Source organism: Oreochromis niloticus, linkage group LG7, assembly GCF_001858045.2.
Source record: "Oreochromis niloticus isolate F11D_XX linkage group LG7, O_niloticus_UMD_NMBU, whole genome shotgun sequence".
Classification (NCBI taxonomy): domain Eukaryota; kingdom Metazoa; phylum Chordata; class Actinopteri; order Cichliformes; family Cichlidae; genus Oreochromis; species Oreochromis niloticus.
In genome coordinates, this window is record NC_031972.2 from 3,479,554 (window position 1) to 3,621,487 (window position 141,934).

Genomic DNA, 141,934 nt, shown 5'->3' on the forward strand with positions numbered 1-141,934 from the left:
TCAGTGAGGTGGAGTTGTTTTTACCCCCCAATGTTGGTGCATTCGTACTGTACTTTGTTTCCGGTCCTTTTCCCGCCGGCAGCCAGCACTGACCGACATGTCCAGTCTGAGAGGAAAGAAAGGAGGTTTAAAAGGAGGTCAGGCTGAAGGTGAGTGAGTTGAAGGAAAATGACACCAGACCAAACACACCTGCTGAGTGAGTTTTCCGGTCCAGTCTAAGCACTGGGCTTCTTATAGGGGTGTGAGCAGAGTGCTGGCATCATTAATCGCTCCAGGCCATTTCTCTCATCACTGCCACAAGAAGTATAAACCAAGCACCACCTGCCTGAGCCTGAAAGTCTAAAGTTATTCTAAAGAAAGAAACTGATTTAAAAAAGCATTTTTAGCACCAACGTAGTGATTTTTTTTTTTGGTTTGGTTTTTCTTCCCATTGGGACAAAGCGTTTTAGTGTGCAGCTAACACACGGCAGTTATATGCTGAAGAGGATGACCTGGCATCTGGTTTTGGCTTATGTGTATTAATATTTTTTTTTGTATATATCTCATAAAATTTTTTTACATCTGTTTTGCCCAATCAGTGATTTAGTAAATCCAACTTGTAAAATTGAAGTAGAAACAAGCAAAACATAATAAACTGTTCACACTTTCCAAATGTTATTGATGTCAGCAGTTTTGTCTGGTTGCGAGATGCCTTTAGATTCTAATGCATGGCATTTCAACACTGGGAAAGCCTTAGTGACAGGCAGTAAATCTAACTGCAAACCATCCCTGCAGGAGGCCACATGAACACAGATGGTTGATGACTCCAAGCAAACTACTACAAGCATCAGGAGCACATATCAAACTGCGTGTAAACATAAACATATAGTTATTAATACTTTCACATAGTGAGGAAAGCCAGCACGCTTCACTTGAGTTTCTAAAGTCAGCTCGAGTTGTAGGTCGTGTGTTTTCATAGAAAACATCTACCGGTCTCTGTGACGGGACCGTAAACCTGAGACCAAACGTTGCCCTTTAATGCTGCATTCCCAGCATGACTCTTCATCATCTGCACATCACTCAGACCCATCAGCACCTTCCTCCTCGGCCGTCAGCTTATAAGACTATAGTCTTATCTGCTGAACGCCTTTCGCTCTGCAGACTCTTTTACACTTGTCCGTGGGCCTGAAGTGATCGCCGGTGAAGATTTAACAAATAAAGCAATTCAGTTTGTGCTTCTGTTCCTAATGACGTGGTTTCTTTCTTTCTTTCTTTCTTTTGCTTTTATTTGATTTCCTAAAAGGCTCTTTGTAGAATTTGGTCAGTCTCACACCTCCACTAAATTTTAGAGCTTCAGTTACTAATTATTTTGTGCATTTAGAATATTTATTAAAACTCTAAAACTACAATCAGAGAATGCTGTATTGTTTTTTGTTCACATATATGTCTCCATGCATGGGACGTAAAGTACAAGTTTCATTTGCCATTGCACGATTCCAACTGCTCCTAAGCTAAAACAAAGTAGTGATTAAGTACTAAGATTTAACCAGGCTAAACAAGAGAGGTGCATGTTGGCTGTGGAAGCAAGTAAAAATGGGCAAATCTCAGCATGGAGCAATATGTGCTCTTAAAAAAGGAGGAAACTGGACAAGTGGAGGACAGAAATGTCATACCTAGAAAACTATGAACAGCATCGGAAAGTCATGTCCTTAAGAAACAGGAAAAAATACATGGCAAAGACCTGACACAGTAACTGAGAGAGTCATCTGGCCCTTCAGTTTTTTAATTGCTCATCAAAGCTTCATCAGATGGCTCTCAGTGGAAGGATGGCTGTCAAGAAGAAACAGGAAGAAAAGGCTGACTTATGCCAAATTACACAGAAATTGGACTGAAAATCTGATTAGTGAAAATGTTCAATATGTGGAGAAGAAGTCAGGAAAGAGGTACAATGACTACAGCCATACTGTATATAAAGCATGGTGGAGGCTTTGTCATGGTTCAGGGCTGCATTTCGGCCAGCTGTGTCTGTGATCATGTCAAAACTGATGGAATGAACAAAACACAAGAGCACTGTCAGATTTTGATTTGGCAGCAGTTTGATTTTTCAGCATGAGAGTGATCCCAAACACACTGCCAGTGCAGTAAAAGCACTGCTGGATAGAAAAACACACAGTGGGACACCATCAGTCATGGCTCGGCCTCCCCAGAGCCGGACTTTAATGTTACTGGAGCAGCAGGAGCATCCTGACGGCACAGGAACATCCAACGAAGAGCCCTCAATGTCCTTCAAGAAGTCTGGAGAATATTCCTGAAGGCTACTTAAAGAAATAAATAAAAGCATATTCAACCAACTTTATGGTCTTCAGATAAGAGGAGAAAAAGAAAGGGAAAAGCACAAACTGTCTAAAATATCAGTTTCTGGGTTGAAAAAGAGAGCCATCTTGAAATGCACCCAAGCACTGAGACTGAAGAATGATCTAAATTTGTTTGCTATGCCCCACCAGAATCTTTTATAGTGTATCCAGTGATGGTGAAAATGCTCAGCTTGAAGCTTTCCATCCTTGCAGCTGTATCCATCATTTGTAAATGGTCAAAAATAGCGAAGGTAAAATGCTTTGATGCGATTTTATGTCATCCAAGAAAAAAACAACCTCCATCTCAGTCTAAGACATGTAACTTGATCCACATGAAAAATCTGTCTTCACACCTACCTGAAATCATGCCTACATATATAGCACAAGTATGAATATGAGAGGCCCTTCTGCAGCCAGAGAAAGATCTGGAAGCCTTTCTGAAGGCAGAGCCATAGCTCAGATAAGAGGTCCAATATGAAACAGTATGCAGGCCAGCAAGTCATTAATGTGGTATTTATAGTCTGCAGAAATGTGAGCTTGTTAAGCACTTTGTTTGGAGCAATGTGTAAAAGTTATATCAAAGTTTTCCTGTTTGTTTGATTATTTTAAGCCACCTCCTGAACTCTGCTCGGCGCTCTTCATTCATGGCAGCGTTCAGTTTGATCGCCGGTAGAATCCCAGATAAGCTTTTCACACCTTTTTCAAGTTACGTTCAACTTAGTTTTAGCTTTTAGACTAAAACCACATCCCTTCTGTCTTTTAGGAATTGGTTTCATGTTCCTCTTCAGAAGGTACATGAAGGTAAGCCCAAACAAGAGATATCATCCCACATTAGCAATGTCTGCATCTTTATTTTGGTCCATTGAGGATTAAATTGCTTTTTTTTTTTTCATTAGCGTGAAAACCAGGCTGTAGCCTCGTCCTGCGTTCAGACAAGTCAGGCAGCTGTGGAGATGGAGGTGACAACGTGGAGACGCTGAGATTTAAGTTCATGCCAGCTTCAGAGGGTGTGTGCTTTGTGATAAATGTTCCTTCTAATTAGTGATAAAATGCTCATGTTTCCAATGTTGGCACATCCAGTTCTGACACTTTAGGACTCCTGAAGACAAAGTGACTTCTTGACTATCACATAGATATAGTTACAGTTAGATTTTGATGTAAATTACTCATAAGCATGAATTCAATGCATTTTTAGAATCTATGAATCCAAAGAGGTTTGACATATTTAACCAATCATGTTGGACCTGTAAAACTTGGTGTAGAACAGTTAGGTCAAATCTTTAAAGGACTTAAATGGAACTAAGGGGTGTTGGCTGCTTGAGAATTTGTAGTGATGTAAAAAAAACAAACAACAAAAATCACCCTTAATGATTCAAAAGTGAAAACCAGCCTGAAAAGTTTGTTTTATCTATGTATCCACAACTTATTACCAAGTTTTTGGATTTGAGCATCTTCAGTTCAGTAACAAACCAAAAATGCCTTTACTGTCCCTCTATTTCCAGCAGTCCCATGATCACCCAATGAAATGTTTGGACTCTGATAGTTTCATATCAAATGTGAATCATCATCATCCTTCTCTTCCTCCCTTTTATAGCATCCTGGTGGCACCGAGCAAAGTCCTAAAATGAAATCAGGCTCCTCCTCAATAAAGCCTGATTTATGGGGTGAAGTTGGAAGGGGTTGATGATATTTCAGGATCTTGCTGGCCGATTGGTCTGAGGATTCTGCATTTCCATAAACAGGAGCACCATATCTATATCTGATACCTTATATATATACACCCCTGGGATGATTTCTTCCCATTGCCACTGGCCACTGCTGCCCTCCTCCTGGACTTTCCGTCTCGTCGTAGGTGAGACCAGTTTCCCTATCTTCCTCCTCCTCCTCTCTCTGCATGTCTGCACAGAGCTGGTAAACGGATATGAAACCACTGCTGTGTGGAATCTTTTGGGGGAAAGCGCTAAGGTGATGAAAGTCCTGACCTCTGGGGTTTGTTAATAACTGAAGGGAAACGTGATCCAGGGTGATCTGAGGGTTGTGTGTTTGAGCAGCGCTGCAGAGGCTGAACGATGCTCTCATTTGATTTTGACTTTCTATGAAGGTTTCTACATCTTGGGCACATTTGGCAGTTTTGGAAAGTTGGGATAAAGTTTGGATGTATGAATGCAATCTGCAGAAGTCAATCTTTAGACTTAAAAAAATCTAAAGATTGACCATTGAACCATTAGATTAATTTTTTTAGAGGTTTAATTTCTTTCAGAAAGCAAAAAGAAAGCTGAGATATTTCTGCTGATTTCAAGATTAGTTTAAGAGTTTTCTTTTGCTGGAAATGCTGAAAAGCATTTTATGGAACAAATTTACTTTTCTTTCCTAAAATAATCAGAACAGTTGTTACTGCGATGTGTCTTACAGGTTAATGTTTGGGAATATCTGTTCTTTTTTCTGTATGTTTCTCTGTAAAAACAATTTTTGAAGCATTAAAAGTAAAATCAGAGTAATTTTTTATTGCATTTTGTTGTTTGAATGAGTTTTAAAGACCAGGATCTTTGCATGTGGAGCTATAAATACAAAAACTGATGGAGTTACTTTTTATGGCAAAGTTTTTCCTTAATACTTGACTTGAAAGGTTTTTAAACCTGAGCTCTGTGTCCGGGCGTTCCTACATGTTCTGAAGGAAAGAAGAAAAAAACATGGGAAAAATGAAGTTTTATGATGGATATTTGTTTCCTTTTTTTGTTTTTTATCATATAAAAACTTTTTGACTGTTTGTGCTCCACTGCTAAACATTTCTCAAGCTGTGATGCTGTGAAGTCACTCTGCTCTAAGCATCACAAAATGTAATGATTTGTTACATTTTTTTTTTAGTATATTGATGGGTAAAGCATTGAGCTGGTTCTGAGTGTTTTACAGTTTGATTTGTGGACTGGACAAATATAAAAGTGCCTTTTTTCTTCTTTTTGTTTTACAGTTTTAGAAGTTTTATAGCCTAAAACTGTAAACCTTGTTGCCTTAAATTAGCTTCTTTGTGTCATATTTCATCTGGAAAACTAAACCTGTGCGTTATTTTCATTAAAAATATCTTCTGAAACATGACTCTGGGACCGGCTGCCTTATTGAGACGGGTTTGTTATTGGGGTGTGTTTACTCGCTGGTGTTGGCCGCGAAGCCGCTGCCGCAGCACATTCTGTTGGAAAGATTCTTCTCTGGGAAAGGAATTGAAGTGTTAACTCCCCAAGGATATTTAGTTATGAACACCTGTAAAGGAGCTTATTACAGGCGTCAGTGGCCACATTTGACCCCAACCCCAAAGTTAGCTCTGTCATCACTCAGCTGCTCATCAACTGGTTGAATAGATCATATTTCATACAAAGGAGATGTCTCATATGTTTCCATCCTGATGAGTTTTTCTTCTGTTTCTTTTTCCAAACAGATTGTGAAGAAAAGAAACCGTCAACATGTCTGAGTAAGTGGTGTCTCTTCATCATACATCAGTAATTTTAGTGGAGGAAGTATTTTACTGGACTTCATTGGATCAAATGAAAATGCTGAGTTAACACTTAAAGTTAAGAACATAAGATTACTATGGATCTTACTTAGGAAGTAAAAGTTAATAGAGGAAAAAAAGGAAGGAGAAGCAAAAGAAGGAAAAGCAGGATGGAAAAAAGTGGAAAGGAAGGCAAAAATGGACAAAAAAGAAGATAAAACAGAAGAAAAGAGGATTTAGAAAAAAGGGAGGAATTAAAAAAAGGAAGAAATAACAAAAGCAGAAAAGAGAACAAAATGAGGTGAGAATGAAAAGGAAAATACAGGAAAGAGCAGAAAGAAGGAAATAAGTAAAGGAGAAAATTAGAGGAATTACAAAATCAGGGAAAAAGAATGAGGGAAGGTCAAACAGACTAAAGAAAGAAAATGATCAGAAATGAAAGTGCAAAGAAGAAAATTAGGAGGGAAAACTTAAAAAACTTTAAGGCAGTTTCTTTTACCTGTGTTTGAATTACTGCTGTGACAGTTGTGACAGAGACTGTTGTGCTCACACCTCACAGAAAAAAGATGACTTCAAGCCGCAGGCATCATCTGAAGGTATGTCGCTTGCAGTCTTGATGAGCTTTGAACTGTTTTATTACTTTAAAATGAAAGTTGGCATGTTCTCTGCATCGACTGTAAATAAAAGATGGAAGTAGACACTGTAACGTCAACTACATTAAGCAAAAGGGGTTACCTAATACTTATGTGTAGTTATTTATGAGTTAGTAACATAATATGACAATGTAGTTGAAAAGTAATCTTTCTTTATTGTCACAACAAGCAGTAGATCAGTCTTTTGTGTGCTCCCCAGCTCAGCTCAGATCAGCTGGTGGGGTTTCTGGTCTTCCAACCACCTGTTGTTAACACTTAGTTACACAGCGCCCTCTGGTGGACAGACTATGCAACATTGTTTGGATAGTTTGTTGGTTTCCTGTCCCTTTGTTATTTTTTTACATTTTTATTTATCCGTCATTATACATACATACATACTCATATACTGGCAAATAACTAATATAGGCCAATATATTATGAACCTAACCCTACTTTATTATCTTTGTACATACTGATGACGATTATAATTGACAAAATGAACTTCATGCTATATTCCAAGTGTTAAAACTAACAGATAAACCATAAACGCAACAGCAAAGTGTTTTCACAGCTCAACTGACTCAAAGACTTGTTTCCCATAGACCTCTATACAGCCAAAGGTGTTTCCTCCTGCTGAACATTTTAAAGTATGCAGGTTTAAGGGAAACTTTCACTTACTGACTGACTTACTGACTTTTTTTCTGTCCTGCAGAGTTTGATGCTGCAGATCGCGGCGAACTGGATTGAAAAGGAGAAACAGGAAATTGCAGTCTCCAAACAGAACTACGTGGCAGAGAAGTGCCCCCCTCCTGCGCTGAGTGGAGACCAGGCAACTCTCATGGTGAGAGTCGAGGCTCAACTGAAAGCTGCTGAATAGAAATCATTCTAAATATCCTTCTTTATGTTCCCTTTATTATTATTTCATTGTATGCAGATGATGGTTCTTTTTATTTGAGGATTTCAGAATTCTTGTCAGCTCTTATTTATAATATTTATTTAATGAGGATATTTGTAGCTATAATATTCTCACTAAAGACGAGTCCTAAGTAACAAAACATTGCATGTGTCTGTTGGTTCAGGAAACCTGCAAAAAGTTGCACGCCCTCATCGACAAAATTGATGAAGAGAGGTACGACCTGCAGATCAAAGTGGGCAAGACTGATAAAGAGGTACACTTCCACCTGCTCTGCAGAATAGACTGACAGCTTTTCACATCCACACAATGTGTTAATCTTGAAATGACCCGGTATGATATAGTTGCAAACAAAACAGGAAGGCAGCGTTGTTGTTCTCTCACCTTCGTTCATGCGCAAGATTTGCACAAGAGTTAGCATCAAGTACAAAGGTTAGTTGTAATACCAGCAACTGTAATAGGGTTGGTAAGATTAGAACAGGGCTACTGTATTAAAAGCCTATTTGAAGCAGAGTATTAAAGACAATATTAATTTTAATCTGTTCAGCTGCAGCTGTGATGGTGTTTAATGTTCTGAGAGCCAATAGAGACGAAATATAAAGAACAAATTGAACTCGATGTTTGATCTACATACAAATTTGAATTTCAACAAATATAAATAGATGTCCCATATTAGTATCATAAATTAAAATAATAATAATAAAGTTGCACCTGAAAATCAATATTTCTTTCCATTTGTCAAATATGTTATTTTCTTTAGAATTGACCAATCTGTGTTTTTAAAAAAAAATATCTATTAGTCTGAAATCTAGAACATTACCTCCTACGGAGCACGTTAGATTTGCGGTGTAAGTTACCATGGTGATGTACCCCAGGAAGTGAAAGTAATACTAAAAACCAAGTTTAATCCTGAAGTTATCTGGATAAGCACAAATCATTTTATATCATTCAGTTTTTGCACGAATTCTTGCCCCTGTTTCACTTGTATGTGCTCTGACTTTCTCTTTGTGCTCTGACCATCATTTCCTCCACACAATGTCTGCTTTATTCTTGATATTTCCTACAATGTAGTTGCATGATGTGTCCATTTTATGAGTGAAGCAGCGTTTGAGAGATTTCTCATTAATACTGATTAACAGAGCGTTTTATTTTTAACATTCAAATATAATTAATAAAGTAACAAAAAAATACATTGACGAAATTTGCTGGAAATTATTGTCGCACCCAGGAATTAAATTTCACTCGATGTTAACACTTTATTTACTTATCTGCATTTGATTTATTTTGTACATAATTCAATTAATTAATATTCATATTCAAAAGTTGTTGCAAATTCTTGACAGAGCCGGAGATATTTGTGTTTTCAGCGAATTAAAATAAATATATAAATGAATCAGACATTCTGGAAGTAGTAGTAGTTTAGTTTTCATAAGCAGAGCCCCTCCTACACTGCTGATGTGATAAACTCACATTACAGATCAAACACCCATGTAGGGTGCATGCAAAATGTAAAGCGTTTTCAGCGTTTTGCTGCTGGTTCTAAATGCGTTCCCATTGCTCTGCTTTCGACTCGGTTTCACCTTTAAACTGCTTGGTCGCTCGTAGATCGACGACCTGAAAATCAAAGTGGTCGACCTGGCTGGCGTGAAGAAGCCCGCTCTGAAGAAAGTGCGCATGTCCGCCGATGCCATGCTGAAAGCTCTGCTGGGCTCCAAACACACAGTTAACCTGGACCTGAGGGCCAACCTGAAGCAGGTCAAGAAGGAGGTGAAAGAGGAGGTGAGTGTTTGCATTTAATAATTTAATTTAAGATTAATTTAGGGGGCTAGAAAGTCTTGACTGTCTCTGGCTGTCACTGTTTTTCCTGCAGCCTGCAGAAGCGGTGGGCGACTGGCGTAAGAACATTGAGGACAAGGCTGACAGGAAGAAGATGTTCGAGGCCTCCTAAAGAACTGCTCGCTGCTCTTGTAGCTGTTCTGGGATGTTAGCACTTTTTCTGGCATTGCACACTGAATTGAAAAACCCATTTTCCCATTAAATTTGTAAGTTTCAGCCTGCTTTGTTATTGTACATTTGTATAACTGTATTCAAAGGGAAAAAGCTGCTTAAACTTTTATTTGTCAGTGTAACTTCCTGTTTCTGTCTGTACTGATGTTCACTTTTAGCAACTTCCTGCTCCTAGACTTTTTGTAATAAATGTATTTAATTTCCTACCCCTGCTGTCGTTGGATATTTTGTCTTTGACTCAGTGATGCACAACACTGCAAACTGAGTGCACAGCGCACTGTGATCAAACTTTACAGTGCTGAGCTTGTATTTCTGTGTTTTTGTCCATGATTAAAGCAAACTTTTTTTCTGTAATGACGACATGTTGAAGTGAAGTTTTACATAAAAAAAAAGTTTAAAAATTGAAAACAAGAACTTGCAGCTGATTGTTAACGAGTTCTGTTTGAAGGTGCTGTTTGTAGTGCTGTGCATGTCAGTGAGGGACAAGACACAATATCCATCATACGGCATCATTAGTGTAGCAGTCACGTCGACTACTTGCAATTGGAAAAGCCATTTATCACTATATAGAAGGAGTTATTGTGCTTTCAGGGAGCTGTGAAAAGTGAACTTTATCTTGTCCTTTTGTAATTCACACTTCATAGGTTTTAGAAAATACAGGCCCCTCCCCCTGTATATAGAGATGGACAGTGGATCTACGCTGGGTGGATTAGGGCCCTTCTATGTTCAAAGGAGTAACCTAGAATCACACACTTTGCAATACTGAATTGATTTTATCAGACAACAGCTTCATTGTTAAAAACAGATATGCAAACTTTAGTGAATGCTCTACACTTATCATATATTAGATAAAACCTCTGTGTGACCATTTTTAGATACAGTCTACAAAAAGTGACAAAAAGACAATATAACAATATTTAAAAAAAATCAGTTCTGGAATTGAAACATTAAAATTCATAATTTTTTTTTATACATCTGAACATTACACCATAGAACTGCATACACATTTATAATACAGGAATACTTCAAAGCTTCCCTTTTGTATATATATGTTTATTCTTAATTATTACTATATATATATACTCCTCAGTCAGCCATGAATGCTGCTTATAAATATTCAGTATGGCTCTTTAAATAAACAGTTAAGTTTAAGTCACATCTGAGATTTTTCTCAGATCTCCAGTAACATGATGAAGAACAGATAATACACACCTCTGACCACACGGGGTCAGCAGAGGATTTCCTGCACTGGACTTCTTTAAATATTTCTATCTGTAGTCCTCTGCAAACGCCATCAACTCATAAAAATGTATCCAGGCAAAATGTTTCAAATAAAAGTAAAATTAAGATTTTCAGTCTATCAAAGCAGATCTGGGAGGACTGATCCATGACTTCTGAAACACTTGAGTTTGGCTTTGGTTTTTTGGCTATGATGCTAACTGACTGAACAGGATGGGTAACTTCCTGCTGTTTTTTTTAAAGACATTCTTTGTTTTTGTTTTTTTACTAAAAATGTTGGATTTTTGTGTTGATTACAAAACCACAATCAAATGGACATTTTCAGGTGAGTCACAGTTTTTATTATATTTATCTCTCTTTGCCTTTCATGTGAAAATTGTCACTGTTTCTATTTATTGCAGTTTCTAAAATTTCTCTCTTTTATTTTCAGTTGCTGTCAATCTAACGTGAGTATTTCAAAAATGTAAAAAACAAGTTATATATATTTATAATGTCTGCATCCAGAAGTTCATACCACAGCAGCAGACACTGTGGATCACAGAAGTTCTGATTTTATTTTGGAGCATGTTTCTGCACAAATCTCTGAATTATTAAAGCTAAGCACTCCTAATGACAAAGGGTGTATGTGCAGTTTAAGTGCAATCTTTCATTTTGTAGATAATTGCAAAAAACGTCCAGAATCTCTGATATATCCGACATATACATCACACCAAACTGCTTAAACATAGTGAAGGTTGAAGCCCGTGTGGACAGACTCCATGTCAAATATTTAATGCTTTAATCTGATGCCCAAAATAAATGTTTGGGTTTTTTTTTAAATTTATCTCTTTGCATCCCCTCGGTTTTGATTTCTTGACATTGTCACAGCTGTTTTTGCAGATTTTTGAATGCCCTAAACTAGAAATTATCCCAAACTTTAAGTCATATTAAGTATGATTTAAGTCTCGTCATTTCCTTATCTCCCTGTGCAGAGTGCCTCATGTCCAGCTGTCAGCCTGACCTGTCCCAAGGAGGACTGCTGACCGCCTTGGATTGACTATTTATGAGGTGACTGGTCAAAGGATGAAGGCATTTCAGGAGCTGATTGGCCTGGTCGGTCTCAGGGTTCCTCATGGCCATAAAAGTTGAACAGCCAAACCCCCGTCCAAGCCCATATATACCCCACAGAGTTAACTTTTTAATCAGTGACTCCCTCACTGCGTCCCAGCCCTTCAGCCAGTCTCTGCAGGCCTCCTCATCATCACTTTGTAGGTGAGAAACTCTTTTACTTAATGCTGAATGTGAAGGTGATCCTCACAGGAAATAGAATTTAGTGAGTCTGGTGCAGATTAATCTTATAACAGCTTGAAAAACCTGCAATATATAAATCTTGAATGAATGTATTCAATAAGAAAATTATTATGTACAGAATTACCTAAATTACTGAATTTATCAATCATAACTGAGGTAGTAAGTAAAGTTTTCATATTTTTTGGAGGTTTCCGGTTTATATATTATGGTTTTTCCATCCTGCACCCTTACATTATGTTGTGCAATGGTCTCAAAAATCTCTATAAAACTACTGTAAGATTAAAAAAAACAAACTAGATTTCCATATTTATAAATAAACAAGAAACTGATTTATTATTTCAAAAATGTGTTTTCCAAAGTGGTTCAAAGACATTTCTATCTCGTTTTTACACTGAACATCACACTTAACTCGTGATTAATGCACATATAGTTTTATTCAACTGCATTAGAATCTGCAAATAAATTGACTCAAACAGTTATCAGCCTGCGGGGTCAAAGAAAAGAAAAATCAGATGGTGCAAGACCGTCGTTATCTTTCCGGCACATCCACCTGAGCTCACCTGAAAGGCAAAAGTAAAGAGAAAATGTCGCTACACAGAGTTAATGAGTGATTTTCACTGCCAGTAAAATAATTAGTCAAATGTGAAAATGAATGAACAACACGTGTAAAAGCCTGCAGCAGTCTGATTCAGGTGTTGTCCTAAAGTTAATGAGCTGTGATCAAATGACAGAAAATATGAATTGAATTATTTTTTTTAATAGTTTGATAATTTCACATCTCAGTGCTGTCCCTTTGGATTGCATTCCTCTCCGACATGTGATGGTTGACCTTTGACACTGAGCCAGGATTAGCAGTGGCCCAGCTGGCACAAGATTCACCCTGAAGTTTCTATTCTTAAATGACCAAAAATGCACAAACCTCCTGTGGAGGCTGTCGGGGGAAGTTTCCAGAGGGAGATATCAGAAAAAGAGCAGAACAAAACTGAACTTTAAGAGTATTTGTGATGTACTTATTCTTTTAAACGCATATTTCTACGCCTAGTACCAGCATACAAGTTGCAATTTATTAGCAAATCTAAATTTAGAAAAGCATGGCTTGTATGTCATTGTCCAGATAACAGAGTCCTGTGAAAAAACTAAGTACATCCCACTATTCAGCCTGTAAAACAATCTTTGGTAACTGACAGGCACCCAAACCTCAGCTCACTCTCTGGGCAGTGTTTACTTTTTTGGGAATATTGTTGTTTTTCGTTCACATTCATTTTGTTTTCTTTATTCTTTTTAAATCTACTTTATGGAGTTTGTAGTGCAGTAAAAAATAAAGACGAGGCCGATGTGAAATGTGTAAAGGCGAGGTCAGAGGTGACGTGATGTTTGGATGCAAACTATAATTGGAATAGATTTAGAATTCCCATATTTCATTCCCTATATTCCTAATGCTGTCAGTACAAACAAAGGCAGCAGAAAATGTTGTTTTACACAGCTCTACATAGGATTATTATCACTTTGATCTTCAGATCAATCTATTGACCTTGAAGAAGAGGTTAGAGGTCATATGTGGTGTGATATTTAAGATTTTTATATGGTATGGTACACACCAGGCATGTATGAAGATATAAGGCTTTTTGTCATGTTTCAATTGTCCACAGTTAACACATGACCTCCTTGGTGGAGGTAATAAATTAATTGAATTTACTGAATGTATTCTTCTTTTACTTACATTGTCTCAAATCTTTGATTTCATTTTCTTCTTTATTTTTTCCGATTATTACCAGAGTCAGAAACCTGAAGGAAGCCACAATGTCTGAGTGAGTATATGTTTATTCTGTGTAAAACACTTTGAAAGAGCCAATCAGGACATCACATTCAGCATTTTCTGAAGAGTTTACATCAGAATACTTGAATTTTGTTTTAAATATGTCACATCTTTATGAATTAAAGGGGAAAGAAGATGACGTCAAGCCGCAGGCATCATCTCAAGGTAAGACTCAGTTAAAATTATCAGCGCTGCATCTAAGTGGCCCCAAAAGTAAATGAAGCAAATCGAGAACAACAGTACAACGTACAGCAGTAATAATGTGGAATCTCTGTGTCGTCCTCTTTCAGAGTTTAATGCTGCAAATCGCTGCTAACTTGCTCGAGCAGGAAGCTGATGAAATCATTGCCACCAAAGAAGCTTACCTCGCAGAGAACTGTGCCGCCCTCGACCTGAGCGGAGACCAGGCAGCTCTGATGGTAAAAACATCAGCCTATAACCTCACTCTGACATGATGGCCTGATTATATGACAACAACTGTATCTGGGGTTTTTTTTCTCGACAGGACGTCTGCAAAAAGCTGCATCAGGCCATTGATAAGATTGATGAGGAGAGATACGACACCCAGGTCAAGGTGGAAAAGGCCAACAAAGAGGTGGAGTTTATGTGCATCTGTCTTCCTTTTAGCTGATTTTTTGCTGCGGTATACTGCATGGGTCTGTGTTTATCTGCTCAGTTCAGCCTTTGAGCCTCTCCTTTTGACTTCAGATCAATGAACTGAAGATGAAGGTCATCGAGCTGGCCGGAGTGAAGAAACCTGCCCTGAAGAAAGTGCGTATGAGTGCCGACGCCATGCTTAAAGCTCTTCTGGGCTCCAAACACACGGTAAACATGGACCTCAGGGCCAACCTGAAGCAGGTCAAGAAGGAGGTGAAGGAGGAGGTGGGTGTTTGCAGGCTGGTTGTTTTTAAGAGAGCTAAAAACCGTTAACTGTCGCTGATGGTGGGCTGTGTTTGTGTCCTACAGCCTGCGGAGGTGGTGGGCGACTGGCGCAAGAACATTGAAGACAAGGCTGACAGGAAGAAGATGTTTGAGACCTCTTAAAGACTTTCTCATCCAACTTCTGTTTTGCTCATTCTGGGATGTTACAGCTCTTTATCACTGTTACCTCTGATCTCTTACGTGGAATTGGAAAAGCTCATGCAATTAAATGTTCTTTTTGGAATAAGGCAATGCTGTGAAGCTGCACTTTTTCAAGGCGGTCTCTTTTTTTATTTTAACGGCTAACTTAAGTTGGGCTAATTTATACAGGCTGTTGTACATTCACTTACTCCTAAGTTCAATCAGGTTCAATCAGAAATTGAAACCAGAAGAAACTTCTTTCCAGGTGTAATACGACTTTAACATAACTTACATTTCCAAATAGGCAGTTGGAAAACTCAGATGTGTTGTGCTGATGTTGAACCACCAGATGTCAGCAGAGAGCATTCTCATCCTTTATTTGCTGGCTCCGTTTTCTTCTTTTACATCTTCTCTTTTTAGTTTGAGTCCTAGAAGATGGCTTTTGCTGCCAGATTTTTTTCATCATATGTGGAATTTATTGATCAATCTTTTGTGATCAAATCGCATTTTAACCAGTAAAGCTGCAGCCACACAGAGCTCTACAAATGGTGAGTGCAGTTTTACTCTTTTGACCTGCATCACTCTTTGTTTAACCACTGCATGACATTTGTCTTCATTTCTTACAATATTTACAGTTTTTATGTTAAATAACTCATGTTGTATGTCTCATATAAATTAAGTAGGGATTTCCCAACATATTTGGTGTATCTGGTACGTTTAGATATCTTTACATTTGTAAATGTCATGTTTGAGAGGGGGAAAAGCTAACAACGGTTGTGTTATACATCAGAAATTGATTTTTTCTAAACTTTAAAATGTTGCTCTTTTGATTTAAAGTTCAAAGGAAGAATGCAGTTAATCAAACTGATTTCAGCTTCTAATAACAATAAATCAACAATAATAACAATAAGTCATCCTCAGTGCATTCGTGATTGGTCAAGTTCAATTCCCTGTTTTACTTTCACTTTCCTGATTCCCTCTCATAGGCAGCGACCTGCTGTGATGAATTTCAAACCTAATGTGCATTTAAAAAAAAATAATCAAATACTACTATTTGGACAGTCAAAACAAAACTGAACTTTTATCACATTCATATTTAAATATTAGTGCTTATTAATGTACTTATTATAATTAGCAGCACAATGTAGTACATTAGTTTTATATTGGTGTTGCATCTGTATGTGGTAACCATAAATAATATAAATATTAAGACACATTTTTCTTAAACTGAAGTAGTCTGCTGTAAAAAGTTACTGTCAAATATTATTTCAGTGTTAGGAAAATAATATGGTTATTTTATTTATTTATTTATTTATTTTATTTGTAATGTAATCCACCAAAAACTGAAGGAAGGAAATTTTCTTCCAATATCTGTCTGCAACCAAAGAGAAAAAAGCCAAAATGATGCCAAATTTGTTGTTTTGCTTCAAAATAGCTGTTTATACGTTTTAACTTACATTTTAATTTGTTTCAATTAAATATTAGATTTTTATTTAAGACTTTTTTGTAATTTTACAAAATATATGTTCAAATATCAAAATGACCATCAGCATTGTTGCTTAAAGCTCATAAAACTTGTGAGTATCAAACTATTTTCTTAAGTTGGAATTTGTTCGATGCCATTTCGTCATATTTAGCTTTGTTGCAGTTTTTGTTTGTGTTTTAATATTTTGTATTTGGCACACTGACTCTGACAGTGGTGTGGAACAAAATCCACAGCCCTCTCTGCTCAAAGAGCAGATTTTAAGTTGTACTGGCTGTACGTTTTTATGATTTGATTTTGTGTTTAGTCTCTTAATGTTCACCATGTCACCGGTGACCCATCGAGGGTGATGGTTCTTTTTGTTTTGCTACATTCATACAGTTTATAGGGACATTTTCAGAAATTAAAGGATGTTACCTTCAAATTTTAAAAATGTTAATGCTCAATGATCACTGATGTCCTGTCTTAACCTTGGCCGAGACAGGACATCAGTGATCTGGTGTGTATGAAGAGGTAACTTGGTGCTTTTAACTACAGCTGAACTTGATTGTGTCTAAGAGCTTCACATGCTGTCCTCAGAGCTCAGTGGGAATCAGTGAGATTTAATTATGTCAGCCACTCCACTTGACTGTTGTGTGACAATTGCTTCATCCCTCTGCTGGCCGGTTGGTTGGGAACCTGATAGCGTCTGTCCAGCCTCCCGTCCAGGGAGGCGACTTCCTCCAGTAGAAATTTACGAGGTTCCTTGTGGTATTTCTGGAGCCTGATGACCCATTGGTCTGAAGTAGCTCTGCTACCATAAAGAGGGCTGGCTTTCCCGCTGAGCCAGCACTTCATAGCCTATATACTCTGTTTAATCTTTACTGTTTCAGACTTAGTGGGGTCTCCCTCCCTGTTCTTCTTCCTCATCTTGCTCAGTAGGTGAGAGTTTCTCCTGTAGCTTCACTCACTGTCAGGGAACAATACAGAGAGGGCTGCTCAAGAGGTGGGGCATCCGGGTGTTCTGGAGAGGCTTTTTAAGCGCGAAGGACTAATTTTTTTCTTTTTAAAGATGTTGCTGCAGATGTGACCTCTGACCTCTGATGCTGTGTTTAGAGAGAGAGAAGGAGCAGTTAGCTGGAGCTGAGACTTACGATGGCTATTCAGACAGTGGACGATACTGGACATGCAGACGGGTTAAAATGTGGATTTTGGTGTTGCAGAGCTTTTATTGATGTTTGCTTTGCAGTTTGCACGCTGTAGAGGAAACTGTCACGATTTGATGTTTGAAACAATGTTTGAAGATGCACTTGTTTTACCACTTTAGCTTAAATCTGCACATAGATTTGGTTGGAGTTTTTGGATATTATAGACCAGTCATTCCTCAAATCATTTATAGATCATATCAAATCAGGATAGATCATATAGATCATACCATCATGAAAAAAATAGAGAAAATGGTTTGATTTAGAGGTGAAGAAGAGTCGTTTCCCTGCATGCATGTTCTACTGACCAAGTTTAAGGAAAGTGTCATGTTTTTCTATAATCAGTCCTAAATGATTTGATTCTTTCTAATGCATCTCTGAGCTAAATTAATGACTCTTAGCTCGCAGGACTCAGTTTGTGTCTTTTAGGTTGGGCTTTGAAAGCGAGGATTTGTATTTTGATGATGGATGCAGACTTTATTTGTTATATGTCTTTTAAAAAGCCTCATTCTCCAGATGGTGACCTGAGCACACACTTTGGTGCCTGGCATGGCTGCAGGATGTTGGAATCTGTTAGCTGCTCTCGCTGCGCACCCGCTGCCACACTCGATTCATCTGCTGGTGACATTTAGTGCTCAGATTGTTGGCTCGCTCCAACAACTTCAATTCCAGGCAGAAATGTCTTCAGAGGGGACAAGCGCTCCCGGGCGCCTGACCCTGCCTGTCCAAAATTAGCTGGTTTGTGGCAGTGTGATTTTCCATGATAGTAAAGCGCATCGTGTTTCTCACTGGAGGTCAAAGGGCACCTGATCAATAACAGGCGTGTCCAGCTGAGCTGTGAGTCAGACAGAGTCAGGGTTCTGTTACTTTTCACTCCTCGCATTTGACTGACGAGTGTTTTCTGTCTCTGCAGGGTTTGAAGATCACAAACAGCCAAAATGACTGAGTGAGCACTGTTTTACTTTTTTCATTTTCTCCCTATTTGCTTGCCTTCGATCTTTTTTTCCAAGTCTTCCCGTTCTTCTGTATTTCTCCTCCTTCTTCTTCCTCCTCTTCTTTACCTCCTCATGTCTCTCCCCCATCTTCTTCTTTTCTTGCTCCTGCTTCTGGTTCACCTTTTACTTTATGATGATTGCACATGAAGCACTTTAGACTTAGAGAAACAGCATTTATCAGTGAGAGGTGCTGACAGGTGGATTTGTATTGTCAGGTTTGCTGTGTGGTAGACGGGTTTAGGACCCAAACACAGGACTCCACAGACAAAATGTAAACTCCAAAAGCAGCTTTATTGCAGAACTTCAGAAATTAGCCACGAAACACACGAGGCGCACAGCTTAAGGGAGAACATGACAAAAGGCAAGGGACGACTGAGACAATATATACACACGGAGGATAACGAGGGAACAAGCCAACTGAACATGACACACACAGGACAAGGGACTATCAAAATAAAACAGGAACTACCTAACCGTGAGACCTGGACAAAGACATATGAGCTTGATACAGAAACACAAGTGAAGCAGGAAAAAAATGTGATAAATTAACCAGTCTGAAACCAAGAAATGCTGCAGTACCACCAGAATGTATGAAACCAGAACACAAACTACTCTGAGACAAACTCTAGGTCAGCTGCTCGCACTTGGAACTGAAACCAGTAGAGAATAATGTGACAAAGATTATCACAAACAAAAAGCTAAAGAAAACTCAAGACAAACTCCCAACCCTGGGTCAGTGATCCATGACATCTATAGCTTCGCGCAGAAGCAGATTTTGTAGACAAAGAAAAGTATGGCGTAAAATAAGGAACTGATTTACCAGAATGCAGAAAAATCACAGTTGGTCATTTCAGCCCTGATGGTAATTTTCTAATCTCTGTCTCACAGGGGAAAGAAAATGACATCCAGCCGCAGGCATCATTTGAAGGTGAGACTTAAACCTTCTGTTTTCTAAAACCTTTGAATTTTTGGAGGCTCTCTCTTCACTTTGCATATTTTTGTCTCCCTGCAGAGTTTGATGCTGCACATCGCCGCCAACTGGATCGAGCAGGAGAAGAAAGACATCGCAGCAACAAAGGAGGCCTATTTGGCTGAGAACTGCCCACCTCCTGACCTCAGCGGAGACATGGCTGCCCTCACGGTTAGAGCAAAACTGTGTCATATGCTTACACTTTCTTATGACCACAAGAAAACATCGGGGAGTTTTCCTCATTGTAGTGGAGCAGGTGTAAAAAGTTGAGTTTAGGACATCAGAGGAAGGTGAAACGTTTGTGTTATGAGCTGGTTAAATCTTACATTCCATTACATGTCCATGATTAAAAGGCTGTGAATATTTTCTAAGCAGTTATGTGACCTTATTTTACATTCACTTAGAGCTGAAATGCATCATTTTCAAAATAAAAGTATGTTAATGCAATGTACTGATGCCAACCATTTATTTCTTACAAGGCCATGTTTTAGCTAGAAACCACATCTATGAGAAAAAAGAGAAATAAACACAAAATATATAAAAAAATAGAGGAATTCAGATAAAAACCTCCAAATTGAACGTCCATGCTGACTGCTAATGAAAAGCGTTCGTTCTGCACTTTAAAAGGACGCCTGCAAGAAGCTCCACGCCGCCATTGATAAGGTCGACGAGTCGAGGTACGACACCGAGATCAAAGTGCTGAAAGCCGACAAAGAGGTGAGAGTCTGAGCAAGATTATGGAAAACTCACTTTACTTTTAGATGTTTTTAATCTTAATGTCATCGTGTGTGCATGCCTTATTTCCAGATCCAGTCGTTTTGATCATTCTCAGCTGGGTAGGTGTAGATTTCAGTGCTAAATATCAGAATCAGAGGCTCTAACACTACTGATTGACGACTGCCGCTGACAGTGAGCAGGTCTTTTTTATTCAAAAAGTATGACTTGTAATTATTATAATGCATGTTGAAAGGGAACTGGATAAGTATGAAAGAACTGGAAGGAAAAAGGAGGCGTAGGTTTGATATGAGGGCATTTTTGATTTTCATAAAAGTCTGAAATTCAGTAAGCTGTGTGCTGCTGGAACACGTTTCATGTGTTTAAAATGGTTTTTATTTTCTTAGCTGCTAAATCACTTCAGGACTGTAGGGGGCAGAAGTCCGTCCCTCTGTTCATAGGGTGATAGTTACAGCTAGGACAGGTCGCCAGTCCATCACAGAGAGACACATAACCATTCACACTCACGTTCACACCAGCTTAGAAACCTGGATGTCTTTGGAGTGTGGGAGGAAGCCGGAGTACCTGCGGCTCTGACTGGCTGCCACCTTTTAACGAACGATTCTCGACCTCCAGATTGAGGATCTGAAGCTGAAGGTGATCGACCTGGCTGGAGTGAAGAAACCCGCCCTGAAGAAAGTGCGCATGTCAGCAGACGCCATGCTGCAGGCTCTGCTGGGCTCCAAACACAAGGTGACCATGGACCTGAGGGCCAACCTGAAGCAGGTCAAGAAGGAGGTGAAAGAGGAGGTGAGACACGAGGTTTTCACAGTAAGGAAAGAGGCTTGTCTCATCATCACTGTGTGCGACTGCTGGAGCTTAAACAACTTCTGGACCAAATTCATTGAAAGAAAGAGAGCGTAGCCACGTGTTAGGAACTGATCTGAGGTGAACGCTGATTCAGCAGGTTTGCAGATCTTCTCTCCGTCATTATCACGCCTCACATTTGGCCCAGAAGCGCAATACAGTGGAAATATCCACTAATCTCGAGTATAAATAATAAAATTATTTATTTAAATGAAATAATTTAATTATTACCTAAATTTAAACATTTTCCCTTTCTTCTCTAAATCTGTGAAAGCAGATTTCTGCTAGATAAAATAAATAAATAAATAACTAAAATGACAGTTGATCAATATTTTGCAATAATTGAAACAGTTATTTGAAGAGCACGTCTAAAAAAAAGTTAGACTCAACAAATTTGAAAATGAAATAGAAAATACTGAGATATAAAATCACTAAATTACCTTGACACAGTGAAGTCAGAGTAACTGGATGAAAATAGATAAAAGTTTCTCAGGAGGATGTGGAGTAAAATACATGCGTGTAAAATCAAACATGCAGAGCTGTTGTGACAGCTGTGGTGACTCTGTGTGAACAAGCCAGCAGCTGAAAGCAAGTTTGCAAACCACTAATAATAATATTTTCATTTTAATTCTAATTTAATAAAAAAATGACAAAAACTAACAATGCACATAAAAAATGAAATAAAAATACTGCACATCAGCTGTGAAGTTAGGCATTACATGTGAACAGTTATGGAGATAAAAATGAAAACATAGAGGCCTAAACATTCAAATATTGTACAAATTAGTATTTCTCTTAAACTACATTTAGTAAAAATTTTATTTTCATTTTTATTATCGCACATGTTTTCATCTATGCACAGCTATCATTTGGGAGAAGACTGCATTGAGTCAGGCAAGCCTCAGGCACAAGTGTAAATGGCTGTGGCTCTGTTATTATAGTTTTAGATTTTCTAATTAGTTTTATTTATTTATTTTGTTTTGGAATTTTATTTTGAAGTCAGTTTAGTTTCATTTAGTTTCCAGATCAGTTTAGTTTTTATTGTTTGACATATTTTGCCTTATTTCAGTTACTTCAACCAAGGAGGTTAAACGTTAAAGGTTCAAGTATAAAATATAAAAAATATAAAATGCTTGGTCTCAGTTTGAGGTGTTGACGAGTTCTCCTCATTCTTTCCAGCCTGCAGACGTTGGCGACTGGCGTAAAAACATCGAGGACAAAGCCGACAGGAAGAAGATGTTCGAGAGCTCCTAAAAGCCTCCTGGATCGGCGGAGATGGCGGAGGGCGGCGGGGGCGTTTAAGATTGAGGTCTGAGTGACTGAAGGTGTCTCTGGGTCTCGTCTGGACCCTCAGGGACAGTTTCTTGATGATTTTTTTGGCTGTTTTTGTGACACTGTCACCCCCGCACGTCAGAGAGACTGAACCAAAACAAAGTGAAATTAACTTTGTCTGCAGTTAAAACATCTGTCAGAGAAACATCAGTTCAAAATGTACAGCTTTTCATGGAATCGTTAGCAATAAAAGTTTTGAAATAAGGATTAATTTGTTGCTACTTTTATCCACCTGGTAACACTTTAATGCGCTTCAAATTGATTCTTCAACATTTTCACACTGACGCTTCAAAGAAATTCAATTTTTCACAAATTTATTAGAAAAAAAAACATTTAGAGGACCTGGGCTCGTTCTGAAAGAGGAAAACTAATTTTCAGGTGAGAGAAGAGATTCTCTTACGTGACTTTTCCAGTCTGCAGTATAAAGACTATAAAACTGATAGTTAAGTCTGATAGTTAAGAGAGCAAACAATGAAACCTGTGTAAATGATACTTCTTTTTAAAAAGTAATTACATTTCTAAATGCACAATAACATTTACAAAAGCTCAAGCAGTTTTTGCTGTTGAACCCCAAACATCATGTTTTCAGAGCAAGCAAAAAAAAAATCAATTTTAGATATTTTCCGCTCAGATAGCAACGATTCAACCACCTTGACCTCTTAGTTTTCAAACAGTTTCTGCACGTAAAGAAAAAACATCTGATTCCAAACAGTTTAGACTTTAGACTTCTGAGATTTTTAAAGTAAGCTCATCTTACCCTGTTGCAAGTAAAAAATCATGTTGCAGAAATGTTCATATGTTGGAAGGATTTCCACGTTTTTATTTTTGAACTATCTTAGCGTAGCTTTGTGTAATTTGTGGCTCAAAATAATCCTTCTTTAAATTAAGCTGGGCTTGGTGTACCCTCTCATTTTAGGAACTTTCTTCTGATTGGCTGTGAATCTCAAACAAAAGCTTTGATCAGCAGGTGGGCGGCGCTTTTTTGGTCAAAGGCAGAGCTTTGTGATGACCCTGTTAGGGTTAGCCAAGCTTAATGACATCATTTGGAGCCAATAATAGACATTTGTTTTGTAAACCTGGGTGTTCAGAGGAATCTGCAGCCCAAACTTTAAAACACATATATATACGCTGTCCTCGATATTTGACATTTTGGCCACTTGTCATAGAAAAATTCAAATTAAATAATTAAACAAAATACATAAAACAGGAAAGAAGGAAACGCATAATAAGTTAACTTTGGGTTTTACAGAAAAGCTGAAGATTTCCATTTGTTGTGATGCCGCAGGGCTTGAAAATACTCCTTTTGAGTTAAAGATCAAAACATATATTAAATCTGTTCAAAGCCTTCTGAAGACATAAAAAGCTTTCTGTTCATGCTCCTTTAAGTTTATTCCATATACACAAACACAGCATGGAGGCATGAAGGGTTTTCACAGGGAGGGCGGTTTGCAGAGCAGGGCTGGGCCGGGTGTATTTCAGGAGCTCGCAGGCCTATTGGTCTGACTGGGAATCCATTTCCATAAAGAGGATCTGGGCATTTTGCTGAGGCATCGCAAACCACCATATATACCTATTTCATTTTTCACTGTCTGTGGCTTTGGCAGTGTCTCCTTTTCTTCCACCAAGTGTGTCTTGTTCTGTTCTTCCTCCTCTCAATAGGTGAGAAATCTTCCTTATTTTATCTTTTTTCTTCTTCTTCTATCTCCAGCATCTTTGAGCTTCTCTGAGAGCAGCATCTTCTATTTTATCAGATAGAATGAAAAGATGCTGCATGCAGCCACATCTCAAAACGACTGTGTTTAGAAAAGACATGATTTAAAGCAGGATTACAGCTCTGACTGTTCCTCACTCAATCCAAGTGGCTTCTTTACATTTGTTGGTGACATTTGACCTTTTTCTGTCAAACCTAAATTTATATGACGTGTTCAGCTGCTCTGCCTCAGTGTTGTCAAGATCTGACTTGAGTTGTTTTGCCTCAAAGTGTTATTGAGTTTTTGGATGTGCGTACAACAGAAATATGTGCTGATCTGAAGGCCTGGAATTACAAAAATCTGATTCTGGTTTGGTAAATATTTTCTGGTTCCCTAAAAATGTTTATGTATAAAGTTCAAAACTGAACAACACTGGAATCATTAATAAATCTTATATATGTATATATACCCTGCCTAAACAAACAAACAAACAAACAAAAATAAGTCTCAAAAATAACAAAAATAATCTCTTCTTCTAATCAAAAAGTGATCTTAATTGGTCGTGAAGACACCCGGACAGAGTACCTCAGAGGTATTACGGATAGTTAACTAAAGGTTAGCTACTGTCAGTTAGTTAATGATATTCCACTGGAGATTTTTTCAAATTAATCCTTCACTCGATCACGTGTAAACTGCAGAGACGTGACACACGATCCCGGCCAGCCCAGTTTAGTTCAGTTGACGTCGCTGCTCTTCAGCTGTGGCCTCAGATCGCGTTACGGCACAAATATTCCCGTCTATCCATCTCCATCACAGCAGCAGAACATGCTGATCTCAGAGAACCTCGCACTGATTATCTGAACATCTATGGTGTTCAGCAAGGGTCAGAAAGACCTCAACGTTTCCTCCAGTCACTCAATTTTATGTTTGTCTTACTGCAGGCTGTGAACCCGAAAAACCGCCAAGATGTCTGAGTAAGTGTGAAGAACATCCTGTCTGATGGATGCACACTATACCTGACTTAAATATGCACAGAAATCTGCCTCCTTTTAAAGATGCTCCCTTTCAATGTTTAATATGTAGATCCAAAAAAGATGTGCATTAGAAAAATGTTACTTTTAAAACTATTAATGATCACAACTTCCTCTCAAACAGGAAAAAGATGACTTCCAGCCGCAGGCATCATCTCAAGGTAAATAAGAATTATGAAAAAATATTGAGTTCTTCTGCTGCTGAGTATGTTTGAGAGCAGACCATTAAACACGAGACTGGGTTAAAAATGGGGTTTTATGATGTGACCTTGTTTGATGATGATTTCTGTCCTGCAGAGCTTGATCCTGCAGATTGCTATGAACTGGATCGAGCAGGAGAAAAAGGAAACCGACGTGGCCAAAGAGGCCTACATGGCCGAGCACTGTCCTCCCCCAGACTTGAGCGGAGACCAGGCCGCCCTGATGGTGAGAGAGACATCAGGGTTTATCTGAGAAAAAAGAAAGAATCAAATTGAATAAATGATTTTTTTTGTAGTTCAGGAAACAATCAGCTACTATAAGCCGTTCATTTAATTCATTTATTTATCCATCACTGTATTTATTTCTTTATGTTGTTGTTTTGAGTAGAAACATGCATGTTATTATTATTTTGGCATTTAAGTGCCACCATAATGCAGCATGGAAACTGGACACTTGATGGATGCTAATGAAATCATCTTTGGATCATTTCATTAGCATCAGAGAAGCTAGCCTGAACTTTGCTGCTGTAATTCATCATAAAGATAAATGACCTGAAAGTGTTAAATGAAGCACTAAGTGACCTACTAACATTAGCACTCTTCTGCCAGAGGAATGTGCATCCTTTAGCACCTAGCTGCTTTGATCAGCATTGCTAGCAACGCTGTAACTTGCATGTCTCTTCCTGAGGCAAAAGTAGTTTAAAACTTTTTATGTGCTTGAAACAAACAGTTTACTCACTGGTTTTGTTAGTTTAACAGCACTTTTGATATAAAAAGGGAACGCTGTATGACTCTAAAGCTGTGGGAAGATCATCTTTTGGGGTTTCTTTATGCATCAACAGGAAGTCTGCAAGAAGCTTCACGCCGCCATCGACAAGATCGATGAGGAGAGGTACGACGCCGAAGCCAAGGTGCAAAAGGCTGACAAAGAGGTAATGTTCCTCTGGGAGCATAACGGAACTAGAGTGGCCCCTAAAAAGTAAAGAAAATATAACACTTTCTTTCTGTGCATAGATTGAAGACCTGAAGATCAAAGTTGTGGACCTGAGAGGAGTGAAGAAGCCTGCCCTGAAGAAAGTGCGTATGTCTGCTGACACCATGCTGCAGGCTCTGCTGGGCTCCAAACACAAGGTGACCATGGACCTGAGGGCCAACCTGAAGCAGGTCAAGAAAGAGGTCAAGGAGGAGGTGAGTTCACAGACAGAGGGTGAACCTGTTTTAATGTCTATGAAGCAGCTTATCATCAATGTGATGGCCCTAACCTGTACCCTACACTATCAGAATATAATATATAATTTCAGAGAATTGTTTCTGTTACAACTGTTCTCCAAAGTTTTGGCATTCAAGACAAACTAATTCGGACGTGAACAAAAAGCTGTTGGTGACTTGGACCTCAAAGCGTCACACAGTTAGACGATACACTGTGGTCTTTGAATTCCAGGCTGAGATTATATTGCAGATTTCAAACATAAATCAGTTTTTACACAGCCAAAAATAATATGGACACCCAGGGAAACTTGGCGGCAACCTGGCAGAGAACGTTTTTGGACTTCTGATCAGAGGCTAGCACTGGAGCCTTTGTATGCCACACATTTGCTCACAGCTGAAATTAATAAGCAATTTTTTTCTTAATTTCTCTTAAATCTGTAATTAACAACTGAATCATATTTGGTACACAAGTTTTGGGGAGTTTTGGAGACTTCTGCATCTTTGTTGTATTTTTTTCCTGAAAAACTTGAATAAATCTCACAGTTTGTGATGCAAACTCATTCAGGAAATTAATATTTAATTTTTTAAATTATTAGGAAGCTCAATAAAGACTGCTTTTTCCAAAAAAAAAAAAAATCCTGTCAATTATTTCATCATTCAGTCTTACAGAATTACAGCATTTTTCTACTTCTAGAAACATTTTAAAAAAAGTCAAACTTCATAATTTTGGATATTTCTGTTTTCATTGTTAATGACTTCAAGCTAAGTGGGGTTAAAAGCTGTCAGGCATGTAAGGGCTGGTTTTCCATGTGTCAGCTGTCAAAGTGCAGAAATCAGCTGATTAAGTTCAATCGTCTCTCTTTTTAATAAAACTAAGATGCCTAAATTCCCAGTTTGTTTGGACTAACTCTCTGCTTCCTGTCCTCTGCAGCCTACAGAAGCGGTGGGTGACTGGCGTAAGAACATTGAGGACAAAGCTGACAGGAAGAAGATGTTCGAGGCCTCCTAAATGTTTCGCTGCTCTGCTTTGTTTTTCTGTTTACATGAACTCCATGTGTCTTATTTGTGCTGGTGGAAGAGCGCGTTTGCTTTATGTCACACAGGTCTGAAGAGCAGGTTAGCAAATCTGAGAGGCAGGAAGTTGAATTTACCTGAGGGTTGTTATTTTGCACTTTGTCGTAGTCTGGAGGGAGGGGAAGGTTCACACACCAACACCAAGTCTTCAACTCCACACAGTCGGGGAAACAATCACACACAATGTTCATTATACACAATAAAATCAAGTGTCAGAGAAAATCACGCTGTTTTTGTCTTTTTTTTGCCCAACTTTCATCATCATCATTTTTACAGGATCGCTGTAAAGGCTGAAGTTTAAATCTTTGTCTGAATCTGTTTTAAAGGTTTTACCATGATGCCAGGAAGAAACTCTGATTCCCACATTCATGTCTTATCTTTTTTATCCAACCTAAACTTCCTCAAATTAAAATGAATTCTTAACAAGCCTACTCTATACACGAGAAAAGAAATCTTGGTTTTTATGGTAACTGTGCTGCACAATCTGATTTTTACCAAAGATTTTTCTTCATAAATCTACTTGGGAATAGTTTTAATTGCTAGGAGATTGTATTTTATTGTTTTTATGAAATAAGTTGTGGAATAATTCAAATTCCATACAATCAGAACAAGACACCTAAGTTTGGTTTGTAGATTCCTCACTAGTGCTGCTAAATGCAACCATCGCTCTGTCTTGTGTAATTTATGAACCATTAATGCATCTACCATATTTTCATGGTACACTATAATTGTATGTGCACAGTCTTTTTTCTAAAAAAAATTAATAATAATGGGAAGGCTTTTTGGTTTATCTTGGCTGCAGTTTAGAGTGTTTAGATTTCTAGCATCAGGTCCATCCATACCAGCAATTTCTTTTTCTGTCTTTGCCCTTGAACGTTTTTGGAAGACTTCTTCAGACATTTATCGAATCACCTCATTTTCTGATGTGATTCAAATCTTTTGTAAAGCTAAATTGAGAAGAAATGTTACATTTACATAACCATAAGGTTATAAGTGGCTGAAAATCATCATCAAAGATTTATATTTCTGTGTTCAGCACCAAGGCTTATAAGACAAAAGTGTGAAATATGGCAGACAGGATTTCTAGAGCAGACCTTCTTGACAGCATTAAACACTATCAACACTCTCTCAACCAGCTGCACGAGCCTGGAATTATTTCCATTTAACAGGTGAGCCTTGTCAGTATGTAAGTCATGGAGTTCCTTTCTTCCTCAGTGTTATTAGAGAGCAGCTGTTGTGCCAAGGAAGACCCCCATCCACCACCTGTAAAGTGCAAATTACAGCGACAACTGTTCCTCTAACAACAGTCCATCTTTGTTTCATCACACAAAGGCCCAGCAGTCCATCACTAATGCAACCAATAAATTAAACTAGTGAATTAATTTATTGACATTGTATCTGTTTTTTCAGTTTTTCTAATATTTTTATGACCTGGAAACATAAACTGCTTTATGGGTCGCAGGGATGTAGAAGGGATGTAGCCGCCACAATGATCAGACAATATTGAGACAAGAAGGTATTTTGTGTAGATAGCTTTTTATAATATGACATTATTTGATATTAAATGTTTAACTAATGAGAAGCAAAATGTACATCCTGGAGAAACTGACTCATATCTCTTTAGAGTCTTTTAATGCAGCTGAACAGGTAACAGCACCCACTTGTTACTCAAAGCAATCCTTAATAATGCAGAAATTTAACTGTAACACATTTTAAAAAGTGTTTTGTATAAATATTTACACCTGTCAATCAAAGCAGCCAAAACTCTAATTTATAGTCTTGCTGGCATTACTCAGGGACAGGTTTTATTTTATTTATTAGAAGACTGTTGATATTTTTATTTCTGCTCTAAAGGTGTAACCTGGGAGTTTATGTGCACTGGCTCGCTTTTGGAGTCTGCCTCAAGTGGACATTAGAAGAACTGCAGATTGGGGCTTTTTTTTTCATCCAGTGTTTGCTGCAATTAAGTAGGAGTAAACTGAAGTGTATTTTTAGGTGTACCAGCGCAAAAAATACTTTCTTTGTCATGTTTTGATGTGATGGTAAAGTTCAATAATGGATCAGTACTGTTTTGAGTGTATTTTAAAAATATAAAGGTATTAAGAGAACTCTTCTTATTAAACACAAAGTTCTTCCTCATCTCAAATTGTCTGATTATTCAGGTTTCCTGTCTAACTTTGTCGGATATTATGAAGCACCTTGACATGACTGTTGTTGAGTTTTTGATTTTTTTTTTCATAAATATAACTGAAGTAAATTTAAATAAGGGTAAATTTGATTAAAAATAAGTGTCATGCACAGCCATCAGTCAGTTAAACACTCCTTGGAGACTTTAATGATTTATCTCACTGGTTGCAAATACGCCCCACCCTCCCTCAGATGCCCTCACACTCCTTGTATGGTGCTCTGAGCTCTGCCTCCAGCCTGCCGGGGGCCCTCGAGGCTTTGGTTTCTTCAGGGGCTAACTTTATCCCCTGAGACTCGTGGGGAATGTGAAGGAGATGCCTGTGAGTTATATTTGAATCATCTGACTTCAATAAGACTCCTTACAGAAAAAAAAAAGAAAAGAAACTTGCAGCGTCTTCCCTCCATCACTGGCCTGCAGGGCTGAGACTGACACCTGCTTTTAAATTTAGTTTGAGTGCTTTCAAGCAGCTGCTTTTCCTGATGACATCTGTCTGCCGTTATGTAACTGTGACTGTTTTAGTGCTTTATTGCAGAATGCACATGGATAGGGAATTAAAAAAAAACAACAACAACATAAATGCAGCTCCTCAGGACACCGTTCAAAGCTGGAAAACAAAGTACAACAGTGCCGCTCAGTGAGGTGTTGCTCCTGCCTCAGTCCTGTTTTCACCCACATTTCAGCTTTCCAGCACCCTCATTTCTCTGAAGCCCTGCAGTTACTTGGGTTTACTTTCATTCTCCATCTGTCCACCAGGTGTCCTCTGACTACACCATCCTGTATCTTGTGGGCTACAGGGACAGTGAGGCGACATGTTATCTCATGGCTTCAAGATCAGCAACGATGAAAACGGAAGTCTCAGTTCATGTTTCTTTTTTTTAATAGTTCATCGTAGCATCAAACAAGGGTTTATAGTTGGTGTTCTATATCATCAGGAAGAGACTGAACAGGCTGATCCGAAGGGCCAGCTCTGTTCTAGGATGCCCTCTGGACCCAGTGGAGGTGGTGAGTGACAGGAGAATGGCGGCTAAGCTGTCATCCCTGTTGGACAACATCTCCCACCCCATGCAGGAGACTGTGACAGCACTGAGCAGCTCCTTCAGTGGGAGACTGCAGCACCCACGGTGTGGGACGGAGAGATTTCGCAGGTCTTTCCTCCCCACTGATGTCAGACTCCACAATAAAGACTTTTGCAGCTGATCAAACCCTCACACGTGCAATAAGACTGCTATATGTGCAATTCTTTCTCTGACAAAGTTGTACTTTTGTATTTTCTTACTCAGTTGTATATAGTATTTGTATTCTATTTTATTCTATTGTATATATTATTCTATTTTTATTCTATTGTATATAGTATTTTATTTTATTTTATTTTATTTTATTGCATTCCAGTGTTTTCTAATTTCTGCTACATAACTTTGCACTTTTGCTGTAACAAAACAAATTTCCCACCTGTGGGACTAATAAAGGTCACCTTTATCTTTATCTTTTGTCTTTTTTACACAGAATTTCCTAAATTAAGGCCACGAGCCCGATGCAGATCCTTGCACAGTCCAATCTTCCAAAGCGTGAGTTTTTGTTTAAATGCAGTTCTTAAAAGCTAACACACACACTGTGCGCACTCTGGTGTCTCCTTGATCATCTGCACTGGTGTTTAGTGGAGCTGGTTTATTAAACCACGCTTTGCTAGTAGCACTTATTAGCTGTGGCCGTGTTTCATGCGTCACAGTGATTGACAGCAAGCAGCACAAGGGTGTCAGTGCTGGGTCTCAGAGTGGTCAGAGGTCAAGGTTCAGAGAAGGGTCCTCTCTCTCCATCAGTATTTTTTTTCACTATTTTTATATCGGAGCAGCTGAGAGATGTGGCTGGTGTAAATAAATATAACAGATGTAAATCTGTAATACATTGAGGTCTTTTTTTTGTAAGCACGAGGATCTACTGAGCATGCAATAAATGGTACACATCCAGAGGATGGAACAGCCCCCCCCCCCACCCCCCCACTGCAACAATCGGAAACCTCCCAAAAGTCCGAAGTCTCTGAGGAGCAGCAAATTCATGATTTTTGTGCTGTTCCTGCCCACAGCTGAAAAAGAGCTCAGACCTGAGGTGCTGATGCAGATGGAGGTTTGTGGTCAATAGAGGGCGTGTTTGCACCGCTTTTTGGTTTGAGTGGAAGCTCAACAGTCCGAGGGCTCTGCAGCCGTTTACATCAGACCGGCTTTAAATGTTGACTCAATGCAAACGGCATGTTTTTGCATATGAGAGCCCAAAGCTGTGCCTGCATTATGTGTGTGTGTCTTTCTTTGTTCTATTCTACTTTTCTGCTATTTGCTTTTGTTCATGGGTGGAAAATAACTTAGTTGAGTTTTTCCAGTTTGTATTATTTTTACAGCACTTCAGAAAGAATAGATGTTCATTTAACCCGATTATATTCATCAGATACTTTGTAGTAGACTCAAAGGGACCCAAAGGTTAGAGAAATGAGATTGCTGGTTCAAAAGTGCCAAAAACTGCAGTTCTTCTAATGTCCACTTGAGGCAGACTCTAAAAGCGAGCCAGTCCACATAAACTCCCAAGTCAAAAAGAGTATGCACCATAAAAAATCTGGGTGGGAAATCAGAAAAGTGATGACTCTGATTGAAAAGTTCAAGAAGTTTCAGACTGAGCTGCTCAAAATCATGTTCATGAGTCAGTGGATGTATGAAGAGAGCTGAGTAAGGTGCAGCCACCCAGCATGACCAACCTGCTCCCAGTCTGTGACATCAAGTACGGGCGTTTTGTCAGATGCTGTTGATGTCTGAGATATATGCAAAGGATGTGCCTCCCTGTTGGTGCTGTGTAGAAATACAGAGTGCACAATGAGGCAGGACAGCAGCATAGACCTGTTTTTCAGGAGACTCTGATTTGTCTTTTTCTTGTTTCACTTAAGCATCAAATGATTCGGACAGGTTTCAGAAAAAACTTTGATAAGGTTCATTATCATTACTTTGTGAGTACCAATTTGGAAATGTGGAGGTTCAGAAGATCCACCACTTAAAGAAAAGAGGAGGAGAAACTGGACACACGCTCGCTGCCTGTCCTGTGGCATTACCTGGACAGCATCCATCTGTCATCATCAGCTAATGCCACCAATCAACAAAGCAAGCTAAAGAGGCACCATAGATCCCTTCTGATTTTTGGTACCTCTAGTAGTGCTCACAGTGCAGACATCATGCCACAAACTAGGTGTCAGAAGTGCAGCCTTCAGACTGAAGCAATGTCAGATAATGTGGTGTCTATTTTAGATGGATATGAATACAAGTGTACTGATATTTTGATATTGATATTTTGTATCCTTTGGGCAAAAACCTTTGAAAACCGCTGAGTTAAAATATGCAACAGTTAACTTGTATGTTTAAAAATGATGCTGAAGGGTGAACTTAAATGATTTGGGAATGTGACCGATCTCACTGGAAATTGCAAAAAGCCAATATAAGGTCATCTTGGTGTGCTTTTCTTAAGTCTGCAGAAAGAACATTTTTATTCTTTCATGCCTGACCTTTTAATCCACAGAGGATTCATACTTGTAAAACCTCCCTGTCACATGGAAAAATGACATTTATATTCATAAAATTTTATTTAAAAGATGATGGCACCATGATGAGTGAACGTGGCTAGGAATGGAAACCTGGTTATGCAGTGTGCTGACATACACAATTTTTTTTTCTTTGTAACCTTCCCACATTCTAAAAATCGATGAACATAAATGAGTTTATTATGCTGGGACCCAAACATCCAGGAACGCCTGATAAAAACATCATAATAATCGTCTTTCTCTGTAACAGTGTTTCTGTGAGAACTGGATGAAGTGATTCAGAGGAAATACGATCAGTTTAAAGGTTTTTTTGGATTTCTTAGAACATTTTTTTAATTGAAACTGCACTTGCATGAAAACACTTTTGGGGAATCCTGCTGAAGGTGTGAATTCCTGCTCACTTTCCTGTTGCACTGTGTCTGTTCCTGCCACCTTTCTAGATTTTCTGTCTTTTCTTTTTTAAGTAAATGCAGTTCACGTTATTTCCTGCAGCCGTCACTCACTCTTGCATATTAAAAAAAAACTACTCAGGTGATTTTCCATCTCCTCATTCTGCTGAATCAGAAATATCGCTCAGCAGCAGGTCGTCTCGCCACAGGCCTCGTGACTGTAACCCAAGCAGGTCCTAATAACTGACCCAGGCTGTAAAGTCATTTGGGTTTATTATGTCCAGCCTGCCTGAGGTCGTCGTAAAAGTTCAAGGAGCACTGTTACATTTAGTGCCTGCTCAAAACCCCATTAACTTTCTCCCATTTGTCCTGGATCCCATATGGCTTCACTTCAGATGGAGAGCAGCAGTTCTCCTTCTTTCTTCCCACAGCTGCCCACAGCCTCTCTGCACGCTAGTTGTCATAACTGGATGGAAGGTGATGGATTTCTTTTCTGAACTGAGCAGTTTTGCAGTCTACTCGCTTCTACAAGGAGAAGCACTTTTTTGTATTTTTTATATTGTGAATGTGACAGACTGTTGAACTGGTGTAAATCAGTCAGTCAGAGCAGACAGAACAAAGTTTCTCTGATTTCAGACTGTACTGCTGCTTTTCAGAGATGCCAGCTGTAGATACTATGGATATTTAAACTGAGGAAATAAAGCTAATTTAGGTTGTAAGGAAGCCCGTGGGCAAAACTGTAATGCTCAAGCTGATTAATACCCCTCCACTAAGTACACTTTTTCTTATCATTGGTGGTATCTGAGCCCAAAGTTTGCTGGTTGCTGATTTTATTAAACACATCTATTTACCAAGAGCAGTGCGAAGCCTAGCATTCCTTCAACATACATCAAACCAGACTTCGTTCCAGATTAGTCTCCCGGTTTTATCTATTTGTTTTATATGCCTTCGTTAAGCTATTGTCTTTCCAAAAATTCCCAGATCCACATAAACTCTTGGGGTGACTGGGTGATCTGCAGTCTATCTGAGCCTCCAGTTTGTTTGACTCGTATGATTACTGCATGCTGTGCCTGCTCGAGGATAAGCAAACAATGCCCGGAACTATTTGAAAAGATGGGCATGGGTGCAGTTCAGCTGGACCCGGCACGGTCCACACGTGGTCCCCAGCACGGATCTCCGATGCTTCCTCAGTGACAGCTGCTGCAGTAAAAATTGTTTTTTCAAGTTCTTGATAAATATGTGAGAGTAGAGTGTGTTACCACTTTCATAGCTAAGCCACAAAATGCATAAAAACTAGATTTTTCTAAATCTAGATTTAGATTTGTTAGAGATTGTGTAAAAGGCACTTGGACTTGGATGGTTAAGTGGCATGTTAGTACAGACCAGCAGCTTGAGTACCTTTAATAATTAACTTTCTGAGTAATTCCACCTGCAACCATGAAAAAAAGAAAAAGAAAAAGAAAAAATTGGCTTCACAAGTTTGGCTCAAACTTATACATACAAACTCAAATATATGCATACACATCAATCTTTTAATAAGTGGTGTCGAAAGTTGTAATAATATAAAGACTATTAACTTCCTGTTAAGAAACACAGCGAAAAAGGTTCCGTTCAGTTCCTGAATCACACACGTCTAGGGACCTGTTGGTGGCTTCCTGGTATCCACAGGTTGCACCTCCAAGACAAGTGGTTGTGGAAGATGGTGGCAGTCACTGTGAAACTCGCTTGTCTCTAGGCATCTGTGATTATTTAGTTATGAACGGGGTTGTACAGATTTGGCATCAAAGTAGAATTTTGTTGAGTGATTGCTCTCTTAGCATGGTGAGACATAACATATACAGCTTCAGCGTAATGACACATCTTGACGTCATCGAAAATCAGTCTGTTTGAAAATACTGGATGGATGGACAAGGAGATTTCTAGCATTAAACAATCTCTTGACAGTGAGGAGTCCTGGGTGTTGTCAATGGTTTGTGACATTAACAAGACTTTTTTTTTTTGCTTTTTGCAGAGAATCCTAGTGGTGTGTGGATCCATACTGAAATATGGATTCTTCCTGATTCTCATATTAAAATACTGATATTTAAGTAATTTGGGGTAAATTTGTAGTTTATTATTAACAGAACACAGTGGAAAGTAACTTTATTACTGGGATTGTCAGATGATGATCGTACGCAAAGTCATGTGTGGCCCCTTCAGCTCCACAAACAGCCAAGATGCAGTTTGTGACACAAACCTTGTCAAACACATACAAAAGTAAATTATAACACAGATGATGATGATGATGATGAGTTAATGATGAGGCGAACTGAAGAGGAGAGGGACAGGTGCTGCAAGGGCGAATCAAACGTTGCTTGTGGAGTCCTTCGGTGCTGCAGGAGGGCACTATCCAGGTACGGAGGGAGAAAATGTGGAGCTGTTGGGGAAGTGTAGCACTGCTGCTGAATTTTGGAAAGTGACTTAGTCCAGGCTTAGATTTTTGTGCCATGTTTACATGGTGGGAATTCATCGCAGCTTTAAAAAATATAGAATCCTATTTGTTTAAATTGTAGAGCATTTGAAGCCATTATATTGACTAGGTATCTTTAAAATATACAGCGTACACTAAAATTAAAAATACAACTTAAAATATTTAATAAGATGAAATCTGTTTTGTATTCATTATAAAGACAGAGTTTGAAATACACTACTTTTAAAAATAGATTTTCCAAACACGATAAGTTTTTGTACAAAGTATCTGTATCGGATCAGTATCGCTGATACAAGCCGGAATTTTACTTGGTATTGGATCAGACAGGAAATCAGTGGCATCGCACGTCACTAGTGACTCCTTTCAGACAAATGTAATTTTCCATGAGAACACAGTCTGACAGTTAATATACAATCTTCTAAATGTATTATAATAACAGATAATGTTCTGCCTCTGGATTTACATCTGGAACAAAATGTGCACCATCAGCAAGATGCCACATATCCTTCGGTTGTTAAAGGCTGATCCAGTTACCTGCAAAATAAGTTTGGTCCTCACCACTAATTACACCCCTAATCCAACTAAATACCTGCTGAGCATCCAGACCACAGCAAGCAGTGTGAAATTTGTGGTCTGGCTTGTTGAAGCTTATAAAGACAAGTTTAGATGTTCTTTTTTATAAGGAATTTGTGATGCAGCTGTGTGATGTGCTGCCATGCATGGGACACACAACTGTAAGGAAACTTGCTGTAACACCTTGGACCCATCATTACATTGATCACATGTGTCTGTGCTGCTTCTGCCTTGCTAACGGCTCAGTGACTGCCACATCTCTGAGATAGCAGACACATCTGGACCTAATCTGCCCCACACTTTTCAATGTTATGTGGGCCTGAAGTGTGCCAACAGTCATGGACCTAACATGAGCTATGACAAGTGCGTGAGGGTCGAGTGTGGCTCCTCAGAGGTCCCAAAGGTTTTCATGCTTGCAACCTCTTTACACTGATTTGATGTTTGAATGCTTTTTGCTTTGTGTAAAGGCCACAACTAACAGCTTAAGCGATAAATGAATCTGGAGAACATTTTTTTCAGTTTGTTGTGTGCCCATTATTTCAATTAAATTTGACTGAAAATATCTCATAATTTCCCATAATGCACATCTTTTTTTGACTAATCACGTTAGTCCATGAGATATCTCTTAAATATTCATGCTAGTTCTCAGTCGCTTCGTATCTAGCTAATGCTTAGGCAGCTGGCATGACTTAACTGTGGCCTTTTTACCAAAAAGTGCAATATTTAACCAAGTGGTTTTCATTTGTAAACCTAACCAGCGACTCAAAGTGAATGGCAAGAAAAATAATATGCAGTAAAAAAAGCAGAGAATTCTGCAAAACACCTCGGTCCTAACGTGCCACAAACAATGGCCTTTTGGGAGGTAAACCAGCAACTTACCATCCTTCCAACCTTCAAACACGGACTTCTTAGATCTCTAAAACAAGACCATATTCTCCAGGGAGCACCACAGCTGGTGGTGAGTCAAATAACTGATGCAACAAAACATCATTATTGCACCGGGGGGTAAGAATGGCTTGTATATGGATTCTTAGGATATTTCTAGTCCTCTTTTTGGTTTGGTTCTGTCATAGAAATATTATGAATGTTGTTTTTAGCAGCTGGTGGAGACCAAACCTGAGCTACAAAGGTCTTAAATGTTCTAGTTCTATGAGATGTTCACTGAACTGACATTTCTGATTTCATATTTTGTAGAACTTTTATATATTTTCTCTATTCTTTGAGTGTATTTAAAAAAATTTTTTTTATCAAGCTTGATATTACTTGCTCGGTTTGTCTTTACCTCACTCCGCAGGAATGCATTGTTTCTACTTTCTGCTGCTTTAATGAGGCTGCATTCCTCTACCTGAATGCGCTATCACTGCTCCCATACATGTTGTTAAGCTCTCAGTGGGGTCTGTAAAATAAGTACAGTGCAGTAAAAGCCATCCTGACTAAAGCCCATAAAGGTCTGGAGCTTGCACAACTGAACAAAAACAGAAAACAATGCAAACTTTTAAATTTTCCACCTCCACACTGAATCAGTCCGGTTCTTTAATACAGCAAGACAGTCAGTTCTTGTGCTGTTTGAAACACAAGAGACAAATAAACCAGGTTAATTTCTTGAAATAAGTTGCTTCAGATTTCATTCTTTAAACAGAATAAAAAGTATTATGATGCCATTAGACTTTTTTTTTTTTCCAGTTGATCAGAGCCTGAGTATTTTGTACACAACTTTACCTCTTCAAACAGAACTGATTTATGAACATGACTGTGGGTCCAGAGTTTGAGATAAGTGGGATCTGAGCTGCATGGAAAGCAGTAAAATCCCCCTCTGTTGGACTTACTAATAATTACCAGTAACTATTCCTAAGATGAGGACTTCAAAAAAGACTATATCTCAACTTGGAAAACCAAGAAAAGAAAAACCCATACAGACACACCCACTGGCTTGTTTTCAGTACTTGTTGTTTGTGATGTTTGTGGTGGAGAATGCTGCCTAGTGTCCGTGTCAGTGAATGCATTACCACGAACACGCTGTCATGAATGCACCCTGAGTCCCAACTCCTTCCCAAACAAATCCCAAATTAGGGCCTGATAATCTGAGGCACCTGTGGCTTCTCTCTCTGGTGTTTATTTGCAGGTATGTAGCTGAAATACATAATTTAACATGCCCAAAACAACCTTATACACATTCATGTTTATTTGACTGCCTTTTGTTTTAGCTTTGATCAGTATGCTAGCTAAACAAATTGTACTATATGTGGAATCCCAGAGTGGTTAAGATCTGTGAACCTGCGTGTTGGCCCCCATTTTTGTTTGGATTGTGCTGGATCCTGACTAATTCCTTCAAAGATTCACCTGTATTATATTGATTTTTATTTGATTATAAAACCGATTCTTTGTCTTTGTTTGCATTTAGTTTGATCTCTATCTGTCAGGAAGTTAGCCATCGTTGCTGAGGCCTCCCACACTTACAGTATGCGAGTAAAGCTACTGGGCCCAGACTGTAGACTGCACCATCTTGTATAGGAGCTCAGGTGAGTAGTTGGTAGCACTCCTCAGTGCCTTCTGTTTGTTTTAATATATAATTTCTAAGTGTGTGAGTGTGTATCAGTTTGTTGGAAGACATAATTACACACTAATCAATGTATATTTTTGAGTACAATATTCTTTTTTTCTGCTTAATCTAAAAAAAAAAAAAAATTAAATACTTACTGTATCTTTAAAAAAAAAAGTATTGCATTACTTTCTATGAGTAATGACCCGGGCACTGTATATTGGATAAAACGTTTGACTTGGTGATGAGTATAGATGTCCCATGCCTTCTTTGATTATTAGAGAGTGATGTTATGTTGCAGTGGGCCTGCGCCACATGCTCCTGTCACACCTCCGAAAAAATATTAAGGAACATTGTTATATTCATTCTCCCAGTCTACAAAACACACAGACTGAATAAAATTCCTGTGACAATTCCAACAAGGGTAAAAAGCTGGTCTGCTTTTTCATGACTACGATGGACTCTGTGTTTTTTAACTGTTGGTAAAACACTCTGTCTTCCTGTCTTTAAAGTTTGGGTTCACCAGCCTAATGTTCTTATCTCATCCCAATGTCCCTGAGCACCATGCAAAACTGAAAAGGAATGTCAGCCAAGGGAACCCCACTGTGTCCGAAGCTGAGAGTTCAGGATATATCTCTTCTATTCCCCTTGGCGCTTTGCCACCCGACTGAAAGAAAAACTACAGTCTCTGCAGTTTATCCTGACTGAGAAAGGTTTCATTATGAGCTGGGTGTCAGCAGATCTCTGCTGGCATGGAAACTTGTCTTTATTTATCACCACAGGCAGAAAACAAAGTGATCATGTTCTTGAGTAAAAACACCTCAAGGGCTTAAAAATGGGCCTAATATCAAGTTTATGTGTGCTACCTTCACACAAACCCTTCAGAGAACGCAGGCGGTATCATCCAGAAGCAGACGTTTACTCCGTCATCTTCAGCCTTAGATCTTTCTTTTCGGATCATCTTTCCCCTTGTCAGCTTCCCTCCAGTTTGTTTCCACAGTTTAATCATCTGAAGAATCTGAAACCCAATGCCTCCACAGATATTCACAGCTGTACAATGAGTTGCTGTGGCTGTGAGGATTTACAAGTTATTTCTGCAGCTTGTGCAAGGATTCATGTGGGTCAGTGTGATGTAAATTTTGTGCATAGGAAATGTAGCTATTCATGAGAGTCCAGTGGTGTAGTCACATCAGTAGACTGATTTTGGAACAATCAACTCTGGGTTCTCTCAGGGAACTCATTGCTCCTCCCAGTCCAAAGACATGCTTGTTATATTCATCGTTGATCTAAATTTGCCGTAGGTGTGAGTGATTCTGTCTCTCTGTTAGTCTTGTGATGGACTGCCGACTTGTCCATGTTTGTGGGGTATGTGGGATTTGTCTGCTGGGATTGGCTCAGCACAATCCCAGATTGAGCAGTAAAAATTCATGGATGGCTACAACATCCAGAAATCTATGCACTCAAACCTCTTTTTTTTTTTTTGGTGAGTGTTGATTGTTTTTTTGTTTTTTTTATATAAAACTTTTGACTCCGACTGAAAAAGAAAAGAAAAATTGAACCCACTGAAGTCAAAAAAGCCTCACATGTTGAATTTACAACCTGAAAAATATGACATCTCACTTATACGAAATCCAGTGCTTCCCGATTCCTGTTCTCAAATTACTTATGATTGAATTCCCGTGTTAAACTCATCTGTCAAGGAGAGCCTGGGGTTGATGGGGTTTTTTTGGTGTCAGGCAAGGAGCTCTCAGATCCGCTGCCTAGCCCTGAGTGGGAGGTGATGAGAGCATCTCTGGCACCGGATAGCAGAGAGGTAGGAACACATTCTGGGTCACAGGTCAACACTCCCTGAGCTGGCAGGATCCCTGCAACTAATGGATCAACACATCTCTGCAGTACTCTCAGAAAGTTGGCAGAGTTGGTGGAGCGAGCTGTTCTTTTATTCCGAGGACCTGGAGATTTAATCCTGCTTCTGCAAAAATAAGCAGATTTTTTTTTTTCTCACAGCCAAAAAAACTGCAGGGTTTATAGTACTGAAGTATACTTTTTGAAAAAATAACTAATTGTTTTGGCAGAGCGAGCTGTATTATATTGTTTATGTCAGAAATGACTATTTTGCTCATCTGCTTCTGAAATGTTAAACATTTATCCTGCTTTCAGTCAATCAGGTTCAATTAAGAGAGGTCAATAAGGGTATACAGCTCTGCTTGTATTTTGGTTGCCTGCTGCTAGTTCGCTTTGACAAATATGCTGAATTTTAATGTATTGAGTGGATTGCTTGAATAGACTTAGTTTCATAGACTGTCTAGAAAGCCGAGTAACATTAGACAAACACAAAAAAACGTACATTTGTTACAATTAAATATTAAGATGTGAGAGGGACACACAATACAGGAGATTTTCAGGAGAAATTTTAGGCTTTATTGTGGAAATTCAGAATGGGTACCAACTAGAGATGGCACGATACCACTTTTTTATGACCGATACCGATATCATAAATTTGGATATCTGCCGATACCGATATGAATCCGATATAGTGTGTTTTTTAATCAATAAAACTGTTTTTTTAAATATCTTGCTGCATTATAAGTTCATACTCAAGTTTAAAAAAAAACACTAAAGCTATTCTGTTATACCTGTATGCAAAAACTATTTTATAGTTCAGCAACACTGATCAATCTAATAAACGTAAACCTACTCCATCCTCCCTATTCTGGTATTTTAAAGAGTACTTAGCAGAAATATTAAGCAACCTAACTAATAGGATTGCCAACTCCAACCCAAAAAAAATAGGGGACCACCCCTCACCCTCCGCTTCGTGATGCTTAATCGACGTAATCAACTTTAACTTAATGCATGTGTAAAAGAAAATTCACAGAAATCAATTATTTTTCCACAATAATTAAATCGATTCAACATCTTTCTTCAACAGAATTGCAGACTGCACAGATGGTATCTTCCCAAAGGAAAAAGTATTATAGCTTACTAGGGTATATTAGACTTAATAGTTACTATATACAGTAATGGACTTCTATGCATTTTACATCAGATTAAAACTTTGGGTGTAAGATTCAGATAATTATTTATTAAAAGCTAGACATTTTAAATGAGAATAAGAAAGAAAAGTATGTCTTTGTGCCCCCTTTTCCCTGTTCATGCCCTATCGGCCCCCCAGGCAAAACTTTGCTAGATCCGCCCCTGCACAGTTACCAGCCGTCAGCTACGTAGAAAAGGATCCTGGTGTAGAAAGTAATATTAAATACATTCTAACAACAGCTTATCAAGCTTAAACGTGCTGCTGTTGTTTATCTGCTGGTTTCCTCTTTCTGGTGCAAAGTGGGCCAAAAACAAACAAGAGAGACGGGAGTCGCGACAGAAAAGCCGATCAGCTGATCAGTTTCATGATTGAAGTAACAACAAGAGAGGGAGAGAGAGAGAGGCAGTCGCTCCATATATCGGTTGTTAAGCTTAACGTGGGAACGCTTTACAAACATTCAGAGGTGGACTTACACACTTGCTTCACTTCTCTCTGGGATAACTTCCTCGGAGATGAAATGCCGGTTTGGTAGCGAGGCTACAAATGCTCAACCAGACCCTACAGGTCTTGCACGCCACAGCTGCTCTATCACATGACGCATACTGCTCCAACGTACTAAGGTTATGAGCCGAGTTACGCCGTATCGCAAGTTTTGTGAGGTGCTTTCGTGATATTTAATGGATCGGATTACATTTTTTTTTATTTCTCTCCGATATCCGATCCAGTAATTTAGGTCAGTATCTACCGATACCTAATATCGGATCGGTCCATCTCTAGTACCAACACTGTTGCCATTAAATGTGGACGTTCAAATGTTCAAACTAGTTCCTTTTAGGAACAACACAACAAAAATGAGATCTGTTCTTTTCCCTTAAATATTTCTGTAAAATTACTTTCATAATGAAAATCTTAAAAGAGTAAGCCAACAAGCCATGAGTTTACCTTTGCAAATCCAGCTGTTAGAACTGCTTCTGATACTGAATCCAGGTGTGACATCTGAAAGATATTGAAGATGGAGTGTAAATCTAAATGGACCAATGGCAGGTCGATATCTGGCAGAACCAGATAGCCTTCAGAAACACAAAACAAAACAGTGGAGCACAGATTTGTTTGCTTTGAGCTGAAAGTGAACCAACACAGAGAGATGGATGGAAGTGTTTGCTCTCCAGCGAGGAAGGTGAAGGCGATAAAACACAGCTGCCTGTGTCTGTGAACGGCTTTATACAATATTATCTATAAGATCTTCAGCTGTACACTTCCAGCGTGGTATGCTAATGGTAAATTTTAATTTAATAATGTAAATATCAGTCTGATTTTTAAAAATGCACAAGAGGTAATATTACCAATTTACATGTGCAATCTAGTCCATATTAATCATAAAACAGATTCAGATTTTTATTGAAATTTATATTTTTGCATGACTTATTGTGTCTGAAGAACAATCAATTAGGAGACATACAGTAGGAATGGACAACCTCACCTGAGGTGATCCACTTTTAAATACCTGCAATACAAGCTTCCAAAATATGTTTAAAAGAAAAAATGTGAGCTGCTTTGCTTCTTTTGGTGGTTCCCCTGTGTAGACGACAAAGATGATGATGTTCTTAGACTCCATGGCCAGTTCATTAGACACACCTTTTGATAGTACTAGGCAGGAACCCCTTGTTCCTTCAGAACTGCCTTAATTCTTTGTGGCACAGATTCAGCAAGGTGCTGGAAATGTTCCTCAGAGATTTTGGTCTATTTTGATATGATAGCATAGCACAGTCGCTGCTGATTTGATGCACATCCATGATGTTAATCTCCCGTTCCATCACATACCAAAGGTGCTCTATTAGGTTGAAACCACACCCCCGGTGGTCTGAACTGTTGATACAAGGCAGGGTGCATCCATGCTTTCATGTTGTTTGCCTCAAATTCTGACTCTACCATCTGAATGTTGCTGCAGAAATCGAAATGTCATCAACCCACTGAGTGTTTCTCCAGTCTTCTATTAGCCAGTTTTGGTGAGCCTCTAACTCTAGCCTTAGATTCCTGTTCTTACCTGACATGTGTGGAACCTTGTCTGGTCTTCTGCCACTGTAGCATGGATTTGTTGTGGTGTTCCGCCGCTGTAGCATGCACCTGGTGTGGTCTTCTGCCGCCGTAGCATGGACTTGGTGTGGTCTTCTGCCACCGTAGCATGGACTTGGTGTGGTCGTCTGCTGCTGTAGCATGCAACATGTGTGTTCAGAGATGCTCTTCTGCATCTTCTTCATTGTTATGAGTGGTCGCGCTACTGTTCCCTTACTATTGGCTTGACTGGCCATTCTCCTCTGCCATCGAGACCCACCTCTGCATTTTCACCCAGAGGCGGTTGTGTGATCAGATCAGCAGTTTCTGAAATACTCAGACCAACCATTTCAAAGTCTCCAAAATCACGTTTCAACCAAAATTTTTGCTCTGCTTGAACTTCAGTTGGTGATTTTGTCTGTCCGCTTGCATAAAGCCATTGAGTTGCTGGCATGTGATTGGCAGATTTACATATCTGCATTAACAACAATTTCTACAGTGTTTAACAGTTTCGGCTGGTCATTGTACTTAGTACAATGACCAGCCGAAACTGTTAAACACTGTAGAAAGCTCAAGGTAAGATGTTTTCCTAATGCTCCTCCTTCTGATAGTGGAATTTTCACGGCATATCAGTCTTAAAGCACTTCTTAAGATGTTGGATAATTGAAATAGCAAAGAGAGGTGTGGTAAATGTGACAATCAACTGCCACATGAATGCTATACTCATAATGTTTGTTGGAGAAAGTCTATTTTACTGTGGAAAACAAATGTCTGACTCACAGTTGGATGTCCCCACTCGTGTAAATCATCCATATGAGCTTCATTTACTTCTACAGAAACCACAAAAGTTCAGCCCTGGCATCCTGCTGTGAAATGAAACACTTCAGGCCTCATGCAAGTCTTTTTTTTTCTCTTTCTCCAGCAATGAAACTGGAAAGATTAGAAATCTACCAACATGCTGCTTCACCGCAGGGAGAATTAATCTGCAGCTCTTACCACAGAACATCACTCCAGAGTCCAACACTAACATGCTTGTAGAGAGAACATGAATTCTGACTGAAACTGATGGGGAAATTCACTGCGTCATGTTGGGAAACACTTGAACACTTCACCACAGTTTATTAATGGCTCCACTTCTTCCAGTAAGCTCTAATGTTGAATCAGTTCCACAGCAACAGTTGGAATAAAACATTCTGTGGATGTGAGTTATACGCTCAGAGTTCTAATAAACATAATATATAAAAGATGAATGTAACCACTCTAATGCCACAGATTGTTTGAAGTCTGTTATGAACTTTTGAGATTTTACCTTCGACTGTTTAGCGTCTAGAGACTGAATGTAATGAATGAAGGCTCTTTCCCTCATACAGTAACAATTTTATTGGTTATAATGGACCGATGAGGCTGGTTTCAGTAAACCTTGAAAGTACCCACTGAGACCTTAAACCATGTACTGGATGTAAAAGATGCACACAAACTTAGCATTAGCATTTTGGCTGCCTCCATGTTGGTTTTATGGAGTCTCCTTATTTAGACAAGTTCAGTGACTCCACTTAGCAGAGGTTCACCCCACAACACCCTGAGTGTCATTTTAAAAAATTGAGTCATCACCTTAACTTTAAGCTCAAACAAAATCCAAATAGATGAATCATTAAAATAAGAAAATAAATAAAAAATTGAGACGCAAACTTGCTTTTTTTTTTTTTTTTTTTTTCCTCATAGCCTAAAAAGCTATAGAGCTTACTGTGCTGAATTAGACTTTTTGAAAAAGGAATTAAAACTAACTAAAGCACATTAATCATAGAGCTGTTATAAAGTCGAAAACTATCCATAAAGGCTCAAAAAAATTGTACTGGGCATTTTAAAATGGCAGTGTACAGAGAATGACTCTGTGAGGCAGCTCCAGGTGGCAGTTATAAGTGCAGTTTTTAGCACTTGGAGGATTTGGTATTTGGAGCCAGTTGATCTGTTTTTCTTGGCGGGGGGGGGGGGGGGGGGGTGTTTTACAGTGTGTGAGTGTCAAGGTTGTGTTCAGGTCACTCATTCCTCTGCTCGATTTCATGAGCTTGAGCACGAAGGGGGCCGCCACACCATGAATTCCCTTCCCAGAATGCCCTTTTGTTTGACGTGCCACCGAGTAAGATCTGCTTGAGCTGGTAACCGTAGCAACAGCAGTGTGTTGTAAATGTGTGAGGGTTTTGAAGAAGTGGGCAAAGACCAAAACGCAGTTTGTTTGCCTGAGTCTGAAGGGCACACGGCTCGGCTACGAGCTCAGCCAAAGTGGACATCACAGTCCAGGCAAAGGTTACAATGGCATCTTTATTTCCAGAATTGGAACAGTTTTTTCTATTCAAGGGAAAAATTGTTATTTCTGTATTTTTTTTATTATTATTTTTTTTAATCATTGAATGTCTTTGGCACTGTTAATTACGCAGTCTTGTGGCACTTACTTCTTAAATGAGCGCAGTAGATTTAAACCTGCAACGATTTTATTTCCTTAAAACAGTATTGACAGTATGAGTATATGTTAAGGTTCATGAAACCTCTGTATCCTGTCAGCAATGAACAGCAGTTAGAGAAAAGCTTTTTCTGATTAAAAGGGTTTTTAATTTAAAAAAAAAAAAAAAGCTTTTTGTATTGCTGAGTTTGGTCTACAATCAGCAATTCCCCAAATAGCTGTATAGCTGTCTGTAACTGAGTGTCTCATGCACCCACAACCTCTTTCCTGCCATCCACATTCATCTCTTCGCTTGTAGTGAGTCTACTTTAAGGATCATAGATAGATGTTGAAATGGCAGACAGTAGGCACGTCTAGTTTAAACACAAACTGTGTGGCACAAAAGTTTATTTATATTTTAATCCTGTCCTGCGTGGCAGCTTTTACAATCAGAATTTTGATCTGAATTCACTGTTGTGCCATTTTGCTTTTCCAAGATCAGCTGTATAAATTTTCTATAGTCTCCTCCTGTCAATGTGTTTCTCTTATCTGTGTATGTATTTATTTCAGGTATTACATTATTTTTGGTATACTCTATAACAATGTCTAAGAAAGGACAGGCACAGGGGGGTGGGAGATGATGTAATGAAAGGAGTACCAACATAAATGCACAATATATCAGCACTGCTGCACCTGTAAGAAAAACAAACGCACAGCACCTGGAATACAAAAATTAGAAAATGCACAGGTACTTAGGTCATGTGCGTATGTTAGTGAGAGAGAGAGAGTTTCTTCATCACAAAATGTACTTGAAAACGAGGGAGGAAAGCCGCAAGAACTCCCCCCAGGAGCCAGAGGCAGAAGAGATGGCTCCAGGAGAACCAGGCCATCCACAGCCCCCAAGAGTACTGAAGACCTGAGGCCACACACCTTGGTGATATTTGTGCACCCATCCCAGCAGGAGAGGGAGCAGGCCAATGACCATGCCAGAACATCCAGCCACACACCCCAGAAGTAACAAGCACCCACATCTCAGGGAGGGGCAGCAGCTTCCAGCAGGGAGCGGTGGGGAGGGTGAACCTCTCCCTCCATGACCATCTCCCACAGGGGCCAAGGCTCAGCAAGCTCCAGGCCCAGGCCCAACCGTACACGCACACACAGGCCACTCACTCATGTACACAAGGCATTTTGTAGAGGGCACAGCAGTCGTGGCAATTACACATTACAACTTTTTTCTCAAAATACATTTTTGACTTTAATCTCATAATTTCAACTTTATTCTTGAAATGATGAACAAATTCTTTTCTTTTCTTAATATGGCCCTAATACTCTGTACCTGCGAGACCCAGGAGCTGTAACTTAGAGGATCATAACATTCATGCTTAATGGGTTGACTGCTGTCAGTGTAGACTTAAATTAACAGACAATAAACCACATGTGGTATTTAAAAGGTGGATGTTCCCCATTCCTCAGCAGACTCTACTGAGACCCCTCCAGAGGTCATGTGACTGTGAAGGACAGAATCCACATCAGTTCCAAGATGAATCATCTGAAGCCAAAACACTTTTTGGCTTCACACTTCAAACACTCTTTTCTTTTTTTCCCCTACATTGTAAAGAAGTTTATTTCTGCAGTCAAGTTGGACATTTTTAAAACTAGAGTTTATGGAGATGGTGGCAGCTCATGAAACTGCAACACTGCAAGTTACCTCTTTGTAATGCCAGAGATGATCACATTTTGTTGACCCACGCCATCCAGCCTCATCACCTTTCTGCAGACTAGAGTTTCCTGCTTTAGCACTGGTGCACAAAAGTCACTAGATCATTCAAGTATAGTGTGTAAACCAAACAAAACTCCATGCATCCATAGGATAAGCTGTATTTGTCTCCAATAACAGTACTTTTTTGGACAGTTTTTATTATATCCCATGTTTTCTTCTGTGATGGTGTGCTGTTATGGAATTTGGAGGGGGATTGAAATGTTGGGGAGGAGTTGATGTTTCAGTAGTGAATATTTTGGGGGGGGCTGATGGTGGGGTGTTGAGGGTATCATCTTTCATACCCCCTCGGGGAAGACCACATGACCCAGAATAACAGGGAAAGGCAGCGAAGAAAGAGATGAAAAAGAGAGAAATGCTGGGCCCCACTGCTCTGAGCTCTTCAATGAAAACCACATGTAGGACAGAGGGAGGGGGTGAGGTGTGTGTGTGTGGGGGGGAGGGGGGGGGGGGAGTGTAATGACTAAAAACCCAGCCTGTGAGAGAGAGAGCGAGAGAGAGAGCGATAGAGGAGGGAGTCCCTCAGAGCCTTGCTGACATTCCCAACCAGCACTGCAGGGGAGAGCGCTGTGAGTGAGATTTACAACAATAAGACAGTGTGTGTGTGTGAAGAGTCTTTAACAGTGTATCACACACGCTCTCTCTCACACTCATTCTGAACTCCGGGCTTTGATACAGCTGCAGGACAGACAGCTGCCTTCACTGTCGATTTGGAACAAGAGGAGAAAGCTAATCTCAGCGGCCGGTGTGGTCTGTTTTATTTCTACCAGAGGGAGAAAAGAAGATTTCCGAGCACCAAAAGAAGAAAAGAAGCGAAAGCATGTCCAACGCTCTGGTGAGGAGAAACTCCAGCAAACAGGGTTTACAAAACCTGATGAGGTATGTGGTCGATCCGTTTTTCCGTTCGTGTTGCTGGTGTCTGTTTGTTTCACACAGAAAGAATCGGGTTAATATTTAAGCACCACACAAACACACACTCACTTAGTTCTTCTTTCTTTTTCTGCTTCAGTCAATAAACAGGACGTGAGGTTTTCCCCTAAAGCTCTGGAGCATGACTGAAGGGGAAACCTCAGTGTTTCATATCAGCACATCAAGATAAAGAGTGTGTGTGTTTGTGCTGTAAACATGAGTCTAAATGGGAACAGTGGGATTACTGGGAGTGTTTTGGGTCATGCAGGGTTTTGGGGGGATTTGGGGATTTTGAATCGCCTTACCTCCTTTTAGTGTACTTAAAAAGAACAAAGGAATCATATTAAAATCTACTTTGTGCTTTATCATTTTCTATTAAAAACACACTTGAAATGTAAGACTTTAAAGTGTGGAGGTTTGAGGCGAGCCCCATGCCCGGGGCTTCTCTGTTTCACTGAGAAGGGAAGTGGTGTCAGTGACCAGTGTCAGAGTTGAAAGGTCACCTGAGTCAGTCTTTTGTTTTCTGGGCTCGTATGGGTGGCGGCACGTCCTGTCCATTGGGAAGGATTTTGTTTTTCATCCTGTGTGAGGTTCCAGTGTGACTCTGTGGTTTTTAACAGAGATGATAAAGCATGCTCAGCTGAGGTACTGACGCGGTAGAGGGAGGATGTTTTATCTGTTAGTCCCTCATAGACATAAATTATTGGCTGACTTGGCTTTCAGTTTTGCCACATCTGTACAGATGAGTTTTAAAGCAAACGGTTTGAATTAAATAGGAGGTAACATCCTTCAGAGCAGTTGGTGCACCATGGAAGCTGCGAGGGAAACCAAAATAAAGACAAAATTTTACATCATCCAAAACAGTTTCTGGATAAAGTCAGTCATGACCCATATTAACGAGTGTCAGCTCAGTCCATAGAGGTATCCTCTCAAGCAAATTTGAGATCCAGGTCTTACATGCCATATTTTATCTTCACATTTAGGTGGATTTGTTTTAATCTTGGTCATTTCAGCGTAACCTGCAAGCATGTGTGTCTCTGAGACTGTGTCACTCTGGGATAACAGTGTTGCCCAACTAATGAATTCCCAGTGGAGATTATGTATGTTGCATCTGTTTGGGTCCACTCTGATCTGGATTGGGTTTACAGTCCTTGCATGTATTGATGACTGTGCTCAGGTCTCTAGTTTTTGAACTCCATCTGTGAACGCTGGAGTTTGAGTAGGTGTTTCTGTGTTGGCTGGGACTAAAAGTCCCAGTTGTGTTTGTCAAGTAAGGAAATGCATCATATGCTTGACAAATGTCTGAACTCATCTCTTTATTTGGAGACTTTCCATTGACTCAAAGTTTCTCCACAGAGAACTGATGCATGTATTTGTCATAGACTGTCCTGACATTACTGAGTTATTCACTTATGAGCGTTCGTGGTGTCTCGGCGACTCTAGAGGTGTCGTAATCAGGGGGCTCAGAGTAAACCTCTGAGTCACAGTGAGAACGGTATTCAGGCTTTATGTTTATGCAGAGATAACAGCTGGAGGAGGCAGTGTGTCACTCTGATTCAGTCCACTCAGCAGATGTCCTCAGTCTGGGGGAGCTGACAGAAGCAATGACGTAACACCAGAAAGACTGCACAGCTCAAAATTGAAGGTGTGGTGATTCACTCGGCATTTTTGTGTCTTTTGTTATCAAACAGGTCAGTTTCATCCAGACTGTTTAGACATTTCTTCTTGAGTTTTAACACCAGTGTCTTCCTCCAGATACAAATCAGTTCTCCTGTTATTTGATTTATAATCATTTCAAAGATTCCCACATATGTTTTAGGAATTTATTAACATTCAAGTGGCTTAAGTGAGACGATTTATTCCTGGAAAACAATAACTGATTAGCTTAGATCAACTTAACAGTATTTGGCAACAATCTGAATCAATCGTTTGTTTTGTAGACATGTAGCACTCACAGACTGTATATAAAAGATGGATGTAGAACATGACATCAGCTGTTGGTTTGTGGAGTCACATTTGGCTTGAGCATCTTGGTAATATTAAAAACGGGATGGATGTGACAAGCAAAGTGTGTGATTGAGAAAATGAACGCACTCCACACTGACTGGCCAATGACCAGTGAGTCAGCCAATGAGCTTACTTGTGATAATCTTTCTTTTTGACTGTGATCATAAATTTCATAACAAACTTATTATCAAATAACTGTAACTTAAATTGGAAGTATTTATTGGGGTTGATGACAGTTTTTTCATGAACTTCAGTACAACCAGAAGAGTCGCCCCCTTCTGGTCATTAAAGATAAATCAGGTCCAAGGCACTTCCCTTTTAAAATCTGATAGGGACATCTTTTGTACAGTGTGTTCCCTTCAGTCAGCACAGTGATGGAGAGCTTGTTTATGCAAACATTTTACTTTTTGTGCCCTCTTAAAATTCTTCCTCTTAAACAGAAGAATCTAAAAACATGAATTTTCTGGGACAGTTTATTTTCAAAAATCTGGCATGCAAAATTTGAAAACTGATGTTACATTGCCAAGAATGAAGCAACCAGGCCTCCCTCCATCCATTTTCTTAACCATCTGTCCAACTCAGGATTACTTGGGCATGAGCTATCTCATAACAAGGAATAGTCTTTATTATAGTGTTTTCCATGTTTGTTATATAAAGATGTTTAAAACAAACAAAAAAAGTCTTTGTATGCATGGAAACACAACTGAAACTCAATCAAAAGCATGTCAAGCCTACAGGCAGTGACAGCACCCAGAATCCAAAGCCACACAGACCAATCAGAAATGCATGATCTGCAGAGACTTCTCCAAAACGTCCCTTGTCAGTCACATAACACTCGATGTGTGTGATCAGAAGGTCACAACTCAAAGAAAAAGTTTAATCTTAAAAACACCTGTGTATGTGTGGGCAAGTGCCCAGAAAGCACGGAACGTAGCTTAAAGGAACAAATGGTTGGCTTGAAGAGATGAGTGAGGGGAAAACATTGTTGATGCCACGCGAGCAAACCTCTGAAATATTTTAGCTTTTCTCCTCCACCTGAGCAGGGTTGGTGTGTCTGACAAGGTGACGCTGTTTACTAGATACAGGTATTATTTCACAATCATAACTGATACTGTGATAGAGGTCGACAGGAACACAAACTCACAATATGTCATTAGCGTGAGCTCAGATCATTGCATCGGGTCGAGGCAGGCAGTTGATCTGTTTTTAATCAGCTCTGCGTGGGAGACAAACACCGCCCTCCTCCTGCCAGCTTGGTGGGGCCTGGCTCAGCCCGCAGCATTGATCTCACCCAGGAGGCATACCTGCCTCAAAACAGCTCGAATGCTGCGACCTCTGACCTTCGAATCCCCCACACGTGGGTGGATTTCCTGAGTGTTTATGGTGCAGGGAGACAAGAGAGCGAGGAATGTGTTTGGGGGGAGTTGGGGTGGCGTAAGCTGCTGAGTGATGGGGGCCCTGAACTCTCCCTCCCTCTGCAGGTTGTCCTCATTAAAGGGATGGAGGGAAAGTAAACACAGCGGGGCTTCCTGTTTCCAGGGGTCGTATCTCTGAGAACAGATGACAGGTTTTTATCTCTCTCACTTCAGTAAACATTAAATGATAACCTAAAAACCCAGGAACCAAAAACATTCCTGCTATCTGGCCTCACACATACACAACATCTGTTTTTTCAGCTTATAAACTGCACCCATTATTGTGAATTTAAATTTGTTAGGAGTCATTTGTAGCATCATCTAGGTTTTAGTTCCCTTGGATGTTCAATATATCAATGCCGTCTTTTGACGAGAACTATACCTGAAAGTAGCAGACAGCTTTCTGGCTTAATCCAGTCACTCAGTCATGGCCTTAAAACACCCCCAAACTTCCTTTTGCATCTAAATTTAGTTGAAAAAGGGGAAAAAAAGGCAGAAAGTATTGTTTTTAGACGATTACAGACTTAAAGTTTACATACTGAGCAATTTTCTGTTGGTCTAAAAGTTGAGTTCAGACCTGCATGCTGTTTGAAACATATAGGAGCATATGTATATTATTGTCTTGTATTATTGTAGGGTCTTTACCTTACAGTACAAAGCACCTTTAAGCAACTGTTGTTATGATTTGGTGCTACATGCCAGTGGTCGTCCACCATCATCACATCAGGATGGTGAACTTTTACACATGGAGTCATGCTCTTCATTTTTATTTTACTGTTAGCAGTAAAATAAGTTCATGGTCACACACATGTATGCAGTAAAAACATCACATGTGTTAAAATCTATGGAAAAAGTTAGAAAAATTCCATTTAAGGAAGACACAGAGAATAACCTTTTAATTTCTCAGGATAAATCTTGTAATTTTGAGGCCTGAATCACTCAAGTAATTTGAACTTTGGTAAAAAGTCCACCCTGACATTTTCACATGGCAAAAGCTTTCCCAGCTTCTCTGTTCTCAGGAAAAACTTTCAGGCCACTCACCTCTCCGCCTTTGCTCTTTTGTTTTCTGCCTCTTTAATATAAAATAAAGCTTTGGATGCAATTGGATACACATTTTGTGTTTGTTTGTTTGTTTGTTTCCGGGTTTGTTTGGATTCTCGTGGAGCGATCGCACAAGATGCTCTTTTCCTCTTTTGCTGCGTCCCTCTGTTCTTTTAACTTTCCACTGATCCACATTTACAGAATAGTTTGAGGTCTGTAGTGACAAACTTTTGCTTGAAGTTACTTTTTTTGGTTGCATTTTCCTGGCAGGAGCTTTCTCACTCGCCCTCTCCGTTAAAGCCTGTGTGCAAACAAACCTGAAGGATTCCCAGACTGCAGGGATAAGTGGTCTGTGTGTGCTCTGCATGAGGGGGGGGCACACAGACATCCAGCCGTAACATAGTGATTACTGTCTCTGGGGATGTTGCTGGAGTTCTAATCGAGACTATTTGTGTCTGACTGCAGGATGATTTGTTCCACTTTTTTACTGCAATGCAGAAATATATCTTCTCTTATCTCTTTGCTTTATTTTCATTTGGCATTTATTCTGTCATCACTAACTAAGAAACAAATTAAAATACCTGAAACAAAGAAGAGAGAAAGCACTTACCTTACAAATCACTGTGAAGAATCTCAGTTATTCAGGAGTGCTTTCTTTCTGTAGATTTCTTCAAATTTGAAATAATAATTTATTTTGAACTAAAGAAACACCTGCAGGTCCAGGTGTCTTTGACTGAACCTTTTCTGAATGAAAAGATACCAGGACAGAGCTGAGGACAATTGAATCACTTGAATCAGGACATGACGGCTCTGTTTCTTGTTCGAAATAGATCAAGCAGCTTTAGCCCATTTAATATTCCCCTCCAGGGACAGTGAGTGTCATAGGTTTATTGATTCAAGAGCCCCGAGGCTGGAACAGAAATATTTAGGCACATTTTCCTTGTCCAAAATGTTTGAGCTGTTGTCAGGGTGAGGAACAAGAGGCACATGTGCTTCAGATGCTGGAATCCTCCATTTAAATGCACAAAGAAGCATAAAGTTTATTTCCTTGGTTTCCTCGCTTCCCCTGGACTCGGTTCTAGTAATAAATTCAGTACAACCCGTTTTATGGGTACCAGATAATGATGCAAGGTTTTGGAAGGGAATTAATACAAATAACACACTACAGAGTCTACTGGCATGCTATTGCCTCTGTAGTTGGCCATAGCAGTGATCTAAGCAAAACATCAAGGTAACATTCTGATGTTGAACAGGGGGAATGATTACTGTGTTTGCATGCTATAAATTTAGTCCAGCTGTGGCTTATGGTTTGCAGGCATTAGGTCCTGATTTAAGCACCGATTTAATGGTAAAATTAAGAATTTAATGATGTTGCTGGATGAAAAAATAAGAGGATCACCAGAGATCATCAGTTTATCCAAAGTTGAATGTGGATGCATACAAGTTTCAGGGCAAACCAGCAACAGTTGTTCATTCTCTGAGAGCCCTTTAGTGTATATAATTTGGTTCCTAGTCGCTGAAGGCTTATTAAGACATTTGCCAATATGTTGGAGTTCTCACCTGCTGATGCCACTGCAGGAAAAAGTTTGGCTCATCACATCATTTTTATTGTTTGGAGAAAATAAAAATAAATTCTTTTTGGAGTTTTTGCACTCTTAATGTAAAGTGGTGGATTGTAAAGCACATGGCTGGCTGTAATATTGTTGAGGCTTTATTGAAACACTTGTTTCTTTAAAGTCACAATATTGTTTAAAATTGTCCATCAAGCAGGAACTCACTGTGTGAAAGTCGATGGGCGCAGCTGAAACTGGATTACTGTTGTGCCCGAGGCTCTGTGCTGGGACCACTATCAGTTTCAGTGTCGGGGTCGTTACTCAAAAAGTGTCACACATTACTCAGTACTTTTCTTAAAATTAATGCAGTACACCAAAGAAAGTAATTTGTTACCTTACTGTCTCGTTACTCTGTAAAATGACCTGAAATGTCACATAATTACCAGTTAACAATAAACACCTGTGGGTAAGGTTCCACACACAATCGTTCCCTAATGAGTATACAGATACTATCTTTCTCTGAAGACACAAAGCAAAGTTAAAAATCAACCCAAAGCAATCCCTGCAGTAATCGCATTACAGGTACAAATCATGGCATAAACAGTGTGCACCAGTGATAATGTTAAACGTGTTGAAAAGATTCATTTTAAGCAATCAGTTTTAATAAAACAAAAATCTTTAACGTGATGTCAGTGAATTTGGAGCAGACTTAGAGGAAACGTCACGTAGATGCAAACGTTAGTTAAGCCAGATGTTACTGTTATGTTTGGTTTAAAATAGAAAAAAAGGTAAATGGCCTGTATTTATATAGCGCTTTACTAGTCCCTAAGGACCCCAAAGCGCTTTACACATCCAGTCACCCACCCACTCACACACACATTCACACACTGGTGATGGCAAGCTACATTGTAGCCACAGCCACCCTGGGGCGCACTGACAGTTTTAGTCCACAGTTGCGCAAACTTGGGCTTGTTTTTCACTATTAGTCTATTTCTCAGACCTCCGAATGAATAGATCATCTCTAAAATCATCTGTTTTCTTTCCTATGAAACCGTTGATTGCTCAACCATTAAGAATTTGTTCTGACAGAAGCACATTGACCAAGTGACTGTGACATTGTAGCATTAGCGCCATCTCTTGCATAGAGACAAATGGAAAAGAACACTGATACGTATTTATTGTAAAGATAAATTCTAAACTCTTTAGTAAACAACTCTTTTATCACCACTTTTCTAATACATTTGATACTTATATGTTTGAAATAATGATTTGCTCGACTGACACAATTTCATGCATGTCATAATTTTTTATTTTTATTAGTGTGTCTATTAGTGTCATCTTGTCTGTATGCATGCACAGAGTATGTAATGCTGATGTCCTGGAGTTTGCTAACCTCGTTAGGAAGCATATATTTGAAGGCCAAGTTAAGCTGCACAATCTGTGCTGGGAGGTTTTCTGTGTGACATGCAATCATTAATTTGGACAGCAACTCAGTGTTTTAAACATTTTTTATAAATGTACCAAAATATTTTTAAGAACAGGGTATGAGTTTGAGCTATAAATGCAGACTTGGCAATAATTTGAGGGGTTAAATCGTAATATTTAAATATCCCGAGCCTCATATAAATAACCCGTTTTGTGGACAGATGGGGGCTATTTCTTCATAAATTCTGTGAAGATGAATAGCACTTTGACTCTGTGGTTCTGTAATGCTCAGCTGCTTCTTCACAGCTCATCTGGTGACTCCCATGACTTTTTTTTTTTTTTTGAATATAGGAAAATGGAAATCTTTTCTGTTGCAATTGATCTGCTGTCCTGACTTGTTTCAACACAGCCATGACCTCATCTTGCAAACGTCTTCCCACCATCCGCGCCTGTGCCACGAAGCCTGGCACTCTTTCAGCCTGAGAGCAAACCATGTTATTATGTCACTGAAGCCAGTCATCCCTGCGATGACAAAGTGTGTGCTTGCAAAAGAGCAGCAGAGGATTTAATACATTATCTTCACTTCTCCTGAGATGAATCCCTCCTTTGTTCTTATTCGGGTGAAACATGGTCGGACAATAAAGTTAAAGCCTGGACAAGTGCAGACAGGGAGAGCATGGCAGTGTGTGGTTTAGTGACTCTGTTGGCAGGTGGCAAAGCTTTTATCTGGTTTGTGGCTTTGTGTGTCGTGTTTCTGGTTCTTTCTGCTGGTTGCTACAAATGCTGGTGATTACAAAGCTTAGGGTTTCTTTTTCTTTTATTAAATCCGCTAGCAACCGGCTGTGTCTCCAAAACACAAGAAAGCAGTTTATTCTTAAAGAAGCAGTGCAGCATTTTGGGATGCGACGATTTTAAGTTTCTTTCCATTAGAGTCACATCGGATTAGTTTCATCCAAATGCCAACCTTTCAGGGCTGAAAGTGAAGTGTACACAGCTGCAGTTCCTCTAATGGCCACTTGAGGTTTTCTCCGAAAGTGAGTCAGTTTTCACAGACTACCTGTTAAAATGCCAAACTTTACAGCAGAAATGCAAAAAAACGAACACATTTAGATTTCATGCAGCTGTAGCCAACAGCTGCCTGCTTGGTCTTCCCTCTGTCTGACCTTGTGACCTTTTTTCTGATCTGCCATCGCCATTTTTCTTTTTCATTTTTCTCCCAAAAATATCGAATGACCACATTAGGTGCAAGCTGGGATGGCTCCAGCCTCCCTGCTACCCTGGATTGGATAAGCAGTTAAGAAAACTGAATGGATGCACAGATATTTATTATGGAGGAAAAGAGTGGAAATGCCAATATCATTGGAAGCCACAAGAGCGAAGAAAAAAATGTTTTAATAAAAACCTTCATGAAGCACATCTGCTGCTCTGTTTACTGTAACCACTTTCCTCACTTGAACCTGCTTTCATCTGTTCCCTCTTGTTTATTTGTGTAATCTGTCGATCACACTGACCTCCAGGGCTGAAGGGCGCTCTGTTGGCCGTTATCTGAGGACAGGTTCAGGGAAGCGGCGTGCTCAGTCATGCCTGTGGTGTCAGTTTACAGAAGAGCAACACAAGACTGGAAAAAAACCTGTTTGATTCCTGCTGAGGTAGAACAAGTGCGCTGTGCTTGTTTTAATTGTCTGGAGAGGCCAAACTACCCAGACAGAGTACAGAGCAGCTCCAAGCTGTGAGCCAGGCAGACATCTCTGCTCTGCAGTGATGATTAAAGATTGCAAATGATTTGATTTTGATGACACAAATCATGAGAAGGAGGAAGTAAAGCTGACAGTAATCCCGGTATTTTAGAAACACTCTGATGGAGATTAATCATTTAGCCCAAATCAGTTTGAGCACCTGCCAGGCATGACAGAATCCCACAGTGCTGATTGCAGAAAGAAAACGTAATGAGAGGACAGCGTGGTGAGTTTCACTCAAACGGTCTGCTGGGTCAAAGCTCGGCAGATTTCAACACCCAAACTGCTGACAGCAGCAAATCAAGCAGAGCCAGGTTTTATGCGCCAACTGTGCTTGATTATTGAATAGTTCTTTGGCGTTTGTAGGTCATTTTGGTTTATACTTGCCACAATATTACACGCAGATATTGTGCTGACAAATTTCTGCCACATTCTGTTGCACAGTTTCCAAATTTTACTCAGAAACATTCCACCTGTTGGAATTGGAAAGTCATAATATTTAGTTTAATTCTGCTGTCTTGATTATTTTCATGACCCATCCATCCACCCCAGCCTCCTTTCCTCCCATGATAATGACTACAGCCACTAGAGGTCGCTGTTAGAGAAACCGAGTGTGAAACTAATGTGCTAATTTCACTCTCTCTTTTTTTTTTTTTTACATTCTAAAGTCATTTTGTATGATTCACAGTACAAAATAATCCCTGCCTATATTGTACTGGGCCTTGGTCCAGCCAGTCAGCTTGTCCTCTATCTTAAATGAGTTGTTTTAGCTCCTCCTCTTTTAAGGCCACCATTTCTGTCACTGGCACAAAAGATGACATTCCCATTCTTAATCCAAACCCAACCTAATCCCAATCTGTGATACTTGGCCCTTTATTGCACAGGAAACATATAGAATCTTTGAAAACTGCCTAAGATGTGTGTGCTGATTCATATGTCCTGAACCAGCATGCTGATGAACTCTGCTCTTATCAGCACTGATATTTCTTCCTCCTTCAGTCAGTTTTTCATCCTTCCTGTAGGCAGGGAGTAGCAAAAGGAAATGAAAGAATGGAAAGGGGTGGAGAGGCCCGAGCACAGATGGATGTGGGTCAGCAGGGTGTTTTGCTGAGGTGGCCCAGAAACTAATAGTCTGTGTGTTGAAATGGAGAAAGCGAGGGGAAGCAGTGTTTGTTGTGAATGTGCAGGGAGCAGTGGTCATTGTGTCAAGACAGTTTATTCGATGTCAGGTAGGATGCCAGACGTATTAACATACTAAGATGTATACTAATATACATCAATGTGGAGTGTAAAACACTTCGAAGCTATGAGCTGAGGCATCAGTGTGACCACATGCCACGTCAGACACACAATTATTCATCTGAAGTACTTGTACTAAATGCTTTTGGTGTCCACCCACCCTTGAGGAAATGATCTGTCAAAAGGTCGACCAGCCAGTTTCCAACCATGCTTTTTAGAGAGTGGGAAACACATTATTCAAGTGACCTCCTTGAGGGTGAGGAGCTCTGCAGATTTTGTTGTTTCTTTGCAGTTTCCACCCAGCCCAATGAGCTCTGTTCCACATTTAAGTCCTGTGGCTTGCACCAACATCCTCCTACTTCAATACCTACAGAAATGAAATGACTAACTTTGGACATTTCAGTTACAAAGACTTTATTAAAGCCAAAGTAGAGGAAATCTGAAGTGTTGAATCTTCTCAGTTGGCAGGAGCAGGAGATTAACATAAAGAAAACACCGAACCCAAAGCCGATCTTCATTTCTGAACAGGCTTTTATTCCCAGTAAACTGGAGCTGAAAACAAAGAGCAGCTTCACTTTGTTAATATAGACTAAATCTCCATGATCTCAGGAAGAGGGACGAGTCAATGGAGGTGACAACGCAGCGTAGAGCAAACTGTGCCAAAAATAAGTCTTATCTGTAAATATCAGAGATCATGCAGCTGTTTCTCCTGCATCAATCCATTGTTTTGAAGAAAAGATGAGGGCGGAGGAGCAGATGGAGCCTTGGAGCCGTTAGCAATCTGTTAGTGACACAGAAGCCAAATGTGAGCTTAGTAACTCGACACCTGAGCTCACGCGACTGTTAGTCCTCCAGATGCCTCTTCTGGGAAAGAAGCTGGATAAACACAAGCTTCTCACCAATATACTTCATAATTCAAATAAATTAAAAATGCTTTCAGCTATTTATCTATAAACTTGGACAAGAGTAAAAAGACATTTTATTTAAGCCCTTGAGTCTAAATTATTAAAATCTACAGTTCTATCTAATCTGATGTCAGAGCAATGAAATATATGATACATTCATTCCCAACACCACGTGCCACTGAGAAAATGGCCGTACTTGTTGCCAAAAACAATAACTAATCAGGCAGATAGTTAAACGGTGGTTAATTAGACACTACAGGTAGGAGCTGGGAGAGGTAGCAGGGCAGAAGTCCCGGGAGACCACCGTTCTGGTCGTGTTTCAACCTCTATGGTTTATGACTTGGTTCCTTTTTTGTTTTTTGCAATCTTTGATTCATTTCACCTACTTTATATTGACTTCCCTTTAGGTGTTAATTTGTTTACTTTGCTTTATTTTGTTATTCGTTATCCTGTATAACCAGTGAGCTCCCTTTTCTCTGAAAGCTGATTTGCAAATTACTTTTTTTAAAAAAAATTGAAACCAACATATGTGGTGTTTTGGGGGGGTTTTACCAGGATTTCTCTCCATTGTTGACCACCAAATAAACACAGAAAACATTGCACTTTTTTTCTGATGTTGCCGTTTCCGTATGAAGCGAGGTGCTGTCTTTAAATCTCCCGACGTTGGTGTAAATCAAAGCATTGTTGCAAAGAGTGCTCGCGTTTGGCTCGCTGTCTTCTGATAAATAAAGATCAACTGTGTTTGTAATAAATACTGTGATGTCATGTTGACATGAAGCGTAGTGCGATTGTGTTTATCTGACGTGCAAACAGACGATGGTGTTTCTCATCTGAGGCCCGGCAGATGTTCTTCTGGCCTCAGAGACTCACTGTTCAGAAACCAAGGAGGCTCAAGAGACGACCGTGAGTCAGGAATCTGGGTCATGTGTGATACATGATGATGGTTGTAATGTTTCCCAACCTCCTCTGTTGAAAGAAGTATGCCATGTGGAGCAATACCACATGGAAAAGTACTAATTATTCCCCAAAAAGTCTCAAAGTTAAGTGCAGTAATTACTGCTGGAAAAATTCACGTCTTTTGATCTGACACATAGAATAAGACTGAAAAATACAGGCAGTATTTTTGATTACTGAAGTACAAAACTGGTGTAAACATTTCAGACTGTATGGTAGGAAAAAAAGCTAGACTTTTATTTCTGTTTTTGCTCCCCCGCTCATGTGCATCAAATTGTTCAGTAAATATGCTGTTTAGGGATGAATAAAATAATAGGAAATATTACAAAAGTCCCAAAGATCATGACATGGTTGGCAATGGAACGTGTTCAAACCTCCCTGCACTCTTTGTGAAATGGAGTCCTCCTTCCTTTACAGGCTGACGGCCCAGAGGAGCATCGAGGATGCCGAGGAGGTGGAGAGGGAGCGTCGTCGGAGAGCTCGAGAGTCTTTACGCCGGAGGAACAGTGGCTCAGTGCCCGGAGAGTCATCACTGGACGGCGAGATGCCACCAGAGGAGAACACGTGAGTACAGAAAATATCGCAGAGGCCTTTACATCCCAAACGCTTCCTGTTAGAATATAGAGAATGTGATCTCTGGTTATGGTGTTTGTATGAAAAGCAGCCTTTTTCCCAGTAGGACATCTGGAACATGCTGGTGGGTTTTGGTTGCTGTTTTGGAATATGTGCCTCAATTGCTTATTTTTTCTTTCTTTAAACAGTTTGCAACACACGACTTCTTCCTTATAAGCAGCTCTGGCTCTCAGAGAAGCATGTGTAATGTATATATTAAAAAAGGATGTCGTGTCTGTGTCCACCCCTCTTTTTCTATTTAGTGAAATCTCGTTGTGAAGCTTCGAGCTGAATGTTGTCATCACTGAAACCAGACGCAATGACTGAGAGATAGATCTGACTGTGATACTGAGACACAGCACACTCTTTCAATACTTGCTCATCACAGCGAAGGCCCGCATGAAATCACACCCTGCTTTTTTCTCCTTTTTGACTCTAATGGGTGACGTAATGTTCAAAATTTGCATCATGTTGTTGTTGGTAAGACTTGAAATTCATGATTTAAGACTGCAAAGGAAAGGCTTAATAAGCTAAAGGGACATTGTTCCCCATAGACCTTTTTTGCAGTTTGTTTTGCCATTAAGCAGTCACCTCCTGCTGGCCCTGAGAGGGAATGGAGGTTTAAAGCACTTTCTCACTGTGTTATGTTAAGGACACACATGGGCCTTCATCACGGAGCTGCAATCTGAGCTTTTTTCATTACAACAACATGACTGAGTGAATATTATGCAGATGAGTTAGTGATCTCATATAGTGCTAGGCGTCAACAATTATTGAGGGCCTGCTCAAGAAACAGTATAATTACATCTCCGACCTACCCTGCACTAAGCCCTGTTAGGTTTTATTCAAAGTTCTAGCCATAGTCATCTCGTAGATGAACCCTGGTATCAGGATTTAATTTTAACAAATACAAAATAAAAGTCTGAAGCCTGAGAGTCCGTAGATTTCAGTGGATATCAAATCCCATTTTAAGGCCTGAATTTGCGTAGTCTGGCTATGTTCTCACTCTAAATCATGGAAGTAGGAGGAATCTAAATATGGTGGAATTCCTTCTCCATGTAGTCATGAGAACCCAGGAAGCTACTAAGTGCAAACATTATTCATGTCCAATGACTTCCTGAACAAGCTGCTAACTGTGTCTGCATCTTTTGTTTTACTTTAATTTCCTGATAATGCAGTTTAAAGATTTTGTCATCACGTTTCCCAGTCATGAACCTCAAAGTTCAGCCTGTTTCTGCAGCGGTTTCGTCCCCCCGGCCTGCCTGGCTGGTTTACAGGGGTTCACGGACGTCTGGTTACATAAAACAAATGTTTCCACTGGGAAATGCCACAAACAACCTCTTCCATCCTGTAGTATTGACATGACGACCAACACGCAGCTGTCTTCTCATTACACAACCGCCAAAGAATGTTTACTACAAAGCCTCCATGTCGGAGCTCGTGGTCTCTCAGCTGACTTTTAATTTCAGGCTCTTAATTATAGCTTGCACCTCCAACACCTTTTCCTTCATCACATCGCAGGCTCAGCTGGATTCGGGCTGCGGTGACTCGATATGAGGAAGCTCCACCGCTGCGGTTTGTAATTGAAAGGTGTTCTGTGAGATGCAGGTGACGTAATGCTGGTTTGAAATCTTCTTTCAGCCCGAGTTCAGTGAGCTCAGAAGTGCTGACAGATTTTGAGCTTGTGAATGTTGGTTGAAGCAAATGCTGCCTTTTATCATTTACCGGATCTACAGTGACTCCATTTCTGATTCCACTAGCCTCTCTCTGTGGCTCTGAGCATCAAGCCCATTGGTTTAAACTGAAGAAAAGTGATCAAAAACAACTCAAATATGTCCTTTCATTCAAAAAGATCTGAAAATTCTGCAGATACGTTTTTAGACTGATGTACATTAGCTATACGTTTTAGTGCACTGATACAAGGCACCAACCTTCAGGGCAGAAAAAAGAAGCCAGTGTGGAAGCTGCAGTTCCTCTAACGTCCACTTTAGACTCCAAAAGTGAGTCAGTCCCCATAGACCCCCATATTAAAGTGTCCAAAGTTACAGGAGGATTAGCCCTGTTTACTGCCTGCTCTACACATGATTTCCCTCCTTAATATCAGTATGAGGAATTGCTTTCTTTTCTGATTCTTTTGGATACTGCTGAGGCTTAAAGTTAGGGGTGTGGCCACTTAACGTGATTAACAGCAGCCAGAGCGATTAGCTATGGTTTTTTTTGGCTATAAATGGCATCAATCAATTGCTTTGGTCACACTGGGGAGGTCCAATCTTTTATATACAATCTGTAATTCATTAAATACAATTTAATTCATATTTCTTAGTTAAACATCACCTCTGTCAATCATCTAATAATATTTTGTCCACTCTGTTAACATCGATGAGATGAAATATTCTGACCACTTACAAATTCATTGCCGTCCAATAGTGGGAAGGGTGACGACTCGTTTTAGAGCCGGCCTTGAGTGGCCATTAACTGCACTTATCTTCATTCAGATGGAACAGTACCATTTTTCATAAAATACAGTAAAACAGGAGAGGTCATTGAGTGCGACCAAGTGCTGCCTACCAGGACTCGAAGACTTCGTGATGGACGTCTTCATTCTGAAGTAGAAACTTTGCTGTTTGTTTGGACATATTAGTTTCTGAGAGCTCAGGCAGAGGCTCCCACCATACAGCTGGGGCCCCACTGACCAAGTGAGTGTCTTAATCATCTGGGGAATGCTGAGTGAATTCCTTTCTGCCAGCTCCCAAAGACACGAAGCACACTTATTGGTTTAATCAGCAGGATTGAGTGGGAGATCTTCTGACTGTTGAATAAGTGTTTAGGGCTAAGTCCATTTAGACAACACATAATTGGCGCTCCATAATAATTAACGCCTAAACTGAAGTTCAGATATTTCATAGTAGAATATGAGATCGTATATAGCATGCTACATGCTGATTTCCTCCTGTGGCTGTTTGATGTGTACAGAGAGAAGCAGGCAGTGAGGACCTCACACCTTTGTGTGAGCAGCTGCAGATCTGACAAATATTCTAGACTGGAAATGAGTCCGTGTGAAATAGCTTCAGCATCAAAGTGCACCCACTTGTGTTTTAAAATCTGACTTTTATGGAATGAGGTTATCTCAACCCAGTGTTTCATAATGTGTTCAAATGTCCTGTTTACGTTTGTGTCCCTGAGAAGATAAGGATTCGTGCATTATTCAGGAAGTTTTTCAATGACGCATTAAGGTCTGAATTATATAAGTATTGTAGGATGGTATTGCAGTAACCTGTCGTTTTAATTCAAATTTAGCTAAAAATAATGCATGTGTCAATGTGTTTGCAGTAAGCTGGTGTTACTTTGGTCCAAGGTTAATGTTACGGTCATACCAGGGAAAACAGTGATTGAAGACAGCTGCACGACTGACATTATTGCAACAATCTGCAGTGAACTCGCACGTTGTTTTTGAAGTGGTTGCTTAAAAAACTGGGACCACGTCTGTGACCACCCGCAATCAGCTTCTGTGTGCAAAGCGACAGAAAACGGCAAAAAGGCAGAATCGGTCTGCTGTCAGTTTGCGATTGAACGGGGTCAAGTTGGTATCTGTGTGCACTTTGTTAGTGGCTCTACGGCCATTAAGTGTAATACATTGGCACAAATCCCAAATCTGTTTCCTTTGTCGTCCAGACAGAATCCCATAGATATGAAACAGAAATTCATAAATTCTTCCACAAATGGTGATGTAGTTGCTGCAAGATGACAGTTTGACTGCAGAATCTTATAGGCACTCACCTTGTTTTTATATCAGAATATGAGTAGAATAGAAACAGTTGAGTTGAGTCTCCTGCTGTATAAGAGCTGTGTTTGTCGTGCATTACAGACTCACTCAGATTGATTGCAACATGACCGCAATCTGTGTTTATAAATTTGACTGCAATTATTCGCAAAGATTCACTAATCTGAGAGTGACTGCATTCGGTCCAAGTCAGATTTAGTAGTAGCAGTGAAATGAACTGAATGGACAAATGTTTTTGATTAAATAGACATTCACTGCTGTTGAATGAACTAAATATCAAACCTGATGTAGAGCCTTAACAGCAGCTCCACATCCCTGTGATAAATTTGTTAAAACCACCCAAGACAAATTGGGAATATTACTATAGTGTGTGTGTTTATGGTCAGCTTCCACTCCCTGTTTTCAGTGGTCGTGGTTTCAGCTCTGGTAGGCTCTTAATGGCTCTGTGATTACAGAAGCTGCCAAGTGGAAGAATGTATTACTCCAATCAGTTTAATCTGAGCTCATCATAAACACGACAGACCAGGGTGAAAAATGCCAATCAGCTTATTATATTTTTAGGTCTTGTAGGAAATGTTGTCCTTTTTGTTTGTGGTGATCTGTCCTCTAATCATATGGTGCTCTGCCAACTGCTTCCCAAAATATTTTACTGAAGGACACTTAATGTGATGGATTACCTCTGACCAGTGACTGTTATCTTTGTATCCTGCAATTTTTTGGCTAGGATGATTTTCATGCATTCGGTGCAGTGTTTTTTTTCCCAGTCAAGACGATTCCCAGAGTAATGCCATCCTGTAGCAAGTCGAAACTTGTGTTCAACAAAGCGCTACAGACCTTGTTGCTAAAATCACTTAATCCCTTTTGACTGACTGAAACCGAGCTCTGCTCCTTATGTCAGGAACAGGACTTTCAAGATTAATGGTGCATTTGTACACTTGTTGTTTTTCAAAATGAACATATTGGAACTTGAAAGCAGGCATTTTCCACCACTGTTCAAACTGGGTGAAGTCATGGCTCCTTCCAGGGTTTACTTTTGTATCCATTTAAGAGGAGGGGAAATTGCATGCATTGTCTTGACTGGACTGCGTCACAATCTGGCTGAAACATGGCTGCATGTGGTTTATTTCCAGACTAGAAATCTGCAGGGACTATTTTTCCCACCATGGCGACATCCTGCACCTGATTTTTTTTTTTTTCTTCTTTTTTTTTTGGAGTTGTCTGCAGATTTAATTTAAAGATATTCTTGTTGTGTCATTATTTTTCTTTCAATTTTAATAAAGAGGTTTACAAAGCAGGGGTTGAGCTATTGAAGTATCAAACTTGTATTCCCTGTTTTGAGGTTTGACATAAATTGTGGAATCGAGCAACCTGAGGAACTTCAGCCAAGTGCCCGCCTGGGAACTAATCAGCTAGTTTGTTGACTTAGCTGCTGAGTAATGGGAAAACAAAGACATTAACAGTGATTACAGAGTAGTAAATCTGATGGATTTAACTGACTTAATGGACACTTTATCCATAATAACAAAACAGTTTAAGCAAAACATTGCTCGATTTGTCTCACGCTGTGTTGTATTTTATTATAATACACATCACACCGAAAGCCTGAGTACTGGGATGCAAATAGGAAATGACTAAGGGTTGGAACTTTGTTAAACACGTTTGGGATCTCGTGATCTTGCCTGTCCTGACTCTTTTTCCATCTTTTCTCTCCATAGGTATGGCGGCAGCCTGAAGCCAAATGGTTCTCAGTTTCTGGAGGAGGACGAAGGCTTCAGTGACTGGACCCAACGCAGAGAGAGGCGAAGGCAGCAGCGCCTGCAGGAACTCAGCCAGGGAGGATATGAAGACGAGTACGAAGAGGAAGACACGATAAAAAAAGCTGTGCCCATAAAGAGCACGAAGGCCTCCATCACTTCCCTCCAACTCCAGAGGCAGGAGCAGGAAGAAAGAGACAGGGTGGAGATGGAGAGGAGGAAGGAGCATGAAGAAGAAATGATTCGAGCTGAGAGAGCAAGGAGGGAGAAAGAGAGGGAGGTGGAACAAAGAAAGAGGGATGAACTGATCTCGAGGAGGAGCGAGGAGAGTCAAAGGCCAAATCCAGAGGTAGGACTTCCGTACTGAACAACTGAGTTTTCTGTGGAATTGTCAAACAAATGCTGTAAGTTGAATAGAAATGTCAAAAGCCATAAATAAAAATATTCAACATTAGTCTAGATAAGGATTTTACTTAGTCAAATATCAAGTTATTGATAGACGGCAAAGACGGTTCATATACTGTCTAAAATCATATTAGAACAGTCTGAGTCTCAAATGATTCAAGAAAAGAGTTGAAGTGTTCAAAAAGATTTCAAGACGTAGTTTGAAAGAAGAACAAACTTCAGCATATATATTATCACATGCATTTAAAAATCTATTTTGTTCACTAACAGGTGGAGAAAAGAAAAGAAGTCAAAATCTCCTACACATCAAAGGTTTTTCTTCACCAAGAGCCAAAACACAGCAACTCAAACGGCAACACAGCCAATGAGGAAGTGACATCATTTATCACCAAGACAAAGAGATCCACCATGTGTGTAGCAAGTTTTATTTCCTATCTTATTATGTGCCTTTCCAGTCGCCTGAATATGTACCTTATGTAGCTTTTGAAGTAAATCAAGAAGTAAATCATTTCTTGAGACAAGATAACACACAAAAAAACTACAAATATCAAGTTTAAATTTTCCAGAATCCCCAAAGTACTTTAAAGACTTTGGACAAAAATATTTGGATCTTATTTCAGATCCACAGCCAGGGCGTAAATCAAAGCATTTTATATCCTATACCGTAGTGCTGTGTGTAGCAGAGCTGTTGAACCAGAGGAGTCAGAGGCCATCCTGGAGACAGAGCAACGTCTGGAGAAGATCCGGCGGAGCCTCCAGGAGAAGGAGAGCCAGGAGATGGAGCAACTGAGACAACGACAGGCTGAGGCTGAGCAAGAGCTGGAGGAGCTGAAGAGGAGGAGGGAGGAAAGACGACGGGTCCGACAGGAAGAGGAACGTCGGAGGGAGGAGGAGGAGCAGCAGCGGCTGGCCAAAGAAGAGGTGACCATTTCAGTATCTGAAATGCTATATGCACAGAGATATTTACACAACTCAGGAGGGGGGTTGGGAATTTGGGAAATGACGCTCAGCTTCAAGGAAAACATTTTTATTTGGGGGTTTAAATGTAATGCAAGCTTCATATTTTTTTTAGTATAGCTAGTAAAGCTATTTTTTAAAGTACTAGTAATAAAAAAATCTACTAGCCTGTGAACCTCAGATTTCTTTTTTTAAGAAAACTACAAAGACCATCTTTGTTGTTTATATCAGTGAGGATGTATAATGTGAAAGAAGAATGCAGCATGTCAAATGTCTAAAATTCATAACCAAAATCATAATATATCAGGGATATACAGCAGGGGACATCTTTAGCTTATTATGGAGTTATCATGCCCTGGCCTGAAAGTAACTAATTCAGCTTCAAGGGTAAAACAATGGCTACTTAGTCTCTAGTATTAGCAGCTGTTAGATCTATATGGCTTTGGGGCTGAAGAGTGTTTTTAATCTGACTCCCAGGAGGAGAGAAGACGCATGAAGGAAGAAATCGAGAGGAGGAGGATGGAGGCAGCAGAGAGGATGAAGAACCTGAGTACGTCCAGTGTCGATGAAGACGAGATGTTCAGTCCCTTCAGCCCAAAAGTTTCCACACAGAAGGTAAAGAGCGCGTACCGGCTTCTAACACTGGTTATAAAATCTAACTGGTGGTAACTGCTTTTTCTTTTGTTTCACTGTTTCACTTTTCTAACCCTAGAGACCGGTCAGCAACCATCTGGCTACAACCGGTCACTAAGGAACAATGTGTATTCCCCAACTGGTTGGTGATTGCTAGTTTGAAAATAGTCACAAAGAGACACACAGTTCTGCACTGAAGGCCTGCTTAGAATTGCTTGGGTTATTAACATATTGCCTGTAGTTTGCATGGAAGATAAAGACTTACATGCCTGCTCAGAGAGTATTTTTAATTCTGAAGAGTGCGAAAAAAACCCCAGAATGTCTTACTGTTTTACTTTCAATGCAAACGTTCTCTATCTCTCTTTGGCATCACGCTAAATGCCGAGTGTTTGCAGACAAATCAGCATCTTTCATGCAAACTACAGGTAACAGTAGAAATCTGCTAGCAAACCTCAAGGAGGGTCTTGGTGCAGCACCCTCTTTGCGTAGTTTTCACTCTGTGAAAGCCAACAACATGCAGCAACCACCGGTGGGTGGGATAATGCGTATTTTTCCCCTAGTGATCAGCTGTGCCAGAGGGTTACCACCTGGTCTGTAGGCTTATGTGACTGAAGCCTAAACAACATTTCTGATTGAGTAACTTGGTCATCAAACCCTGACGTATCGAAAACTGGTCGTATTTACTTGTTAATAAATCATATTTTGCAAACACAAGTCAAGTTCAAACAAAAGTTTTGAGCCACAGGTGGGTTGACTTCTGTCCTCACAGGCAGAGCTGTGTGCCTGAGATGATCATGAATGGCAGTCAGATTCAATATTCAAACAGATGCTGCAACACTGAGCATTTAGATCAGTCTGAACCTGAGCTTGTGGTTCACAGTGAATTCTTCTACATCTGCTTTAATGTATGAATGTGGATATGGAATGGATATATGAGATAAAAAGCATAAAAAGTTCACTTAAGAACCCACTGGCACAGCCGTGAATGCTGTCAGAATTTAATGTTACCTGTTCAGGTCAGCAAGAGCTATCATGTAAGCAGATAAAGAGGAATTTGAAAAAGAAAAGTTTCATTGTTTCAGGTGATCAGTCCTTTCGTCTGGTGCATTACCTTGATGTTGATTTAACAAAATGCAACCTACTGTTTGACCTGCTGGGTTAAAAAAAAACTCAGTGACTAATCGCTGTGTGTTATCTTCCCAGCAGATGGGTTCAGTCTCAGCTTGTAAGTTGCATGTGTGTGTACCTGTGTGTATGTGTGTGTGATTGAAAAGCCACTTCAGCCTTGCTGCACCAGGAAAAGCACGTCGTGGTGTTGTCCTAGATCTCACTGCCACTCGAAATGTTTCACTGTCTGAGCTTGATGAACTGTGTAAACTGTAAATGGATGTGTGTGATTTCAGCACGTTGCAGTCATTTATGGAGCTCTCTCATTCCAGGAAGACATTTTTTTTTCTTATTTTTTAAGAAATCTGGTTCATAAAGATTAAAAAACCAAACCAAACCATGTTTGCGACTTTGGGGTTCTGTATTTGGATTTTCGATGAATGGCTCGTCCACGTGCATGACACTGTATATGCATGTTGGCATGTCTTCTTTTTTTGCATCTTCTATTCCTCAATTTATGTGAACATGCACAGATTCAAACGAACCAGGTGTTTAAGGACAGACAGAAAAAACAGAATCCAAATAGCAAATGAGACATTTACAAGAATGGGTATTAAAGGGGTATTATTATCAGTTAAAGTTGTGTTAATGGCACCACTTAAGTACAACACGAAGATTAATATCCTGTGGGTTGTTTTAAGTTGTTAAATCTGACATTGTGACTTTTTCCCCACAGAAATGAAATCTAGTCATGCTTCACATTAGAAAGCAGAAACAGAAGTCACATTCCCTGCAGGGCTGTGGATGTCTCTTCAGTTCTTTGCCTCTACATTAAATATTGTCATTTTTGGCCACTGTTTGATGCATTTTGCTGCATGTTGGAAGCACATTTTGTGGCTTTTTACCAGAAGAAATGTCATTTTCTGTCATTTTCTATTTAATTACAAACAACAGGCTTTCAAACACACAACATTATAACTATGTATATAAAACAGTCACGGAAGGTTTACCATGTGTTGGATTTGATTGTGTGTCCGGTGCCTGGTCTGCTCCTGCTGACTGTCCCTCAGTCAGCAGGGGACAGTCAGCACTGAAAGCATTTCTCTCAAATTGCTGACATTAATGTTCAGGCTCAAAGGGCTTCAGTCTGAGTTTCCAGTGTTCAGCTATGGCGTAGACGTCTCCTGTGTGTGTGCGAGTGTTCTTTGATGTTTGACCTCTGAGGTCAGAGAAACACTGCTCCTGTCCTAAAAATCAGACCCCTGAGTGCAGATAAAAAAAACAAAAAAAAAACCCGTAAAATTGTCCAGGTCACCTGGATGAGCTCTTTCGACAGATGGTACCGGCGCTGGTGTCCATCTAGGGCCAGTTTCATTTACTTAGACTGGGGAAACAAGCATTACCAGTAAGAATGCTGAATAATGCAGGCCCTTTGAGCCTGTACACTAAAGGAAAATCGTCACCTCTCACAGCAGATCTTTTACTCTGTGGGTGCATTTTGCTGGAAAAGTTTGGGGATAAATAAAAAGAACATGGACTGAAAATCAATACAGAATAATGCAGAGTGATGATTTTCCCCTTGAGTTAAAGTTTTCTTCACAGTATAACACATTTTCTCAGTTGTTGGTCTTCATCTTTAACCCATGTCAGTTTTATTGTAGGTGTATGTCTTTAGGGTCATGTAACACACTGTATAAATATATGCTGTAAAAAGCCACATTTTTCCATCATCCTCTGACTCTCTGATGACTCGTGTGGTTTGATGAAGGCCAACCAGCTCAGCTCTGTTTGTCTGGGACTGGGAGGTCCAAGGCCAAACCCAGAGCTGATCTTTAATGAACACATTTATGAACTGCAGCAGTGACACAGAGAGAAACGTCATGTGTTCATCCAAAAGGAAAACAAAAGGCGTCATATTTATTCTTCTGTTTCAGATCACAGAGAGAACGGAGTCCCTGAACCGCTCACTGAAGAAAAGGTGAGGATCTTTATCAGTATCCTGATCAGATTTACATATGCACTATTTAATAGGTTTAATAGAAATATTAAACCTATGCAGGCAGCCTTTTTTTTTTTTTTTTTTTTTTTCTGTCAACTCCTTCTGTAAAACTGTATATAAAAGATGAAAGTACTGAGTGTGATATAACACTCTGGACTCTGCCATGTCAGTTCTTTGGCTGCTTTTTGTTTGTTTTTGTTTTTTGTGGGAGGAACCAGAAAATGCCACAGTTAGACCAATCTACACAACTTAGCCTCAAGTGTTCACCCAAGGGATTGCAATTTTGGAACTTTAATGTTGGCATGTTGGCACAGGAGATGGTCCCAGCTCTAACTGATTAGAAATTTGACTACTTGTTGCTTGTTTCAGCTACTGAGGTGTGGCTTGGATTATTGCACAGCTCTCTTCTGACAGGACTTCTTCTGACTTTTGCTGGTTGGAGGTTTTTTTTTGGGGGGGGGGGTTAGGGAAGTTTGAATCTGCAATGGTTGCATCTTTATATCTTCCTTTGTACCTTAGTTGTTTTTAGCGTTCCCAACACACTCTGATTTTCATGCTATCGCAGTGCTGCATAGTCAGCAATGTCCTGCTGGAAACCTGAGGCACAGACACGGTCTGACAGGTAGACAAAGACCGCAGGTTGAGCTTCTACTGAGTCAATCAAGTCAACTGAGTGTCATCTGAATGCTACCTTAATGGAAGGAGAACTGTGTCAAAGAACTGTGGCCTTTATGTACAAATGAGCTAATCTTCAATTTAGCTTCAGTTTGATTGTTGCTCAGAATCTTCCAGATCAAAGACGAAAGCAGATTTTTTTTTTTTTATCCAAGCATCTGAATAGCAGAGGAGCGTGTGATATTCAACTTTATCCACAAAGAGGCAAATTCAGATGTTATTAGGTAAAATATATGTTCTGACTAGCTATGCTAAAGCTAATCAAGTTACAGTGATAGGAACTGGAAGCAGGCATGTGAAGTATTTCCACTGATAAACTTGAAGAAGTAGCTAATCCTTTTGACGTAAGTGACCTGCTTCCTTTCTCAGTTTTCTGGCTGCTGGTTAACTCTCCACCGTCTGAACGTAAACCCTGATGAAAAGGGTTGGAGGTGACCTCTCCACCTCTCTCAGTGCATCGCCTTTCCTAAGCTGTGATTTATGGCTCCTCTTAACTCTGTCCAGATGCAGGCGGCTGTGTTTTCTCTGGTGGTTAGTGAGGTATGGTGGCTCCAGGCAGTCTGCAGCAGGATATTATCAGCTCTGAGCCGGAGGAACGTTTCTATGAGGATGCCTTAATTTATATACAACTGTGTGTTCAGAAGAGGTGTGATGGCATCAGGCAGCTCAACCTTTGACTCCCACAGTGTTAATGCCTGCAGAGTACTCGAACTATAAAGAAGAACTGTAAACTGTTGAAGTTAAAATGCATAGTTAATTAAGAATACAGCATACAGGATGGAGAAGGACATTACATGAAGCAAGAATCTTACAGACTGGGCAGAGGTGGTACAGAAAATGAGAGGTGTAACTGTGAGTGTGTGGGTGTTCATTTGAATTTAGTCTGCGATTAAAGCAATTGGAGGAGGTGAAACGTCTGCCACACCCCCCTCATTGATCCACAAAAGTAAAATGATGGATTTTGACCAGTTTACAGAGTAGCTGGACTTAAACAATTATGGCAGCAAAGAATGGGAATGCCGAGGGAATAATAGCACATCATCTGCATAAAGGAGAATATTATGTTTGGTATTAGAAGTTAATATCTTTATTATTGCACATAGTGGTTTTATGAATAGTGGAAAGAGAGATGGAGAGAGAGAACATCCTTGCCTGGCAAGAGTGAGGTTTTGTGCAATTAACCCACTGGTGGTGACTGTGGCCGATGGTGATGTATATAATGCTCAACTCCAACTGATTCAGTTGTTTTCTAAACCCAAATTTCTAAGTGCTGCAAATAGGAATTCCCAGTTGACTTTTTCAAATGTTATTTTCTGTATTAAGTGATGCGATTAGGGTCTTTTTTAATGCTGTGAAAGCTGCAGTGTTGATAGATGAGTGTCTGCCTTTAATGAAACATGTCTGGTCAGGGTGGATGAATCCTGGAAGGGCTTCTTCTAAGCAGGAGCTTTGCTAATGTGTGACCACTGCAGCATTGACAGGAGGAGTCCTGGAGGTAGTCATACATTTTTTGATCATCCTTATAAATAAGTCTGGGACATCTGGGTCATGGCCAGAGGTGTATAAGTTCATAAAAAAAAACCTCTGTAAAAGTTTTTGTTGGTATATTTATTACTACATTTGTGTAGTGGTTTTAGTGCTACAAACATGTGGTTAACTACATAACTGAAAGTTTGAATTTAATGTCTAGACTTATTGACAGGTAGAAACTTTCCCTCCTTAAACTTTATTGCAGAAGTTAAAACTAAGTGACGGCTTCCAGCTGTGACAACCTCAGCAGCAGCCTCTGATGTTTGCTCAGCTGCATGACATCATCAGGTGAAACCTCCTTTTAAAAGCGGGTGTTGCCCCATGATGGCGCCTCAGACATGTCAAAGTCAAAGATTCAGATGATAAATGAGAGTTCTTCCCTCCTGCCATGAAAGAATGACATCAGAGCTCTTATCTGAAGCTGGGGAAAGCCAAAAAATAGGATCTGCAAAGACCACAAGACAAAAACATTTCAGACAGACTTTAATTTAATCAACCGCAAATCCAGCTTTGACTCAGTTTCTGGAGCCAACGTGAGTTAGTCTGACCCAACGTTTTTGATCTTGATTATAGTGTGAACATGGAAAACTGGGAAGTTGTAAAAATGTAGACACAGACAGACACAAACTTTATTTTGCAAATGCCTGGGAGGTTCTAAAATCATTAGGTGAACCATGAGCCCAAACCTGAGAGCCACACGTTTTAAACTGACAATATAAAGCAATCAAATTGTAAGGTTTAAATTTAAATGTCATATTTCAGCTTAATGAAATCCTGCTGCCATACATTCTCTGCAAGAGTTGGCCATGGAGACTGTGGCCCGCTGTGGCCTGGATAATCAGCAGCAGAAGATACATGAATGACAGGATCATAAAAATAAAGTTTAGAGTTAAAAAATTAAAATTAGTTTAAGGTAGTAATGCTCTCTAACATAGAAACTGTTTATTTTAAATTTAAGGGAGCAATCTATTAAGATGAATGTGACACAGACTCTGTGTCTCTGGTTTTAATTTCCTGCTGCTTTGTGTGACTCAGTAACAGCTTCAAGAAGACGCAGCCTCTCCTCCTGACATCCAAGATCGACGACAAGCTGGAGCAGTACGCCCACGCTGTGGAGGTCAGCGCGTGCCCGCCCACACACACACACACACACACACTCTCGCTCACTCTCTCTCTCACTCACATACACACACACACACACACACACACACACACACACACACACGCACACACAAACACACGTCCATGACTTTACTTGTAACCTCAAATAATTTCTCAGCTCCCCAGGTCCAACTCTCACTGTCACCAGCCGCGCCTCAAACAGAATAACGATACCAGTATTCACTGGCAGGACTAATATTTTATTGATTTTCAAATTTTACTGTCTTTTTTCGCTTGTTCGTTAAGACCCCACAGATTCTCCTTGTGTTCACATGAAACCTCCGCTCATGTTTCTGGGTGACGTGATGTAGCCATATTCAGTCATGACTTGTACAAAGACACATGCAGACAGAGGGAGCATTGATGAAGCTAACGGATGTTTTCATCAGCCCCCCAACCACAACCCCCCCTCCTGCCCACAGATATCTATCACATCCCGTTGGTCTCATTCATATCTGCCTCGCTGCATCATTACAGGCACGGCCACACAACAGACTGACAATTATCCTTTCTGTTTGTTAAGCATAAAGTGTAATGATAGTCGTGAGGATGGCACGAAAGTAAAAAGTCACTGAAATAATTTCGGTACAATATGTGGAAAGCATTGACTCATCAGGATAATGTTTGTGCACTGGTTGCTTCCTTCCTCTGATTTGAATTTTCTGCAAACCCTCGGGTGTTTTCTGCAGTGAGACGTTTGCTCTGCTGCAGGTTTGAACCTTTGCACTCGCATTGTTTGGACTCAGCTGGGGGCAGCAGCAGCTGCTCTGACCCTTTTTGTGCAGCAGCCACAAACCTCAGCAGCACCTGGGCGATTACATCACCCACACATATTTTCAGTTGTGCGTGTAAAACGGATGCATGACAGGAAAACAGCTCTTTATTTTTATCTTTCCATTCCTCGTTTTCCTTTTCACCTCAGGTGGTTCCCATGCTGATTTGTAGTCTGCTGCACAAAAACAGGTTTAACAAAATAAAGAACATAAATTAAAGGTGTGCAGGAGAGAGAATATTCTCACCATAAATCTTTTAGATTGAGATTACACCTGTGATTCACATAAATCTGCCTAAACTGTGGCATTTATATAAACAACAATTTAAATGTGATTAGATGTATATTGTGCTTTCAGTACAATAACAAAGAAACATAGCATATCAGCTTATGCTAGCAAACTTTTTCAACAAATACACCCTCTTATATTAAATTCTAAGGTTTTAAATATCAGGAAATGATAATAAGATAAGATGTAGATAAGATGATGTTAACTTTCAGGCTTGGATGCTGCCACTTGTTGCTAACCGTGAGGTTTGTCTTTGTGCAGAACTCTCAGGAGGCTCGGGCAGTGAAGGCATCACTGAATGACCTGCCCCAGTCACCTGAGGTCGTCGCTTCCAAGAAGAACCTGTTTGAGGCTGGAGAGGCCTGGAGCCAGAGTCCCAGCAAGGGAGCAACCTGCAAGGTGAGAGGAAACAATCTAACAGGGTACCTTTAGATTTCTGCGTTGTGTTACATTCATGTAAACGAATGTAAAGCTACGGTCTGTGGTATGTAGTTAAAGCAGAGCCAGTTTGACCTAAAAGGAACTTTTCCTGTTCATTTTAATAGGTAATCACAAGCTTTTTAGGGGGTTTAAGGATGAGCATAAAGTTGCTAGCATCACATTAAAACACTGCACTTTAGAACCAAATGCCTTTTGCTTCACCTGATCATGCTGTTTTTCTGCATGTGCTTGTGGCAGATCATTATTGAAATTGTACCCATTTAAAGCCTCTTTGATCATCATGTTTGTCCGACCTGACGGCTAAAACCTCCCGTGTTTATTTGTCCTGGCAGCAGATCCATCCTCACCTGTTTCATATGTTCTGTTTTACTGGAATTCTCTGATGTGAACGGTCAAACAGGCGCTTGTTAGTGAAACAGAGAGCGGTTGTTATTATGAGCTCCAAATAATTTGTCCAAGCTTTGATTTCTATCAGCAGGTCATGAAGAGAAAAGCAAAGAACCAAATTAAAGGAGATATATTTATTTATCAAACACAAATTATGGACATTACAAAGGAGTTTTCATCTAATTTATTCTGCAGGTCCTGCACTGACTTCAACTTAATTACACAAATTAAACATTTTATATATTTAAAAAAAGCAAAATTATTGTGAATTGAATTGTCATTTTTAATTTTTTATACTATATTTTAATATGTATAATAATCACATTTAATTTTATCCACCCAAGGAAATTAAAAATATATGATTTTTTTTTTACTTTAATTTTATATTTAAAAAGTCTAACACATTAACAATTTTATAAATGGAAGAAAATTGATGTATTTTTAAAAAGTTTAAGGTTCCTTTTCTAAAATGTAATCTATTAAAAATAATACTTTAAAAAAATGTAAACAGGCCATAATTTAAAACTTTTGTATTTTAGTTAATTTTTCATCTTTCTTTACTTCATATTTTCTTATCAACATCATTATTATTCAAATATATTACTGTATTGAAGGTCTAGTGTGTTTGACAAACCATTCATATCGTTTCTTCCTCTCCCTTTGAGGCATGTTTTGCCTCTCACAGAGCAGGACGCTGTTATCCAGCTAAATGAACCTAGTTTGCTTTAATGGAACAAAGTGTGGAACAACTGAATAAACAAAGTTAAATACTCAACTAAACATCTGAGTTTAGCTGAAGATGAAAGTAAAACATTTCATCCTGTTTGTGCTTCATCAATCAGGACACTGAGGGTCTGAAGGTGGGCGTGGCCAATCTGATCAATCAGTGGGTGAAAGGCCCCTCAGATGGCAGCAGCAGACAGCTGAGCAGCAGACCCGCTGTAAGTCACAATCACTCCAACAAGTGTGGTTTCAGATGTTAAGAGTGCTTCTGCAGTTTTGTTTGGCATTCACAAGCAGCGGGATTGTCCTTTAAGCTATTTTATATGTATGCAAAGGAAATCTAGATGTGTGGTTTTCATGAAGAGAGCAGCTGCACTAAACTCGCCTCTCCTGTGTAACAGCTGAGCTCACAGTGATGCGTTCAGGTGCAGTTTGCGATGTGAGGTTTCCCTCTAGTGGCAGTGTCAGATGTAACTCTAATTTAACACTATATAACAGGACTTCTCCATTTCCTTTATCCTAAAAATGTAAAACAAATCAGAAAATGACATAAACAATTAAATATTTAGAAACTACTAAGAAAAAAAGTGATAAAAGTATGTCTTTTCCTTTTTTTATGTAAGTGGAATGCAAATCTAGAAAAGCTAGATTTATTCAGTCTATGCACCAGATTTCATGTAAGATTCCTGAGCCATGTTTTTTAAAAAACAAAACAGGATCTGAGGCCTGGAGATGTGATGCAGAAGAAGAACATGTGGGAGGTCATCGGAGACTCATCGGGGAGGCCCGGACAAAACATGAAGGTATAAACGCACGATACAAGCACAGAAGAGTCTTAAATGTAAAGTAAAGCTCAATTAAGAATAACTTGTTTGCATTTACCTCACTTTTTTGTTATTGTTTACATCAGAAGTGTTCATTGTTTGGTCTATATAACACTGGAAAAGGATATTTAATTAAAAAAAATCCCCGTCACAACTTCACAGTACAGTTATCTGATGTCTGATTTAGTCAGTTTTCTCATTTTAGAGAAATTGGCACATCATTCCTCATCTAATGTGTTTTTTTATAAGGGAAGGACACTTCAGAGGCCTCCACCACTCTCACCTGGTGGAGGAATCATTTTTAAAAAATGTCATCATCAGTGATAATGAAATCTAATGAAAATCTTGACCTGGATTTTCATCTTCAGATTTCTAATGTGTAAAAAATATTCAAAATGAGCTCTTGCTTATCTCCTCAGAGCTCAACGGCTAGTAAAAAGTACAAATTTGTCATCACTGGACACGGCAAATATGAGAAGATTCCTGTGGACGACGAGAACGAAGGGAAGTTCACCAATGGAAAGTCGGGTAAGACCACTGACAGGAAGTAAAAGACTAAGAGCTAGCTGTCTCTTAAACTGTGTACCTCTGTTCCTACAAATATGACGACACAAAGTCCTCTGAGTAGCAAGATGGTAACAACACTCTGTTCTTACCCTCAGTGGTCACCATCTTGGCTAAAGAGCAGAAAGGGACCCTGTTTTCAGATTGGACATACGCAATATCACCTGCAATTTGTTGCTCGGTTCAGTGACTTTCATTAGAGAATTTGCAAGCAGAAGAACTTAGTGGCATTTTTGTATTTAATATCTGTGCAGTGTGCAGCCCTGCCAGTTTAAAGTTTATTCTACATCAAACCATCATTACATTCTAAGCATTGATTCCACTATGACGCCTGAACCATCTGGCAAGCTGGCCGATGTGTGTAAGCGTGTGAATCTGGGTAAAGGGTAAACTGCTGATCCGTTGTGATGTGCAGACGTGTCTTTCAGATTGTGATCACTCAGAAGCTGTTTCAGCTGTGTCTCTTTTCTTCATTCAATTCATTGCATGACTCAAAAATATACTGATGTTCCACGCTGAAATGAACCTATGGGCAAGAAAAATGTACATGTTGAGAAACATTTAAGTCAGACTGAGTTTATTTTTCAGTACCTTTTGTGCAGGCGACAGTACAGCAAGCTTCACGTAAGAAAAAGAAAACAGCTCAAAGTGCTTCACTTTAAATAAAACAGCAGTGATAACAAAAATACAATAATAGAGACACAAGTCACAGTTTGGTTTTCTTATGAAATGCTAAGCTATGTTCAAACAGAGTTACCCAGACAGAGATATGAAAATGAAAAGAACTGAATTTGGTAGAGTAAGATTTATTTTCCAACTGTAGGAAAGTAAAAAATCAGAGCAGTTTTTATTTCTTGTGTTACTGTAAAGAAACGGAACATGAGGGTAACTCTGCTTAAGATTTACAGTGTCAGCAGTTTTCGAGAACTAAAGATTACTTTTATAAGCTGTACCTACAATAATCAGTAGCCCCAACACATGCTAGAAAGATCACTAGTGAAAGACTTCTCCTGACTCGGAGCTGGACAAAAGAACAAACACAACAAAGCTAATAAAATAAAGTTTGGAGTGCCTACCATGCATTACAGTCAAATCCCTTCTGTGTATCTTCACCTTTGACCTCACAGATCGCTCTTCATCGTTCTTCGAACAACTTTCACACGCTTTTACCTCATCAACCGTCTTTAAGTCACAGTAAAATTTAACAAGATGAGCCGAAAGTCACTAAAATAATTTTATAGTATTTTGAACTTTATATGGGAATTATATTTTTCATAGCGAAACCCAGTGCTTCATTTTATTTATGTAGCATTTACCACTGTACAGCTACGAGTAAGCATGTGTAAAAATGTACTGAGGCTCCAAATGTAACCTGTAACCATTAAAATTATAATACTAGTCAGATTTAAATAAACTCCCTCCAATTTACCCTTTTTTGTTAGATCATAGTGATTTTAAACGCTCTCAAAAATGTTCATTTAATGTGATTTTAAGAGGTTTATTCACGAAACACAACCATCTACAGCCTGCAAAAAAAAATTATATTACTCTAATGAGAAGTCTTACCCTAAGGTAAGTAGCACCATTTTGAATAAAACTGCATATTTGAATAATGATTGAACAAATTATGTATCATAAAATCAGTTACATTTTATTTATTATCCATAAAAACATATTTTTATTCACCAAAAGTTAATTGATTTTTCTAAGCATCCACATTTCTGTATAAAAGTACCCCATGGAGTTTTCTGATCACTATTAGCAGTATGTTGTGGGTTTTACAAACATTATAAGCCCTGTTTCATGCAGGTAGAATAACTCAGTTTTAATCTCCCTTAGGTTTTGTCCTTTTCATTAACAGTTGGTAGAGTGAAGCCAAAGCCCAAATGTGTAGCAATGCACCAACAAAGCAGAAAAAGATGGAAGCTAAGAACCAGAAATATAAACCATCTCAAATATTTTTCAAAATGCTTTGCAAATGAAAATTACACTCAACAACCTAACCTTTTAAACAACTAACAGTATGTATGTTTCTTAATAGAAAACTCCAAAGGGCACCTTTAAAAACTCGCTAATTCATAATCTAACAGTATCTGTTTATTGTGAACACTTTGAAGAAAAGAACAAATGAGAAGCTCTTGCAACACTTGGTGTGATGTCTGAATGACTTTAAGACAAAGAGAGCTCTCTCTCAAGCTAATGCACAAATACAGACATGTATGCTAACACCCTGTCAGCCAGTCACACAAAGCATTTGTCAAGTATAAAGTTCTGACCGAAGTTTTCTTCAGCACTGCCACAAAAAAAGACTAAGACTCCAGACTTTTACATTGTTTCTGTTGCTAAGATTTTCTGCATCTGTACATTAAACATAGAATCCTGTTTTGTTTTTGTTTGGGTTTTTTGGTTTTTTTACGTTTTTGTCTTGGCACTTTATATTGGGTGGAGCTTAAGAAGCGGTGAACCCCCTTGCTGTTCTATTAAAGTCTTTTGGTTCCTCATCTTTACCTTTTCGCCCAATCAGCCCCATTTCAAATACAGTGGAAATTTTTGTGACCGGCCTCGATGCTGCCTCTTTGAGCTTTTTAGCATCAAACTTTGGACTGAACAGCAGCACAGGCAACCTGTATGCAAATGACGGTATTTCTTTCAGCTCATCTTTTTTCCCTTCTTTCTTCTCCTCCTCACTTTTATTTAACTCAATCTGGTGCATGATGTTCTCCTTGGAAGAAAACATTTGGAAGAGGACAGCGTCCCACATTTGTGTCGCCTTGGGAGTGTCTTTGGTTTCGTTTTCATTTTGGGCGCTGGGCTCGTCTCCAGCCTTCTCCTGCACTGTTTTTATATCCTTCTGGTCCTGCCCCGTGACCACCACCTCAGAGCCTGTCTCTGGGAATTTGGGCTCCTCCTGCTCCACCACCATGTGTTTCTTGAGCCTGGACCAACCGCTTGCTTTAGATTTCATTCCCTTCGGCTTTAATATGGCTTTAAGAAGAGACTCGCCTGCTGGGAGGCTCTCATCACTGTCCTTTTTCTCAAGTGCAGATTGAACTTCTGAAGGTGATTCTGTTTTCCTGTCCTGTTCTTTGTCTGCTACAGCAGCAGAAACCTTAAGCAGAGGAAATGCTGCAGTGCTTGGCTTTGGGCCTTTAGGTGCGACATTAGTGACATTTACAGGTTTTCCTTGTTCCTTTATTTCTGAGACATCAGCATTTTTCTCAGGTATAGATTTCTGCTCAGCAGTCGGGGCTTTTTCTTTACCTAGAAGTTTCTTTACTGCCTTCAGGGGATCTTGGTCTCCACCTTTAGGAAAAGGACGTTTTGTCTCAGGGGTCTTTGGTTTAGTTTCTTGAATAAGTGTTTCCACTTTCTGTTTCTCTGCTGTTGAAAGTATAGTCTTTGGCATTTGTTGAATGATTGTTGTATCTCCTTTTTCTGCAACCTGACCAGATACCGTGCTCGTGTCATGTGTTAACATCCCTCCTGGTGAGTCAGATGCTTGTGTAACAACAATAAAAGGGACTGGAGGTGTGGCAGCAACCTTCTCATCTCTCTGGTGGTATTGAGCAACATCTTTTGGTGTTTCTTTGACTGTAGATGGGTCAGGGGGTTCTTGGCTGGAAGCTTTTGATTCTTCGGAGATCTCTCTTTTAGCTTTATCATCCTCTTTAGTCAGCGTAGTTGAAACTGAAATATCAAATGCTGGAGAGTAAGTTCTGATTCCTCCATAAGCAGCATATTCAGCTGGTGTGAGTCCACGATAACTAGACTTTGACTTTTGAGACACTTGACTTGGTGTTTTAGGTCTCTGAAAGCCTATAGGTGACCCACTTAAAGGTGATGTCCCATAGGTGGGTGTCTTTGGTCTTTTATAGCCAGGTGATGTGGTCATAAGTCGGGATGCCTCATATGTTGGAGTCTTAGCCCTCTGATACCCAGTCACTGCTGGTGTTATTGAAGTTTTGGGCTCCTCAGACCCAGTTGAACTCTTTCTGCTCGACAGCTCGGGTTCCGACTTTGACTTTGTAATACTCGGTTGTATTGGTTTTGCTGAAGGCATCGTGTCTGAGTGGATGTCCCCATTTAGTGTTTGTTCAAGAGGCACTGTAGTCTTCACACTTTGGGAAGCAGATGAACTGGTTACCACTGTTTGAGGTGCTCTCGACCACTCTGACTCTACTGTAACTGGTGACACTGCAAATAAGAGAGGATTGGGTCTTGAGATCTCAAAGACAGGTGTTGCAGCGCGGTTTACATGGTACGCTGGTGTTTTAGGCCTTCCTGCTGCAGTTCTTGATGTTTGGAACTCATAAGTTGGTGTTTTATCTCTGATTTCAGCTGTTGGGGTGGCTCTTTTGATTTCGGCAGTTGGTGTGACTCTTTTGATTTCGGCAGTTGGGGTGGCTCTTTTGATTTCGGCAGTTGGGGTGACTCTTTTGATTTCGGCAGTTGGGGTGACTCTTTTGATTTCGGCAGTTGGGGTGACTCTTTTGATTTCGGCAGTTGGGGTGGCTCTTTTTGTTTCGGCTGGTGGGGTGGCTCTTTTCGTTTCGGCTGGTGGGGTGGCTCTTTTTGTTTCAGATGTTGATGTGGCTGTGTTGATCTCCAAAGTAGGAACAATGGTGGCATTGATCTCTGCTGTTGGTGTAATGCCTCTCTTAATATCTGAAGTTGGTGTTGTTCTCTGAGTAGTTTGTTTTGTCTCAACTGGTGTCTTACTTTGAGGTAATGTACTACCAATAGCAGTTAATCCAGCTGTGTCATACACTGGTGGCATCCTGGAAGTCTCGTAAAATGATGTGCTTGCAGTGTACATCCTAATTTGAGGGACATCAAACATGGGTTTGGGTGATCTTGAGGGTTCAGTTGCTTTAAATGTTGGACGTGGACTTCTGGGTTTGACCAGTGGGGTCAACACAGTGAGAGGTCTAATCACTGGCTGACCCCCAGCTATTGTAAATGGAGTTGGACCTGGACTTCTAGGTTTTGAAGGTGTGGTTGCTACAGCTGTGGTAGGTCTGAGACCAGCATGGGTTTCAACTAATGTGCTAAAAGCTGGCTTGTCCAATTCAGCAGCAGATACTGTCACCTCAGAAGCCAACAGCAGCACTTTGGGTGGCCCTGGCTGAGTGACTTGCCCCAGGGCTGCTGAGACTCCTGCAGGGTAAACTGGGTAAGAAACTGTGGTGACATGTTGAGAGTAAGAGTATGAAGGCATTGCCATTGTTGGAGGTGACATCCTAGCTCCTCTGCCATAAGCTGCACGCTGTGGGTATGGCGATGCCACATGCTGATACGGCAGCCTGACGGTGAACCTTGGCGGCTGTTGGTTGCTGTAGATGCTCTGTGGTGTGTCTGGAGTGCGAGGTGGGGTGGAGTGGTCACTGTGTTCGAGGTCAGGGCTTGCTTCATTTACAGGGGAGAGGCTGGAGCGGAAAGGTGCGGTAGACTGTGATGCTTGAGCAGAAGCTTTTTTCTTGGCAGTCCTTTTGAGGAGTTTCTGAAGCCGAACGTTGTCCTTTCCAGGCTTGGGAAGCAGGGGTGGGGGGTACTGCTGGGAAAGCAGGCCTGGCTGGGTGACACTACCATAAGCGACAGCCATGAGTGCTTCAGCACCCTAAGGAGAAAAAAGTCACAAGCTGTCAAAAGCTAACAAAGATTACAGCTCTGGACCTGTACAATACCAAACTGGTCCAGATGGCAATAAATAAATAAGATTATAATAATGGTTGGTTTCTCGTCTTTAGTTCTGACTGTAAGTCAATCATTGATTTAAATTCTGTTTTTGACATTGGTCATTGAGCTTTTTCTTTCAGAAATGCAACCAGTCTCACAGCATTTTATCCTAACTTATTAAATTAATGAAGGATTTACTAAGTTGGTCTTAAAAATGTTTCTGAAAGTTGCGCAAATGGAAGTTTGACTGTTTTGCAACAATTTTCTTGTTGTTTTTTGCAGATTTATGTCACAGCGACTACTGAAATGGCGTTGCTCTTCAAGTGGTTTCCATCTTGATCTCTGTGCTGGCGATACAGACATCTAACACAAGTAACCAGAACCAGAAAAACTTTGTTAATACCTACTCGGAAACTGCTGAGTAGATGTTTCTCAAGATTGTGGAGGTTGTACAATTATACAAGAAAGCATCAGCTCAAGCCCAAAACCATTTGATCATTTAATGTTTATATTTAACCGATTTTCTCTTTCTTTCCATGTTTTCTTGCATTGCATTTCTAGTATTGTATATATATCTGACTGTAAACTTTACTATTTGTTTTTCTTCTCCTCTGCAGTTTTTGGTAAATCATAATTCAAGTCTAGTTGATCACTGTATGGTGATGTTTTGTGAAATATTAAATGTTGGGGGGGTGGGGGTGTAGCTACATTTTAGAAATTGCATAGAAGTGTTGGTTCCCCCTTTGACATGTTACATGTTCTGAACTTAAACCTTTGCTAAAGAACAATCTTGAAATGAAGCTGGACTTGGGAGAGATTTGAAACACAGCTGTAATTATTCCAGTAATGACGATAGAGTGGAAACTGGCGATATGACTGCGTCATTTAGTCCAGCTATCAACCCGAAATCAATGTTGATTTGGAATTCATGTTTTACACATGGACTGTTTAATTAAACAGTGTTTCTTGTGTATCTTTTAGATTTACTAGTTGATAAATCTCTTATTTGTCCCAAACACATCGTCGCAAAGTTCATAATTTTCACACTTAGTTTTTAGTTTGGCATTATTAGCATAAATCTTGGATATGTTCATTTCTTTCACACCAAAGGTACTTGGTTTTGGTACAGAAATGAATGATAAGTTTAGAAGAAATCATGGTTTGGGTTGAAATACACAATTTTACAATAAGAAACGTGTTGCAAAGTGACGTTTGCTATCTTAATATCACATTTACTGCCTCAGTATGCACTTCTTCACAAAACCACTAGATGTCTACATAATCTGTTCCACTGTTTAACTTTGACTACAATGCAACAGCTTGTTCTGCTTGCAAGAAGATAAAGGAGGGCAGTTAAAGGTGATGTGTATGGGACTGATACCACCATTCAGCAGGCTAATAACATCCAACTAGATAACATTTTTCACCTTTAATGTCCAGTTACTGCAATGTTTGCCTGTATGTGTTTATAACTCATTTTCTTGAATAAATTAAAATCTTTTTCTTTTTTTTTACTTGAGCTGTATCTTTACTTTAGCTTAGTTTGCTGTTTATTGCAGTTAAATTTGAAACTATCTCCTGAGACCGCAAATTCATCTGGAAAGTGCTTATTAAGTATATATGTTATTACTAATTATAAAGTCTATAATTAGTATTAACACTACTTGGTTGACGTGAACCATAAAATTGGTTCACGTCCCACTTATGCCAAGCTCAACATGGCTGTAAAGCAGGGGAGGGACTATCTATTTCCTTATGGGGGCAATCATGGCTAAAGAGTTGACAGTTCATCTTGTAATCAGAAGGTTGCCGGTTCGAGCCCCGGCTCCAACAGGCCCAGTGGCGCCAGTGTCCAGCAGCCTCGCCTCTGTCAGTGCGCCCCAGAGCAGCTGTGGCTACAATGTAGCTTGCCATCACCAGTGTGTGAATGTGTGTGTGAATGGGTGGATGACTGAATGTCGTGTAAAGCGCTTTGGGGTCCATAGGGACTAAGTAAAGCGCTATACAAATACAGGCCATAACCATTTATCTTCAGTCTTGGAGGACTGGAATCCATGGGATGAGCAACCAGTTGGACTTGCAGCAGAATATTTATTACCACAAATATATTAGCTTTATTATTTACATTTTTCATTAGAAGGAAACATGTAAATTCTTAGCATTCTTAGCTTATGAACAAGTCTTTAGTCCTGCAAGAATTAAAACAAGTCAACTTCTCTTGAAAAGTTTGTCCTGTGCCTCAAACTCTGATGTCCTGATGGTGACTCATCAGTGAGTGTCATTCATGGAAGACGGATACTGGCAATTCAGGCTGAAATGCCCACCCAAAGAATCTAGCTGAACTCCTCCTGCTCTATGATACCCCTTCACAGCTGATGCTGGAAGCCTGTTTCACAGCCTAATTTTAGTTTGAAGGCGAAGCGGACGCTGGCCAATCACCTGCTTTCCTTTTTTAAGACTCCTGGTTTTTTACAGGCCGCATCACTTTCCTGAAAACAATAAATCAGAGAGCTGTGATGCGGATTCTCAGATGGAGTCTTTGCAGGACCAGCTGCCTTAAAGCCATCAGATACAAACTTGGTGTAACAGGAGAAGTGAGTAAGATGAATGTATATAAATGTAAGCTATATTTCTCCATTGACTGCAGGCACATAATCTATTCTTAGTACACTTACTGACCTGCACAGAAATCTTTTCAGAAAATTATATCTTGATGTCTCATTTTAGCGTTTTCAGAGTTCAACAGAAAATCAAAGAAACAGGAAGAAACTGTCAATTTGTGACCTTACAATCATATAACTGAATCTGTAGTTTCCCAATACATTATTTACAGTTTGCTATACATCAATATTAGAGCTGATAATGTCAAGTTTATTGTGGCTTTCATTCTGCATGTTCAAGAAGGTTTTAAAATGTGGGGAGTTGCAATATGATAATCTTCATAGATTAATGGAGGATAATGTGTATTAGTTTTAATTCACCTCATGATTATTTATGTAGTGCCAAATGACAACAACAGCCACATAAATGGGCTTAAAACTGTAAGGTAAAGACGCTACAGTATTCTGGAGAAAACCCTGACAATCAAATAACCCCCTATGAGCAAACACTTAGTGAGAAGGAAAAACTCCCTTTTAACAGGAAAAAACCTCCAGCAGAACCAGGCTCATGGATGGGCAGCCATCTACTATGACCGGTTGGGGGGTAGAAGTGAAAGAGGATGAACCAAATAATGGGGTGAGAAGGACAAAACACAGACCAAGGGAGAAGAAAACGAATGACGTGCTGGAGTGATATATAAACATGGGGACTTAAAAGAGGTGAGTGCAAAAGAAAAGCTTACAGTGAATCGCATGAGGTATCACAGCAGTCTGAACAAAAACTGAAATGTAAACTGGGAGCTGGTTCCACAGGAAAGGAAAGGGACCGGATGGCTGAAGGCTCTGCCTCCCATTCTACTCTTAGAAACTCAAGAAACCTCAAAGAGCTCTGTTAGGATAATATGGTACTAGTAGGTCTTTAAGACAAGGTGGGCCTGAATATTCAGAATTTTTGTATTTCAGAAAAAGAATTTTAAATTCAATTATTCAGCCACCAAAGAGAAGCCAATATGGGACAAATGTGATTTCTATTTTTAGCCCCTGTTTTTCAGCAATACTCAGACAAGATGTTTCTAATTTTATAGATACTCCAAAGAAAGAAAGAAAGCAGACCTACATATTAGCTGAATATGTGCACTCAAGGAGATATCCTGATCAAAAATTGCTCCCAGGTTCCTCATAGTGTTGCCGGAGGCCAAGGTAATACCGTCCAGTGTAAGTAGACAACATGTTTCTAAGATTTTTTAGATTTTTAAGAACTGTTTTGTCTGAATATAGAAAAAGAAAGTTATTACATCCAGGCCTTTATTTCATTGTAGTCTAACTAATTGACTCATGTCATGTAGCTTCATGCATAGATATTTCTTTGTAATAGTGATGCTAGAGAACAGGTCATGGAGTCACAATAATCCTGTACATTCTTCAATGTACAAGATTGCCCAAAGCAAATTCATGAAAATCTGGCCAAATTATTTAAATGTCAAAACCAGTAGAATCAATAAATGGCTGATTTTTGGGTATCTCCTTATTATTTAGTGAGATGATTCACTTTGCACTTAACTTACTAGACTTGGACTTTTCTTTCTTTAGCCTGAAATTTCAGAATTTAACAAATGTACCTTGTGTTGGTGTTATTATTTTGAAAAAAGGGTTATATTTGCTTTCCTGCTCAGGCCATAAATCATAGTTTGATATTTAATACTAGCCAGAAATGGAGTGCAGCTCCATCACATATCCTCTCATGTCTCACCCCACATAAATAAATGCACACATATAGACGTGTATGTGCAGTTCTGCTGAAGGGTGAAAGTGAATGCAAAGCATCTGACCTTATGACATCACAGCTCCCAAACACCAGATAGGGCCTGGGAAATATGTTGTCACTGAGAATGTCCAATCACATGACAGGACCACTCAACAGAAATGGATCATGAACCTCAGACTGGGAGATGTACTTTCTAATGCACTGTTCTGTAGTTCTTTTTTAATTAATGGAAAATGAGTCAGCAGAGTCGAGGTCGGCTTAAAATAAGACGCCGAAATGTTTTTGATAAGAAGTAATAAGAAGGTTTGAGTTACAAATAAAGCAACACTGACATCATGAAGTCTGCAAAAAACGAGTGTTTGATATCCTTAGTTTACTATGTGTGTCACCTCAGTGTAATGTAGGCCAGTGCTGGTTGTGTTTTAGACCTCCCACCCACCCTTGCACGCGCACATCTCCCTGTCTGAACCTGCTGCCTGCCTGACACATGAGATGCTCACTGCTCCTTTTAAGGCTTTGGTAGTTTTGGTATTTGGAGTGCCTTCAGGATGCAAGTTCAAAAGAGGAAAGAGTAATAATAGCTGCATAATAAAAGCCAAGCTGCTCCACAATGCCCTGCTTAAGCAAATGAATCCACCCCAAAAAGTCATTTACCTGAAGTTATGAGGCTCAAACACAGCAAACAGTGGTTTTCGATGAAAAATGGAAGAGCTTACCAGGTAAAAACTTGTTGCTGATGTTCAAAAGCACTCCAGGCAGGTTCTTCTTAACAGAACAGAGCACAGGTTCAAGTTCATTGTAAAACAGAGAACAGCTTTATTCTCAAGAACTACACAAAAGAAGATTAGAGTACAGTCAAAGCTACGTGTGATACCTCATTGCAGAAGAGGACAAATAACCGAGAGGGCAGAGTGTGTTTTTGAAGCCAAAACAGTGCGTGATTAGCACCTAGCTCAGCCCTGCTGGTGCTTTAATGTTGCACTGAGGACAAGAAAAAGCACCCTGAGCTCCCCAATCACATCAGACACCTTGGTGCCGAGTTGGGGGGGGGGGTGATTCTGCCTCACTAACCCTGCGAACAGTGTCCCTGTGCCCTATCTGGAGAACAAAAGGCGTAATTATGGTGTGTTTACCTGTGCGACTGCTGCTTGGGGCGCGGCCGGCCGGCTGCTGCCTGCTTGTCCCAGCCCGGAGTGTCAGAGCGGCAGGTTCATGTCGAGCCCAACTCGACCCCCCTTCTGCAAATGGAAGGAACAGGCGCCATGACAATCCAAAAATAAATCCTGAGCCCTGTGAGCTGCTCAGTGACAGCAGTGTAGTTGTGACAGCAAGGCGAGCTGAGGCGAGATGCATCACCGACAGGCCACAGCACCTTAGGTTTCACCACCTCAGGGCTCTAAAACTGGGGTCTGAGGGCCTCCCAGGGGTCCTTCAGGGGTGCACCAAAGGTCCAACAGAGGGTTGTGAAGTGTGCTCCTAAGAATAACAAAGGCTTCATTTTCTATCAGTCTATTAGCATCCTTGTTGCTTCAAGGGTCCTTATTCGTAGGACTTTTAATTTTTTGACTTCTTTGAACTGTGTATGGTTAAACTAAATCTAAAAAACAGACCTCATTTTAATTTTCTAGTCAGAAAAAAGAAGTCTCTCAGTGGCTAACCTTAAAGGTTGGCCTTCAAACAGGTTTTATTTAAGCATCCTCTCAACACTGTTGGTGACACTCGTCACCAGTGTTGGGCAAGTTACTTTGAAAAAGTAATTAATTATAGTTACTAGTTCTTCAAAAAAGTAACTGAGTTAGTAACTGAGTGACAATATTCTAAAAGTAATTAATTACTTGAAAAGTAACTATTGCGTTACTTTAAAAAAAAAAGTTTAACCCTGTGGGGTCCAGGGTATAATTGGCCATTTTTAACTACTTTTGATTTTCTCTCCACATTTTACCTTTAAAAACTATTTACTTTGCCTTGTTTGGTATCATCGTTTTCAGCACAACCTCACGTGTCTGAATTTACAGTCATGTTTTCATTTTGACATACTGTATTTACACAATTGATCTAAAATCAGACAAAAAACATAAAACAGAGTAGAAAAAGTTATATTTTTTACCATAACAACCACAAACATGTTTAATAAATCATATTTCATAACTTTAAATGCAAATATAAATTGTCAATTTTCAAATCCTATGCACAAGTTATGCAAACAAAGTTATTTGCAGCCATTTACCTTTTACCTTGATTTTTTAAATAACCATTTCAAACTATTTACAGAACAATCAGCTGTTCTTCAATAAGATGCCACACAAATTATTTGTGCCACTCCAAAAACATCACTTCTGTCCACTATAAAGGAGAACATCACAGCCTGATACCTGCAGGTCTGACAGCAGCAGGTGTATCACTCCTGTTTCTACCTGGAGACAGCAGTCGCCTCATTGTTCTGACACACAACACAAAACTATCCACAACACTATACACTAACTACACAAGACAGCACATTAACTACACAAGACAACACATTAACTACACACTCCAAACACGCTAAACGTCACAAATCTCTCACATCTCAAAACTCGCTCTCCCTCTTTTTCTGCTGTCTTTCTCGCTCTCTCTATCTCTCGCCGTCACTCCTAAAACTTCCCCCTTTTTTTGTTTTTTTTGGTCATAAGCGGAGAGTGCTCGCTAGCGCTGTCCTTAGACAGTAAACGTGACGAAACTATTCAGGAAAAACATGCGTATATATTGTTTATCATCTGGTTTTACGTGGCCTATCAACACAATTTATAAACTGGTATATATCACCTTGTTGCTTTGTCTTTAAGTGGTCATGTGATTGACTTACCACGACTGCTTTATTCTTCCTCAGTCAAACAGCAGCACTCATGCGCTTGTTTTGCCTCCTTAGCTCCAGGTGTTGTGCTAGACAGTGATCGTGATTACCGTCCGTGGGAGCGCGCAGCTGCCTAAAGCTGTAGCGTCCAGATTACTTACGTAGTCAGCTACTTCCATGCAACTGATATAAGATGCGGTAAGCTGAACACAGCTTCAACCGTCATTTTGTTGAAAAATAGTAACGGACCGCATTTTCTCGTTAGTAACTGTAACAGCATTGTAACGATAGGAATAGTAATTAGTTAGATTACTCCATCCATCCATCCATCCATCCATCCATCCTCATCCGCTTTATCCGAGGTCGGGTCGCGGGGGCAGCAGCCTAAGCAGAGAAGCCCAGACCTCCCTCTCCCCAGCCACCTCCTCCAGCTCATCTGGGGGAACACCAAGGCGTTCCCAGGCCAGCCGAGAGATATAATCTCTCCAGCGCGTCCTGGGTCTGCCCCGGGACCTCCTCCCGGTTAGTTAGATTACTCGTTACTGAAAATAGTAACGCCGTTACTTGTAATGCCCTTATTCCCATCACTGCTTGTCACCACTCTCTGGTCCTGGGTTTTGTGTTGCTTTTTGTTTTTGGTTTCTATTTGGTTTTACTGCTAGTGCTATTGATGTGTACAATGGTGTGAAAAAGTATTTGCCCCCTCCCAGATTTCCTACTTTTTTGTATCTTTGTTGCACCTAAATGTTTCAGATCATGAAATTAATAATAATAAATATTAGATAAAGAAAACACAAGTCAACTCAAAACACAGTTTCTAAACGTAGGTGTTTATTATTAACTGAATGAAAATCCAAATCTACATGGCCCTTTGTGAAAATGTGATTGCCCCCTAAATCTAATAACTGTTTGGGCCATCCTGAACTGCAACAACTGACAATGAGTCTTTTACAGCTCTGTGGGGGAATTTTGGCCCACTCATCTTTGTAATTCAGCCACGTTGGAGGGTTTTCAAGCATGAACCGCCTTTTTAACCCTTCCAAGCCCATGGGAGCGCCGGCGATCCCATTTGGGTAAGTATTTTTTTGTGTGGCCTTTTTCAGTTTTATTTGATAGACACAGTAAAGAAAGGACTGGAAAGTTGGGCGGCAAAAGGCCCAACTTGGACTCAACGCACTGAGCAAAGATGGCACCCAAAGTATTTTTACTTTTACAGAAACCAAAAATGATGTCATTTTCGGTTTCCGCAGGCATTTTTGTGGGAAAATGTAGTCTTTTTTTCCTTACACAACCTTTCAAAGGTTCACTGCTGCTATTGAAAGTCACGTTTGCCTTTCTGTATAGCTCTTAGGACATAGTATATTTTAATGCACATGCTGTTTTTTCCAAATTGTGTACAATAATATAAAAATTAGTGTATGTCAAAAATGAAATTAGGAAGACACTCTTGTGCATTTACAGTTTTGAGGGATATCCCTCTGAAATTTCTGTAACTAGAAAAATGTGTTTAAAAAAGAAAAACCCAAACGTTTTTCAATTTCTTTGTAGGGTATTGCACTTTTTTTTTAGCATCTTTTGTAGTTACTATGGACTTAATAAATACATATTATTAAAATTTGGGATATAACAATTGTATTCATGTATAGCAACTTGAAATACTTCAAAAAATGGCACCACGGGATGTAAAAATGTAAAGATAAGCTCTGGTTGGCTTAAAAGGTTTTAAGGTCGTGCAACAACATCTCAGTCAGACTTAGGACAGGACTTAGACTAAGTCACTCCAAAGTCATCAGTCCACAGAGTATTTTCCCAAAAGTCTTGGGGATCATCCAGATGTTTTTCTGGCAAAACTGAGACGTGCCTTCATTTTCCTTTTGTTCAGCTGTGGTCTTTGCCATGCGGGCCATTTTGACCCAATCTCTTTCTTATGGTGGAGTCATGAACAATGACCTTGGCTGAGGCAAGTGAGGCCTGCAGTTCTTTGGACACTGTTCTGTTTTTTTTTTTGTTTTTTTTATGACTTCTTAGATGAGTCGTTCTTACGCTCGAGGTAATTTTGGTTGGTCGGCCACTCCTGGTAAGGTTCAGCACTGTTCTGTTTTTGCCATTTGTGGATAATGGCTCTTACTGTGGTTCACTGGACTCCCACAGCTTTAGAAATGGCTTTAAAACCTTTTCCAGGGAGAGAGAATTTTCTTTGTTTCTCATTAGTTCCTGAATTTACTTGGACTGGTCCATCTTTAAACAGTAGGACCTAGAGACCTTCAATCAGTCTGTCCTCTCTATATTAAGTGCTGTGTAGAGAATGTGACAGTGACTAAAACCGTTCGTGTTTTTTCTAACCGACAACCTTGGATGACGAGTGAAGTACAGGCTCTAATCAGAACTCGTAACTCAGCCTTCAGGCTGAGGGACAGTTCCCTCTACAGCAGAGCCAACCTGAGGAGGGGCCTCAAGCCAAGGAGGAGGATAGAGGGCTTTCATGGTCCATGGAGAGTGCTGTAGCCATCACCCTTCACAGAGCGCTGAGCCATCTGGAGAACAGGAAGAGCTACGTAAGGATGCTCTTTGTTGACTACAGCTGAACATTCAGCACCATATTCCCAGACATCCTTACCACCAAACTGAATTATCTCCTCATCCCCACACATTGTACTGTATTTTTACTGATGATTTTTATACTATATGACTGATAGCTCCTTACCTGAACAATATGGAAACTGACAGCCAATCTCCGGTCTCACAGAGCTGCCAGGAGGCCTGCCATGACTGCCCTTTACAGTCAGACTACTTGCACTTATAGTGTCAGCAACATGTGCACTGAAAATGTCGAGGAACATTATGTTTAGCAAGAAGTCCAGGTTCTGCCTATGAGAGTTGATCTTAGGGTCCAAGTGAGGAGAAGTAACGAAGTACACTATGCTGTTTGCTGCACCACTAGGGTAACAGCTTTTGTGTGCTGATTTAGGATGGCATCTCCCTCACTGGAAAAACCAGGGTTGTCATCATTGGACACAGTTTCAATGCAGGGAGATATCGAGATAGGATTCTTCAACCAGTGACACTGCAGTCCAGGACCAAACTCTGTCCTCCAAGATGACAACGCCCACCCAAACAAAGCGGTTTTTATCGAAGACTCTCCCCTGAATTTGAATCCAATGAACAGCTTGGGCATGGTGTTGGTGCCAGAGTGACCGACACAACCACAAAGGCTCAAACTTCAATCATCCAAGCCATAAATGAGGCTGTATTGTGGACCCAGGTCATTTGAGTCAGTGGTTTGGTTTAAATATTTCATTAACTTCCTTTATATAATTAATATATATATATATATATCTTAATATTTATCTATCAATATCTCTGTTTCTACACTCATCAATAACGTTTCTCTAATAATAATGGATTATAATGGATTGGATTTATATAGTGCTTTTCAAGGCACCCAAAGTGCTTTACAATTCCATTATTCAATAAGCTGCCATTTTCTTAAAGGTATTTAATTTTACTGCCCTCTACAAATATAACTCTAAACATGTCACCAACAGGGGGCGCTGTTTTACCACACTGGTGTGTTGAAATGTTTCCTGATGTGTGCTGCTGCTGTTTTAGGAAGAATGAATGAATTCTCAATAACTTACCTGGGCAAATAAATGTTGGATTGACCTGTTGTGCCATCTTGTGGTACGAATTTGTATTACATGAAATTACAGCCCAGCCCTGATTTTTGACTTCAGCTGAGATCACTTAAAAACAGTACATACATGTCTCAAACATGAAGCCAGGGTGGTTAGTTTTCTTCTGTTAAGAGCTATCGTTAAATTTAACATAAATACCTTTTACATCTTCTACTTGTTTTACAGTCATGCATCATAAAGTTGGGATGTGCATGCAACATTTACATTTTATCCTATAAAATCCTATGCCCCCGTGTGCGGCAGCCTGTTACAGCAGCTCTGCTCATTCTGAGTTTCTTTCCTTCTTATCTTTTTTCTTCTAGTAATTTTTATAACTAACGTATTAGTAATTAGACTCTGCAACCATGTTCTACCGTTTTGTGCTAGTTCTGGTTGTTTTTCTTAGTTTTTTTCTATTTTTTCACCCGTGTCTGGGGACCCAGAGCAGGGATCCTTTGTTTACAGTAGGGATCAGCTGTTAGCGCTGCGTCCAGCAGCGGTACTGCCGGCGGACAGACTCGACATTCCCAGTGAACTGAGGAAGAAAAGACGGGGGTGTCGTGCTGGGAAGGAGCGCCGTCGCCCGAGAAGGAGACGTTATCGACCATCTCTTCCTTCTGTAATTATTGGAAATGTACGATCTTTGCCCAATAAGATGGATGAGCTAACGTCGCTAACCTGGTCACAGAGGGAGTACCGGCAATGTAGCATCATGATGCTAACGGAGTCGTGGCTAACACCGCTAACTCCGGACACGAGCGTGACACTACCGGGATTCCAGATGCTGCGAGCGGACAGGACGAGAGAGAGCGGTAAGAGGAAAGGAGGGGGACTGGCAGTGTTTGTGAATGACAGATGGTGTAACCCTGGGCACATCACTGTAAAAGAACAACTCTGCAGCAGAGACATTGAGCTGTTAGCCGTTAGCATGCGTCCATACTACCTGCCCCGGGAATTCTCGCATGTTATCGCGATAACAGCGTATGTCCCCCCCTCGGCCAACGCGGATGCAGCCTGTGACTCTCTCCACTCTGTGGTCAGCAGACTGCAAACACAATCTCCGAGAGCCCTTCTCATAATATCAGGGGACTTCAATCATGCCTCACTGGACTCCACACTGCCCACCTTCACCCAGTATGTGACCTGCCCAACCAGAGACAATAAAACACTGGACTTACTGTATGCCAATGCTGAAGAGGCATACAGTTCAGCACCTCTCCCTCCCCTGGGCAGATCTGATCACAACCTGGTGCACCTTGTCCCTGTGTATGAGCCCCTAGTGCGCAGGGAGCCACCAGCCACCCGCACAGTGCAGAGATGGTCGGAGGAGAGCGAGGAGGCTCTTAAGGATTGTTTTGAGTCGACTGTGTGGGAGGTGATCTGTGACGACCACGGAGAGGACATCGACAGCCTTACTACATGCATTACTGACTATATTAATTTCTGTGTGGATAACACCGTACCTACCAGGACTGTACGGTGTTTCTCCAACAACAAACCCTGGATTACTTCAGAAATTAAAGCTGTCCTCAAGCAGAAGAGGAGGGCCTTCAAATCCAGAGACAAAGAGGAGTTGAAAAGGGTGCAGAGAGAGCTTAGGGGACTGATAAGGAATGGGAAGGACAGCTACAGGCAGAAGATGGAGAACCAGCTTCAGCAAAACAATGTTGGTGAAGTCTGGAGAGGCCTCAGAACCATCTCAGGCCACAAACATCAGAACTCTCTGCCTGGGAGGGATGTGAGGTGGGCAAATGAACTGAATCATTTCTTCAACAGATTTGATTCAGCCATGAGGCAGTCTCCAACATCGGCTGCAGACTCACTCACCCCCACTGCTGCTGTTCCACCTCTGACACCTCAGACACTTCACACCTCCTCTATTCACCCTGCTCACTCCTCCCCACCCCCAACAACAGCATCCAATACACACTCAACACAAGGCTCCAGCCTGTCTCTCTCAACCACCCAGGTTCGGAGGGAACTGAGGAGGATTAAAGCCAAGAAGGCAGCGGGTCCAGATGGCATCAGCTCGAGGGTCGTCAGGTCCTGCGCGGACCAACTGTGTGGTGTGATGGAGCACCTCTTCAACCTGAGCCTGAGGCTGGGAAGAGTCCCACAGCTCTGGAAAACTTCCTGTGTTGTTCCAGTGCCAAAGACTTCACGCCCCAAGGACCTCAACAGCTACAGGCCGGTGGCTCTGACATCCCACCTGATGAAGACCCTGGAGCGGCTGGTCCTGGCTCAGCTTCGGCGCCTTGTGAGCTCATCACTTGACCCACTTCAGTTTGCCTACCAGCCTGGCATTGGAGCGGATGATGCCATCATTCACCTCCTACATCGTTCCCTCGCTCACCTGGAGACCGCTGGGAGCACTGTGAGAATCATGTTCTTTGATTTCTCCAGTGCCTTCAACACCATTCTTCCCTCGGTTCTGAAGGACAAGCTGGAGAACTCTGGAGTGGACCATCACCTCACTACCTGGATTCTGGACTACCTCACCGACCGACCACAGTATGTGAGGACTCAGGGCTGTGTGTCGGACAGGGTCGTCTGCAGTACGGGGGCCCCACAGGGAACGGTTCTGGCTCCGTTCCTCTTCACCATCTACACTGCAGACTTCTCCCACAACTCCACCCAGTGCTTCCTGCAGAAGTTCTCTGATGACTCTGCAGTAGTCGGCCTCATCACTGATGGGGACGACAAGGAGTACAGAGGACTGACTCAAGACTTTGTGGACTGGTGCCAGCTGAACTACCTCCAGATCAACGCCAGTAAAACCAAGGAGCTGGTGGTAGACTTCCGCAGGCACAAGCATCCTCCACTGCAACCACTGAACATCCAAGGTATGGACATCGAGGCTGTGGACAGCTACAGGTACCTTGGTGTTCATCTGAACAACAAACTGGACTGGACTCATAACTCAGACGCCCTCTACAGGAAAGGGCAGAGCAGGCTGTACCTGCTTCGGAGACTCAGGTCGTTTGGAGTGGAGGGCCCACTCCTGAAGACCTTCTATGACTCTGTGGTGGCCTCAGCCATCTTTTATGGTGTGGTCTGCTGGGGGGGCAGCATCTCTGCTGGGGACAGGAAGAGACTGAACAGGCTGATCCGAAGGGCCAGCTCTGTTCTAGGATGCCCTCTGGACCCAGTGGAGGTGGTGAGTGACAGGAGAATGGTGGCTAAGCTGTCATCCCTGTTGGACAACATCTCCCACCCCATGCATGAGACTGTGACAGTACTGAGCAGCTCCTTCAGTGGGAGACTGCGGCACCCACGGTGTGGGACGGAGAGATTTCGCAGGTCTTTCCTCCCCACTGCTGTCAGACTCTACAATAAAGACTTTTGCAGCTGATCAAACACACAAACCCACACATGTGCAATAAGACTGCTATATGTGCAATTCTTCTTCTGACGAAGTTGTGTTTTTGTATTTTCCTACTCAGTTGTATATAGTATTTGTATTTCTATTTTATTCTATTGTATATATTATTCTATTCTATTTTATTCTATTGTATATAGTATTTTATTTTATTTTATTGTATTTTATTGCATTCCAGTGTTTTCTAATTTCTGCTACATAACTTTGCACTTTTGCTGTAACAAAACAAATTTCCCACCTGTGGGACTAATAAAGGCCATCTTATCTTATCTTATATTTCAAAGATGTTGTAATTGTGTGTTTTTAAAACTAATATGAAAAAACATTTAACCATATTTGTCATTAATGACATTAATTTCTAACCAGCAGGGAGGTCAGGTAAATTGTGACTGTAATCAAGAAAATCAAAGATGAAATCCTTGATGAAGTTTCATCTGTTTGTGTTTTTGTGATACTGATGATTTGACCCTCCCACATATGCAGGAAACCAAGACTTCTCTCTGTGTTCTTAATGTTGTTACTGTAGCACCCCCTGGAGGAAATTGCAGGCTCTGTCAGTATCTGTGTGACAATATACTAGTGGAGACTTTACAGAAGGGTTCCTGCAGCAGCTTATTTAGACTTCACAGCTGAACGGAAAGACAGTCATCACAGTTCAGACTGGAGATGATTTCTGAAGGATATAAGAATGCAGCTCTATGATCACGCTCACTCATTTATAATTTAATGTCGCTTAACTCAAAGGTCCCACAGAAACACCGAAGCCCTGACCCAGAAAAAACTACATTACTAAGCGAGACACACATGTTCAGCACATAAGTCGCATTTAATTAAGTAGTAATTTAAATATTTATATAATTAAATTTAACTATGCTTCCATGCACTAGTAATAGCAAAACATTTCCATCTAGTGCGTTCTGGGCTACTGCAGTCAGAAAAACGATCTGGATCAGAGCCACTGTTTAGCAGGACTATATTTGTCCGCCAGATTGATTCTTTTAAACCAGCCAATCAAAGCCTCAAAACAAGAGGTGGTTCAACATGTTGGATTTACAGCTTGAACTGACAAATCTCTCAGCTTCTCATACTCGCACAAGTATGCTGTACATTATGTTTATGTGTCCCAGACTTCTGTGGGAGGATCAGAAACACCAGCCTGCCACTTCCCTGACGTCCAACATCTCTCGCTCTCAGATGAAATTTGCTTGCCTAATGCAGCAGCCCAAGAATAGCATCCTGGGGGCATTTTGGCTGTCCCCTTCTTCAAACTTGAGCCTCCCTCCTTAGCACTCGACCCATCTATCTCCTTATTGAGTGCCAGAGGAAGGAGGTGGGGGCAGCAAAGGCGTGGACCATGTTCTGTCGTGGTGGACGGCCTCGCCTCTGAGCTCATTCTTTGGCCAATAGGGAGGCCGAGCGGATCGAGTATCACTATAACAGAAGGACATAATCAGCGCGGTAAGTTTGCAGAACCTTACAGCCTGTCTTGGCCAGCGGGAGCTCATTTCTTTCAGGTTTTCTGAGGTAAGGAAGTAAGGGGAGTGAATGAGAGTGTGAATGGTAGTGAGGAAGCTCAAGTTTGGGCCTAATGTCCCCCAAACATCACCCCGCCTCAGGACAGTTGAGTCCACATGTGCTAAAATCACTGCCATGAGTAGCAGAGGCTGCTGCTGAGGGCAGGGGTGAGAAGGAGACAATTAATTGTGGATCTCGGGGTAAAAAAGGCCTTCCTCTTCTGTCTTTGAACCCTGTTAATGAAGTCATGTGTTTGACGGTGCTGAGTGCATGAAAACTTGGTAAACAACTTGTGTTTGTTGCCTTTCTGTATCTGTGAGCACCCAAAAGAAACCCAGCCTTTGGATTACTTTTTGGCAAGTAATCTACCTAAAATCCTCAGCTGATGTTTCAGACGTTTGAAAGTTCTCTGGGTTCTTACCAGACAAGCAGCTGGACTTTGTTGTTGTTCCTGTTGCTGTTTGGTTTGAGTCCAGTGACCCAGTGGAGGTTCATGCCTTTGGGATTTACAGTTGGCTTAAAGCTTCTGAAGCAGCTTTCCGCTTCAGGAGACAGAAGGTGACGCTAACGAGTTATGTAACACCACGAGAACAGCGGCAACTAATCCCGTTGTTGTTTTTGGTATTTGACCTCAGATCTTTTCTGGACGGCAGGTTTTCTCTTTTTTACGTTACATTTTGGTGAAGCTGTGAAAGGGCGTGGCATGTTCCCACACTGAACCTCACATAGCTTGAGGATAAACACTTTATCATTTCGAACAGGAGCCAAGGGGCTCAGGAGTGGATGTAAAGGAATCGTCATTTTGTCATTACGCCGAGCTTGGAATTTATAACATTCAGGAATTAGACCTTCAAGGTGGCCTTCCTGGGTTTATTTTAATTCTTGAGCAAAGTGCCCCCAGTTGATAGGGATCCTCAGAAGGATGATTGAAGGAAACATGTGAGAGAAGGAGAGCCTGATAAGGAAGTGAAGGTGGAATGATGGGTTGTGGTCCAGGAGAAGGAACCCAATCTTTAACATTGGGTGCACTGAAACCGGATCTGTGGGACCTGTGCAGCTGTCTCTTGGAAATAGCTGTGATGTCGGATGCCTTCATGGTGGTCTCACGCTAATGAGGCCAATGGGCAACTAATCCAAAATCTAATCGCTGGGATATTAAATTATGCATAAATCTAGGTCATGTGTGTTTGTCATTGCAGGCTTTTGATTAAATCTTAGATCCAAACCGGGATTTTCCAGCAGGATCAGGATACTGTTGATGACTGTGGCAGCATCTTTCATTCTTTGATACACGGTGATGGAAAAGATTTAAGTTTCTTTAAGGTTTCTTTTTTTCACCCAACATCAGCCCAGCATCTATCCTCTGAGCAGCTGGAAAAAAGGCTATTTGCATAAATCTATGTTTGGCTCCCTTCTCACTTACCATGAGAGATGCAAATTCAGCCCTGAGGGTCAAATTTCAGTTGACAGTCTAATAATAAACTGAAGAAGATTTGGAAGCGACAGATCTTAGGAATGCCTTAAATGCAACATGCAAGATAAATTTTTATTGACAATCGTTTCTAAATAATTCTACTCAAAGATTTCTATATTATTATTTTGTAGAGGTGTTGGAGAAAACTGTGTAGGCAGGCAGGGTGAGGTATGGTCCGGGTGGAGCCACTGAGACATATTTAAGACATCTGCAACTTAATCCTGAGCTATAAATACATGTAGGTTAGGCAGTCGCTTCTTACACACACTTAAAGTTTCTGTTTTCTCTTCTGATTTCAGGTTGCAAAGTCCACTGTCATCATGTCTGACACAGAGGAAGTGTAAGTCAACATACATGTTTATTCACAAAATCGAAGATTTTAACCTTCTAGCAGTAGATTGGCCAAAAAACGTTTGACTTAAGGCCAGTTTGTGAGCTAGAATCTTAAATTGCTGGACAACACTAATAAAGAAGATTCAGCGCTAAGATGATTTAGTCAAACAGCCGTTTTCACTGTAAACCACAAATTTTCATGTTTGATTTCGATGAGCTGCAACATTTCTAAGCACTCCTTTGTGTTCTGTCTTGCAGTGGGGTCGAGGGTAAGTAGCACCACCACTGCTTATATATCTAAAAAAATGATCCACCCCTAAAATTAGGTCCAGGTACAGTCGGGAGTTCCATGCTAAAGGCCCAGGATTATTTCTGAATCTTGTCTAACTGACTTTCCATCCCCTGTAGAGAGTTATTTGCACTGGACAAATTGCAGGTTTGGCTTGACTCCTCCAGATTCAAGTTGTGCAATAATGCTCTCTCTCCTTCAAGCAAATGACCACACCAGCACTGACAACAGGACAGTGTCTTTTATGCTTTGTGAGATTAAAATATAAACTTTTAGAAACATAAATTGCACAAAGCAGCGCAGTCCTGTTGGCAGAGAGTCCTGCAGCTCTGCATGACAATCTGCAAACATGCAGTCCTCCTGAGCTGAACATACTTTGAAAACAACTTGGAAGTTCTACTCCAATCAGCTCATGAGAACTGCTTTGTGTATGCTTAGCATGGATCCCCAGTGTACCCACATTTGCTTTTGTATTCTGTCATAAATGGGTACAAATGGGATCTTTTGATAATGTTCTTCTGCTCCTCTCTTTCTCGGACGGACGTGAAGAATACGATGGTAAGACACAACCTCCAGACTCTGGATGATAAGTCTCACGTCACTGATACTAATTTGTTAGTCGTCCCTGAACAGGTTTTTGTGGCATGCTAGTTAACCCTAACATTACCTGAGATAAGTGAAGACACAGGTTGTAAACAAAGTTGGTTGACGTCAGGTTAGAATCTGTCTCTTTTGTCTTTGACTGCATCCAGTTGCAGTGCAGGTATTTCCAGGAATCGATCACATTTCATCAATGAGTGACTGACCTTTTCTTTCCTGTAACTGCTTGCTGTCTCACCTGCTTTAGCATCATCCAGTAGCAGTTCCTTTGAACTGCCTCACCACGAACCTCCTCATATCTCACATCTCACATCTCCTCCTTTCATCCACTGACCGCCTCCTTCCCTCTTCCATTTCTCCTGCTTCTATTAACCCTCTCACTGCCCTTCCTCTCCCCTGGTGACTCGCTGCATGTTGTGTAGCTGTAGAAGAGGAGGTAGTAGTGGAGGTAGAGGTGGCCCCTGAGGCGGCCCCTGAGCCAGAGCCAGAACCACAGCCAGAGCCAGAACCAGAACCAGTGGTAGAACCAGAACCAGAACCAGAACCTGAGCCTGAGCCTGAAGGTATGTGGCATGAAGGGGGGAAGAGGGTATTGGATCCTTTCCCAGGCGTCACATGCGCTCCAGCAGCTACAGCCAGTTAGTTCGATATAACTAACCCTGATGTGCAGCCCAGTCTCACTGCAAAACGAGCAGGAGCAATGCTGGTCCCCATGAGTGTCACAATACAGGCTTTAAACATGTAATTATGTTCATATACATGTAACTCCACATGACATGATTGTTGAAAAGCCCCTAAAGTCTTTCAGTGAAAGTAGACACGACTTTCAACCTCTTGAGTTTATTTATATTTGTATTAATTTTAGCTTTACTGTCATTTCTAGTTTATGTTCGATCACCCTTTGTTTATGGTAAAAGGTAAATGGACTGGTTCTTATATAGCGCTTTTCTACTCTATCTGAGCACTCAAAGCACTTTACACAACTTGCCTCTTCACCCATTGACACCCGTACTTTTTTCTATGCTCTTTCAATGTTCGCAAACTAAAAACATTTGGTTAATTTTAGACTAACTTAGCCCTTTTTCCAACTTCTTTTCCCATAAAAAATGTAGGCATCCACAGTTGTACACCCTGTATTGTAAACACACAACATGTTTGCATCGTGAACCGAGCTACAATCGGTTTAGCACTGAGCATTTTGCTGTGAGATTGGTCTATACCTTCTCCATGTCTGCTAATGTTAAGCTAACGCTACCTTTCTTTTACCTCCACACAAATTCAGAGACAGGGCGTTCATGCAGAAGCTGGAAATGCTATCTGACTACTAAGCTCAGAAAGTGAAAACATGCTAATAAGCTCACTCCTTTAACTGGTGGTGGTCAGAGGGCCCGGTGGCGCCTGTGTCCGGCAGCCTCGCCTCTGTCAGTGCGCCCCAGGGCAGCTGTGGCTACTATGTAGCTTGCTATCGCCAGTGTGTGAATATGTGTGTGACTGGGTGAATGACTGAATGTAGTGTAAAGCGCTTTGGGGTCCTATGGACTAGAAAAGCGCTATACAAATGCAGGCCATTTACCATTTACCATTTAGCTATGGCTAATAGATTTGTGCCAATACTTTAACTTTCCATTAGCTCGCCATTCTAAAAATGTTATCTTTGAGAAGCTGCGACGTGTTTTTGGAGTTATCTTTCTAAACACCATTAAATTTGCATCTGCTTCTTTAGTAACAAATAAATAATTTTACAGTTCTTGCTAGGTGGCTGTTACACTAGCCTAGCTCACTGTATGCTAAAATATTACCACAAAATCATTTGAGAGCTGAAAAATCTAAGACAACCAATAGAAAATCAATAGATTTTTTTATTTGAACCCTGTGTTTACTACTGCACAACATGCAACCAGTTACTCTCTTTGACATGATTTAAAAATTGGATCAAATTGGTACCATACCTGCAGGATGGGCTACATCTGATTGCTCCCTGTGGGAAGACAAACCTTAGTGCTAACAGAAGGAAAAAAAGATTTTAAAAAATAGACTAATGTTTCATCTTCCTCTTAATCTTGTATTCTGCTCAATCATGTAACATGCGCATGCCAAAAATAAAACATTCTAATTTGTTTTAAAACTACGTACATACCCATATCTTCTCAGTCCAGCCTCTATGATGAAAAGGGTGAATGCAGGGTAAGGTGTGGCTGAGACCTCGATAAAAACAAGGACTTGGTGTAGCCAATCATAAATGATCAATTAATATTTAAGGGATGTATTTATCTCAACCCCTTCTGCAGAAATATGAATAAGTTTGGATTTTTTGACAGCCTAGCATTTCTAATGCCATTTCCTTCTATGACTTTAGTAAACAGTTTGTTTGTTTTGTTTTGTAATTTAAAGCTAACATGAAAAATATTATACATAAATATGATTCCGTACAAATTGAACTACTGTTTTACCATCTTAGCAGCTCGCTTTCTTAATCAGTTGATTGTGGTAACCAGTTTCTTTATTTTTAAACATGCTAAGCTTGAGTAGATCAGCTGTGTGCCTTAGTTAGACTGTGTACAGTTTGCAGCTCCCAGGCTTCCCGCTAACGCTGTTCTGTTCTGCTTTTTGTTTTGGATGCCTGCTGCATGCAGACGCCACTGAAGAGGAAGGTATGTAGATTTAAAAACTTCAATCTTAAGTCTGTCATTCTGGTTTTGGGAAGGACTACAGTGTCCAGGTCTGACGTCTGTACTCAGGGAACGCCTGCTGTCTGTCCAAATTTTACCTGTCTGTGTGAATCCAGGAGCGCTGGCTCTAATTGGCATCCAAATATGAAGGTGAAAAATTTGGAACCACTAGTGGAGAAGGAAGGGCGAATGAATATGAAATGCTAACACGTGCTTCACTGCCCAGCGACCTCACACTCTTGCTATGCCACTTGTCATCTGCATTGCATGAAGCCGCCAGAATCTGGGTTCAGATAAATGAAGGAAACGGGGAAATGTTTTGCTTGGGGTCAAGCCAAAAACAAAAAAAGACATATTCTCTGTATCAGTGTGAAACCAAAGACCGATGTTAACAATTCAGATTTACTTTAACTGCACACCTGTTTAAACTGTTTGTAATACATGTTTGCTCTTATCTGACTGTTGTTCTAACCCTAACTTAAAAAGTGACCAGCCTATCCTTTTAAACTGTCTAATCTGTCACCTTGATCCAAAGCCACACTGAGTAAAGCTTGGGTTTACTGAAATAATCTGTTTTCTTTCTAACCTGGTGAAATGCACTCATCCCCTCTTCATCTCTTAACCTGCAGAGGAGAAGCCAAAGTTCAAGTAAGTTCCTTCTTATGTAGTCTGACTTCAAATGATTCCTGTAGACATTTAAATCTGAGTTATTTGGGCAAAAAAGACAAAGAAAACTTTAAATTAGTGTGCTGGTACACTCAAACCCCCCACGCTCTCTCGCAGGCCCACCGCCCCAAAAATCCCAGAGGGTGAGAAAGTGGACTTTGATGTAAGTAAGCCTCCAGTATAGAAGAGATTTTGTTCATTTACGGGTGTTTCTTTGCACAGCTGAATACTGCTTCCATTGATCCGTCCTGCAGGACATCCAGAAGAAACGTCAGAACAAGGATCTGATGGAGCTGCAGGCCCTGATCGATGCTCACTTTGAGCACAGGAAGAAGGAGGAGGAGGAGCTGATCGCCCTCAAGGAGAGGATTGTAAGTTTTTAGCTAAAGGGTAGTATACTAATATTATCTGTTCATATTTCCATGGAACTGGAAAATTACAAAAAGCCTTCCACAATAATTCATCCACACAGGAAATACTTCCTGCCTTTTGCAGTTGGTGACTGGCTCACATTTCTGGCCAAGGAATGGCTTCTAAAGGCTGAGCTGTTGGCTCTGTATGTCTTCTCAATGTGATTAATTTTATTAAATAAAATTTGGCTCACAGACAAGCTGATAATGACACAAATCAAAGGGAGAAAAGACAAAACATCAACAATAAAAACACTAAAAATCTTTTTTACATTTTTGTAATAAAAAAAATCTTTGAACTATCTTAGTGGAGATACAAAGACAGAACAAGGACACTCACTGTGTGGTGTGTGAGTTATCTTTGTTTTCAAACGCAACGTTTGCTCCTGTCCCACAGGAGAAGCGTCGTGCCGAGAGGGCCGAGCAGCAGAGGGTCCGTGCTGAGAAGGAAAAGGAGCGCCAGGCCAGACGTGAGGTGTGTTATTTTCAAACTATGAAAATGTGACTGCTATATGAATATATGGAGCAAAGACAAAATGTCTTGGTGCAGATACATAAACATAACCTTTTAAAATGTGCCCTTGAAAAGAGAGAACGTAGTTGGAGTTTCTTGTGACTCTTCCATTTGTAGGCAGCAAAGTATTTAAAGCCAGTTTTTCCAGGTTCAGCATGAGTAAGTGCAGCTAATGTTAATCCTGTGACCCGATGTGGTAAGTTCAAATTGGTGGTTACCAGGGGCGATCAGAGAGCGGGTGGTGAATGCAAAGGTCTCACTCTGAGGTATTTTTTGTCAAATCAGGAGGAGAGGCGGATCAGAGAGGAGGCTGATGCCAAGAAGAAGGCAGATGAGGATGCCAAGAAGAAGTCGGCTCTGTCCAGCATGGGCTCCCAGTACAGCAGTCACCTGCAGAGAGTCAGTATGCACGCACACAGACACAGACACAGTGTCTGTGGGATCAGCTGTTGACCTGCATCTGTCCAAACAGGCTGACCAGAAGAGAGGAGGAAAGAAAGAGACTGAGAGGGAGAAGAAGAAGAAGATCCTGGCCGCCAGGCGCAAGCCGCTGAACATCGACCATCTGAACGAGGAAAAGCTGAAGTACGACTCGGCTGTGAAACTAAAACTATAAACTTAGACTTTTACGCCTGTCTAAAATAGTTTGAACGTTTTAGAAATTGCCTAGAAAACGGTGACAAACCTCAACAAAGTAAAGACAAAGAACTGAATGTGCCAGAAGCAAAATCCACCTAACAGAAGAACTGCTTGGTTTATTTGTGTTGTTGTGTTTGCTGCAGGGAAAAGATCAAAGAGCTGCATGACTGGATGGCCCAGCTGGAGTCTGAGAAGTTCGACCACACGGAGAGACTGAAGAGGCAGAAGTACGAGGTGAGACGGCGTCCTCGTGAGCGCCCACGATGGCGTCTCTGACTTAGAACTTCTCAGCCTCAAACAATTCCATGCATTTACACAAGAACAATAAGACGGGTTAGACAGAGGTCAGTGGGATGAGAAAAGAATAATATTTTACATTTCTTTTCATTTGAATTATTTAATACTTATTTAAATACCATATTTCCCTGCTTTTCTTTCATTTCAGTTTAAAATGTGTTATTTCATTTTCTGGGGTTTCCCTTTTATATGAGACAAAAAGTTATCTTTCCATATATTTTATCACATTTTTTTGCTTTATTCCCATAATTAGTTGTTGATATTATCCTGACATTAATCTAAACATGTTTAGAACTGAACGCTAAAATATGATTGTTTTTAAAAGTTTTGAGGTTTTTAGGGCATTTTACATAAATGAAAATATTTCATTACAATTCCATAAAAAACCAGAAGGCTGGATTTCTTTCACTACTAGTTCTTATTTACTTGATTTTCTTGATTTTTTTTTTATACTTCACTAAATCCAAAGATTTGTGGGACACCTAATATTTTTTATGACTTAAGAAATCATATATGTAAGTGATCATATATATGTAACAAATGATAATATTGGTTATTGTATATAATGAATTATTAATTTGTTACATACAATAATTAATCGTTTGTTACATACAAATTAATAATTTGTATATAATAAACATTCAGCTACAGAGGAGACAGATTTGCTTTTATTGAACTTTTATCTACTTGATTGTTGTTAAGCATTATATTTATTTATAGTCTTTTACTTGACCTCAAATTATCTTAATTAAATTACATTTGACCATTTAATAATATAGATAAATAGTCATAAATAGTCTAAAGTTAAGAGCACAAATGACCCGGTGCTACAGACGTGCCAGGTTTGTTGTAGTTTGGTTTTGGTTGATGAGGCTGGCATTCCAAGGTCACCTCGGGATTTGAACCCTCGATATACTCCTGATTTCCTCCAGGTTACTACCCTGCGTAAGAGAATCGAGGAGCTCAGTAAATTGTAAGTAGTGCAGCTGAGCAGCAGTCCTGCCGGCTCTCTGCATGTTAGCATGGGGAAAGTCAGAGCAGAGCGCCCCCACTGGCTGACATAGGAAACAACACACCACCTGATTAAAAAGAGAGAAAAAAAGAGGACGGAGGAGTTTGTCTCCAAAAGGTGACACGTGCTCATGGGATTCCAGGAACCTCTTATGAGTAAGAGTGGGTGCGTGGGGGGGTTTATGTTAACCGGAATTTTTTTCCAGGATAGTTTTTTTTTTTTTTTTAAACACTCAGAGAACCAGTCTTAAAATGACTGGAAATGATTTAATATTCAGTGAGTTTAAATGTGGACAGAGGTCCTGCCTCTATAAACTTTAGAAAGGGGGCTTACCTGTATATAATATCTATATATAGATCTATTTATAGCATCTATATTAGCACAAGAGCTCTCTGTTTATATTATTATAACTACTACATGACTATGCTACTGTATTGTTTGACCTGTTTTGCAGGTGACAACTGCAAAGACAAATAAGATATTTTACTGAGAAAAATAAAGAAAAAAGTAGGGGTGGTAGATGTCGTTTAGACCAGCGGTCCCCAACCCCCGGGCCTCGGACCGGTACTGGTCCGTGAGTCGTTTGGTACCGGGCCGCGAGAGTTGAGGCTCAGGTGTGAAATGTATGGTTTTCAGGGTTTTTATCGGTTTTCAGCGTTAATTTGTTAGCGTTTTTATCGTTAACTCTGTTTTCCTGGGTCTTTTCACATGTGTTATGAATAAATCTTCTTTTTTTCGGTACCGGTACTAGTTTTATTTTGTTAATATTGTCGGGCATAAACTGGTCCGTGAGGCAAAAAAGGTTGGGGACCGCTGGTTTAGACGCTTGGCAAGAGTCTTTAGAGGCCTAAGAAGTGCCTGTATACCAAGTTTGGCTGTTCAACTCCAGATCGTGTAGGAGTATTTGCGCATTATAGTAAAATATACCTCTAATACCATGCATTTAATGTTTAATGGATGCATTGCAGGGAACTGCAACTGCACTTTTAAATTAGTAAAACTTCAATATTTGTCCTTGTACGTTCGTGAAACAAAGAGAAACTGGATGAGCACGGTGCCAGTTTTGGACTCAAACTCTCCATTTGTAAGCAGATAAATATCTAAAGTTGCTGTAAAGGTGGTGCTGAGTGACTGTGATGCTCAGTTTTACATCACACAGCCTCAGTTATGCGTTTGAGCGAGCATAAAGGTAAGTCAGGGTTTGGTGAGGTTTCACAGCTGAGCTAAAGGGGAATTAAATGTTTGCGCTCCTTTGTGGGAAACCACAGCAGACGTGCTTGATTTGGTGACATCACAGGACAGAAGAAACTCTGGGTAACAAAAAGATTCTTATGCACGGCGCTGCCTTGGTTTCCCATGATGCTTTGGCCCGCAGCTTTCAGCCCACTGAGCCCATTCAGCTGAAGGAGTCGTTTTCCCAGGTAAAGGTATCCTGCTGCGAGTTAAAGCTGCTGCTGTGTCGTTTTCAGGTTCTCACGTACAGGATTCGCATTGATGAGTTGCAGAAGCAGTGAGTATTGTCATTGCTGCCTTCGCCAGCACCCAATAATCCCCACAAAGTATAACTTAATTTAACTCCACGTGATAATATGATAACATTCCCCTCAGCAAGACATAACTGTCATAACACTGAGACAGTTCATGTCGGCTTAAGGCTGAAAACTAATAGGGACAGAGTACATCAAGCTAGTTACAGGATGATGAAACACGAGACACCCTGCAGGGAAATTTTAGTGTCTAGGAGAGCAGCCTGTTATTGTGTGTGCAGGAATAACAGCTGAGTTATCACAGTGCATTATTTGTTTTCGCGTGTCCCTCCAGTGGACCCTCCAGTGATAACACCCTAGCCTTGACCCTAACCATTTAATTGATCATTAACACTATAAAATGACATGAAAAGGTCCTAGAAGATCAAGCATGCATCTTATGATGAATTTCAGATAGAAGACTGTGAGTTTTAGCCCTTAAACAGTCATAATCATACAATAAACACAAGAACATCTCAGTAACACTACCACAGATGGTTCAGTCCCGATCCCGGTCCAGACAAAGGCCAAAAACATCTCGGTTGTCATGTTGTTTGGACTCTGTTGGTCAGCCAGGCTAACGAGCTTGAGTACTTAATGTAGCAGAGGTGTTTAATAGAAGGGTGCAGCCAGGTGTTATCACGCTGCATTCTCTGTTTTCCCAAAGTCATTTTCTACCCTGCACATTAAGTACTCAGCCTAAGACATCAAACATGACACATGAAACCTCTATGCCCAATTTCACAATATGTCAGTTACATTCGCTTTCTTTCTCGCAGCAGGTGGGCGGAGCTTTGGTGTTTGCAGACTGAGCTGCGTGCCTGCGATGACCATATTAGGGAAATATGCTCTTTATGACATCACAGAAATTCAAGTATAGAAAAACAACTGTCTGGGCATTTCGAGCAGTCTAAAGCCTGAGCTTCTCACAGACTCACAGGTCTTAGTTAGAGCAAACAGAACTGTAACGGTGCAGACATGATGGAAAATAAAGGGGGTGGCTTTGAGGTAGTGCGTTTGGAATAATTAAGCCCACGCAGGTAAGTACAGCATGAGTTGTGCATGCGAGCTGAATTTCCCAGTTTGTTTTTTCTGCTGTTTTACGTGCCGTCCAAAATCCCACTCAAAACATACATCAAACAGACCCTAAACAATTTATGATGATTTTCATGTTTTTTTCTGAATTAAGATATTTTCATTATCTCAAAAAGATAATTTTAATATTTTCAGTTACTTTTTAAAATGATTGCTGCACAAAATTTTAACTAAAATCTAAATCTGTATGGTTGGATAAAAACACACCCATCCGTTTCAAGAAGAGATTTTTATTTTAATCAGCCAGTTTCCTCAAGGGATTTTGGACAAAGAGGCTTGCAGCTAGTGAAATGCTCTCAGCTTCATATGTGATGATGCAAAACATGTTTTTGCACTCTCCTCGTGCTTGACTTCTATCAAGGAGTCTTTGAGCTGTTCACTGCTGTTCTCTGAAGTTTGAGTTTGAGTCTAAAGTTGGAAAATCAGCAGCGACGGCATCGCACAAATGTGAGAACAGCTCAAATTTCTGAAATATGTCCAATTTCTGCGTTTCGCATTACAGCAGCAAGAAGGGAGCTGCCCGCCGCAGAAAGTAGATCAACCCGGCCCGCCACTGCCCAGAAACCAAACCAGGATCATCTCGGACACACGCCTGATGAAGCAATGCACGCTGTGGCAAAGGTCTTAGCTCAGAAGAAGCCTGTAATGCTGAGGTTTACCCTGCAGCTAACCAACCACACTATGAAACATGCAAACAGGAGCCTTTAGCTGCTCTTCAGTAGAAATAAAACCCATTAAACTATGTTGCCGTCACGCTTCCTCACCCTCGACTGTTTGGTTCTCAGTATTTTTGTAAATAAAGTGTGACACTTCAAGCCATGTCTGTAGGTCTGTTGTTCTTTAGTAAAACAATAAAGTTCAGTATTTTTAGACGTGTAATTTTAAAGTCGTTTCTTCAACACTGTTAAATGACCCGGCAGGAAACAGAGGCCCTGCTTTTATCAGTCTCCAAATATTTTAGGTTTTGCAAGTGATCGATATGCACATCATCAATTTTGATTTATGGAGAGAAATTAGTTTATGCATAGGCTAATTTTACTTATATAATAAAATCTTATTTTTAATCTAAAATAGGAGCTTATAAAAGCATATTAAATGTTAAATTTAATGCAAGGAACATGTTAAAAATTTTGGGTAAGTAGACTGTCAGTCCACTATTTACCGCAGTTAATCTGTCCAGCTACTCTGGAGGAGGCTGGAGATATTATGACATGAGTCTGATATGAGTCAATGAGTCAGTGAAGCTCTCTTCTGTCCAATGACAGTGATGCTGAGGTGAGTTGTTGAGTTGTTGTAACCGCTGCTGTTTTAGCCTCTGTTAGCCTCTGTTAGCTGCAGCCTTGCCTTCAGTTGAGGAGATGAGGCTTGAGGTAAGACAGAAGAGGATAACATCTTATTCAGACGCCTGTCACACTGTCTCTTTCCCTTGCTTTTTCGCTTCTTTGATGACAGTGAAACACAGGTATGATGCTTCATATCGTGAGGCTGAAGGTGCAGCCATAAAATAATATTTGACTCCAGGACTCAAAATCCCCACAGGTTCTCGTCTCCTGTGCCTTTGGTTTTCTACATATGTGTCTGAAATCTAGTCAGATACATAAAACATGATGAGATGGAAGGGCGATGTCCACCTCGGCCACTGACATGGCAACATGGCAGCTTTCACAAACAGGTTTATGAGAATGCATTAGTTTGGTGAAAGACATAATTACACACTAATTAATATATATTTATGAGTAAAATATTATTTTTTCTGTTAAATAACCTTACAAAACTGACTTTATTCAAAGTGCAATGTTAAAATCTAATTATTGTGATTATCCATTAATTTTTATTAGTTTTACAAGAAAAGCTGAAAAAAGTTTACAAACCACATTATGTATTTTTATTATATTACTGTTATTTACCTGCATTCCTGAACAAAAAAAATGGGAAAAAATTGGTTAATTTCTGGATTCTCAGAGAAGTCCAGTGTGCTGACTTAAATTAAAAAAAAAATCACTTTCACTGTTACTTTGTCACAAGCTGCCGCACAGCCAGTGACAGTGATGGGAGACAAGACAGGTTACACTGCTAAACATTATTTTATTCACCAAAAATGAAAATAAACAAGTATGAGGAGTCAAAAATACCAGTGATGACACAAATGCATGTGTGCTGATGTTAGCTCAGGCTACTTAAACTACATGGAATGCCCTACACAGGTGTGACCCAGTCAACTCAGAAATCTGTCAAAAATCTCAGTTATTAGGTACAGCTTTTCAACTGCTGTTTGATCAACAAGTATATCAGTCATATGGCATAAAGAAACAATCAAGATGACTTCAGTTTGAACAGTCAAGTTCAAAGTGAGCACCAGAATGGGAGAAGAGAAGTAAGTAAGTAAGTAAGTAAACTTTATTTATTAAGCGCTTTTCGCAGATAGACAATCACAAAGCGCTGTACATAAATATTAAAATAAACAATAAAATCGATAGACCATGTACACAATATAAAAGATCAAATGTAAATAATGTAAAAAATATAAAATATGAAGAGATCAACAAAAGGCTTGTTTAAACAGAAAAGTTTTTAACTGTTTTTTAAAACAATCCACAGAGTCAAGCAAACGTAACTGTAGTGGTAAACTGTTCCACAGCCTTGGTGCAACAGACTGAAAGGCTCTGTCCCCTTTTGTCTTCAGTCGTGTACGGGGAACAACTAAGAGACTTTGAGTCTGTGAGCGGAGATGACGAGCAGCAGTGTATTTTATAAGAAGCTTGGATAGATAATCTGGGGCCTGGCCATTTAGTGCTCTATATGTTAAAACAAGAATTTTAAAGCGAATTCTAAACTCTATTGGGAGCCAATGTAAAGAATATAAGATGGGAGTGACGTGAACACGTTTGGTAGAATGAGTTAATAGTCTGAACAATCAGAGTCTGCAGAAGAGCATCACACTGCAAACACTGAAGCTACTGCAACAGAAGAGCACATTGGGTACCACCACCATCCCCCCCTCCTTAGGCTACAGTTCATAAGGACACACCAGAATTGGCCAATAGCAGATTGGAAAAACACCGCCTGGTCTAATCAGTCTAAATTACGTTTACAACTTGAAAGCTTTTATTTTGGATGGATATTTTACTTAAACTGATTCACATTTTGTCAGTGTGATTATGAAGTAAATCTAATGACACAAAAAGTATTGATTGATTATTGATTTTCAAAGGAAAAGGTTTATTGCAGAATTGCTGCAGTTCTTTTGTAGAATCACATGATGGCGCTGTTGGTCTGTGCACCACGGAGCAGAGCCTCAGCATGTAAGTCAAGGTCACAGGAACAGGATCGGACAATGTGTTTGTTCAGAAGCTTTTTAAAGCTTGAACCTTTATTAGTCATTTAGGGATTTAAAATAACCTGAATATTATAATTGTTAACAGAGTTATTGTGACAGTCACCACCACTATTAACTGACCTAGTACTCAGGAATATAGCTATTTACTCAAGTATCAAAAGAAAACTATAAAATTTGTAATGACACATTTAACAGTAGACTTAAAAAAAAATAACAGAATTAAAATCTAAATTAAATATTTGAAATTCAAAATGTAATCTGCCTGTAGTCGAATAAACATAAAGCTGATTAATAAACAATATTTTTAAACCACGTTGCTTTGAAATTTATGCGTTCAATTATTTTAAATATCAGGGCAACGAAAACATTTTCTTGAAAAATTTCCTACAAAAATTATAACATTTAAAAAATAAATTGGGGACAATTTTAAAATAAAAAAACAAGAAATCATAAGTCAGAGTCATGTGTATATATTTTGTATAAATAAGCATTTATTTGTCTTTAGACTGTCACTCATTTTCAGATGTATAAATATAAAGTTTAACATTTTTCACAACAAACAAAAGCACATACAGACAGAAACATTAAATACATAATTAATACTTTCAGTTGGAACAAATCAGCTCTTATTTACAGAATATTTACAGAAACAGAAAAGTGGTCCTCCGCTGCAGTGAGTGAAATGACAAATGAAAGAAATTAAAAATCTGCTTTGAACAGGAAGGAGGTCTGAACCTACTTCAAAACTGACGGGAGGAAATAAGGTCACTACAATACCTCCGTACACGCAGGTCGGATTCTGTTAAGCTTTTACTGCAGAAATTTGTGCTTTTACATCTAGTTTCCTTCTAAAATGCCGAACAGTTACTGTAGCTCCTTTTTCCTCCTGAGGAAATTGAACAGCTGGGGCCTTTCGGACTTCAGATAGACGAAAGTGGAGGAATGTTAATGGGTGGTTTTTGGCCTCCGTCCTTCATCAGCTAGACTATACACAGAAGGGTGGAGTGGGGAAGGAGGGGGGATCCATCTGAAAGACTAAGCTGAGGCTTAAAATATTTTTCATAACTTAAAATTAAATAAAAATACAGCAAGAACAGAACTGGTTTCTATTTAAAACGTAACTACAGAATTAAGTGGTCTGATCTCGACTTATTTCAGAAACAGGAAAGGGAATCTGGGGTGGTTGTGGAAGCTCATTCCTGCTTGGAAAATTAACTAATGTAGGTAACTTTGGAATGATAAAAGCAACTTTTCATTTGTATGACATAGAAGGTCAAAATTAAGACTTCAGCTCCTTCCTATGACTTTTTAAAATCATTTTATTCAGGCTCCTCCTTTTATTAGCGTCTCCGTGTAGGATCAGCAAACTGCATCTGTTCATGAAACATTGAGATGTTTAGTTTGGACATTTAAAAAAAATCATTCTTTACATATAAGCTTGAAATCAATAATTCTAGATTTTATCATTCCTTTGTTAAACATACATCTAATAACTAAAAATAAATCTTAGGTATGTGTACTTTTAATTAGACCTCACAGCCACGTGATTCTTTTCTTGGCAACTCAATTGAAAAACCTTAAAATGATCTTTACTGCTGATCTTTTTTTCTGGCAGGAATGAGCTTCCATACATTGATCTAAAGGGAATAAATACATAAGAAGCAGCTGATCCGAACCATGGTGGTGGTTTCTCAGTTCAGCTGGTGAAAATGATCATTTTCAGTGTGTGTGTGTGTGTGTGTGTGTTCTTATGGCTAGATGGTTTGACAAGATTTGGGGATTTTTTTTAATTTATTGTAATGTCCGAGTTGAATATGTATGTGTGAGGGTCTATAGGACTTGGTAAATCAGGTTGGGGTCCTGGCTGGCAGTCGGAGAAGAGACCTGAGCGGTCGCCGGGGCAGTGCCTGCTTCACCCACCGGCACAGTTGTCGTCGTCGTCGGGGATCCTGGGCCGTCAGCAGGCGGCAGCAGGCTGCTGTTATCGGTGGAGATCCGCTCCACGATGCTGGACAGGCAGTCCAGACTGGAGACCACTGAACTGCGTTCGCTCTTCAGACCGCCTGCACAGAAAAACAAAACATCATTGTAAATAAAAAATTATTACTATGGATGAGTTTTTTTTATTTTATTTTATATTTCTATCATTCATTTTGGGGGACAAAGTGTGACCAAACTGTTGTCAAGGAAACCCAAAAAACATTATTGGTTTGGGCCTTGCAAAAAAACCCCAAACCAATAATGATAATAATAATAATGATAATAATAATAATCTAGTTTTATTTTCAAATGAGTTTGAATTAGTTGTTAGCATTAATCACAGATCTGGTTTAATTTTTTTCATGCTTGTTTTGTATTTAGGCTTAATTTAACTCAGGAATTCAGAGTATTTTCTCACTATCTCAGCTTCTGTATTATATATTAATCATTTACGAAAAGATCTAAAAAAAAAATGAAGAAACGCCCTCTTTTTACATTAGCTGAAATTAAAAATGAGCTTTTAATTCAAGGTATGATTTATAATTATACTTGCTCCTAACATTAAAATTAACATTGAACTTTTACATTTTAAATAATTAAATAAAGAAAGAATCAATTCAAAAAAAGCTCACCATCAACTGTTTTATTGGCCTGCTGCTTTTATTGCGTCTTCTATTTGTCTTTCCCCGCTAACTGCCGTCACTTTACAGCGTGGTTTATTATTTTAAACACGTATTAAAATCCTTTCTTACCGTTTGGAGTCTCGGAGAAATAAGAGCTGCTGTCATAGCTTCCTCTTCTGGTTGTCTGACAGGTGGGGCCGTTAAAATCCGTCTGAAGAAGAAAAGATAAAATTAAATATTGACAAAGACACTAAAGAATCCACCAGAGAAATCCCGCAGAGTGATTAAGAAAATAAGTCTAAATAGCTATATGTGTGTGTGTGGTAATGGTTGAGTCACGGCAGCTGTCTGGGTCATACCACGATAATAAAGTCACTGAACTCAAATATTATTTTTTTCCATCCACGTCTCTCCGTTTGTTACATCTGGGGTCTAAAAACGGTTTAAATCTGTTTCCTGTGTGTTTGATGAGGCGAGACGAAAGAAAATGTTTTAAAAAGCTTTTAAACTAAATTTGCTTCGTTCCGATTCTGACACAAAATGACCAGTAACGAGAAAGTTACACACACAGGCAGCTAAATGGTCTATTTTAAATCACTATTTTACATGAAATGTAAATGGCATGAATAAGAGAAAAAGACGAATTTCTGGATTTGTCTTGATTCATCATAATAAAGGAATTTAAAATAATACTAAACATCAGTTAAAATAAGAGCTAAACCAAACGATGGTCTGCTCCGTGCGCCTCTCTCACACCTGTCGCTCCTTGAACTCACCATGCCGTCGGAGCAGTTGGAGCGGGGGCTGGATGCGTCCGAGTCCCCGCTGTAGTGCTCCAGCACCGGGTAGAAGCCGTCTTCCTGGCCACCGCGCAGCAGCGCCTGCAGGGACTCGATGTAGCTGATGGCGTTGCGCAGGATCTCCACCTTGGGCAGCCTCTGGTTGGGGTTGGCCGTCGTGCAGCGCTTCAGGGTCTCGAAGGCGTCGTTGACCTTGCTGAGCCGCCGGCGCTCCCGCAGCGTGGCCGCCTTCCGCCGGTCCGCGTTGGTCGTCTTCCTCTTGCAGGCCTTGCAGGCCCAGAGCAGGCAGCGGCCCGCCTGGTGGTGCCCGCTGGGGGCGCGGACGTGCTCGTCGTCCTCCACCTCGGCATGGTGGTGGAGATGCAGGAGGGAGGACGGGGAGGAGGAAGAAGAGGAAGGGGAGGATGAGGATGAAGAGGAGGAGTCGTCCGGCTTCAACAGCCCCACATGGACCAGCCGCGGGTCCAGGTCCTCGAAGAAGTGCATGTCACTGGTGTTAAAGCAGGGGTCGTCATAGAAATCATCAGCGGTGGGGATGGGGAAAGAGATATCCGACAACTCCATGGTTCAGTCCAGAACACAGCAGGAAGAAGAAAATCCAGTTATGACCAAACTTTTCTCTCTTTTTTAGGGAAGAACTGAAACGTGAACCAGGATTCGGGGCTTTTGGGGGAATGTACAGTCCTGTCACAAACTGATCTGCCCTCCAGCCGTTGACCTGGATCCCCTTATACCTGGGACGGTGGGGGCAGGGCCAAGATGATGGGGTCCACTGAGGTCTGTCCAATCAGCTGTTGGCAGGAGGGGTTTACAGCTTCACGGTAATTAGTGTCCAATTACCCCTCACAGGGCAGTAATATACTGCTGCACACGGCGGGGGGCGTGTGGGAAATGTAAGTTTAATACATACATTTAAAAAATGCGTATCAGTATCAGCAAGGTAAATATGCATCTGTTAAATAGCTGTCATTATTTCATGTGGTATACTTTTCTGTGTATTGGTTCATTGTCATGCGTTATCTGTATAATCTGAATGAATTTTAATGACCTCTAAGGAATTATAAAGCCATAAATTAAATACTTTAATTCACGGCTTTATAATGCATTTAATTTGCAAGATGGACTGATGACATGTTCGAATTAATTAATAACAAAACATAAAAAAAATAAATATATATACAGTTCAGCTATAAAACGACTTTGTAAACCAAAGTAAAAAACGTGTTTATTTTAGCTTTGAGTAGGCCCATGCACAGGCCTCCTAGGTTTACAACTATAATAATAACAAAGAACGCAAATTAGAACAATTTATGAAAATTAATTATTAAAAAAATTAATTTTCATAATTAGAAAAAAATCACAATAATAATAATAATTATTATTATTATTGTCATTATGTGGTAATGGTTTATTACTATATTATTTCATTAAAAGTGGAATTATATCTGTGTATTTATTTATTTGTTTATTTATTTAATTCGACATGTATGTATATATATCGAATGTAGATATTTATTTAGATATAATTGTGACCTCTGACCTCCTCTGTATTTGTTAACGTCCTATCAGAGCAGAGTTATTCCTCCAAGAAAAAAGGAAAATACAGCTTAAAAAACACACAAAAAACAATTAATAGTATTAACAAATATATATTTATATTAAAACACAATAAGTGATGCATCACTTGTGCAATGGTAGAGAAAGTCTTCATACAGCGATCAGGCTTCGTGTCTTTGCTGCGCCACTTTTAAAGTGTAAATACTGCATGAAAGTGTGAACCGAGCAATCAACTTAAATGTCACCGAGTTTATTTTTAGATGCAGTGTTTCCCCTGCGACTGTCTGCACCCAAGACTGACCTCCTCCTCTCAGCTGTCACCGCTGCACCCGCTGCGTCCACAAACTGCAAAATGCGCATTATCCCTTTTCACAAAACACGCCGGCAGCTGTGCAGCTGCAGTGCACAACTGCAGCAGCTGGAGGGCGCCGAAGAAGCAGCCATCAGTGTGCAGGATGAATACCGCGCTCTTCTTTACTCGCTAGGTGAAATTTGCAGGCTATGAACTCAACCAGAGGTAACAGATGTTAGAGGCTGTTTGCTGAGATGATGCTTGAAGTGGGTTTTCCTTTAATTACGAGATAAATTGGCCAAAATGCAAAGCATAATTGCATTTTTTCTCACTTTTTTTCCAGTTCTGTGACATACACAATGCACCAGTTAAAATAAATCACAAAGACCCCTGAAAGCATCCACGTTATTTTCTTTTTTAGTCCAAGCTTCAATCTCCAGGGTAAAAAAAAAATCAAGGAAATGAAGTTAAAACCAGAACCTGCAGTTCCTCGCAGTGTTCACCCGAGGCTTCAAATATGAGTTAATTGACTAACTCCCGTGTTTTTGTATTGTTTGGCCAGGCAGAGAGACTGCCTAGAGAACAGGTTAGAGTGACTGAAAATAGAGATGGACATGTACTAACAAGCGAAGAGGCGGTGATCAGTGAGCAGCAGCACGGCTTCATGCCGAGAAAGATCCTTATACAAGTGAAGTTTGCTTCAAGAACATGAACACTGTGAGGAATCTTGGAGTCATTTTTGACCAGGATATGTCTTTCTTTGCAAATATTAAACAAATATGTTGGATTGTGTTCCTGCAGAGCACTTCATTCTCAGACTGCTGGTTTACTCGTGGTACCTAGAATATTGAAAGTAGAATGGGAGGCAAAACCTTCAGCGCTCAGGCCCCTCTTCTGTAGAACCAGATCCCAATGTGGATCTAAGAGACAGACACTATCTCTACTTTTAAGATAAGCCTTAAAAATTGTCATTTTTGATAAAGATAGAGTTAGTGGTTGATCAGGTGACACTGAGCCCTCCTGGGGGATTGTCACTCTGTGTTTACAGTTTTTTCTGATGGCTTGAGCACATTTTTTGTAACTATTGGCTATTTTTGCAAAACTCTACACACAAATAAGAAAACTCTTCACCCAATCAGCAAAACATTGTAGTTTTCTTGTAAAAGCGAATAACCTTTGCTTAACTCTCCACACCTTTGTAAAAATTGTATTTTCGTATCCAACAGTAAACACAAGCCATCATATTAATAAGCACACAATGCACCAACTACACACTGATGGTATGAATGAAAAACACATCTGGCTTTTGCTTTCTCTGTGCACAAGGTAGGCTAAGTCAGTTTGAGCTCATACTTTTGTCATAGATCCGTAAGCATAGAGGGATCCAAACTTCAAGTACTGGTGTTTATTCACACACATCAAAACAAACACAAGTGTTTATTTCCAAGTATAGGATTATTTGCAATCGCCATATTGACTATATGGGTTTCTTGGTCTGCAGTGAACATGCTTCCTCTGCCCCCAGCATCTGGTCGTCTAGCAATTCTGTAAAGTAACAATTTCAGTATTTTTACATCTATGGTATTGTTGTGTTTGTCATTAGCATGGCAGTGCTACAGATCTTAGTGCAAAGTGACTGTACTAACCGACTCTCATTTCAAAATGTGCTTATGATACTTGCTACAGTGTAGCAGCTCGAGTTAGGCTGAACCCGTTGGCCTCCTCTAATTCTCACTCTTCCTGCTCCCTCCATTGTACTCCACACACAGAGCTTACCTGTATTATAGTGCTTAGGCTGATTGCAAAGTGAACTAATTATCTAAAAAAGTTTTCACATGTGACAGTGTGCCAGACAGTTGGCAAAATAGTGTAAATAATGGCCATAAATGTGTATAGTTTTGGTAGGAGTGTGTTGATCCTTTGCAAATTGAGTGTAAAGCAGTGAGTTGTGTTTACAGTTCTGCAAAAAGAGTGCTGTGCAGTGGATTGTAGCTACAGGTTTGCAAGGTGTGTGTTACAAAATGGCAAACTGAGTGCAAAGCAGTGTTTGTGCTTTTAGTTTGGCAAACTCAGTGAGTGGTTTTGCTATAAGTAGTAATAGTTTTAGAAATTGTGCTATAAGAATCACAGTTAGGGTTTAAGCATTCAGAAAAAACTGTAATTATTAGTTATTATCAATCTCTGTCTCTCTTCCACAGCATGTCTTTGTCCTGTCTTCCTTCCCTCACCCCCAGCTGGTCATGGCCGATGTCTTCCCCTCCCTGAGCCTGGTTCTGCCGGAGGTTTCTTCCTGCTAAAAGGAAGTTTTTTCCTTCCCACTGTCGCCAAGCGCTTGCTCATCATAGGGGGTTGTCTGATTGTTGGTGATTGTTCTTGGATAATACAATTGATTTTCATTGAATTGAATTTAACTGAATTGTGGTTGGATCATCCATCATGGATGCAGTGGACATGCAGGGGGTTGGTGTAACAGAGGAAGATGCTAGGGATAGAAGCAAATGATCCACTGTGGCGACTCCCTATAGCCAAAAGATGAAGAAATTAAAATGTCCAATGTTGAAGCAGAAATAAACATGTTTCCAAGCTACTGCAAAAACATTTCTGTTAATTATGAGGTGCATGGCCACATGGAATGACAGGTGGATGGAAATACAGGTGGGTGTAGTTCGAGCTATTGGCTAGGCTTCACCTCTGCTAATCTGAACTTCTTCTCTTGAATCTAATGTGCAGATTTCCATGAAACCACCTGGCCTCATTCCTGCTCCCAGAGGCTGAACTTCTGGCGTTGTGCTAATCCACTCTCATAGTGACCTTTACATTTTTCACTCTTTTCATAACAAGGCTCCAAAACATGGTTCTCTCACCAATACGTATTGCTCAAGGTTCTGAGGCAGGCCAGTAGACTGATACACTTGTTTTTCACTTACTGGTCTCATGCGTCAATGTGAAAGCTTTCATATCGCATCAAAGATTGGCAGACCTTCTTTACACTTGGCACTCCAACTAAGTTGACCCACTTTTGTTGCAGTGTTTGTAACTGAGTCTTTCTCCATGACATGTTCCTGTTATTTAAGCATCCTTGCTGTATTTAAAGCAGTCTGCGGATGTTATTTATTTCACTTCAAAGCAAAATGATCATCAGCAGAAGTCTTTACACTTTAACTGAATGAAATGAAACATAAAAAACAAACTAATGTGAAATGCTGTCCTGTGGAGGGACACAGCATTTGAGAGACAGATAACAAGGTGCCCCAAACTGCTGCTGACTGGGCCCGGGCCTCAGGCCTGAAACAATTTTACACGACTCATAAAGCCGGGGCTGCGGTCGGAGGCCACACTGTGACGCGCCAACGCCACCACCGCCGAATCCGCTGGCCATCTGGAAACGCCATCAGCACCACCGTCCCTCTGCCACAGCATTAATCTCGCCAATTTTCCGGAACTCAGGGGGGGGAAATGTACACCCTGACTGGCTTATGGCCAGAGTCAGGGGCAGGTCTCCGGGGGTTTAACCTACCCTCACCCTCTCCTCCACCGCCTCACTCTGTCCGATCGCTAACGCCTGCCCCAAATAAAGAGCTTCATTCCAAAATGAGATATCTGCCGTTTGAAAAAGAAAAAAAAACGCAGAGATAGAAACACCTGCTCTGACATGACGGATAGCAAGGGGAAAAATAAATCCTCGTGCTGAGACGTTCTGGGATGAACGTGAGGTTGCTGGCGGAGTAAAACGAGAAGGCAGTTGCAGACTGAAGCTTCTCTGTCTCACAGATAAAGTTCAGATCGTAAATATTGTTTCAAAATGGATCCACAAGTCAGCTCCTCATACTGGATAATTTAAACGGCCATCAGGACCCTCGAAGCTTCAACCACAGCAGCAGTGCTCATCACGTCATCTCGTGCCTACTGAGGTGTCCCTGGGCAGCAAATGCTCTTGACCCTGACCTCCGGATAACGTCTGTTTTTTTCAATGGCTTAAAGTAAGAAAGTGCATCAACTCAAGTACTGCTTAATACTGTATGTTTGATGGTAAACCTGGAATATACAGTAAGACGCATTATTGGAAAATGTAGAAAAAGTGTGCACATAGATAGAGACAAGAGATAGCTCAAGACTTGCCATAACTAAGTAAGAGTAGACGATGGGTCCTACAGCCATATTTCTGAATTTTCTGCATCTTCTTCATCTTGTGTCTGTGTCCCCTCACTGGCTCAGAGCTGAGCACCCTCCGTTCATCCTCCTCTCTTGTTTCAGTTCGGCAGGATGAGTGACAGGAGGGGCTGGTTGGTCTCCAGGAGGAAATAAAGGCTGATTGTGTCAGCCTGGGACCGAGGTCAACAGGACTCACACCACTGACATAGCTGCCCCTGACCCTCAGACACATCAGTTATCACCTGAGCTGGACCCCACTGTAACAGACACACTGCAGGAGGCCGCTCAGCTTCCACCAGGTGATGCTGTGCTAAAGGAGGTCTGGCAGAGGATCTTTCATTTCATTTTCAAAATTTTAAACACAACAAATAAAAAAATGAACAAATAGACAAACTATCACACTGCTTTGTCTTACCAATTTCTACTTTATATTTTTATCAATGACAATAATGGACTTTTAATTCTAACAACAACAGCAAAAAAAGGCCCAGACCTGCAGACTGACAGGAGAGGTGTCAGCCTTCACACCTGCTGCCTGCTGTAAACCACCAACACTACAACTACTGCATTGTCCCCCACTGCTGGCAGATTGCTTTACACACACACATACACACACACACACACATACACACACACAAACACACACACACATACACACACACAGAGCAGGATTAGGTCGGAGCAACAGATTTACTGCTCTACAGTTGTTGGGTTTGTTGTGTTTGTGGATCGAAGCCTGAGACTTTAGACTGAACGTCCTTTTCTACTCTAAACCCCAGTTTGACTTCATGTAACGTTTATTTATTGAGTGCTTTTAACAGAAAAAATGGTTGCAAAATGTTGGTCAACACAAAAGAGTGAAGTAAATAAAAAATTACATGCCATAGTAGCCAATAAAAAGACGCCATGAGACACAATAAAATAAACAGGTATGTCTGGAGTGTTTTCCTGAGTCATGCATTTCTTATTAGACGCACCCACCAACAGTTTTATTGCTGTTTCATTGTAGTTCAAGCATTGTATTTATCTCCTAAAAGGACACTGCATTAATTATACTTCAGAATGTGAGTCATTGTGGTTTAGCCTGAAAATGATGTGAAAAACATAAACATACACTCAGTTTGTCCATACATTTATGAAGGACATTTAGGAAGAGCACAATTTATTTATTCAGTTGACATATATTCAAAGGCAAGTTTGGTTTATTTCATATAGTTACATAGTTTACATTATGTTTAAAGTTTCTTTTGTGAAGACAGCAGGGACAGGTCCAAAGGGGGTGCATGGGGTGGCACCGGCACCTTCGAAATATGATTGACTTTCCTGCAACTGGAGTTCACAGAGAGGGAACTACATTACACAGAAGATGGGACTCAAAGGATGAAGGCAGACTCGAGAAAAGAAATTGATTTGTGTAAAAATCAAGTTTTGTGGAAGTTACTTTTTATAGTTATAGTTCCTGAATCTCTGTGGCAAAGGTGGAAAGTGCAGAGTTAGTATGATGTGGAGCTTGAATAGCCATAATACGTGGAAACAGGTCAGGTTGGGGAAAGTCTGAACTGTACAGATGAGAGATTTTATTTGTACTTTTCTACTTACAACAACTCGTGATGCACCTATCCATGCATGGAGACATTTATGTTGCCTTTTCCTGCCACTGTGTTCTGTCTCTGCCACAGGAAGGAGTGTAAATAAAATGGGTTTTACTAGCGATGTTCCTGGTGACTAATTTCTTAGTCAGCTAAATGAAGAAAAAAATTACACTAACCGACTCGTCTAAAACTAAGAAACAAATATCAAGTTATATTTGAGAACTGTTTAATGTCAAATAGTCATTAAATGAAGGCATTTGAAACCATTAATCAAATTCTTCATTAATGAATGGCTGTATAACATTAGGATGCAACAATTTACCATCATTGGGTATCAATGGAATGTAAAACAATTAAATTAAAGGACTAGTACGTCTGCTACCGACTAGTAAAAATAGCAACACCTAGTCGCAAACATCCGTAGTAATTTCATACTGCTTCTTTGGTCTTACCGACCACTCAAAGCATTGACATACCAGTGCTGTGCTTGATATTGTATTATATATGCAATTAAACTGCTTTTTTTGTTTCCACACACTCTACACTTTGGAGTTAAATATAAAGCCAACAGACACCTTAGTGTGGGGATCCGGGGCTTTGTTGCTAATGCTGCTAACAAAGCTCTGGTTGGCTCAGCACGTTTTCCAGCCGTTTTCCAGCCAAAGTGATATCAACCCTGTGGGTTTGATGAACAAAGCATACTTCTTTCTTTCACTTAACCCCTGCAGATGAACTTGTTCTGTAGTTTTATCATGTTGACCTTGTACCATTAATGCCGGCCTCTCCAGGTTTCTGCAGCTTCCTCAGAAAGAAAAGAGAAGCCAGCTTTGTTCAGAGGATCCCAGTGGACTGGTGGCTGTGTAGGAACGGCGGCCCTCACTTTGAATTCCTGTCTCTCATCACATGACCCAGCTTATAAATACGTCCCCACTCTGGACTCATGTCAGGCATCATGTTTTCATGCTTCAGACCGAACAGCTGGGCCACTAAACACAACAAAAACAGATCATCTGACTCCTGCAGGGAAACAAAGACTCCCCCAAACTGCATTCTGACTTTTGTTGTGTTGGGTGAACATTTGTGTTCACCCAAACCAAAAGTCATGAAGAAGATTCAGTCTCCTGGAACAAGTCTGACCTTGAAATGCCATCAGTTTTCTTTACGGTTACATCAAGCAGCCCTTTGGGGCTGAATTACTGAAAGATTCTGAATGTCTCATTCTGAACAAAGCCTGTCTATGACAGCAAGCCCCTGTAATATATTAAAAGAAGAAACCAGAGAAACCAGAATCTTAAAGTGTGATAGCACATCTTTGATCTCATCTAAACACTATTACACTTAACTGTTCCTATCACAGTCTAAAGATCCAAGAAGGCGAGAGATCAGTGTCTGCTACATCTGAAAAATTAGCAACTGTTTTTTACACTTTAGTTATACACGTCACAACAGGCTGCTCCACTCCAGTGCAGTAGGTGGCAGCAATGCAGGAGACTACTAGTGATGTGCGATACTACTGATTTCCTTTCCGATCCGATACCAAGTATAATTCAGGGTGGTATCGACGATACTGATCCGATACCGATACTTTGTACAAAAACTAATTTTTTTTACAGTATCTTTTATTGTATCTCAAATTATAGCTTCATAATGATTACAGGACATTAGATGACTTGTTCTTATCACTTAATAATGCAGAATTATCATATAGAAATAAAAAAACTGAAGTTGTGTGCCATTTGAGCATGTTGCCTGGCTGCAGCACTAAAGGAGTCCGTGAGAGACGCCTGTCTCGCCCTAGCAGCACCTGTCCACCTCCTCCTCTTCAGTTCGCCTCAACATGTGCTCGTCATATTCTGTGATATGATTTACAGTGAGGTATTTGACGAGGTTAGTGGTGTTGCCACAACACCTCCCTGTCTTGCCACATGTATCACAAACCGCATCTTGGCTGTTTGTGGAGTAAAATACGTCCGCACATTACTCCATTTACGCTCAGTCATTGTTGTGAGTGCGCACGCCAGGAGCTGCGACACATTTATACAGTCGTATTTCGCATATGACTATCAAAGGCGGAAGAGGAAGTAGTTCCTTCCAATGTAGACAATCCAAATGATATAGTTTCTTTCCACTGTGTTCCTACACTGTAAAATGTAATTCTAGATGTTTGTTATTTCAACATATTATTCTATATCAGTTTGACGATAGATGACTGAAGTTGTTGTTATAACATAGAATTACAAGTTAAAAACGTCCCAATTACACCAAAAAAAGCTAACTTGAAAACTCATGTCCAGCTAAATCAGAAACTTATGTGAACTTGACAACGTGGGTAAGTTGAGCACAGCAGGATTCAAAACTGCGTCACGTGACTGCTACCGAGGTGCATCATGGGGAATTGGCGGTTAACGACATGCTCACTTTACTTGGACGTTTTCTAATCGTCTTCTTTGGAATATGCTTTCAAGGTGAGTAACATTGGTTATAACTATAAGGAAAGAGAGCTACAAAAGTTGGAACATGTTTTGAATTTATGGCATGATGTGTGTTTTTCTCTTTTACCGAAATGTTTGCTTTAGCTAATGTAACTTTAGCCGACAAGGTCCAGCTTGTGTGTCATGACCAAACTTGACCTAATAAACTGACACATGGCCTTTTTTATGGGTTTAATGTGGCACTGACCAAATCACAAGTATTGTGCCGCTAGCTTTAAGGTTGTGCACTCAACCACTGTTGCGATATTAGCAAGCTAACTCAGCTAATTAATAAAGCTTATTTCATATTGTCTCTGTACTTGTAAATTTCTTTCAAGTTCACAGGCTGTTGTATTTTGGTGGAAGTTCATTTTGGCAATATTTCCAATAACTGGCTGGGTTCAAAAAGAACTTTTTGGCAGGACTCTGATGCTTGTTGTCATCTGTTTACCCCTATGTAATCACTTAAGTTGTTATTAACTGCTGCATGCTAAGCTGCAAGAGTGCACTGAGGATTGAGACAAAATATGGTCTACAAACCAGCATTATATTAGTTTTTATCAGATAGTCCTCCAGTGTGTTTATTTTTTGCTTTAATTCTATTGTGCAGTTATTTGTTACCCTGAAATGCTTTATGCTTAACAACAGCTCACTATTTTGACTTATTTTTGAACTCATGTGATCAGTATGACTAGATTGTGTGAGTTTCCATACTAAAAGAGCTGTAGTGATAAAATAATTGGCATCAGAGACACTGATTTTTGGCATGGTATACTGCAGAAGTTTTTTTTTTTTTTGCATAATTTACCTTTTAATTAAACTGCATTCTCTGTATTGTAACAAAACTAATATTGTTTATATGTCAGAAAATTAGCAACATGAATAAATGGCGAAAACAGTATAATTATAACATATATTTTTATTTTACTTATTTTAGGTCTGTGAAGCCAAACTTGATGCTGGGGATTTATTTTTGTCAGTGGAGTCAAATGGTAAGTTACAATTTGTGCATTTTGTCATACTGGAAACACCACAGATTATATTGTAACTTAATAGCTCTGTAGAACAAATGATATAAAGATTGTAGTGTCAGGGTACTTCTTAAGAAGTAATATGGCACTATTGATGATCACATGCAGGTGGCATAAACTAAATATTCAGACGTGCTACCAACAAATGATTCATTAACAAAAGCAATGGAGCAGACTGTTTAGGTTCTTGTGGTTGTAATAACATCCATAACTGCAAGTTTGTCATTAATTTATTTTCACAGGTCTAGATGATCACATCTGTCTTTGTCATTTAAATGAGGTGGACTTGCAAACTTTGCGCTCTTTTGGGTAAATTGCTGTCCACTACATATACACAGAATGTGCACAGTATTTCAGATCTAAAAAGGGAGTATGTAATGGACTTGCTGGCTTTAATGTAAAAAGCCTGTTGTGTAACTTTAATGAGGCAGTTGGACTAAAACAGTATTGCTCATCAAGGTAAACATCTGAGGAATAAGGAAACTGTTACTTGTCCTTTTACTCAGTGTTCTTTTAATCGCACGTTTACTAAAGTTTTACATCACATAAGTCATTTTCACAATCATTCTACTTTAAAAGATTTCAAGACAGAGCTTATTGTTCTCTGAACTTCCTTGTTTGCTGAACGGCAGGTAAAGTGCATCTCTTTGTTTGTTTGCTTTTGTGTGTTTGTGTTTTCTCTAATGGGCCTCAGATGACCGTTTGCTTAAATTTGGGTCTCAAAGAATCTTTTTTTTATTCTGCCTGTACTCTCCACCCCTCTTCTTCTATTGCTCAGGTTGAAGCAGAATTTGCCCGTCTTACATCTGTTGACCTGAAAGGGTTCCTTTTTGCTGTGCTTGACCATTATGGAGAGGTTCGTGGAGCTGTACAAAATCAAGAGCGGCATAGGAGGGCTAACTAGGCTCATAAGATGCTTCGGTGATGATGTAAGTATTCAACTGCGAAATCTAATCCTTTGTTTACGTTTTAGGTTATCCAGTTCAACTGATGAACTCATTGAAAGAAAGCTGATAAGTAAAGTCTGTCATCATATTTCACAACCGGACATTTAGTGTGGTAACTTTTACAGAATCTATGTATATTGGTGGTAGTTTGGATATCATATTCTACTTGAATGTCCTGATAAGCCTGATTCAAAATCTCCAATGATAATCATATATTGATGGAATTATGTAGCAAAAAGCTGAATTTGGAGCTGTCTACATGCTTCATAAACACTGTTTAAAAAATGTTTTGGTTTTGTTTTTGACTTCTTTGACCAGAGCCCTACACAAAGGAAGAGGACAGAGGACCTCATTTTCTAAAGGAAGATCCCTCACACACTTTCAAGACTGTGAAGGTTAGCATTGTTTCTTTTAGTAAATTTAATAATGACAGCACCACAGTGGATTTTAAATGAAACATGTGGCATCTATGAAACAATAGATGCCACATGATAACATGTCTACTTTTTCCTCACCAAATGTATTATTACAAGATCTTTGACACTGGATTTGGTCTGGGTTTCAGAGAAACTAACTGGCAAGCTAGCATTGATATTATTAGTGTCTTGTGTTTATTCATGTCTTCACCAGGGTCTTTGACATTTCGCTGCTGTACTGTTCACTTCAGCTTTATGTTTGATTTCTCACATTGTATATTGTAATGGCAGAGATATTAGGATATTTAAGGGCCTGCAGTGGCTGCTACAGCTGTGGGGGGCAATACTTTGGTGAAATGTCCTGGACCCTGGAAAAGAGACTGTGTAGACTGGGTAAGCAATTAAAGGTTACTGGCCAAGAGTCATTGGGCAGCTGGGTAAAGGTGGATGTTGATATTCAGTGCCAATTATGCAACCTGTTCAGCCATGTCTATATGCTCTTTTTTCATGCTGTTAATATAGGGGGAAAAAATAAACTTTAATCAATAAACTGATTAAAGAAGCATTGTCTATGGAGCCACAATCTGATCTCGTAGTGTAGCTACAGTTTGCACATTTCATGTATTCTCAGCCAGATTTTTTTTAGAGCACAGCCAATATTTAGCATAAGTAGATTTAAATTCACACACTGGTGATGGCAGCTACATTGTAGCCACAGCCGCCCTGGGGCGCACTGACAGAGGCGAGGCTGCCGGACACTGGCACCACCGGGCCCTCTGACCACCACCAGTAGGCAACAGGTGAAGTGTCTTGCCCAAGGACACAACGACTGAAACTGTCGGAGCCGGGGCTCGGACCGGCAACCTTCCAATTATAAGACGAACTGTCAACTCTTGAGTCACGATTCAGTCATCCACCCATGTGTGTGAATGACTGAATGTGTAAAGCACTTTGGAGTCCTTAGGGGACTAGTAAAGCGCTATACAAATACAGGCCATTTACCATTTAAATTGAAAATTTTGTTTGAATTCTGCAATTGAAGACATGCTCAGTTATTTATGAACATGATCTTTGTTTAAAGCAAGAAATGGATTTGTAACATGGGGGTGCATATCTCATTCTGAAAAAACTTTAACAACTAATAAGTGTTACCCAAAGCCAATCACCATCATCCAAAGCATCAGTATGGCTCTTCTTTGGAAAGACATGAATTCTTAAGCACAAGGGATATTGTGTAATTGTAATTGTGTAATTTTTTTTTTTTTTTTTTGTCTTTGAACCCTTTTATAGCCGACAGGTATTGAAGACACGTTTTCTAAGAGGATGAAAGTTGGCATTGCGATGGTGAAAGAAGAAGACATCATCGATGTGTTGGTTGTCCTTGAGGCGGCAGTAATCCTGTCTAATCTGAGGGATGTCTCAAGTGCCATTTCCATGCTGATGGGCCTTCTTTTTGCCCTCAACATAGACTATCCAAAGGAACTTAAGGACATCTTTGAAGTCATTCAGAACATCCTAATGAACATTGGTGGAAGGCAGTGCATCTCACTAGTGCATGGTCTAAGAAACAGACTCTTGCAGAAAGCCATGCAGAACTGTAATTGTATGTTCCTTAGTGTTAAGGACAGTTTTTATTTTACTGTTTGTTTTTTTTATTCTTGCAAGTTCTCATTCTCACTTTTGTATGTCACTAAATGACTACACTTTACATTCCAGATTAGACAATTACTCATTTGTTCATGGTTTAAGAAACTTATGTGAACAACAATATAATGGTGGACTTTGCAGATGCTTATCTCATGCAAGTCAGTAGTTTTTCCTTTGTTTTGCAATTGAGCAGACTCAAACTGATGTATCTGAAATATCCATATTATCAAATGTTTCAGAAGCATGCACTCATTTTCAGAGATATTGGTTCTGTGGAATTTGTTGCAATTGTAAACGAAGACAAATACAAGAGTTTGATGTCTTACTTGTTATAAACTGATCTTTACTGTCACTTATCAAAGGTTTTGTACTATTTTAATATTTCAAGTTTTATGCTAACAGGTGTGACTGAGCACAATGAAGTTTAAAAATTTTGTAAATGTAAAGAATAACTTTTCTAAAATAGCAAGTGTCCCGTTGATACATTACATTAATGCAGACTTTATGTTGTTACTTCACAAGAATCACTACTGCTCCTAGAGTATTGGTCAGAATTTAATCTTCACCCAAACTGGGCTCAAGACCAAGTTCAAATTTATTGTTTCACAGGGAGCAGCCTTTGAGTTTTGATGGATTGTGAGCCTGATGAGCTACGTCACTGATTTTTCTGTTTCTCAGATGACTAAGATGGCACAATAAATGGTGAATGTTGGGTGCTCATGAGTAATTGTCTTGTCATGTTCTTAAAACAAACTTTCTGTATGAAATGATCAGATAGACTTTAATGGAATCTGTGGGGTTTTATTTTTTTTTCTGTAAACAACAGAAAATTAATTTAAAGGAATGTAGATATTTAAACCTGAGATCTAAGATAAACCTAACAGGTAGTTTTGCTGAAATGGATGTTAGAAAGCTAAAAAAACAAAACAAAACTTAAGATGTTTAATACACATTTTTCTTTACATCCAGTCAATCAACTCTGATAATTAAAATGAAACTGATTTACAAGTTCACTCAGCTACCTTAAGGAGCTCAGTTAATTAATAAACTTAAATCAACTTAGCTAACAGGCTATGTTAGTTAAGCTAAAATAGATTCCTAAGTTAAAAGAACTACTAAAGTATTTGAATTAACTAAAAAACCCAAGTCAACTGAACTAGGACAAGAGTTTAAACAATAGATTATTTTAATTTAGCTGAAAGGATTTTCCCAAGTAAAAATGACAATTAAAGGAGTTGAACTGACTAACAAATCTCAGTCAACTAAACTAAGACGAAAGTTTAGACAACATGTGATTTTTCATTAAGATAACAATTGGTTGTGTTATAAGAACAAACTCTATTTCTTGACTTAACTTAAAATTTTAAGGCAGCCCTTTACCTCATATTTTTAAGTTGAAACAACAAGTTATATTTTACAGTGTATTAATGATAAACTACAAATTTACCCTAAATTACTAAAATATCGATATTTTAATATGAGAATCGATTCCAGAACATAAATGACTGGTATCGGAGGAATCGATATTTCAGTATCGATCCGCACATCACTAGAGACTATACAGCAAAGGAAGACGGTGGTGAAACTACAAGAGGAAACATGGAGGAAGTTCAAGTTGTGTTCCTGTAGATCGGCTGAGTCAGCCGATCAACAGGAACACAACAGGATAACAGCAAACCACCACAAATCCTCATAAAATTTTTATGAGCTGTTGCTGAGGCTGAGCAAGACTTTGATACAATAAGCTTAATTTTTGAGCTGGGAATACGCTGATAATCTTGCAGGACTCTGTCCCAGGGACTGTCTCTGAAATGGAAGTGGAGCCAGAAGTAAATCTGTAAATTTCCTGCTGAATTTTGGCAAAATCTTCAGGGTTTTTTATCAAAGATGTATGAGGTATGATCAAAATGTTCTGAGAACATATCCAAGAAAATCAAAAGAAGAATTAAATTTCAAGTTCATTCTCGTGTGCATCTCTGTACTATTTTCTGCATGCCTGCTATTTTCAGATTTCTCAGAAGTTCTGTTATACGTGTTAACGATGTCACAGGATGGCAGAACTGGTGAAGGCTCCAGATGGTGACCGAGGATTATGCTGAGTTTTCAAATGACACTGAGCCGGTGCCACTGTTTAGTTTAAATGGTTTGGTCAGGACATTACAGTAGAAGCCTATACTGACAGCCTCACCCCAGGGAACAAAAACATGGTGCAAAACCTGACACTGTGGTCTCTTCCTTGGGGAAAATGCTTGGCCGTAACCAATGACCCAACTCTAATTATCAACAATGACACTCCACAGTGAATTTAGGTCAGTTTGAAAGAAACTGTGAAGTCACACAGGTGGTGAAAACTGGTTTCCAGTTTGAGATCCACATGAAGCAGTTGTACTGGAAGCTGTCCGGACTTGCCTGAGTGGAAGACCTTGAAATGCAGATGGGCTAAATTTTGGATTTTTCCCCAAACTTTTTCCATCATATAGGCATAACAAATTGTAGTTATAGTTACATTATTAATCAGTAGATTACAGGGATAAATATTACAAGTCCATTATTGTTTAAAAAATAGCAATTCAGTTCTAGTTGCAGTTTATTTATCAAGCGCAGAGTCATAGACTCGTTTTCCAACATATGACAAAAGATTTACATAAGGAGAAATCACTCATCAAGGATGCACAGACAGCTAATAGTCTCACACAACAAGTAGACAGAAGTAATAATACAATATAGAGACAGAATGAGAATATTTAGGTACAATTAATATCTTAATTATATCAATATTAGTTGTGTTAGCCATCTGCAGAAGTTTTAGAGTTTCTTGTTTTGGAAATCAGTGAGCAGTGCCGGTGCTGGCCCAGCCTGCAGCGGGTCACAGCTGTCAAACCAATCAGCAGGACTTCTCCTGACACCGAGCCAGCAGCTGTCTGCTAAGAATCCTCAGGACCGTCATCAGCAGCAAACTCCTCAACTCACAACTCCTCTCATTACCGCCCTTAATGGAATGAAGACAGAGACAAGGTAAATACAATTACTGATCAGAGAGCTGGGACAGCCGAGCCAACAGTGGTGCCCCGTTTCACTGCTGGTACCTGACACCAGACTCTGCCTCGTTACAGGGACCATATCACCGTCTCAGTGCTGGCCCTGATTTCACGAGCCTTCGGCTGGGTTAGTTGTTGTTGTGGATGAATAAACCTGCACCATTTAAAAGATGTTGTTGCCCTCTGAAATAGGAGGAAAGTAAACCCAAGGTTGGCACTGAGTTCCAGCGAGACTCCTCGAATGCCTTTTGAGCCAGACGCTGTGATTACCCAGAAAGCCTGTGGAATGCCCCCTTCCTCATTAAAGAGACAAATATAGCATGGTGTGTTCCAACGAGGGATGTAGGGTAAATGGATGCTGCGGTGTTATGTGGCAGAAATTAAACAATGATGAATGATGATGCTGAGAGGAGGGAAAGGTTAAAACCGGGACTATTTCAGGAGATGGCAGAAACAGATTGTTACACATGTGAGATGTGCTATTAGAGCACTTCGCTCTCGCACTGCAGGCCTACTTATTGTTCCTAGAGTATTTAAAAGTAGAATGGGAGGCAGAGCCTTCAGTTTTCAGGCCCCTCTTCTGTGGAACCAGTTTCCAGTTTGGATTCAGGAGACAGACACTATCTCTACTTTCAAGATTAGGCTTAAAACTTCCCTTTTTGCTAAAGCATATAGTTAGGGCTGGACCAGGTGACCCTGAATCCTCCCTTAGTTATGCTGCAATAGACGTAGGCTGCCGGGGATTCCCATGATGCATTGAGTTTTTCCTTTCCAGTCACCTTTCTCACTCACTATGTGTTAATAGACCTCTCTGCATTGAATCATATCTGTTATTAACCTCTGTCTCTCTTCCACAGCATGTCTTTATCCTGTTTTCCTTCTCTCACCCCAACCGGTCGCAGCAGATGGCCCTGCCCCTCCCTGAGCCTGGTTCTGCCGGAGGTTTCTTCCTGTTAAAAGGGAGTTTTTCCTTCCCACTGTCGCAAGTGCTTGCTCATAGGGGGTCATATGATTGTTGGGTTTTTCTCTGTATCTATTATTGTGCTATCTACTGTACAATATAAAGCACCTTGAGGTGACTATTGTTGTGATTTGGCGCTATATAAATAAAACAAAATTGAATTGAATTGAATGGTGTCTGTGGGAAATTAGACCACCATGAGGAAGGAAAATTCAGCTTTCAGGTTTGTGACTCAAATTCAAAATCACAAAAGAAGATTTACAGACATTCGTATTCAGTGCTGCAAAGTGGAACCAAGTGGAAGTACCCAACGCTGCAGTTACTTTTATGTCCACTCGAAGGTGACTGCAGAAGCTAGTCAGTCCCCATAGACAAGGATGTTAAAATGTCCCAACTTTACAGCAGACGTAAACATGTTTAATCCTGCTACGAAAAAACATTTTGGTCCCAGCTAATATATTCATTCTAAAAACCTTGCAGAGGATTATTTATCTTATAGATATCTATATACTACTGGTTGGTGCTTAATGTGAAGCCTTAAAGTTAGGGATGATTGAGAGCTGTGCTGATAAAAGCAGCTGCAGATCATTATTATTATCATTATCGACAAAAGTTCATCACTGCTTAGTCAAGATACTTAACTGAAGGAGACATTGTGACTATGTTGGTAGTTTTGGCATCTTCTGGATCAGTTTTACTTTCACGAGCATTCTTTTATATACACACACGGCAGCATTTCAGTCAGCCTTTCTATTGGTTAATATTTGCATTAAAACATTCCTGCCCAGGTGAAAAAAAATAAGATCAAAGCATAAAATACCATCTGATGCATGATCGGTGCATACCGGCCATTTTTGATCAGAATCATTTAGAACCAGCAGTCTTGTGCAATCTCTATACAGTTTGGATAACTGTCATTGTAGAAAACAGAAAGGATTGTGTCTGAGATCCAAGGAGGAAGCCAGAAGAGGCGTAGCTGTCCAAAGTGTTTCTACAGGAGTGACGGCAATTTAAAACAAATAAATTAAATAAAACAAAAGAACTAAATAAAATTTAAAATGAATACATATTTGTTGAATTCATGTTTAAATTCCTAAGGATGTCAAGCTGGTATTTGTTTGTAAGCCTGGTCAGACTGACTTCTGAATTTGTTCCTGAAGTACGAACAAATCCAGGTACAAAAATATTGGTAAATCACAGATTTGTGCGGGAAACATTTGTGTGCACAGACTTGTTGTGGGAATCTTGTATCTATATCAGCTGCAGCTTTGCAAAGACTTGACCTTGAGGTGACTCGTCAGGGATAAAGACTGTAGCACACATGAATTCTCCAGACCAGCAAACCTCTAAAACATCTGTTTCCTGATGATCAGTTAGTTAAGTGCATTTGATAAGCAGCGCCCGGCTGATACCTCCTTCTTAATTCTTATTAAAACAGTAAAGGTGGACTCAGTTTTTTACATGATGGTTTGAGGTCTTTGGAAATGTTGGCATCTCCACCTAAATTCTCCACCTGTTACAGCTCACAGTGTCAGCGTGTTGTCTGTGTGTGTTATGGGTATGTTTAACACACCAGTAGCAGTAAATACACTTTGTTGTCTGGTTGTGTCACACAGCATTTAATGTTGTGATGAGCAGAGAGCAAATCACAGATGAGACTCAGATTACACCGAGTGTTTGGAGGTTTTGCAGTGTGTGTGTGTGTGTGTGTGTGTGTGTGTGTTTGGTCATGAAGTGGCTCCGTCTGTGTGGTCTGTCACCCTTTAACCTGCAGGCATGAGGAGGCTCCACAGTTTGAGTCAACACACTGAGAGCCTCGCTGTTGATGCTCTTCACACTTTAAGCACACCAAACCTTGTTCACCTTTGAGCTTCCACTTACAACAGAAAGCAGCAGAGTGAAGGTTCAGATGCCAGAGTGCTCACAGTGACTTTTCTTCTACGTGACTGACATCATCTCTGTGTGTTCCTGCTGGGCCACTTTATATAATGAAATCCTGCAAAGTGGTTTTATTTTATTATTAAAGTGGTTTTATTTCCTCTTGAGAATTCTCAGGAGGAATAACATCACACAGAGACTGCTGGTGTCCATCTACAGAGCCACCATCAAGAGTGTACTAACCTATTGCATATGCATCTGGTACACAAGCTGCACAGTGGCTCAGAGGAAAGCACTCCGAGGGATCATTAAAACCGCCCAAAGGATCACTGGCTGCCCAGTGCATAGATGAATTCAATTCATCTATGCACTGGGCAGCCAGTGATCTATGCACTGACTGAAGCATGCATGTGGGAATGTATGTGAATGTGTGCTCATACTATTCTTATTAGCACTTTAAGTATTGTATTTATTGATTTTATTGAATTTTATTGTGTTATTTATATTTTCATATTTTTAGGGATGATGCAGTGACCGGGGACCACTTTTAATTTCGTTGTACCTGTGACAATGACAATAAAGACATTCTGATTCTAAATCTATTAGGGGAAAAGCTACAATCATAACTTGAAGATTATACTACAATGAGGGGCACTCGTGTATGCTAATGTCTCCAGAATGGAGAATATGACGGTGGGGTGACCTGATAGAATGTGACTTAGGTGCAAATTGTTGTTTCTCCTATATTTGAGGAAACTTTGAGTCTTTATTCAGTTCAAGTGAATTTAGTTTAGTTCAACTTTATTTATATAGCGCCAAATGACAACAACAGTAGCGGTAGAGATCTTACAATAATACAGATAAAACCCCAGCAAGTACAAGACCTGCTATGAAAAAACACTTGGCAACAGTGGGAAGGAAAAACTCCAGCAGAACCAGGCTCAGGGAGGGGTGGCCATCTGCTGTGACTGGTTGGGGGAGAGAATAATAATAACTCATATTTAAATGCAGAGAGGTATGTAAACATGGTGAGTGAAAGAGGTGAATGAAGAAGAAACACAACATGTGCAGGCAGTTTCAGAGGTGACCAGTGTGCTACTGGAGTTGGTCTGGTCCCTGCAGACAGGGTGTCCCCCTGGATGCTCGGCACTGTGGGGGCTCAGCAGACCTGCAGCTAAGATCACAGAAACCTGGTGTTTACTGACTGTTTGAGTCCCTGTGTCTTCTCAGACTTCCAGCTGAGCTGCCAGAGGGAACTCACAGCAAGAGGGGGGCTCCAACAGATCTGATGGGACTCCAAACACGGACACAAATCCAGGCCAAGAACGACCATCCCCTGGATGTCAGAGCCTAACGATGGCTCAGAGGTGTCCTGTAATCTCTGTCCTGGTGGTCCACACACTTTGTTACATTCTTGTTCTGTACAAATGGTGAAGTATCCATCAAACATCAACACCCTTCCAGGACCATTTGATCATCTGATGAGCTGAGAGTTGGCAGTTTGGATCCAAACATTCTTTCAATGGTTAGAAAAACTTATTGTACACCAAATGTCACCAGAGTCAATAACCAGAGTTATTTTAGGAAAAATCCTAACCCTATCACTCACCCTTATTTTAGTATTATCATAAAAAACAGCACTGAAGAATAACCAAGCACACACAATCCCTGACTGTTAATAATGAAGCTGGTAATTAAAGAGAAAACCAACAAGAATTACTGTCAGTACTCAAAGTTTTCCAGCACTCTTTCATCAGCTTACACACTCGAATAGAAAAATGTTAATATTTTTTAATAACAGGCTGTTATAGATAGGCAATAAAAGAGATATACTGAAGTTTATGACTCAAATGTTCCACAAAAGACAGAAAAAAGCTCTTTTTGTTATATTT

The 141,934-nt window shown here is 40.1% G+C and overlaps 8 protein-coding genes and 1 long non-coding RNA gene across 28 annotated transcripts; 6 read left to right on the forward strand and 3 right to left on the reverse strand.

The window, feature by feature from the left end:
* The first annotated feature begins 4,085 nt into the window (after positions 1–4,085).
* On the forward strand, positions 4,086–9,478 carry LOC106096824 (troponin I, fast skeletal muscle). Its single transcript, XM_013265711.2, has 7 exons — positions 4,086–4,185; positions 5,764–5,796; positions 6,377–6,413; positions 7,162–7,290; positions 7,529–7,618; positions 8,968–9,141; positions 9,233–9,478. The coding sequence occupies exons 2-7, from the start codon at positions 5,789–5,791 to the stop codon at positions 9,308–9,310; spliced, it is 516 nt and encodes a 171-aa protein (XP_013121165.1). The 5' UTR covers positions 4,086–4,185; positions 5,764–5,788; the 3' UTR covers positions 9,311–9,478.
* A 225-nt stretch (positions 9,479–9,703) lies between these two features.
* LOC100706087 (troponin I, fast skeletal muscle) lies at positions 9,704–18,393 on the forward strand. Of its 3 annotated transcripts, none has more exons than XR_003220926.1 (8): positions 9,704–11,859; positions 13,674–13,706; positions 13,840–13,879; positions 14,005–14,133; positions 14,220–14,309; positions 14,423–14,596; positions 14,681–17,180; positions 18,357–18,393. XR_003220926.1 is itself a non-coding variant. In XM_025909094.1 (8 exons), the coding sequence occupies exons 2-8, from the start codon at positions 11,720–11,722 to the stop codon at positions 14,756–14,758; spliced, it is 684 nt and encodes a 227-aa protein (XP_025764879.1). In that variant the 5' UTR covers positions 9,704–11,054; positions 11,580–11,719; the 3' UTR covers positions 14,759–14,811. The 3 variants fall into 3 exon arrangements, 1 of the variants encoding a protein (XP_025764879.1); XR_003220927.1 differs by having other exon boundaries at positions 14,681–17,176; XM_025909094.1 differs by lacking the exon at positions 18,357–18,393 and having other exon boundaries at positions 9,704–11,054; positions 11,580–11,859; positions 14,681–14,811.
* LOC100706619 (troponin I, fast skeletal muscle) lies at positions 17,072–22,528 on the forward strand. Of its 2 annotated transcripts, none has more exons than XM_025909096.1 (7): positions 17,072–17,180; positions 18,357–18,389; positions 19,327–19,366; positions 19,451–19,579; positions 20,036–20,125; positions 20,759–20,932; positions 22,169–22,528. In XM_025909096.1, the coding sequence occupies exons 2-7, from the start codon at positions 18,382–18,384 to the stop codon at positions 22,241–22,243; spliced, it is 516 nt and encodes a 171-aa protein (XP_025764881.1). In that variant the 5' UTR covers positions 17,072–17,180; positions 18,357–18,381; the 3' UTR covers positions 22,244–22,528. The 2 variants fall into 2 exon arrangements, with proteins under 2 accessions (XP_025764881.1, XP_025764882.1); XM_025909097.1 differs by having other exon boundaries at positions 17,112–17,176.
* A 1,326-nt stretch (positions 22,529–23,854) lies between these two features.
* LOC112847396 (troponin I, fast skeletal muscle) lies at positions 23,855–27,748 on the forward strand. Its single transcript, XM_025909095.1, has 7 exons — positions 23,855–23,980; positions 24,954–24,986; positions 25,168–25,204; positions 25,341–25,469; positions 26,086–26,175; positions 26,258–26,431; positions 27,384–27,748. Exons 2-7 carry the CDS (start codon positions 24,979–24,981, stop codon positions 27,459–27,461), a joined length of 516 nt encoding a protein of 171 aa, XP_025764880.1. The 5' UTR covers positions 23,855–23,980; positions 24,954–24,978; the 3' UTR covers positions 27,462–27,748.
* A 10,947-nt stretch (positions 27,749–38,695) lies between these two features.
* lsp1a (lymphocyte specific protein 1 a) lies at positions 38,696–87,413 on the forward strand. 4 transcript variants are annotated; one of them, XM_003439392.5, is made up of 15 exons: positions 38,696–38,839; positions 39,119–39,236; positions 49,330–49,438; positions 62,161–62,307; positions 67,852–68,239; positions 68,566–68,705; positions 68,964–69,216; positions 69,730–69,867; positions 72,927–72,970; positions 76,232–76,313; positions 77,680–77,817; positions 79,089–79,187; positions 79,686–79,772; positions 80,213–80,321; positions 86,316–87,413. In XM_003439392.5, exons 3-15 carry the CDS (start codon positions 49,380–49,382, stop codon positions 86,336–86,338), a joined length of 1,707 nt encoding a protein of 568 aa, XP_003439440.2. In that variant the 5' UTR covers positions 38,696–38,839; positions 39,119–39,236; positions 49,330–49,379; the 3' UTR covers positions 86,339–87,413. The 4 variants fall into 4 exon arrangements, with proteins under 4 accessions (XP_003439440.2, XP_019216408.1, XP_025764434.1 ...); XM_025908650.1 differs by lacking the exons at positions 38,696–38,839; positions 39,119–39,236 and adding an exon at positions 49,110–49,128; XM_019360863.2 differs by lacking the exons at positions 38,696–38,839; positions 39,119–39,236 and having other exon boundaries at positions 49,052–49,438; positions 68,979–69,216.
* On the reverse strand, positions 51,450–56,275 carry LOC102082665 (uncharacterized). Its single transcript, XR_265853.4, has 3 exons — positions 55,710–56,275; positions 53,273–53,352; positions 51,450–53,025 (listed from the first exon to the last, which is right to left on the reverse strand). It is a non-coding gene; the product is annotated as an uncharacterized LOC102082665 (long non-coding RNA).
* Positions 80,918–91,726, reverse strand: prr33 (proline rich 33). Of its 3 annotated transcripts, none has more exons than XM_005449233.4 (3): positions 91,532–91,726; positions 91,115–91,160; positions 80,918–85,974 (listed from the first exon to the last, which is right to left on the reverse strand). In XM_005449233.4, the coding sequence occupies exon 3, from the start codon at positions 85,957–85,959 to the stop codon at positions 82,807–82,809; it is 3,153 nt and encodes a 1,050-aa protein (XP_005449290.2). In that variant the 5' UTR covers positions 85,960–85,974; positions 91,115–91,160; positions 91,532–91,726; the 3' UTR covers positions 80,918–82,806. The 3 variants fall into 3 exon arrangements, with proteins under 3 accessions (XP_005449290.2, XP_005449291.2, XP_005449292.2); XM_005449234.4 differs by having other exon boundaries at positions 91,115–91,163; XM_005449235.4 differs by lacking the exon at positions 91,115–91,160.
* A 9,953-nt stretch (positions 91,727–101,679) lies between these two features.
* On the forward strand, positions 101,680–114,139 carry LOC100707421 (troponin T, fast skeletal muscle isoforms). 11 transcript variants are annotated; one of them, XM_005449238.3, is made up of 15 exons: positions 101,680–101,739; positions 103,570–103,610; positions 103,862–103,872; positions 104,442–104,450; positions 104,915–105,055; positions 107,126–107,143; positions 107,791–107,809; positions 107,945–107,990; positions 108,082–108,198; positions 108,635–108,712; positions 109,037–109,150; positions 109,224–109,336; positions 109,534–109,624; positions 110,620–110,660; positions 113,823–114,139. In XM_005449238.3, exons 2-15 carry the CDS (start codon positions 103,591–103,593, stop codon positions 113,854–113,856), a joined length of 852 nt encoding a protein of 283 aa, XP_005449295.1. In that variant the 5' UTR covers positions 101,680–101,739; positions 103,570–103,590; the 3' UTR covers positions 113,857–114,139. The 11 variants fall into 11 exon arrangements, with proteins under 11 accessions (XP_005449295.1, XP_005449297.1, XP_005449304.1 ...); XM_005449237.3 differs by having other exon boundaries at positions 101,706–101,805; XM_005449240.4 differs by lacking the exon at positions 104,442–104,450.
* A 2,987-nt stretch (positions 114,140–117,126) lies between these two features.
* On the reverse strand, positions 117,127–120,967 carry myod1 (myogenic differentiation 1). Of its 2 annotated transcripts, XM_005449137.4 has the most exons (4): positions 120,037–120,967; positions 119,390–119,471; positions 118,578–118,720; positions 117,127–118,030 (listed from the first exon to the last, which is right to left on the reverse strand). In XM_005449137.4, the coding sequence occupies exons 1-4, from the start codon at positions 120,622–120,624 to the stop codon at positions 117,998–118,000; spliced, it is 846 nt and encodes a 281-aa protein (XP_005449194.1). In that variant the 5' UTR covers positions 120,625–120,967; the 3' UTR covers positions 117,127–117,997.
* Between the last annotated feature and the right edge of the window lie 20,967 nt (positions 120,968–141,934).

Coding starts and splice junctions, on each gene's coding strand:
- LOC100706087 (XM_025909094.1), top strand. CDS start 11,720: ATGGCCATAAAAGTTGAACAGCCAAACCCCCGTCCAAGCCCATATATA. Junction 14,134..14,219: donor GAGACCAGGCAGCTCTGATG/GTAAAAACATCA, acceptor TTTTCTCGACAG/GACGTCTGCAAAAAGCTGCA. Junction 14,310..14,422: donor TGGAAAAGGCCAACAAAGAG/GTGGAGTTTATG, acceptor TTTTGACTTCAG/ATCAATGAACTGAAGATGAA.
- LOC112847396 (XM_025909095.1), top strand. Junction 25,205..25,340: donor GCCGCAGGCATCATCTCAAG/GTAAATAAGAAT, acceptor TCTGTCCTGCAG/AGCTTGATCCTGCAGATTGC. Junction 26,432..27,383: donor AGAAAGAGGTCAAGGAGGAG/GTGAGTTCACAG, acceptor TGTCCTCTGCAG/CCTACAGAAGCGGTGGGTGA.
- LOC106096824 (XM_013265711.2), top strand. Junction 7,619..8,967: donor TGGGCAAGACTGATAAAGAG/GTACACTTCCAC, acceptor GGTCGCTCGTAG/ATCGACGACCTGAAAATCAA. Junction 9,142..9,232: donor AGAAGGAGGTGAAAGAGGAG/GTGAGTGTTTGC, acceptor TTTTTCCTGCAG/CCTGCAGAAGCGGTGGGCGA.
- LOC100707421 (XM_005449238.3), top strand. CDS start 103,591: ATGTCTGACACAGAGGAAGT. Junction 108,199..108,634: donor TCGCCCTCAAGGAGAGGATT/GTAAGTTTTTAG, acceptor CCTGTCCCACAG/GAGAAGCGTCGTGCCGAGAG. Junction 109,151..109,223: donor ACAGCAGTCACCTGCAGAGA/GTCAGTATGCAC, acceptor CTGTCCAAACAG/GCTGACCAGAAGAGAGGAGG.
- lsp1a (XM_003439392.5), top strand. CDS start 49,380: ATGTCCAACGCTCTGGTGAGGAGAAACTCCAGCAAACAGGGTTTACAA. Junction 68,706..68,963: donor AAGACAAAGAGATCCACCAT/GTGTGTAGCAAG, acceptor CCTATACCGTAG/TGCTGTGTGTAGCAGAGCTG. Junction 77,818..79,088: donor GCAAGGGAGCAACCTGCAAG/GTGAGAGGAAAC, acceptor TTCATCAATCAG/GACACTGAGGGTCTGAAGGT.
- prr33 (XM_005449235.4), bottom strand. CDS start 85,959: ATGGCTGTCGCTTATGGTAGTGTCACCCAGCCAGGCCTGCTTTCCCAG.
- LOC100706619 (XM_025909096.1), top strand. Junction 19,367..19,450: donor GCCGCAGGCATCATTTGAAG/GTGAGACTTAAA, acceptor GTCTCCCTGCAG/AGTTTGATGCTGCACATCGC. Junction 19,580..20,035: donor GAGACATGGCTGCCCTCACG/GTTAGAGCAAAA, acceptor GCACTTTAAAAG/GACGCCTGCAAGAAGCTCCA.
- myod1 (XM_005449137.4), bottom strand. CDS start 120,624: ATGGAGTTGTCGGATATCTCTTTCCCCATCCCCACCGCTGATGATTTC. Junction 118,721..119,389: donor TTTCTCCGAGACTCCAAACG/GTAAGAAAGGAT, acceptor TTTTCTGTGCAG/GCGGTCTGAAGAGCGAACGC. Junction 118,031..118,577: donor CGACGACGACAACTGTGCCG/GTGGGTGAAGCA, acceptor TTTCATGAACAG/ATGCAGTTTGCTGATCCTAC.